A 144,179-nucleotide genomic window follows, 5' to 3' on the forward strand; every position below is an offset into this window, starting at 1 on the left:
CTCAGTAGAAGAGGACACAGTGAAATAGCCAACGGAGTGGAAAGATGTGCTCTCCTACAATCGAGAGCATGGCTTCAACAGACTCCACGGGAGTCAGCACCTTTAGCAGCCATAGGAGATGGCACCAGTGTCCTTGATGGCAGTGGATCTTTGGGTTTCTTCCCTAGCTTTAGTTTTGTGGGCCCTTGAGGCTTTGGGGCAAGCATCACTGGTCTCATCTTCCCATCTCACTAAAGTCAGCCAAGGCAGAAGGGGAGGGAATTGCCAATACCAGGCCGTAGCTGGGGTGCTGTTCATGGGGTACATGGGGGTAACAGCTAGGGCATGACCGGAGCCAACTGGAAAAAAATTTGGTGGAGAGAGAAGGCCAACATAGACCACGCTTTGGAAATGTCAAGGGTTACTGTTTTGGGGGGCTTAAGGTAAGGCCTAGTTGGCACAGCCTGAAGAACCCCAGGTCCGACACAATTATCTCTAATTTGTCAAACCAGCTTGTGAGGTAGGTTCTCTTTATTACCCTCACTTCGCTGATGAGGAAGTAGAAGCTGAGCAACTAGTTTGCTTCCCTTGGTCCCAGGGCTGGTGGCTGAGTCGGGGGCCCATGCTGCCTCTCTCGGTGATGCTGGTTCACCTGCCAGGTTCTGTCTGACCTCGTGGCCCTGAAAGAAGACTTGTCATCAGGGAGACACAGGGAAAGTGGACAGCCTGCCCAGGAGGCTGCCCCGCCTGCCAGAGGCGCGTCCTGAGAAAGGAGCACAGCCTCGCCGGGTGGTGGAATTTGTTGTGACAAAGCAGACAGACACTGCTGGCTTGCCCTGGCATTGTTTCCTTTGGGCAAAGTCTTGATGTGAGGAGAGGATTTTGCAGCCAGGAAGGCAAGATGGGGCATCTATCTCACATGCCACGGAAGGTTTGTGCGTAGAAACAGGGAGGTGGAGGATTCATTTGAGTAATAAGCTCATGGCTTCAGGTATTACAAACAGAAGCAATAAAATGGATGCTTGGGTGAGTTATCAGGGGGCAAAGAGACAAAAGTCCAATTTAGGAGATTATGCCAAATGGAATAAATCCAAAGTAATTGGATTGCTGAGCATTAACCACTATAAAGGAAAATCATAACATATCTTAGTTAAAAAAATATACAGAAGATAAACACAAGCTGACTTACTGGCTGGGGAAGTAATTATTATTTTTCCAGAGAGGGCTACAGTCAAGGACTGTGCCTTCATTGTAATATGTGCAATAAATATTTACGGAGAGTCCTTATGTTTTGCGTGTTCTTGATGCTCCCAAGCCAGGGGCGTGCTGTGTCTGTGCCTCAGACCCAGGCGCCACTCGGCTGGTCGACGTCCAGTCTCCTCTTCACGTTGTTCTGTCTGAAAACACAAATAAGGTCGGAGGGGTTTAGAAGGATGGGCGACCAGACATCTCTCACAGGAAGACGTGGATTTGGGAGGCACGACCCCAGCCTTTTAAGGACAATGTCACAGGGAGGTCTTCCATGCCTGGCGTGAATGGAGGAAAGCTGGAGTCACTACAGGAGAATCCCAGACACTGATTCACGTTTGACAACAGTTAAAGAGAAACCACTTCGCAGATCTGCTTAGAAACCTCACTGTGTTCCACTAAGAGCTGCTGGGATCCATCGTCTGTCCTCTTCCTGCCCATAGGGCTGGAAGAGATTTTGTGATACACTGTTCTTTCCAGTCATCAGTCTGCAGCATCCAGAACAGCCCCATCCCAGCTGTGGACCAAACATTCAGAGGCAGGGCTAGAAAGGACAGTTCAGAAGGGACGTGAGAACAGCCCTGTTCTGAGCGCTGTGAAGCGCTCTGCTAAGTGCTTTATGTGAACTGTTTCTGTGTTGGTGCTAAAATTACCTTAGTCAGAGATGACAATGCCAAGGCTCAGAGAGGTTAAGTCACTTGCCCAACGTAACACAGCCAATGATTAGCAGAGCTAGGATATAGTACTTGGCTACTCCGCTATCTGGCCTCTCCCAAGTAGGGAGGCTTCAAGGCTAGATAATTGGGGAAACGGTTACGGGTTAGTGCTAATTAAGGTCACATCCAATTCTGGAGTTTTCTTCTTTCTAGTGTTCTGCTTCTTCCCAGAGAAGGGAATGATACAGATGGCCACAGTTTCCAGGGCTCAGTGAGTACCCACTGGACAAAGTGTAGGTACCAGTAGAGGCAGATTGGTATCACTGATGGAGAATGTTCAGATGGGTGACAAGCCAGTAACACAAATTTAAAAGTGACACAGTGTCTAAATGATGATTTATATAAGAAGCACAGATGATCCGATGTACAAATAGTGATTTATATGTATTTCCTAAAAAAAAAAAAACCACTGGTCCAGAGGTAGAAAACCCACATGGCCTGTGGCCCTAGCAGGTAGTGCACAATTGATAGACAAGAACAGGTTTCATCACGGTGCCCCTGCGACCCTGGGTCCTGCGGAGAGGAGCGGCCCCAACTGGCTGCTGCAGTCAACGGGTGGGCGGGTTAAACACTCCCCTCACTCACCCCTACATCTCCCTGTGGTGGAGAACCATCCAGCTCACAAAAGGGCTCCGACGCGGTTTTGAGGATGTCAGACAGGGAGAAGGAGTACCTTTCGTGCTCTCCACTCCTTTTCCCTAGCATCCTTGTATCATTCCACTCGGGGTTGTCACTGCAGCATTCATTCATTCATTCATCCAGCCCCTCAGCTCTTCATTACTCATCATTCATTCAGTGTTGACAGTCTGTCAGACGCCATGCTGAGCCCTAGGGTTATAAAAATGGGTAAGACACAGCCCCTGTCTTCAAGTTGCTAACCGTCTAGAAAGGAGATAGACCTGTTAAAAAAGCATAAATGCAGTTTTGTGGGTCACGCTGTGGAGGCCCCCTGCCTGGGGGCAGGGCTGGGCTTTTCCAGGAGAAGAGCCTTCAGCTGACTCATAAAGGGGGAAGGGGAGAGTGCCCAGGCGGAGGGCAGTAGGGCAGGAAGGGGCATTTCTGTCTGAGGGAGCTAAGCAGACAAGAAATCACAAGCAGTTGGCTAATCCAATAATTCTTCTGGCAACCCCCCTGCCTCCAGTCTCGCCCACTGCTGCTCAATCCTAAATCCACCATCGGATTACCTTTCCTATGGCCTGGTTTTCTCCATGTCACTCCCCTGCTCCAACCGTTTCACGGCTTAGGATCAGCATCCCCGTGTCTTGACTGGTGCCCAGGGCCCTCCACCATCCGAGACCCACCTCTGCTAGGCAGATTCCTGCCACTCCCACCCAGTAGCCTCTCCCTCAGCCAGTGCAGGCCTCTGGAAACTCTCAGCCAGGAGGGGGCCGGGGGGAACTCAAAGCCTCAGAGCCACAGAGACCACAGGGGTGGGAAGTGGCAGAATGGATGACAAGAGGATGCCTATGACCGCAGACTGCTGAGCACAGGCGTTTCCACCCCAGGTCTCCTGCTCCCTGGGTTAGGGCTTTGCAGAGATGTTCCAGGCTTAGTCCCGCCTCCATGCCTGTGTCCAGGCTGGGCCTCCCTCCTGACGTGCCCTCCTCTCCTATCCGTTTCCTATCCTTCCTTCAACATTTACCTCCCACGGAGACTTCCTAAAATACCTCAGGAAACAAAAACTCTCCTCCTGCCCTACCCAAAACAAATTTGTCCAAAACCAGATTCATCTTCTCTTTCCAAACTAGTCCTTCCTCATAATTTTCCTGTCTCCAGGGAAGGTCCTACTAATTTCAGTCCCTGAGATCTACATCGTTCATTCCTCCTGTCTTACCGTCTCCCTCAAACCTTCTGGACACAAAACATAGAACTGTAGACTCTAGTTGGAAGGGACTCTGCATATCCTCTAATCTGCCTGCCCACAAACCAGGCATCTCCTATGTAGCTCTGATCAATCGTCTTCTGGATTATTTCCCATTCTTCTCTAACTGCTCAAAAATTCTTCTTTATATTGATGAAATGAAAATCTGCCTTTCTGGACCCTCCCTCTTCCTCACCACTTAAGCCACACGGCATGGGTCTCATCCTTCTTCTAATGCATTTGCTGTTATCTTCTTCACCTTCCTCTGCTTAGACATCCCTTAAGTATTTTTGAGGGGACCTTCCATGACGGTCACCAAGATGATTACCTCTTTTAACTTGTTATGGTCCTTCCTGAAGTGTAAATCTGAATTCAACTAAATTCTGCTCAAAAAACACTCCTTAAGTCTACTGAGAGGGAAGCAGTGCGTAGTGATAATCGTGAGCACAAGTTCTGGAGCAAGGCTGCCTGTGGCCGAATCCTGCCTCTACAGCTTCCTGGCTCTGTCACGTGGGCCTTCAGTTTCTCATCCGAGACCACCTACCATGGGGTTGTTGTGAGGTTCAGATGAGTTAGTGAGTGGAAAAGCGCTGAGAACAATGTTAACACCCAGTGAACATTCAAGAGATGTTCACTCCTTTCTTTTTGTTTAAAATATGTGACATGAAAAGTTGATTACTGAAACCAAGTGATGCGCATATGTGGGTTTGTTAAACTACTTTTTAAAACTTTATGTAGGTTTGAAATTTTCTATCATAAAATTAAATTTTAAAATATAATATCATATATATACAATGGAATATTATTTGGCCTTAAAAAGGAAGGAAATTCTGATTCACATGGAGTAGTAAATCTCTTGGGCTCTGGGGCCAGAGTGCCTGGATTCAAATCTGTGACTTTGGGTGAGTTGCCTAACCTCTTTGAGCCTCAGATTCCTTGTCTATATTGGAGCCAGTAGCGAGACCTACCTCACGGAGTTGTGAAGTTAAAATGAGGCAGCATTTGCAAAGCACTGGTACCGTGCTGGGCACATCAAGGACTCAAATGAACCCCACTTCTTCTCCTCCATCTCCTAAATTATTCTTACAGATAACTCCTTCCATCACGGAGTTTGTGCCCAAACCTCACATCTCTTTAACTCTCACTGCCAGCAAGCACGCTCCTGCAAAGCTTTCATTAGAAACTAGAAGGGTCGATGTCTTTAAACTTCCCATTCTTCCCACTCCCTCCTTCTCTTGGGGAGAAACTCCTGGCTGAGAGACCGGGGTGCCGGGGCTGGAGCGACTGCAGGACACGAGACGATGTGAAAGGGGGTGGTAAAGAATTCACGTTCTTTGAAAAGAAAAGACAATAGTAAGCCCGTGTTAATATTTGAGACGGAAACACTGCAGAAGCTCCCCTTCCCCCCAGGAAAGGAAAGACCTGGATTCCAGGCTCCATTTCCATTTCCGCTGGTTTGAGACTATGCCCCACGTTTTTGAGTCTGCAGCCCCACCTGGCGGTGTCGCGCCCACACGGTCACCCGTCTTGCTGTGGCCCAGACTACCACTGTCTCCTCTTACTAACCAGAATCTGCCCCCGATTTCAAAACTAAACACATCATCTGATTTACTTCCTCTACAGTAAACCATTACCACTGGAAGAATTATATTCCTTCCTGTCCTAATGTGATTGTCATCTTGGCAAAGCATTCTTTTCTGAAGGGCAAATGCCATTCCCCGTAAATCTGACGCACTCGTACTTCCCTATATTGTAGGGAAGTGCCCGTTTCTCTATGATAAAGAAAGTCACCTTTCAGGATGATGCACAGGTAGCCTGCTGCTCTCAACTCCTCTCCTACCTCCTCTTGGTGCCCTCACTGCAGGCACGCCGCCAGCTTATTCTCGTTCAACATCCTGCCTCAGGTCTTGGAACCTGTTGGTCCCTCCCGGGAGTGGTCTTCCCCTTCCTGGCTGGCTCCTCAGAGCCATTCTGAGCCGCATCCAAACATCAGCAATCTAAGGGAGCCCTTCACACCGCGCCTGCTCCAGGACAAAATCATCACGACACGTTTCATGTCCCTGATAACATCAGGAGGTATCTTTGTCCACTTCTCTATCCTCTGTCTCTCTCCCAACTGCAATGTGAGCATCACCTATACTTCACGTTGACATTACTGGTCCTGTTCTCTGCTTTCCTGGCAGCATGTAATGCCTGGGCTATAGAGGCACTCCATAACTATTTCTTGAATGAATCTATTTTAACTTTTAACTGGGCTCCTCTGCCAGGTCAGCAGCCCACCCTGCCCTGTGCCGGCCCAAGGACCAGGCAATGGAGGAATGACAAAGACGCATGTGCTCTTCTTTAAACAGTTATTTTGCAGGAAGTAGCGAGCTCATTGAATATGTGGATTGGCATGTCTCTGAAGAGATCGTTGACTTCATTATTAACTCACTGAGCAGGTCACCTTGGACTCACGAGGCTAGGTCTCGGCTCTGTTGGGAAGAGATTCACATCCTTTTTCAATAACTTCTTCCCTGTGTGTCAGCTGTCACTGGTCCTTTCTTGTCTCTAACATGGAGTTGTGCGTGTGTGTGTGTGTGCACGTGCCCTGACTCCCACGCCCTCTGTGCGGGGAGGGGTGGGTATTTTGATATGGATGCTTCTTAGGAAATTTTTGCTGCTTTGGAGACTGAAAGTGCCCAAAGGAAAGTGGAGAAGCAGCCGATAAAAGCCTCACGTACTGTTTACACTCCTCTCATATAGAACTTTTCAATAAGGAGTGAAGATGTCAATTAATTTCTGAGAACTGGCTTCTAGTTACAGTCACTGCCAGCAGATGTCACCATCCCACAAGACATGAAGTGCCAGGACCAACTGGGGAAGCTGCAGCCGGGGAGGGTAACCGGAAGAGGCTGGTCCTGATGCGAAGGGGTGAGCAGTGATCTCTTCAGACTCATTCACATCCTGGGATTTATTGCAGGAAGTGAGCAGACATCTAGTCTGCTACCTTTCTTGCTCTCAGGATTCACCTTTTAGTTATGAACTTATTTGAGTTTATTCTTTGGGATGTGCTTGTCTTTCATTTTCTTTGCGACAGCATTCCACTGTCTGTTGGGATCAGCATGGGAGCACGCTGGGCACTGAGCTGGAAGCCGTTGGGGGTTGGGACTTTCCCCAGAGCCTGCCCAGACAAGCTGCTCCGTCACCTGCAAAGCTGTCCTGGAGCTCTTAGGTTAAACTCCCTCCACCCTTCCTGTCACTGCTGGTGTTTGGGGACTTGGACTCCGCTCTGCAGACACAGCTGGCCTGGTCTCCTGTCACGTGTGGAGGCTGCCTTGAGGAATTGCCTCCTGCCTCACCATGAGCTGTTCCTTCCTGGGGGCAGCTTCACTGGAATTGCACAAAAGCTGGTTGCCAAGAGCAAGGCCTTGCTCATGACCTGGATGATCTCCAGATCCTCCTGGGTGACAATTTGTCCTGCATTTGACAATTTCTGGAACATTCACATCACTCACTGATAAAATGTCCTGCAGAGACTTAGGTCTAGGTGTTGGTGGGTGCAGCCTATTGCCAGTACCTTCCTCGGGCCAGGAGACGAAGGGCAGATTTGCCCCATGTGTCTGTCCCCAACAATCCCTGTGTTAAACCATTTCACAAGTCCCCTCAAGCCCCCAAGTCTGTCCTGGCTTCCCTCCCCACCCTGAGCAGTGGAGCTGCCATCTGGTTCCTTCCACCTTCAGGGGTAGCCCATGCCTGCTGTGCCAGCAGACACAGGCAGCGCTCCGGGGCTGAGGTTTCTGGGTCCCTGATCTCCATGCCTCTGGTTAGCTGCACACCCAGTAGGTGGTGGTGCCATTTAATGACATTCTTCCCCACTCCCTGGGGGTCAGCAGTGCCGAAGTGGCCTCGCCCAGTGGCCTTGATGCAGGGGTTGGGCCATGCCAGCTGTGCCAGGCTAGGCCTCGGAGGCGCAGCCCTGCCTCTTTGGCCCTGTCCACCCTTGCTGCTTGGGGTGTGAGTGGGAGCAGGCCTGAAAAGAACTGCTCTGCCCCTCCCTCCCACACAGTAATAAATGGATGCAAGGGGAAGGCATTCCCTAGATTCTGGCTCCCTTCATGACTTCATGTTTCTAGCTTATAATACTTTCAGGATTAACTTTAAAACAAAACAAAAAAAAGGTGTTAATTATGCATTGTGATTGTCCAAAGGCAGGGCCATGAAAGTTTAATACACCACCACATGTGCTCAGGATCACAGAATGATCAATATTTAAGAACGGCCAGATTTCTTATGCCTCCTGATAGAGCAAAGTAGCTTTGAGCCTGGAGGAAATCTTTAAAATGGTCTCTGAGGGGCAGAGCCGACGAGAAGGGCCTTGAAGAAGGGCGGTGAGATTACTGCCTTATCTTGTGAGCGAAGGTCATTGTGGGACATCCCAGCAGATGCAGTCCTTGTTCTCAGCTCAGCTGCCCCCAGCTTCCTCTCCTGCCCATTCTAGCCCTGTCCCCACTCCCATCCACAAATCCAATCCAATGGATGGCTTGAGGGGACCTCAAGGCTCACACCGAGGGCACAGACGTCTTCTGGAAAAGAGCAGTTACAGAGAGAACATCTGTGTTCCTGACCCATTGACAATATATGTATCTAACCAGAGACATGAGTTTTGCTTGGTACAAAGTAAATGTTTGATGGACGGAGGGGAAAAGGAAGGAAGGAAGGAGGAAGGAGGGGAGGTAGGAGGGGAAGAAAGAGAACTAATTCTCTGCTCACTGTCTTCCAGCTTCGAATGCTACACTCCGTAAGGAAGGTCCTGTTCATTTCATATTGAATTCTAGAATTTTAGACTCAAAAGGACCCTTAGATAATCTAGTACAGGACAGGAAACTGAATCCCTGAGGGGAGCCATGGCATCTATGCTCACGTAGTTTACTTGGAAATTTATCACATAAATTAACTTGTTGATGTTTTGTACTTTCAGCAAAAAGTAAAGTTGAAGTGGAATTTTACATGATTTTGGCCAATAGGGTTAACAAACAGTAAGAAACAAGTTGTAAGACAGTACCCCATTTCTTAAAAAGTAGGGGTTACTCTTACAGTTGTTAAAATCAAACCGTGGAAATATTTTAAAAGTGTAATGAAGGCCTATGGTCCATTCCATCCTATCGTCCTGAGTCAGTGGACCTGCACTTCACCAGACCCGACCCCAGTCCCCCACAGGTCCTGCCTATGCACCGAGGTGTCCGTCCGGGCTGCTGGCCTCCACACACGGCTCGGGCTGCTCCTGCCCAGACTGGCGCGTGAGCTTGGCGACGGTTTGACCTTGGGTGTTTGTACTTTTATTGATGTGGGGTAAAATTGCTTTTGTTTTGTTATTAGGAATGAAATTACTCTTTTTGCAGCTGAATGACAGCTTGGTGCCAGGCCTGGGCTGGTCAGTGAGGGTGTAGGTGTGGTCCCTGCTCTCATTCGAGGGTTTCTGCCCTCAGAGAACCCACAGCAGGGAAATCAGTAAGATGCAAAGGGAGGCGGGAGAGTCTATATACACTGGTCAAGGGAGGTGACAGTCAGACCTCGCCCCTGCCCTGCTTCTGAAATTAGACTGTTGGGGCCTAAATGGAGGACTTAAAGTTCTTCCCTCTTCAGTGCACTCGGTGCTCTCAATTGGTCTTCCTGCCTCTCAGGGCCGTCTAGTTTCTGGATTTCGTCTTCTGTCCCATCACTGTTTCTGTCAGATAACACGTGTAATAAACATGTCTCTATGTCTTCTCTAAGTCACTGACAAGCATGTTACAGATGACGGGACCATACAGGCGTGTTACCAGAGATCTCCCTCCTGGTTTTTTCAACCAAACGTGAATCCACCTTTTTTACGTTGTCATCCAGTTCACATTTCTTCATCTTTCTCACAAAGAAATCCTGAAAGCCATTGAAAATGGTTAAGTTAGAAAGCAAAAAACAGAAAGGGCCTGATATATGGCGTTCATACCCCCCCCCACTACTTCCTAGGGGTGGACATTGGGCAGGTTTTCTGTCCTCTGTGAGGCTCTGTTCACTCATCTGAATATGGGATAACGGTAGCTCTGTGGTGGGGACTGATTGAGAAAATGGGCAGAGTGCCTAGAAAACACTCACCAAACAACTCCCTTCTTCTCCCTGTAATGAAAAGAGCCCAGGACTGAGTAAGGAGCCAAGGTTCGAGTTAGATCCCCGCCCCTCACCAGCTGTGACCACCGCAAATCCAGCCTCTCCTCAAGCCTTCATTTCCCGCCAGTCAAGAGTCTGTGTCAAGTTCTGTGATTCTAGGATTGATTTTGTCTACGTGTCCTACCAATTTCCCCATCTAAAAACCCTTCAGAAAAGGACCCAACATGAGTTTGTGCAACTTGGTCTCCTGAGGAGCACTGTGGCCAAGCCATCCATCCTAGGGTTTGTCAAAGGGAAATGGCGATGACATCAGACCAGGGTACGGAGTGCAGAAGCTGCCAGCATGCACCTCCTCCAGGTCCCAGCACACCTCCCACTCCCACTGCTTGTCAGGATTCCTGACGGCCCTGACATCGCCTGAAATAACCGGTGAGCTCCTGCCATCTGCTGGGACGCGGTGCACCAGGAGAGACCCGCGTTTTCTCCTGCCCCTCCCCTCAGCTTCAATCCCTTCTGTGTCGTGTTTAGCCCATCCTCGCTGCTTTGAGTTCATTCTCTCCTGGAAAAGAGAAAAAGAAGCAAACTAGTCCAGTGGTTGAGTGGCTCTCTGCCTTCTTTCTGGAGTTTGTTAACATTTTCAACATTTCCCCAATTCTCTATCTTTATGAATGAAGCTGAAAAATATTCCCTAGGAACTATCTTCCCCGTAATTTTTTAGAGGGTAAAACTATAAGATATATTAAAGATATATTAGATCCATGCTGTTTTTGGCTAATTGACAGTACTTTTATGAACTGTTTAGGACAACAAACAGTGGGTTTGGGCTCAGCTGAAACAAACTCGGGGGCTTTCAGCCAGAGAGATGATGGAACCCCCCGCCAGGGTTTCTTCCGAGCCGCTTTTGGCCTCCAGGTCTCAACTTCCCTCCTTCCTGGCTCCGCATCCTGTTGGCCCTGAATTTCGTTTTTCAGTAGTATTTTTACTTAATAAATAAGTAAAATAATATTCAAGTTATTGGACAGGAAAGAGTCTAAATTGCCACCTCTGTGCAGCAGTATGTCTCTTGGTTCTTAGAACGAATCTGCTTTTGTGAAGAGCTAGCGACTGGCTGTTCTTCCTGGGTGAGGCCGCCAGAAGCACAGAGTGGAAACAGTCAAAGCAGTGAAGACCGGGAGGTTCCTCCACTGTCCCATTTTCTGTCTTTAATTTAAAAAGCATTTTTTCCTAAAGTCTTAGGTAGGTTGAAATGCATGAAACAGCAGGGTTTATTTTTGAAAATAAAACACTGAATAACAAAAATATAAAAACCAGTTATATTTTTGTTTCGTTTTTTCAGTTTTAATGTGAGTATTAAAATATGTACTTCTTTTAAAGTTCTGAGTTGTTACATCACAGTTTTAAAATTAACTACTTTTAAATTTGCTTTTTATTTCTATAGAAGTTCCTTCCATTAACAGTTGACTTTTCTTCCTTTAGGCCGTCAGTGAAGGCCTTCTCTCCACATGGGTGGGCCCCTCATGTCAGTCTATATGGGACTGGTTCATTTGCAAGTGGTTTTGTTGCTGAATGTGGTCTTTAACAAATACACTGTAGAAATTATATATACTCTTATCCAGTGGGACTCTGGAGGCAATTGAGAAAATATCCAACCTCAAATTAAAAATGATCTTTGAATCCATTAGAAGAGGTTAATATGGTTCATATTAATCTCAGATATCTCTTCTTCTAGTAGATTTCTTCCTAATCTTTCTCGTTCTGCAGAATCTTTGTACGTTTCTGATTCTACCTTGGCGCATCTGGAGGGACTGGCTATCTCAAAATTTAGTGTGAAAATTAGAATATGAGAGGAAATTGCTGGTGGAGAGGAAAGAGTTTGCACAGAACACCTTAGGGAGAGGGGAGTAGCAGTGACCACTCAATTCCAGTGGCCCTGAGTGGGGCCCACGGGAGAACCCAAGTGGGGGACAGAGTGACCTACAGACAGGAGCAGCCTCCATGAGCAACGCCTGTGGAACTATGGCCAACGACTCTCTTGAATTAACAGGCCAGGTAGGCTGCACCTGGCGGTCTTGACATGTTGATGAGGAAGCGTGGCTTTGTTCTTGGCTGTGGGTGTGTGTGTTCTTTTGATAGGTGGCATGGAAATTTCTAGTGGCAGGCCTCCTCATGGAGTTGTAGAACTGGAATGTTATAAAGACTCTAGCCTCAATGGTCTCCATGTTTAGAATTGGAGTTCCTAAATGGACAAGGTCCAGAGAAAATATTTCTCTGAAATAAATTTGTTACGATGAAATCTCAATTCACAATTACTATATAGAACATCAAAGAGATTCATTTGCTCAAAGTTATACTCCAGTAGGCTTCAGGCCACAAGGGTTGAGCTTTTACCATTGACCACCTCTCACATGTGCCCCCAACAGCTACATTGTGTAACATTCCTTAGACTGAGTAGTTTTGGAAGGACAGCACAATGGGGAGAGAGGTTTCTGGATGTGTGGTCTGCTTCTTAGGCACACCCATTTCTTTCTGGCTGTCCATCGGTCTGCAGACAGCGGCAGCTTCCCCTTGACTTCCTCCACCAGTCCTGCCGCACGAGCATTTGTTTGTGACGTCTCCCTCTCTCTTCAGAGCTGCCACAGGACACTGCCTCACTCAGACTGGCAAGCAAATGGCGGTGATACAATGTTCCATCCCCTGAATCCACTGGAGCAGTCCTAGTGCAGGCAAAGATCTCACAGTGCAGTGCCAACCCCTCTGGGACTTTCATCTCTGCTCCAAGAAATATGACATTTTCAAAACTTGAGAAATCGATTGGAATGGAGCCGGCTCTGCCCAGTGGATTGTTAGTGGAGCTGACTGACCATATCGGCACAGCCTTTCAGTAAATGGCTTCAACAACAACTCGCTGGAGTGGAAAAGAAAGCACGCACCCCATTCAATCAGGACAAACTTGAAGTATTGATTTCACCACCTCCTTCCCATCCCCCCAGTTTCAGAATAAATTTAGAGTATTACACCAGGGTAGTTGATCATTGCCAAACGCCCGTGTCCCCAGGTCCCGACTATGTTTTGCTGGAATAGCGCATTGTTTCCTTTAGCTGAAATAACTTCCAAGATTTCCTGAGGCCAGGGAGACAAATAGCTGAATCCTGGGGAAGGGCAGCGATGAAAGGAATGGCTGGCTGGGACCAGGGACTCCGGGGAGCTCTTCCTGATTGATCTCTCGGCTCCTTGAGAAGGTACTGGTGTAAACCCCAATAGGAGCAGCCCGGCCCTCCCAGAGCCCTGGAAACAGGAGGCATTCCTGCCGCGGGAGGGTGGTGAGCAGATCCAGGAGCCTCTCTACTCGGAGAGGCTGCAAAGTCGTCTTCTTTCTGTTTCAGACTCTGTCTAGGTAGTGGGAGAAGGCAAAGAGAACCATGGGAGATATTTCAGAGGACCTCCATCTCATCAGTCTATACCCCTGGGTGTGCCGCTCTGCTGACCTAAAAGCGTTCTTGGTCCTCACCCACTGTGACAGAAGCCATGACTGCTTGGTGATATGCAGACATGGATTTTCTTCTATCTCTTAACTGTTTCAAAATTTGATATTTCAACACAAATTAACTGGATAATTGTGCAACAGCCTCCTCTCTCCCTCACTTCTACCTGCTTTAATGATTAATAAAACCTGTTTTGCTTATTCTTTTCCTCTTTCATGTGTTTTCATCTCCTATCTGACTACATTGTCACCCTAATGCTTGGGACTGAGGATAATCTCCAAGGTCTACATGACACCTTCCAAATAGTGACAATAGATACGGTAGAGGGGCAAGAGTATGGATGTTGTGGACAGACGGATGTGAGTTCATTTATTCATACAACAAACGTTCATTGAGGGCCTGCTAAATGCCAGGGGTTGTGCTGCCTAAATATCAGCTGTGCCACTCACCAAATTCAGCCATGGGCGAGTTGGGCCTAGTTCCTGAAGCCCCTGAGCCACAGCTGCCTCACCTGTCACCATGGAGATGATGACACCTCTGGGTTTCCACGAGGATTAAAGGGGATGACGTGGCAGGGCCAGCATTTCTTGTTTCTTTTCTCCTCTGGACCAAACACAAGGGAGGCAGTTTTGGAGTAGAACATGATCCACGAAACCTCAATTTGTTAGTCAAATGAACCCCGTGGAGACATGGCCACTCTCCTACACTTATCACTGTGTAGAAAGCAAGGCCTCTAACCCCCTCCACATCTTTAAAAAGCTTATTTTACCTGGGCAAACACTAGGCATCAGAGAGACAAATAAGTGGAACACAAAAGTTCAGTTATTCCAGGTGGGAGTTAATTAGACTTAACCAGTCATCAAGTGGCCGCGCGATTGTCACGTTTCAGGACTGGGAGTGGCCTTGGATTGGGGCCCAGGAGGCCAGGGTCTGACCCCAGCCAGGTCACTGCTTCCCTAACTAAAGCATGTGACTTTGGACTTAACCGCTCTGTCTTTATCTAAACAAGGAGGGGTTGGGCGCTGCATGGTCCCGGAGCCATCCCTCCCTTCTCCCTCTCTCCCTCCCTCCTTCCAGAACATCCCTGAGCACTTCCTGTGTGTCTGGCCCTGTGCTCGACAGGGGAGCTGTGGTCAGTCAGGAGCGTCCATGCCTGCTGGGGTTCCCGGGGCGGAGAGACAAATGTGGAGGCGAGTGTCCTCCTTTCTGTTCTGACTTGTAGCACGTGAAGCTCCAGAGAGCACGCAGGTGTCCTGTGACCTCAACCTAGGAGTCATTGTTATTTTTCTCACTGCTTTCAGGGCTATCCTAGAAAGGCAGGCGAGGAGAGGGGTTCAGTCCCCAGAAAGAGCTCCATCAGGGGGCTGAGTCACCACAGACGCCGCTCAGACTCTCAGAACAGCATGGCCGCTGCTTCGGGGAGAGATGGTCGGCACCACCCGCGGACTCACGGTCGGGATTGTCCCTTACATTGTCATCTGCTTTCTGGTACTAAAGGACGTTTTAAAAAATTTGTCTCAGGTCACTTCTCGGTCTTACACTGTAAGATCTAACATCACTCAATGCCCTGAGTTTACATTTAGACAATAGCCTTATTTTTTTTTATTGTGGTAAAATGTACATAACATAAAATTTTCCATTTTAGCCATTTTTAAGTGTACGGTTCGGTGGCATTGAGTACATTCCCATTGTTGTGCAACCATCGCCACCATCCATCTCCAGAACTTTTTCAATCATCCCCAACTGAAATTCTGTCCCCATTAAACACTAACTCCCCATCCCCTCCCCCCAGCCCCTGGCAACCACCATTCTACTTTCTGTCTCTGGGAATTTGACTACTCTAGGTACCTCCTGTAAGTGGAATTACACAGTATTTGTCCTTCTGTGACAATAGCCTTATTCTTTCTGCTGCAGGTGAGAAGGAGGGCACAGGCTTACCCCGGGGAAAGCCATTCGCGGAAGGAATAACTGCCTGGAGACCACAGCACTTGCATTATCCTGACAGTATAATTCCAAAAGACGGACTCAGGAGTGTAGGCTGTGTTGCCATGGCGATTCTGCCCAGGGATGCCTCTGCAGTCCACGGAAGGAAAGGATTATGGGTAACTTTGGAGCTGGCAAACCCTCTCCTTGGTCACTGGCCTCTAGAGGGGGCCCCTTCAAATCCTCAAACCCACCACCCCCCTCTCTGAGCCCGAAGGTGATCTCTCCACCAGCTCGCCCTCTCCCACTGCTTTGCCTGGCTAATGCCTACTAGCCCAGTCAGTGCTGGCTCAGCTGTCTCTTCCTCTTGAAAGCCTTTTCCTGCTGTCGGGGCCCATCCTGTGAGCTTTCATGCTGCACCACAGTTACCTCTTTGGAATTCCTTACTATATTTATCTGTCTACCGCTCAGTCTCCTCCAACAGAATACAAGCTCCTTTGGGCAGGGACCAGTTCTCCTTCACTGCTGTATCTCCTGAGCCTGGCAACAGCAGACATGGAGGTCAGGTCCCTGAGAAGCGGAGTCTGAGGCAAGCAAGCGATTGATGGAGGGAGCTCTCTCAGAAGGAATCCATAGCGAGGTGAGGTTAGGCAGGGGGAAGATGCTAAGCAAATATGTGGCTTCAGTTGAAGTCTAACCTCAGCCTGATCCCTGGAGAGTTCTGACACATGAAGAGCACCACAAAGTTGTCCCACCATGCGTAAAGGGGGCCAGCTTTTGTCTGTATGAAGCAATCAGCAGGTGTAGCCTTCCAGGTGATGCAGTCCCTCCAGCAGAGGCCAGTTCTCTGGAGAAGGGTGCAGCAGTGTTAGCAGTCAACACTCCCACAGCTGGGCACGCATGGGAACCAAGAGAGTCTACCGTAGTGCTGCGTTAAGTATTTGGCAAATGAACTTGTTGATAATAACGATGGAAACAAAACTAGCTGCGGCATAGTGAACATTCACCATGTGCCAGGCACTGGGCCCTGCCTTGTACTTGCACAATCTCAGTCTGTCTCTATAGCAACCCCAGGAGGCAGGTGCCAATTGTACAAATGAAGAGCTGGACGTCCAGCAAAGCTAGGTGACTTGCCCAAGATACACAGCTAGGAGGTGGCAACGTCAAGGCTCAAACCCAGAGCGACTTGCCTTTGTCCCAGGTGATATGCACGCATAGTAGAGTTTGAGAAGCACTGGACTAGACAAGGTGCATTGAGACCTCTTTCTTCTTGTCTCTCTCTTTAAACAATTTTTATTTGTGTTATTTCCTCTCACCAGCTTACTTTTGTGAGACTGGGGTTTAATAACCTGCAAGGTTGTTAAACCAGTAAAAACATTTAAACAACACCTTGATCAAACCCCGCCTCCTCCAAGTAGCCTTCACCTTCCCTTGAGCAACCCTCTCTCCATGGACACCAAAGGTGTCAAGTGGCTTCAGGTTGGTTTCCTTTTCAGTCCTAGCAGACGAGTCCTTGACAACGGGGAACTCGGGGTTGAGGAGAGAAGACCCCTTACATTCCTGGGCCACTCCTCTGTTTCCTTACTTCAGCCCACGGATGCGTCCATGTCAACACCACCTCTCTGCTTTATCTTTCATTGGTCCCAGGCCACAGCAGTATTTGTCCAAATTAGAGTCCGTTTACTTTGCAAACCACACTCCAGCTTTTCTAGACACTGAGCAGCTGCTCCCCTGACGTCCGCACCAGAGCCCTTGTTTGCACTGCATGTTGTCAGCAAACAGACCGCCTTGAACAAGCCACTGGGGAGCACCCCTGGCCGGGACGGGGCAGCAGGCACACGGGTGACTCTCCTGGCTTTTCCTTAACAGACAGCCACCTTGGTTCATCATTTCAAAATAATATACCAAGAAATACAGCATTCATACAAAAGTGTCCAAAAACGTTTATGTACAGTGTGAAGAATAAGAATGTACCCACCAAGCGGTAGCCACTTGGCCCTTGCTCTGCCAGACCTCCCTCTCTTTCTTGGTGGGAAGAAGTTGAGTACAGTGGTTATTAAGGCGGTCTCCACAGCAAGACTGCCTGAATTTATAGCCTGGTTCCCCCTGAAAGTGACTTAACCTCTCTGCAGCTCAGTTTCCTCATCTGTAAAATGAGACTAGAAATCCTGTTGGGAGGATTAAAGAAGCTAATAATATAAGGGGCTTAGAACAGAGTCTAGCGCACAATAAATTCTCACTAAATATTAGCATTTACTTGTCTTTCTGCTGGCTAAAAGAGCACTGAGTTATGAGTTTTTGGTGTTGGTGTTGGTGTGTTATTTCCAGAGTAAGAATCTTCCAGACAGGAAATCGGCAGCGTGAAATGCTTGTCATACCCCTGCTTAACCGACATGGCAGACCGTTTGGTTGGAACAAACCAAACTTGACCCAGAGGGGCTTAATAATGATGACAGCTGGATGTCCAGAATTCTGGTTCTGGTCTCACTTCTGTTGCACTTAATCCCTGTTGAGTATTCAACACCACCCCCCAACCCCATCCCCACCACATCCCAGCGACCCTTCTGGCTTCTCTTCTGCATAGACTCATTGTGGAAACTTAGTCCTCCCTGGCTCAGTAAGGATACTGTTTGTCTCTATATCCCACTATTCTTACATTTGTGTAGCTCTTTGGGGATTACAAAGAATTTCCTCATACATTATTTGGTTCCATCTCGATAGTACCAGACAGATATTTAGTGCTACACCGGGTCTTCCATGGAAGATTTCCAGTGGTCTTGCCATCTGAACAGCAGGCAATGCCTTCTACAGTCATATAGCTCTAATCAGCAGCAAAATCAAATGGAATTCCTTGAATAAGGCCCAAAGGATGAGGAGCTCCTTCTTAGGCTGGCATTGCCTGCAGTGGTGACGAGCTGCACCTGCAGGCTCCTCCTTAGACTTGAAAAATCCCAAATGATTCTTCTTTGGAAAGGAGTGGAAGCCAAAGAATCCCTCAGTGAGCAATAGTCTTGTCACACCCCAGTCCCAAGACTAGCCCTAGACATACCGGTGCCTAGAAGCGTCATTTCCTGGCAAAGGCTAAGAGAACGTTAGTTTCTACTTGCCTTTCCTGATTGGATCAGCTCTTACCCACTGAGCAAACACACGCCAACCTCCCCAGGGTCCAGCCGAGTGTTCTCCCCGACACTCCTAGCCCAGACCTGCTATGGTGGAGTCTGCATCTGCCGTGAGCCTCCCGTTTTATTTGATGACTTCCATTTGGTGGGTATTTATAGATGCAACCAATCCCTGAAGTATTATGCTCATAAGGGGCAGAGAAAACAGTAGGGCCCCCCCATTTCTCTATTTCTCTTAGGCTCAGGGATCGGCGCGCGCCTGTACTGATTTTGCTCTGGGTTTTCTGTATTCCTGTAATGACCAGGAGGGGGCACTGTGTAGCCACAAAGCGTCTCCCTAAGGGCTTCGTGGTACTGGTTTCCCCAGGTCCGCAGCGACCTGGCCAATCCATCTACCTGCAGAGGGTGGTGCCAGACTGTGAGGACTCCGGAAATCTAATCTACCTCTTTCCTGAACCAGAGCACCTGGATGAAACTGCTGTGTAACAATAGCGTCTTCACGAGTTCAGGGCGCTACATTTAGCAGTATCTTTTCTGATTGAAATGATCGATGGCTATTTCTTTAATGCTGAAGTGACAATGAATTTATTGATTTGGGTCGAATGCCACCGACTCTTTATACTCTTGCATTTCCTCAATTAGCTTGGGTCTGTTTTCCCCAAATAACAAGTTTAGAACATAAAGCATTAATTGCACGTGTGTGTTTAGGTACTGTTAAGAATAAGAAGGAAAGCATTGTGTTAAAAACAAGGTCTCTTAATATTTAGCGGTTTTGTGTCTAGTTTTTACATTAGCCTAACATGGAACAGGAAAAATTTTGGTATCGTTAATAAAATTTTGGTACCAACAACAAAACAAAAAAGCTTAAAAAAAGAAAAGCTGTGCTGTCAACAGATAACTGATGCACATAGTAATGTACAAAAAGAAAAAAAAAATGTGAGCAGAAATGAAATAAAATCAGATGGATGAGATAGGGCTTTTCTAAACTGCCATAGTAGGACCAGGAGAGGGGAGTGGTAGTGGAAACAACGCCACTTTCTAAGACAAAGGATAGCCCTGAGACTCAGGTTCTGCTGATTTCCCAGGTACTTATGTCGGAATGGGCCAATGGGCCCTGGCTGCCCGTGACAGCCCCTACCACCTCTTCCCATCAGAGGGCTCCACTCCCCTGTTCTGTTTCAATTCTCTTTCCTTGACCCTTCCTTTCCTTTCACCTGTAGATCCCTCCCTCCCCAATTATCCTGCCACACAAGGGTTTCCCTTCCTTGTGCCCCTCTCAGTCTATGTTCTAGCCATTATGGCTTTGGGGAAGCAACAGATGAAATAAAGCACAGCACACCAACCCCACTATATTGAAACTCTTTCTGTGTCTGTCGCTACATTAAGGGGAAGGTGTATGATTTATTTGTTTATTCCCAATGCCCAGCACAGTGTGGTAAATCCCAGGCGTTCAACAAATACTGTGGACCTCAACTAAACTGGGACCTCCAAAGATATGTGAGCAAGGTTGCATGAAGCAATATATTGAGAATCCACTGCTGATGGATTTGGATAATCTAGAAATCACACAAGAGGCGGCTCAGCCCTCAGGCTTGATAGCACTTTTTTTTTTTTTGCATTTGCTTCTATTTTAGAGCTCTCTTTCCCCTTTATCACGTCACAAAGGGAAGCACTAGGCAATCAGTCATGCCTCTCAAAAATATTTAAATCTATTTTATATGTATTTTTATTTTATGTATTTTACATAATATATATTTATTTTATATATATGTTAACTCATTCAATGTTCTTACTAACTCTATGGGTTATATATTATTGGCCCCATTTTCAGAAAAGGAAACCAAGTTTCACATAAATAATAAATGACATTGAAAACCATGAGGTATGGAAGTGAATATTTATTTAGAATAAGAAAAAAATCACAAAATTTAAAAACTTGACAAATACCATAAACACTTCAAAATCCAGGAAAATAACATAATATTTAAATTCACTACCTAATATACTGCTATAGGACTTTTGCCTTCCCTTAAAAAATTATAGTAAAAAAATTATAGTAAGATATACATAAGATAAATTTACCATTTTAACCATTTCTAAGTATATAGTTCTGTGGCATTAAGTACACTCACATTGTTGTGCAACCTTTAAACACTAACTCTGCGTTTCCCCTCCCCCACCTTCTGGCAACCATCATTCTGCTATTGGACCACTCTAGGTACCTTATATAAGTGTAATCCTACGGTATTTGTCCTTTTGTGGCTGTCTTATTTCACTTAGCATAACATCTTCAAATTTAATCTATGTTGTAGCATGTGCCAGAATTTCCTTCCTTTTTAAGGCTGAATAATATTCCATTGTTGATTGTTTATCCATTCATCCATCCATGGACATTTAGGTGGCTGCCAACTTTTAGCTATTGTGAATAATGCTGCTATGATCATGGGTGTGCAAATATCTGTTCTAGTCCTTGCTTTCACTTCTTTCAGGTATATACCCGAAAGTGTAATTGCTGGATCATATGTAGAATTTATGATTAATTTTTTGAAGAATTGACATACCATTGTTCACAGTGGCCACACCATTTTAAATTTTCACCACTCACAATGCACAAGGTTTCCAATTTTTCCACATCCTCACCGATACTTGTTATTTTAATAACAGCCATCATAAGGGATGTGAAGTGGTTCCTACATTTTTTGACTTCATACTTTTTGATCTCTTCATATATCAATGATTTCACAGTAACATTTTCTATAGAAAAACAATTCAGTCTGTCCTCTAGTATAGTGGTTGGGATTCATAAAATATGTGACTTCACACAGACATATTCACTGTGCATAATACTGCTACAGACTCGTGTCCTACAAGCCCAGACGTCCTGATAAATACTTTATTTTCAGCAAAAAATAAAAACACATAGGATGGGGCCAGCCCCGTGGTGTAGTGGTTAAGTGCGCGTGCTCTGCTGCTGGCGGCCTGGGGTTTGCAGGTTTGGATCCTGGGCACGCACCAACGCACCGCTTGTCAGGCCATGCTGTGGCAGTGTCCCACATAAAGTGGAGGGAGATGGGTGTAGATGTCAGCTTAGGGCCGGTCTTCCTCAGCAAAAAGAGGAGGATTGGCATGGATGTTAGCTCAGGGCTCATCTTCCTCACAAAAAAAAAAAAAAAAAATAGGATGAACTCAATTTCTAGTCTCCATTGTTGAGTGTATTCCTGAGAAGAGAGAAGATCTGTTTGACTCAGTGTCATTAAGAACCAGTTTCTCCACTGAAAATTGTTCTTGCTCGGTGATGAGAAGAATGTTCCACCTTCATGTCCTGATGCTGGCACATGGGTGCAGTGGGCAGTGAACACATTCTGGAAGCCTTTCTTACACCAGGACAGCTAGTGAGAACTTAGTTGTACACAGAAGTGACTGCGAACCACATAGATACATCTCATCAACCCAAATTAAATGTATCCCTACTCGACTTCTCCTTAGCAGTATCCCAAAAATGCCCGTGCCTATTCCAATGCCACAGACACTGTGGGCAATGTGAGTGGTCTGTCTTTTTCTTATTGATCTGTGGCAGTTCTTTACATATTGCAGACACGTTTATCTTTATCTGTTATATGCTTACAAACGTCCTCTTGTACTCTGTGGCTTGCCTTTTCACTCTCTTAATTATGCTTTTGATGAACAGAAGAAACATCAAAACAATTACGTTTTGATGAACAGAACTTCATTAAGAAAGAAGTTCTTAATGTTAATATAGTTCAACTTACCTGTTTCCTTTATGGAATGATTTTGGTGTCCTGTTTAAGAAATGTTTTCCCTAGCTCAAGGTCAGGAAGATACTTTCCTGTTTTCTTCTAGAAACTTTATTTTATCTTTCACATTTAGATCATCAATCCATCTGGAACCGATTTTTGTGCATGGTGTGAGATAGGAGCCAAGATTTGTTGTTTTTTTTTTAAAATACAGGTACACCATTGCCCTAACACTGATTATTGAGACGACCATCGTTTCTGATCCTCCACACTGGAAGTTTTGGCATAAATCCGGTATCTACGTACATGTGGATTTACTTCTGGACTCTTTATTCTGTTCCATTGGCTATTTTTCTATCCTTGCATCAATACCACATTGTCTTAATTACTGTATGTTTATAATAAGTCTTGATATCTGGTAGTGCAGAAACTCCAATTTTGTTCTTCTTTATGATTATCTTATTCTTGGGCCTGTATATTTCCCCATGAATTTTGGAAGCAGACTGTCAATTTCTAAAACAAAATAACCTGCTGATAGTTTTATCTGGATTATATTGATCTATAGATCAGTTTATGGAGTAAGTCACTTAACTGTTCTATGTCCTAGATTCGTCTTCTGAAAACGCAAGATAAAAATATTCACTGAGCAATTATGAGCATTACAGGAGACACTATGTTTGCAAACTGAAAAAAATACCCACAATGGAAATGCTGGATATTCATTATAAAAGGAGAAGGAACACGTGCAAAGGCTGGGGAAAAATCTGCCTACATAGGTTTTAAAAAGGTTGGAGCGCCTCTGGCATCTGGTCACTGTTGGCTCCTCCTCCCTTCACGCTGGCTTGTGAGGCAGGGGCTGGAGGTCAGGGGAGGGAAGAGGGACCATTGAGATTCTCCTGCATCAGCTCGCCTGTCACAACCCCAGTGGTCACCACATCTCCTTACGAGAGTGTCTATGTGTTTCCCTTCTCACGTCTTCTACTTTGTAGCCTGGAAACTGACAACAGAATCACATTATGACGTATTTTTCAAATAAGCCTGCTGTGTGTCAGGGCAGTTCTGGGTAGGTCTGCCTTCCACGTGTTCTGTATAGAATGTCACACTCTAAGAGGAGATGCCCGGGCTGCATCAATGGAGAAAGGGCTTTTTCCGTTGACCATCCTCTTCTGTTCCCTGGAGCATGTTCTAAGTTAAGCTAAGGCCATATGCGTGTGTTAACTAGGGCATGAACTGGAGGCAATCTTCTTTCTCTCTGAGTCAGCCTGTTTAGAAACCATGAGGGTCTGAAACTTCTCCACACCCTCCCACCCTCAGCCCTAGACCCTTCTTTCAAAGGCTTTCTGTGGAATCCCTTGCACAAATATCTTTTGCCAAAGAGGAATCCCCAGGCTGAAACACAGGGAGTCAGCGGGATCCCACAGCGTTTCTTTTCCCTGGGTCATTCTCTTTCCCTCTGTCTGCGTCTTCAGGGAGCTGTCTACAGAGCCCCTGAGAGTGCGACGCCCATCCGCACAGTGGGTGGTGTCTGGCAGAGCCGCTAACGTTATCCAAAGCAGCCACAGTCCTCTCTCCCAAGTGCTGGTGAGCCCCAGTGAACCCTGGGGAATTTTCCTGCTCTCAGGCCCTGCAGGCTCCCTCCGTACTTCGGCCCTTTCCAGTTCACCAAGAGGAAGCCCAGGAGTGGGAATTAGCACCGACCTGAGAAAAGCAGCAAGCCAGCTCAGGACTAAAAGGATGCCAGCTGGGAGCTGGTTTTCCTCTCTCTCAGGGGACGCTGCCTGCAGTGTCTGCAGCAGAGTCTGGATGTCCCCCCAAGGGGCAGGGCCGAGGTGGCTTGTGAGGAGTCCCATCTCCCTCACAGTCCCGGCGGACCGGGGCAAGCAGCTGAGTGGAGTGTGGGGTTTGCCAGGACGGCCGAAGGTACAGAACAGGCCCGTGCCTCTGTTTATCCCAGCACAGCGCGGCTCCTCTGAGGGAGGCCGGCAGGGATGCCGGCCAGGTGAAGGCCTGAGGACATGGCCAGAGGCCCCCTGCTTCCGGGGGGGAGGGGCAGACCCGAGCCTGACCTCTGTCGGATCTGGCTCCTTTTCTCCCCCCCTCCGGCGGGCGCCGTCACCCTGCCGCCGAGGGGCAGCGGCCTGGCCGTGGGGAGCGCCGCGCCGCGCTGCCCCGCCGCGGGCTGGAAGGGCTCTCCGGAAGCCGGGCACCTGGGCCGGGGGTGGGGAGGAAGGAAGACGGGAGAAAATTAGACAAAGGAAGACCACCATAAAACCAGCAGCGCGTCTGTAATCAGGAGAGCCCTTTGTTGAGAGCTGGTTTAAACAAGTTGTGATCCCCTGGAAGGCGGCCATAAACTGAAGCGAAAATACAAGTGTTTACAGCAAGGGAGACGGGGGTGCTGCGGGGCCCCTTTGGCCGGATCAGGGGGCAGTCGCGGCCGAGCTTTCCTGCGCTCTGAGAGGGCTGCCTCCCGGGGCGGGCGGTGCCGAACATCCCAGAGCAACACGGACGAAGGCGAGGGGCCGGCTGGGGCGGGGGCGCCACGGGACAGCCCCGCACTCCGACCTGGGGGAGAGAGGGCAGGGTGCCGGGCCTTTGTGACGTCTAGAGAGTCATCGCCAGAGGCCTGGAGATCTTAGAGCCGGCTTCTCCACTCCTCTACAAATTCCTTTACAGTGGACTTGAGGGGTTACACTAATAGGAGGGTTTGGGGGCAGTTGTTTCTTAAAGAAATGCCTCTTAGGCCCAACTTATCAGCCTGGAAAGGTGTAAGGAGGGAAGTTTCACCCGAGGGAAGCACATTCCTCAAGGAAGCTTCATGCAGGCTGCTGGTGGTGAGGAGAGAGGCAGATGTCTGTGAAGGTGAGGCCAGAAATGTCCGCAGAATGTCAGCCCTGAGCATGCCTTTCACCACGGCCTGTCCTCTGCTCCGTTCAGCAGTGTGGAACAGATGAGCATCTCACAGTCGTTCATTCAGTCAGCAAGGTTAATGGGCACCCACCATAGGCCAGGCAACCAGGCGGGGCTGCCCAGGTGTAGGACACGGGCCCATCCTGAAGCGGGCAATTGTAAACACATAGATACTCATGTTCTTTGAAAGATTAATTCTCCTCAAGGACACATGTATCCTGGAATGTGACGCTTTTGGAGAATGGCAGTGCCAAACAAACCCAACATGATTCTTGGAAGGACACCGTGCTGCTGTCATACCGTGTGATCCGCTGTTTGTGCTCGGAGGAAAGGCTGCCAGACTTTTTTGCAAAAAATCATACTAAGGTCGCATTCATACTAGTCAGGAAAATGAGTAATCAGAGCACATAGAAGATGCACCAGGTCCTTTTTCCCTTTAAAAAATCTGTCGTGACTCTTCAGTGGACGATATTTGTGGAAGTGGCACGGCTGGGTTGGGTCCTCCCAAATGCAGAAGCCCAGCTGTAAATGTCTCTTCTGACACCCGGCGCCTTTCCCTCGATTCTCGGATCAGCCTTGCCAGTGGAAGAGATGAGCTTTGTTCTGTGACACCCAATGTGCTGTCTTCATTAGGAGAACAGGCAAGGAAATTAGCCAAGAAGCCTGTGCAGTCTTTCAAATGCCTTTATTTTATGTAATCACTGATCTCCTTAGGACTGTTTGCTTATTCATCAAATTGGCTAATTTACAATCTCTGCGTTCCCTTCTAGCTAGCAACAAAACAAACAGGTAAGATTCTAAGTAACAAAGGGGCCTGATTAATCACCCTGTATGAATCACATGATATCCACTTTGAGGAAGCATTTCACCCCCTCCCAGCATTTGGGAATATACAACCATTTGTGGGGTCTGGTGTAAGAGGCACTGGTCTCAAAGTCTCTTTCAGTGCCTGATGCAAACTGCTCTGCTCTCCAAAGCTCAGCCCCCCGGGGGAGAGGCCCTGAGACCTCTCCTCCCTGAAGTGTGAGGTCCCAAGGGTGGCAGTAGGCTTCTTCCCTGATGGTGGCGGTCTTGCTGACTTTGCTGAGAGGTGGTTCCTGCGGGTCACCCCGTTGCTACGGTGAAGCAGAGTGCTTGTTCTTCATCCATGATGCAGAGCCACTGACGCTTCCTATGAAAGGTGTGCAGGGAGCCAGCGCCAGACAGAGGCTCTCAGATGGAGAGCGACGGCGGAGGATGCCACCGTCAAGAGAACCGGACAGAGGTCAGCTCGCCCAAGTCAGGAGATCTTAAGAGAAGCAAGTCCATGGGGATCATGTCCCCTCAGTTCTCAGAAAGCAGTTCTTTGTGAGGGGAGAAAACACAGTTTGGGGAAAGTGCATGGGCTTTGAAGTTGGACAGTTGGTTTTGGATCCTATCTCCTCAACTTTGTAATTGGACAAATACTTAACATCTCTAAGCCTTTGTTTTCTCATCTGTAAAATGAGGATAATTTCCCCACCTTCCCAGGGTCTTGTTATGAGGATCACATGAGATGATGTAAGTAAAGCTCCTGGCATTAGGGCTTCCTCCCTCCCTCCCTCCATCCCTCCTTCACTCCCTCCCTTTCTCCCCTCCTTTCAGTGAAGCAAAATTTAGTATCACTCCCCACAAATTCTGAAAAATGAAAAATTGTGATAACAGAAGTACCAAACACAATAGACGAGCTCTTCTTGTTTGTTTAGGAAACATTTCAAATTCCTTCATCAATGATAAGCAATTTCACTGCCCCATATCTCCAGGATGGAATGGGTTTGAGACTTTTAGGTCATTCATATAGTTCCTACCATGTGCCAGGCCCCAGAATAGACAATGGAGATACAAAAATGAATGACAGGTCCCTAACCATAAGAAGATGAACACAAAAGCAGAAAATTTCAAAGGCACAAGGATTTTAGGGGAAGATAGTGGAGGGTCACTTTGCCTCTCTTGGGGATGGGGTTGGGGAGAATGGAGCTCCTGATTAGGTAAATCTTCTGGAGAAAGTGGTGCCGTCTACAGAAAATAAGTCTCTAAAATTTCAAGATATGTCAACTAAATGTTAACAAAAGTAATTTAGAAATAATTAGTGGTAGATTCAATAGGAATTATTTCAATTATAAGTTCTCTTGACAAACATTTATTGGGTGTCTATTTGTGAAACTGCTCGGATGTGGAGATAATACATAAAAATGAATAAGAAACAACCCCTTTCTCAAAGAAACTTGGGTTCTAATAGGTAAAAAACGGACTACAATCAAAGCAGCTGTGGCTACGCTAGAAGTACATACAGGGTACGATGAGAATGCACGGCTTGCCACTTACAAAGCTCCTAGTTTTTGAGCCAATAAACTATTTTAGGGGCCACCCTTCTTTGCAGGTCAGTATTCATTTCCTGACCCTACACATAGGATACTGGGACTACAAAATTTGTTTTCTGTGAGGCAGTAATGACATTTCTCTCGGTGAAGCATTTTGTATTAGTGCGTATCAGAGAACTGGAGCTTTCTTCTTAGAGAATTGACTGGGGGAGTGGGGCCAGCATGAGCCGTTGAGAGAGAACTTTAGATATTCTTAAGGAGACTCAAGACGCAGAGGTGTCTCCTCGGTCTCGCCAACTTGCTACCACATTTTGTATGGGGATTTCTTTTCTCGAGCCTCCACTGAGGGTCATGGCCTGACAGTGGTTAGGCCTGAGAGATGAGCTCCAGAGGGGAAGAGGGAAATGAAGAGATTTGATATTTAGTGAGCATCTACTGCAAGCTAGACGTGATCCCATTTAGCTGTGAAATGGACCCTGGAGAGGGGCGCATTCCTTCTTACCATCAGGGAAGCTGGTGCTTGGAGAAAGCTGTCCCCAAGACCTGGGGAGTGAGGAGTCGAGCCCAGACCCCACCTGCACGCTCTGCACTCTGCACAGCCCCGTGCTTCCTGAGCAGGGGACTTCCTGTTCCTCAGGATATATGCTTGGGGGTGCTGTGCTGGGGACCTTGAAAGCAGCTGGCGAATGAGAGGCAAATTTCAGTCAAAGATTTTTTATTTTTCTTTTTTGTGAGGGAGATTAGCCCTGAGCTAAAGTCTGTGCTAATCTTCCTCTATTTTATATATGGGACGCCCACTGCCACAGCATGTCTTGATGAGGGTATGTCCGCACCATGGATCCGAACCCATGAACCCTGGGCCACCGAAGCGGAGCAAGCGAACTTAACCACTATGCCACTGGGCTGGCCCCTAAATTTCAAAGATTTTTAAAATCAAGTTTTGATTCTCTTTTCATTCTGGCACATAATATAAACTTAAGGTTTATACTAAACCAAACATAAATATATTACAGATTAGGATGCAACGTACATACGGATGTTAAAAATAAAATCTGATCTTCAAAGACATTTTAAGTTTGGCTGGGGCCCTCAGAGGCCATGCCCTTCCCTGCACCCAAAGCACCTTCGTGGTCCCAGCTCTGGGACTGACCTCTGAGGCAGAGCCATCAGCCCATCCATTCAGTGTGCCTTAAGCATCACAGGACACACACATCATCAGGGATCAAACAGGGGAAGTGACTTCATCAAGTGCTGAACGATGTGATACGCCTTAGAAATAATACCAGGGAGGGGCCGGCCCAATGGCGCAGCGATTAAGTGCGCGCGCTCTGCTTCGGCCCTGCGGTTCACAGGTTCAGATCCTGGGCATGCACTGATGCGCTGCTTGTCAAGCCATGCTGTGGCAGCGTCCCATATAAAGTAGAGGAAGATGGGCACAGCTGTTAGCCCAGGGCCAATCTTCCTCAGCAAAAAGAGGAGGATTGGCATCGGATGTTAGCTCAAGGCTGATCTTCCTCACAAAATAAAAATAAAAATAAATAAATAATACCAGGGAATTCAGAGAGCAAGGGATCTGCAGGTCAGAAATTGCAAGAGCGCTTCACGGAGGAGGCAAGTGTCATGGGTGGAGAGGAGGGTGGGCATTCTGGGTTGGAGGTGGTATTCTCATCAGGTAATGTGTGGAAGTGACAGCAAAGGGGCAGGCTGGGAGAAAGGCCCGTTTGGGGAGGAGGGGAAATGAACGGCTATAGCAAGATTGGGAAGCTGGGCATGGAGTCCGGATTTGATGAGGAAGGCAGTGGGAGCCATGGCTGGGCCGTAGGAGTAGTGAAGGGTTGGGAGCACGAACTCTGGAACAAATAGCTGGGTTCAAATCTTGATTCAGCCACTTTCTGGCTGTGTGATCCTGGGATGTTACACGACCTCGCTGTGCCTTAGTTTCCTTATTCATACAGTAGTCCTTAAGTGGCAGGTTTGTTGTGAGGCTAGCACTCTGTGGGTTCATAGTTCTGCAAACAGGTGGTGGGACAAGTAGAATGAGGAGAGACCAGAGGCAGGAAGGTGGCCTGGAGACGGCACGGGGAGTTTACAGACTTCTAAAATTTAGTCTAAATTATACGACGTGCCATTTGCTTTCTTCATATCAACTTCTAAGTCATGTGTCATTGGTGACTGTATTAGTCTGCTTGCGCTACCATAACAAAGTACCACAGACTGGGGGGTTAAACAACAGATACTTATTTTCTCACAGTGCTGGGGGCCGGAAGTCCAAGATCAAGGGGTCAGCAGATCCGTTCATCTAAGGGCTGTCTCCTTGGCTTGTAGGTGGCTGTCTTCTTGCTGTGTCTCACGTGGTCTTTTCTCTGTTCATGTCTGTGCCCTAATCTCCTCTTCTTATAAGGACACTAGTCAGATGGGATTAGGGCCCATCCTAATAACCTCTCATTAATTTAATTACCTCTTTAAAGATCTTATCTCCAAATACAGGCACATTCTCAGATACTGGGGGTTAGTACTTCAATGTATGAGTTTTGGGGGCCACAGTTCAGCCCATAACAGTAACTATAAACTCTGCTGGTTGCGCCCACCAGTGTGTGAAGCTCTGAAGAGTTGGGGGAGGAGAGAGAAGGGAGAGAAGTGCAATTCGAGTTATTTCCCAGCTCCTGTCCCCTCTGCCCGGCCCAGCCAGGCTCCCTTCTGCGTGGACAGTCAGGGCCCCCGTGCCGTGCCCTGGCTGCAGGAGCCTGCAGGAGCCCGCAGGGACCGGCCTCGACCTCAGTGGGCCTCCCCGCTGCTGTCTCAGAGCCTGCACAGGTCCAGTTCATCTTGAAGCTCCTCAGAGTAGCTTTTCTGAATCTGCTTTTCTGCAAATGTGTAATGTGCACATCCTAGCTGCAGTAACACCAGCAGCTTTAAAAAGAAAAAAGAAAAGGAGAGAAAGAAAAAGAAAAAGGAGACGCGTGCTTGGGGTTCCTTGGAAATAGAGCTCAGTCCATTACAGTCTACGACGAACTCACAAACGGATGCAGGAGCTGTGTGGCCCAGTGTGGGTGGCCTTTATCAAATCATTCCTGAACAGGAGAAAAGTCGTTTCTTTTCATTTTGGGTTTTCAGTGAAACATTCTAAGAAGAAACAGATACACAACGAGAAAAGACAGAGGAACAGAGTAGAGACTACACAGACCCTGGGTTCGTGAAAAAGATGCTTGAACACTTTGCCCAGAGCCCTCCTCGCACAGGTCCAGGGTGTCGGAGGGAGGAGGGGAAGGGGCTGGGGAATGGTGCTCTCGCCTCTGTGTGGGGAAGCGGGTGTGAATGAAGAAGAGGAGGCAGGGTCAGAGAAAGACCCGAACCTCTTGGCTCTTCCGGCTGAGGGGGCGGGGTGGGGGGAGGGTCAGAGGGTGTACGTGGGGGTGGAGGGGGTTGGGAGGCAGGGAGAGTTGGAGGTGGGAAGGGGTGGGAGGCACAGTGCTGGGAGCAGAGGGAGAAAGTGCCGTTTCTAGCAGATAAAAACAAAACTGAGTTTTTGGTATCTCTTTATTCCTAAGGCAACTTTGACCTACTTTGCCGCATCTGTAATCAGCTCTGGTATCTAAACAATGCTTCTCAGCTGAGCTAAGATTCTTATCAGGTATTTAAGATCTCTTATCTCCTGATGGAAGATGCTAAATGGCCTTCTGTTCCTCCCTCTGCCCCCACCTCCACCCCCAACAACGCTTGGTCATTCCTTCATTCGGCACATATGGATGTGGGCCATGCTCTGTGCTGGGCCCCAGGGAGCCATGGAGCCTCCTTTTCCACCCCAAAGGGAAGTACATCGACCATCCTGTTGTCCCGTCTAAACTCCTCTTCCAGGGAACTATTGCTACTGTTTGCCTTGCTTGAGTTATTGAGAGTCTTGAGTAGGAGGACAGATCGGGTCTTCACTGAAGAAACTAGAATATTCTTAAACAGAGAGAATAGTGTAATGATCCCCATCTACCCATCCCACAGCTTCCACATGGCCAAGCGTATTTCATCCTCTCTGACAGCCTCCCCGGGTCGCCACCCAGATCATTTTGAGGCAAATCCCGGAGAGCTCATTGTAAATATTTTAATAGGTATTTCTAAATGATGAAGACTCTAAAAAAATAATAGCCACAATAATATTGTACCTAAAAAATGAAAAATAATCCCTCAATATCATTCAAATATCCAATCAATGTTCACATTTCTCTGATTGCCTAATCATTTTTTTACAGTTTGCTTGTTTGATTTGGGCCATGTAAGGTCTGTGCATTGGAACATGTCTCTTGAGTGTCTTGTAATCCCTAGGTCCCTGTAGGCCGCCCACCTCATCAGAAATGGAGCTGCTTCTCCTTCAGTTTCCTACAGGCTGAATTTTGCTGACAGAATTCTTGCAGTGTCCTTTACTGTGCTCTTCTGTCCCTTGGATTTCCAGGTCTAGAGGCTTGGCTAGGGGTGTGTGTGTGTGTGTGCACGTGCACGCGTGTGTGTGCAAGACTGCTTTATAGATGCTGTGTATTTCCATTAGCAAGTATACAATGTCTGTTTTTCTCTCTTTGTGTAATGTTCTAACCATTGACGATCATCATCTAGATTTATTAATTTATTTGGAGTTGCGAAATGGTGATATTTTAATTCTATCCTTCCTTCATCTATTAGCTGGAATACTATAAAGTAAAACCTCTCTCATCAACCCTTTGGGTACCCTGAGGTCCAGATCATATAGAAACTGAGGGACAAATCCTTGATTCTTTCCCTTGATTTACCAATTGAAAAGCAAATGAAGATTTGGTTCCCTAACATCATCTGGAGGTAACCAAATGAGTTATTATTTTGATGGGCTTTGTATCACTGTGAACTGAGGGTCTTAAACATACTTGACCTGTTTCAATCCATGCTCTTTTCATCCTTATTAAAAATGTTTAAGTTGTCCTGTCTTTGGCCAGTGAGAGCCTCTTCAAGCTTGGTTCTGAGTCCTTTGATGCCATCTGAGTAGCCTTTGATAGCTTCCTTGCTTTCTGATACGAGAAAAAATGGTGCATTTTCTACCCCAAATCTGCAATGGACCATTTCTCCAAGGATTCCTGATTGGTTTTAGAGGGAAATGCTGTGTAGAGATCACAATCTGAGTGCTGGTGGTGCTAATTCCCACTAGTGGGTCACTGTTTCTAGGCCTTTTCTGTGGACAGAGCTAGAAAATATGCATTCTTTATTAAAGATTAAATTAATCATAAGGTGGGCCGGCCCCATGGCTTAGCGGTTAAGTGCTCGTGCTCTGCTACTGCGGCGGGGTTGGGATCCTGGCACGCACCGTCACACCACTTGTCTGGCCATGCTGAGGCCGCGTCCCACATACAGCAATTAGAAGGATGTGCAACTATGACATACAACTATCTACTAGGGCTTTGGGGAAAAAAAAAGGAGGATTGGCAATAGATGTTAGCTCAGAGCTGGTCTTCCTCAGCGAAAAGAGGAGGATTAGCACGGATGTAAGCTCAGGGCTGATCTTCCTCACACACACAAAAATTAATCATAAGGTGATACTCTGATACTTCAATTCAAACCCAGGATTACAGGGATTTTACTTAACTTCATCCATTTTACACCATATCTCTTTTCAACCACTGTGAAAAGCTCTCAAAGACACAGGCATCATTACTCATTTGATTTGTCTCACGATACCCAGACACCAGTCTAGAATAACAACACTGACATGACCGTCTACAACGCAATTACGGAACACCGCTGAAAGTTTCGCTTCTAGTTCTTTTTGTCCTTCGGGCATATCCCTCAGGGAATGTACCCTCAAATTATAGGGCTTTGAAGCCACTTGCAATAGTTCTTGTGGGTGCAGTGTGGTACACACCGGTCCATTTGCTTCCTTGTACTTTCAGTTTTTAGGAATTGCTTTTTGATTTAATTTTGTTTTGTAAAATTATGTAAAATATTTACTGGCTACAAAATAAACTCTGTAGAACTTGGTGTATGACAAAAGTCTGCCCTTATCCCTGCACCTTTCAGCTTATCCTCCCCCTCCGTCTATCAGTAAGCATTTAAAAAATTATAGCTTGTTCTTCCATTTTTAAATGCTTATATATATTTTTATAAGAGCTGTATTGAGATATGTCACATACCATAAAATTCATCCTTTTAAAATGTGTGTCTTCTGTTCTTAGATAAGCATATGATAAGCACTTGTCTCCACCTTGCTTTTTGTACTAACAGATACCCTAGAGACCCCTCATCGTAGCATGTAGAGCTCCTCCTCATTCAATAGGACGGCTGCATTGCGTAAAAATACCGTAATGTATTCAACCAGTCCCCTGCTGGTGGACACTTGGGTCATTTTTAGCTTTTTCCTGTTACAACTACTGGCTATGTATTTTCATATTTTGTCAGTGTACTTTTGGGATAGATTTGTAGAAGGGAAATCGCTGGGCGGACAGTAAATGCATATATAATTTTTCTAGCCATACGCAGTCCCCCTACCACTGCAAACGTACCAGAAGCTGTTTCCTCACAGCCTTGCTAAGATTGTGTATTGTCCAACTACTGCATTCTTGCTAACCTGCTAGCAGAGGAACTATCTCAGTGTAATTTTACGTTGGGTTTCCCTCGATGTGAGTGAGGACCTTTTCACGATTGAGAGCCACTTGCCGTTCTTCTCTCGTGAACCACGTTGTAATTTCTCATCCATTTTTCCATAGACTGGTCGGCCTTTAAAACCCTCTGTGATTTGAGTGCAAATGTTTTTCCTTTTGTCTTTTTACTTCATAATAGGGCTTTGTGCCATGTAAAAAATATTTTGTTGTTTTCGTCGTTGTTGTTTTATGTAAGAAAATTTATCAATCTCTATTACTTCCGGTTTTGAAAGATAGAGAACTTTCCCCCATTTCTGGTTATGGAGTTGAGGTGTCTCCATTACAGTATACTAAATTCTTATATGCAATTGGGTCAATTTCTGGATTTTCTTTTTTGGTCCATTGGTCTGCCTAACTATTCTTGGGCCCAAATTAAGCTGTTTTATTGCAGAAGCTGTATAATATAATGTATGGTAAGGCCATCCTTTCTTCTCCCCATTGTTGCTCTTTTCCAGGGTTTTCCTAGTTATCCTTGCCTGTGTACAAACCATATTTTAAAAGTTTTAAGAAGGATTTACATTATTGTAACACGTGGGTCTTGTTTAGATCGTCATTCAAAAAAAAAAGGTTTGTATCAAAATCAAGGAAATGCCCATACTGACTATGTATTTAATGAAATTAAGGAATTATTGTCAATGTGTGTGTGTTTGATAATGGTATTAAGGTCTTTTTTTTTGAGTCATTATCCTGTGATCACAGATTAAAGCACGATTTATATTTGCTTCCAAGTAATCCTGGTGGTGGGAGGAGATACAGATGAAACAAGATGCCATAAATTGACAATTATTGAAGCTGGGTGATGGGCACTTGGGGCTCACTTTACCACCCGATTTACTTTTATGTATGTTTAAAATTTCCCACAATAAAAAGTTTAAAGAAGACAGGGGGGTTTCAAGTTCTAAAGGTTTTTGAAATATAGAGCAATATCAGACTTTTAAAAAAATCAGGTTTAGCAAAGAGTAAGTGCTTTGCATAAGAAAATTAGCAGTCAGAAGCGGGTACAGCAGAAGTTAGAAGCGGAGAGAAAATACTAGCAGTGCTTACAGAGTACTGACTGGCTCACGGCCAGGTGCATTTGCTAATCGCTCTCTCCATTAAACATTTACCTGTAACCGAACTACATCCTTTTCTGGGACTTAGAGTTCCAATATAGGTGTGCCAGATTTACACACCAGATGAGTGCCTGAGAAGTTGGGCTTAAATTTTATATTCTGTAACTGTTAGCCTAGCATGTTGCTCAGAGTTTGTTTTGGGTGGTCCTTGAAATTCTTAAGTGTTTCAAAAGGACAAAATAAATAAGATGTCATTAATGTCACTTTTATGGAGCTCCTTTTATTTTTAAGCAATGTATTTTTCAGAAATAAAAAAACCTTATAGATTGCAGACAATAGACCCCCTAATTTGCCCTTTCCACACTTGAGCACTCAGTAAGGTGAATTTTCTTCAGTCTTTAACACCAGCGCTCAGTCCTGTAGCTCGACACCCTCCGTAGATCGCCTAGGATGAGGACAGGGAGACTGAGTTCTTTGCTGACCGGAAGTTAGCACTTTCTCAGTCCTTTTCAAAATTTAGTGTGTGAGAAAAAAAATATATAGATGGAACTGGGTAGTTGGGGTTAGGGAGGAGGGAAACAGATATATTCCCTTTGATTCTGTTTAAAGTTAATCCTGGCTACATATATTACCTGTTAAACATTAATGGATATAATTACTTTGAAAAACAGCTCCATATTGACTGACAGTAAAGATATGGATGCTACAACCCAGAAACCCAGCTCCTGAATACAATTCAGAGAAATGCATGCACACAGACACCTGGACACAAGTACAAAAGAATGTGCTGGCAAGGTTGTTCACAACAGCCAAATGCTGGGAACTATTCAAATGTTCATCAGCAGCTAAACAACAAATACGTAGTTGAGTATTGATGATTGGACAGCACACAGCAATGATGATGAATAAACCATGGCTACATTCAATAACGTGGATGAATATTTCAAAAGTAGTGTTGCTGAAGGAAGCAAGACAAACAAGAATACACATGTAATTTATGAACTGTGTTGCTAAAGGATGCACACGTAGATGTTAAAGAAAACGACAATAGGAGTAGTGAAAAATACAAATGGTTAAACACTGCAATCAGCCATGAAGAATATGCTCATCACAGAAGACAAGATATGGTCATCTTCATGGGGAGGGGGAAATAAATGAGACACACAGACACATCGGGGGTTCCAGAAATGTTCTGTTTATCAGCCTGATTGGTGAATGCACAGGTATACAATGTAAAATTATTTATTAAACCGAACATTTATTTATATGCACCTTTCTGCATATGTTTTACATTTCTCAGTTAAAAAGTTAAAGTTTATTAAAGGGATTTTAAAAAGGTATGGGAAACATAATTTCCTTTGTATTGTCTGTAAATAAAAATATATCACTTGTAAAACAGACCTTGTGGACATAATTGCCTGTAAAGTCAGTGAACTGCTGAACTATATAACTCACACTTCTGTAAAGGACGTTGGAGAAACTAGAGATATGTACATTTAGATGTGTCAACAACACATGCTTTTTGCTGATTTAACAGTTTAGAACTACACATCTGTGTGTCCAGGTTAGATAATGATGTATAAAGGGAAAACAAAATGGAGAAAATAGTAGCTCCCAGGGAAAGATTGAGATGCTAAAAAAAAAAAAAAACAAAACCTGAAATATATTGCTTTTTTTTTGTACTTAGAATAAAATTCCTGCTTTACACTTGGGTGTGTGTATGTAGGGCAAAGCGGAGAGGAAATGACTTCACTATTATTGCAAGGGCAGCCTCTGGAGGCCTTCATGGGTTTGCCATGCTGCAGGCAGCAGGCAGAGCCCTTCCAAGAATCCAATTATCACAGTTATCAGCCAGGCAAAAACTCAGTCTAGGATGCACTTCTAGATTTTAACATTGGTTAACATAGGACATGTTCCCCGCTGGAAGGATGGTTACAAAAGAGTTCACATGGCAGTGGATTTGAGAAACGAGCAAGTTAAAGAACTACAACAACAATTCCACATATTATCAGCATGAGTAACAGAATCACTCTGAGCAAAGAGCCAAGAGGATGGGAGCACCTACACTTTACTGCATGCCTGCTACGGTGCCAGCCGTTTCACATGTCATCTCATCCGATCTTTCTGGCAGTACCTCCTGCAAAGTATGCACAACCTGCAAAGGATGGACTGTTCTCCCTGCTTTCACAGATGAAGAAACTTGGGTCACAGTGGTAAAGTAACCTGCACAAGGTAAGTGTCAGGACCCGGGGAGAAGTGTGAATTTCAATAAAAAACATAAATTGTGATAATAGACAAGATGTCAACAAAATGTAAATGCTTTAACATATTTATTATACATGAAGACTAAGCACTTAGCTTAAGTAAATAAATTTTCAAAATGTAACCCACTGCAGTCTTGCGGATTTCCAGACTTACTGTGTAGCTACAATAATCAGGAGTGTGTAGTACTGGTGGAGGGATAAATGCTGAGATCAATGGAACAGAATAGAGAACCCAGAAACAGGCCCATACAGATACTCTCAACTGATTTTTGATAAAAATGCAAAAGCAATTTGAGGGAGGAAGGATAGGCCTTTTCAAAAAATGGTGCTGGAGCAATTGGACATCCATGGGGAAAAAAAAAGAACCTTGACCTGATTCTCACATCTCATACAAAAATTAACTTCAAACGGATCATGGACCGAAATGTAAAATGTAAAACTAGGAAACTCTTAGCAAAAACATGGGAGAAATTCTTCAGGATCTAGGGCTAGGCAGGGAGTTCTTAGACTTGACACCAGAAACACGAGCCATAGAAGGAAAAATTGATAAACTGACGTCAAAATTTAAAACTTTTGCTTGGTGAAAGACTCTGTTAAGAGGATGAAAAGACAAGCTATGAAATGGGAGGAAATTATTACAAAGCATATATCCAACAAAAGACTACTGTCTAGAATATATAAAGAAGCCCTAAGACTCAACAGTAAAAAAAGCAAATAATCTAACTAAAATATGGGCAAAAGACATTTCACTGAAGAAGATATACAGATGGCAAATACGCACGTGAAATGATGTTCATCATCATTAACCATTAGGAAAATGCAAATTAAAACAGCAATGAGATCCCCCTCTATACTTACCAGAATGGTGAAAATAAAAAGCAGCACCAACACCAAATGCTGATGAAGTTGCAGAGAAGTTGGATCACTCAGTTTTGCTGGTGGGAATGTAAAATGGTACCACGACTCTGGAAATAGTTTGGCAGTTTCTTAAAAAACTAAATATGTAATTACCATATGACCCAGCAACTGCACTCCTGGACATTTATCCCAGAGCAATAAAAACTTGTGTTCACAGGGGCCAGCCTGGTGGTGCAAGCGGTTAAGTGCGCACACTCCGCTGCGGCAGCCCGGGGTTCACTGGTTCGGATCCTGGGCACGCGCTGACACACCGCTTGGTAAGCCATGCTGTGGCAGCATCCCATATAAAGTGGAGGAAGAGGGGCATGGATGTTAGCCCAGAGCCAGTCTTCCTCAGCAAATAAAGGAGGATTGGCAGATGTTAGCTCAGGGCCGATCTTCCTCACAAAACAAAACAAAACAAAAAACTTATGCTCACACAAAAACCTGTACACAAATGTGTATTCATAATAGCCCAGAACTGCAACCAACTTAGATGTCCTTCAATAGGTGACGGTTAAACAAACTGTGGTACATCCATACCATGGAATACTACTTAGCAGTGAAAAGGAACTAACTACTGATACACACAGCTTGGATGCATCTCCAGAGATTCATCTTATTTGGTAAATGACTTATCTTGCCTCTTTGCTATTTTCTTGGACTTGCTGGATTTCTACAGTTCTTCATTTTTTGTCTTTGATCAAAGGGTAATTTAAGGCTTAGGCCTTGAGGGGCCTCACGAGCAGTTTGAGGAAAATCCCTAGTGTTGTCCAAAGGTTCAAGTAAGCCCAGTCTCCAAAATGAAGGTTTAGAGTAATGAGCAGTGTTTACAGTGAAATGTTTTCATGTCTTTCTAGTGCAGCAGTTCTGAAACTTTTTGGTCTCAGGACCTCTTTACATTCCTAAAAGTTATTGAGGACCCCAAAGAGCTTTTGTGTATGTGGGTTATACCTACCCATATCTACCAGATTAGAAACACAAACCAAGGAATTAAAAAAATATTTTATTAATTCACTTAGAAACAACAGTAATAAATTCTTTACATGTAAATATAAATATTTTTGTCAAAATAATTCTATTTTCTGAAACAACAAAACATTTAGTGAAAAGAATAGCGTTGATTTTCCATTTTTGCAAATCTCTTTAATGTTTTGTTTTCTAGTTTGCAAATCTCTTTGACAGCTGGGTTTCATGCTGCTTTAATTTGTTGTAATCTGTCGGTCGGGTTGAAGCAAATAGGGAAGCCCAGCCTCCCACAGACATGCAGTTGGAAAAGGGAGAACCTGGAGGGCTCCCTGCACGTGCCCCAGGGATCCGCCGACCACACTTTGAGAACCACCGATCTAGTGGATTTCCTTAGATTTCTTTTGAGTTCTTCTTTCCTCAAAGTTGCAGAAAACACGCAAAGCTTGACTTTTTGTTCAAGTCTTTGGAGGACTTAGCCCTTTTAGATAATTTAGGAAATAGTAAATGAAAACAGGACAATGAAGGAAAACAGTGTCTCCAAAAGGCTTTTTTGGGGGGTGGGAGTGGAGGGGAAGATGTCTGTTTTTTCTTAAAAAGAATTTTCTGAAGACAAGGTCTGAGTGAGCTCGTGAGGCCCCAGCATTTGGCGGGACAGGACAATGCTCCTAAACCAGCCAGTGCTGCCGAGGATGCACAGGTGACCCCGTCCTGGGAAAATGGGGCGTTTTAAGCAGCTATGTAAAAGCAGCGTCTATCTTAGCTTTCCTTTTAACGAGATTAGTCTTGCTTTTCCCTTCCTCTTTATTTCACTGTCTGCGGGCCACCTCTTGGCTCTCACGGTAATGTGATTTGCTGGCCTGTGGCCCACACTGAGGCCACTGTCACAAAGATCTCTGCTTACTTGAGTGCACCTCTTTCCTGAATGCAGCATCTTGTGTTTATAGTCACAGGGCCATTGTTAACTCTTGGATTCCAATAGAATGGGATATTTACGACACCCTCCTACCTCCCCCACCCCCATAAAAGTTGATTCAGGGAGACATTTAGGGAAGAAATAGACAGAAGACAGATGTGTTTCCTTCCCCAGATGCTGAGTGCTTCAATTGTTCTGCATACGTAATGACTTTTTATGGCTCCTTGCAAATGCCTCTTTTGACTTTTAAAAAGGTGCCAAAGTCAAATATAGGTAGTTACTGTGAATGTTTTAGTAATGTCACCGGACGAGCCAGCTGGCTAGAAATCCTCTATCAGAGGATAAATAAAAGCATACATCCCTCTCCCATTTCACAGATATAACTGTGATTCCTTTGTATTTATATTTAAGATTGTGCATGTACCTACAAAAAACGACAGTGTCTTATTTGGACAACAAATGTCTTTTATAAACATTTAATAGTTTAATAATTGTTTTAAAGGCGATTCATGTAATTACAACAAAAAGAAAATTAATGGAAAATATGGATTCACTTTTCTTCTTTACAAATATTTTATTACTATATTTCTGATTTTGTATAGCACTTTACAATTTACAAAGCTTTTTGATGTACAATCAGCTCGTTTGATCTTTACAACATTGTTTTATCAATAAATCCAATAATCTCTGAAGGACAAGTTTGGGTTTAGTGATTTTGGTGATTTAGGTTAAGCTAAACTAGAATGTCCAAGATAGGGAGATTGTCCTGTCCTCAGTGCTTGCTGCATTTTGATCGGCTTTTGCTGTGCTAAAAGGTGATCTGCTTTAAAGACGGTCTGCTTGCAGTCCAACTCACTTGATTTGATCCCAGCATGTGGGGTCATCAGTGGGCACTTCCGACTTGATTTCAGAGGACTTGTAGAAGAGTGTGGGTGCTCTACAGACCTGCTCCCATTGTCATTTCTCCATCAGAGCCTGGAGCCGAGAAACAAATCCATGATTAATAGAAAAATGGCAAGAGAGAGCAGAGTCCATGAGTACATGCTTCCCAAGCACTGACATCAGTCTTCGCCTACAAGGCCCACTTCAAATATCTTCTCATCTGTGAAAGTCCTTGATACTCCCAGCCCAAAATGCTATTTTCCTGGGTTCTCGCCTCAGCTAGGTGTGCTCAGTAGTATGCTGGTAAATGTTTAGCAACCAGCACTTTGGGGGAAAAAACAAGCCCTGACTTGTAGTGTTTGTGATTCCTTTGTTGTGAACACTCCCACCCTGGCCGACGGTGATGTCACGGAACCTGGAGTTGGGAAGAGATGCGCTGATGGGCTCTCGCCCACGGTGCCCCAGCTCCAGCACACCTCTGCACACACTTCCGCTTCTTCTGCTTCAATTATGAGTTTGATGCCCCCATGTTTGTCTCTCCAGGGAGAGTATAAGCATGCTAAAGGCAAAGAGAGTGTCCCATAGGTTTTTACATCATCTGTAGTGCCTGGCACAGTGTTCCAGAGAAAGTCCCGCATAAATTGTCACCGAATTGCATCATTAGTACTATTTTTATCATTGCTGCTGCCATTGTTAGTTAATATTTATTGAATTTAAATTTACTCTTATAAGAGCTTCTCTTCTATTATCTCATTTGCTGATGACGAATATAAGAATGTGTTAGAGACTATGGAAAACAGTATGGTGGTTCCTCAAAAAATTGAAAAAGATTAACACTACTGAACTGTACACTTAGAAATTGTTAAGATGATACATTTTCTGTTATGCAGGTTTTTTAAATCACAATTAAAAATTTTTTAAAAACAGAATTACCATACGATAGCAGTTCTAATTCTGGGTATGTATACCCAAAAGAATTGAAAACAGGGACTTAAACAGATATTAGCACACCCATGTTCATAGCAGCATCATAATAGCCAAAAGGTGGCAGCAACCCAAATGTCCCTTGACAGATGAACAGATAAACAAAATGTGGTGTATATACAATGGAATACTTATTATTCAACCTTAAAAAGAGAATTCTGACAAGTGCTACAACATGGATGAAGCTTGAGGACATTATACTAAGTGAAATTAGCCAGTCACAAGAAGATGAATACTGTATGATTCCACCGATATGAGGTATCTACAGTAGTCAAATTCATAGAGATAGAAAGTATAATGGTGGTTTCCAGGGGCTGGAGAGAGGAGAAAATGGAGAGTTAGTGTTTAGTGGATATGGAGTTTCAGTTTTGCAAGATGAAAAGAGTTCTGGAGATAGATGCATGGTGGTGATGGGTGCAGAACAATCTGAATATACTTATTGCCACTGAACTGTACAGCTTAAAATGATTAGGATGGTAAATTTTATGTCATTTGTATTTTACTACAATTTTTAAAAATTTAAAAAGAATGTATTAGAGAGAATAAATATATTCATTGAAAGAGTTGTTACCAGGGCCGGCCCCGTGGCTTAGCGGTTAAGTGCTCACGCTCCGCTGCTGGCGGCCCAGGTTCGGATCCCGGGCGCGCGCCGACGCACCGCTTCTCCGGCCATGCTGAGGCCCCATCCCACATACAGCAACTGGAAGGATGTGCAACTATGACGTACAACTATCTACTGGGGCTTTGGGGAAAAACAAAAAGGAGGAGGATTGGCAATAGATGTTAGCTCAGAGCAGGTCTTCCTCAGCAAAAAGAGGAGGATTAGCATGGATGTTAGCTCAGGGCTGATCTTCCTCACAAAAAAAAAAAAAGAAAGAAAGAGTTGTTACCAGAATTATACTCATTCAGTGTCTGGAAACCAGTAAGCAGTGTGTATTTTTTTCCCAATAATTTCTCCTCTTGCTCTTACCCACTCCACGGAGCACTTCTTCCTTCCCGTTCCTTCTTCTCTTCTCGCGCCATTTCTCCTGTCCACTCTTGATTATGGATGTGTATACATCATCATTTGCAAATAATTCTCAATCATTAGAGTAATAAAATTCTCCTTCACCTCACCTACAATGACCAGTGTCATCACTCTGCAGAAACACATCTTCTGTGGTTTCCCTTGTTAGAGAATTAGGGGAAGCCAACAGCTGTCTCAGATGAAATCTCCTAACCCTCCTGGTCTCCGAATCTCAGGACAGCAGACAAAGGATGAGGCAGAAGGGGAGTGGGAAGGACCACGTTCTCTCAGGCCCGCACCCGCCTGTGAAGGCTCTCAGAAGAGAGGTTTGAGGCACCCTCGTGCTCTGCAGGCGGCACAGTGCGCAGTTCAGGGAACTGGGATCCCAGAGACTGGGGTTATCTTTTCAGCTCAACCACTGAATTGTGTAACTTTAGGCAAATCATTTTCCCTATATTCATTCAACATTTAAAAAAAAATCCATATTCTAATTTATTTATCTATAAACTGGGAATAACACATTTCCTTATAGTTTTTTTGTAAAGGTCAAATATATGAAGTTGTGCTTCAAAGCACAAAGTATGATATATGCCCACATACGTAGAGAGCGTGAAAGCCCTATACTATATACTGTGAACACATTGATATGAAGTATTATTTTTCTTTGGACCTTAGACCAGTGATCTCATGGCTGATACAGACCTATCGGTATTTTATCATACTGATCCAAATATGTAAAACGCTTATTGTTATCATTAGCATCAAAAATGTTTACTAAATATTTATTAAATTTCCATTTTTGTTGTGTGTTGGTCTCTGTAGTCTTGGTGATTATTTGTCTTTGAAAATAGTGAGGAGCTATGTGACCAGGAATCATAATCCTATTTAGCTAAACCTATTACTAATGTCCTAGGAAATGCTCTCAATTCCAGGTTCTGTAGATGATGTCTCATCCAACATCCTCCAAATTTCTGGGTTGGACAAAAGTTACAGAAATTTCCAGTTTCTATCAAAGTCTTTTTCTGTGCTTTTATTAATTTAGGCTTTTGTTGCTATAATACCTACTTTTATCCTCAGAAGTGAAATCTGGCCAGAATGTAAACAGGAATATTTCAATAAGAATTTTGTTCCAACTACTTTAGTCATTTGTCTATAATTATTTGGGGCATATATTCAGAAGATTGTTTTCTACTTTGGGTTAAGTATTATTCAGTCCGTAACTTCTTGTTGAATGAATGAAGTTCCAGGACTCATAGCTAGTCTCCCCAAGATGCTGCTAACAGACTGTTGTACTCAGTTCCACATTCTGGGAAGGAGGTTCATCTTCACCCCTCTTCCTCCTTTCCACCAGCCTCAGAAGGGAACTTGGACTTGTGATGTTTAAAGATAAATATACTTACTGTGGTCCAACACCAGACTCCTGCCTAAGCTCCAAAAAGAGCCATTGGTTCAAATAGCCAGTTTTATATTCTTGGCCAATTATAGAACTCTGCTCCCACCTGGGCTGGGGTTGGGGAAATCGGAGAAGGGATTGAAGCAGTAGCACGTTCCAGGTAAAGCATGCTCACTCACCTTGTCTTACTGGGCTTACAGCCTCCCCAGGAACAGGAGGGAAGCGACTGCTATGGGAAGATACCCATAAAACAGATGTAGAGGTGGAGGTACAGAGGGAGCAGACCCCCAGATGGGATGACTCACTGAGGCCCTGGGGCATGTGGGTAAACTGTACAGCCAGGCACCCTCAGTCCATTACTCCCTGCCCCATGGTCATTAACAATACGAGAGGAGTTGAGAGCTAGATTGACTAGAAAAAAGGGGATATTTAAACCTCATCAATTAAGCCCAACAAGGAATGCTTCCTCCTTCAAAAACCAAAATGCATTTGTTGTCAAAAGACCTTTTCATTAAAGCAGTTATGTCAATACACCATCTGGGCACAAAGAAAAGAGTTCATTTGAATGTACGTAAATGCTATTAGTGTTAAAGTTACTCAAACTGTAGGTGACAGCTCTGTTTCCGTCAGTGCCGCCTCCATTCTTACTTCTCCAGGTCCCTCTTGGAAACCAGATTGTTGTATCTCAAGACTGCCATTCCCCTGACTGAAAGAAAGGAAGTTATGAGACTGTCTACTTTTTTCAGGCTTCTTAGGTCAAGAAAAATCGACCTTATTTTCTTCTTGTTCAATCTATTACTAAATATCTACCACGAGTAGAAGGTGCTTATAGAATAGAATTATTTATTAGTATGAATATTTAAATACATATTTCTTGTAGTATCTGATTTCGAAGAGCAGATTTTAGTTTTCAAAATTCCAAGATGGCTTCCAAATTAATAATTTTTGTTTGTTTTTTACAACTTTTTCTCCCAAGAAGATCACAGGTGAGGGTTCTTCTGAAAAGAGAATAATTTCAAAGTGTGTGGTACTTCCTTGCTGGAATAGCACGTGGTAGGAATGGAGCTGGGAGCAGGTCTAGAACAGTCCCAGATGGAAGGAGGGAAGAAGACAGCAGTCACTCATCAGCAGGAGCCCAGTTCCTTTCAACAAAAAAGTGGGAGTGAGAGATGGAGAAAATGTTTTTGTCTTGCTGTATTTTAAGTGAATGGACCCTTTTTGAAAGACATTAAGACCTATTATCATTAAGAATTAGATACTATGAAAAAAATAAAACTTAAAAAATTCCAGGGCCGGCCCGTGGCTTAGCGGTTAAGTGCGCGCGCTCCACTGCTGGCGGCCCGGGTTTGGATCCTGGGCGCGCACCGGCGCACCGCTTCTCCGGCCACGATGAGGCCGCGTCCCACATACAGCAACTAGAAGGATGTGCAACTATGACACACAACTATCTACTGGGGCTTTGGGGCAAAAAAAGGAGGAGGATTGGCAATAGATGTTAGCTCAGAGCCGGTTTTCCTCAGCAGAAAAAGAGGAAGATTAGCATGGATGTTAGCTCAGGGCTGATCTTTCTCACACACACAAAAAAAATTCCACACTACCAATAAAGGGACTAACACAGTTATTCACACAGGGTAAAAAAGAATATTTTTAGTCATTTGATAAAGCATTACAAAATGTGTAAATCACACATACATATCCTTGGACATGTCCTTTGATATTGGAATTTGAGTTTTATGGTCTGCCTGTAATTACAGTTTGTGGTTACGTTTTTAAGGGAGAGAAAATTAAACACTTTAAAAGCCAACACCTTGTTTCTCAAGACGTAACCCCCGGCAGGTTTTTATGGCTGCACGAGGCTGTTAGCCCCCGGCTGGCACTCGCTTCCTAATTCTGAAACTGCTTCCAGCACTGCCTCTCCGGGGCGGCCGTGCTTCCGCGGGGCGCCGGCGCAGACCCGCCCGCCCCTCTCGCTGCAGACGCGCCGCGCGCTCACGCCGCGCCCCCAGCGGGCGCAGGGCGGCAACGGCGGCAAAGCGCTGAGCCTGGGCTTGGACGCTGGCCGAACTGTAAACTGAGGGAAATCGGAAGGGGAAACAATTACTGTGTCTGAAAGAATAACGAGCCTTTCTTAAATCACAGCCACCTTTACTGCCATACACTCAGTAGTGTGAAGGGCTGGCTGGGACAGGCTCGCAAGAATCTTCAGGAATCTTCCAAGCCAGTTATTAAACATAGCCATTATTAATTATTGTTCTGTAAAAAAGAAGGTAATAATACTCAAAGATGATCACTTCCTAATTTGTTTTTTTTACTACATTTTACTATTATCTACATTCTTGAGGTTATTTGGGTTACTGGAGTAGAACGGTAGACATACCATATCAGGCTGTGTTACTGGGCATCTCTTCCCAATTCCGTGTCAATAAATTGAAATTGGCCAGGTGGGAGTGTTTACATCATCAAAATTGGCAAAATGCTACAAATCAGAGTTTGGTTTGTTGTTTCGTTGATTGTGCAGACTTAAGAAAGTAAAGGAGAAAATATTAATAATACAGATTAACTTAAAAGTGTATCATGTCTATAGCTGTTAAACTGTGAATAGCTGAAAAATTGAAAATATGTTCTTCCAGTGTTTGAAAATATTATCTGATTTAGCAAAAAAGTCACACACATCGATAAATGACTGAAGTTTGATGTAGTCGTCGTCGTTTTACTTTTGTCTTAAACAAAAATATCAACTAACATGATATTGAAACTACATTTGTTCATCAGTTCAACTATAGTTTGCCCATGGATACAAGCGTTCAACGAAAATCAACTGAACGCGTTCTGTGAGAGTCAGTTGGCTATGTGGAATTTACAATGAAGAGTACTGTATATTTTTTATCTGCAAATTGTGTATCACACATCTTCTACATCAGTAAAATTTATAATTAATCTATATATTAAACACATTACGCACACACACACACACACACACACACACACTTTTGCCCCCGAGAGCTGGTTGCTAAATATCTACTAGCATACCACTGCCTACACTGGTGCAGCGTAATTCTAGACTTCTAGGACAGTGGCTTGCAAAACTTTTCTGACAGCAGCCCACCTTGACAAGCTAAAAATTTCATGGCCTACCTATCTCAGACAGTTTCCATATGGCATAGAAAAAGAGCTCCTCAAATACATTCAGCAGAATTGTGTACATTTTTGATTTAGCAATAGAGGCATGGGTGGTTCACATTTGAATCTCAGTGCATTTGTGTGTTAAGGTATAATAACTGGGAAATTATAGGCAGATGCTGAAATACACCACTACACACTTCAGGGCTAATCAAACAAGCCACAACAAACTAAATTGACAGGAAAGAAGCTAAACCAATAGTAAGTTATAATTTAAAAGCAAGAAAAGCAGCAATTGCAAGGCATGACCAGCTCAAGACAGCACTGATAAGGAGTGTTCCTCCCCAACGGGAGGAATCCCAACTATGCTGCCTGTGCCACAGAGCCGAGCCTTGCTCACAGCCAGACCTCTGGGAAGGAACCATCAGGATATTCCACTCCTCTGCCAATTTCAGTTTGTGAGTAATAAATTGTGCTAACTCCTAACGACTCACTTGTTAGGTCACAAATAATTAGGCATTAGTCATCTATGAAAACGAAAGTGCCTGGAACCACCTGTCATTTACACGTGAGAAAGGAGGGAAGGGCCTGAACATCTGCCTCAGTTCCCTGCTCAGCACAAGCGGGCTGTGCGTCCAAGTAAGCCCCGGCTGCACAGGTTCTGGGGAATTCTGTGGCATCCCGGAGCTCTCAAACGTAAACGCTCTCTCCACCAGATTTGACTCAGACCTTGGAGTTCTTGTGCTAAATAAGGTCCTTGCTGGTAGTTACTGATAATTAAGTGTGGCATCTTCGTGGGAGCATCAGATCTTTCATGTTATCAGTTAGTCAGTCAGTGCTGGGACCAAGTCAATCACAGACTCTGCTGTTAGCCCTAGGCTATACTCGTCTCCAGGCGGATGGAAGGGCTTCCCTGACTGCTGGTCACTACGAAGGCGCAGCTCCGTCACAGGCCGAGAGGGCACTTGGGCAGACAGCTCCCTATCATCCAAATGAGGGCCAAGTGACTGGTTATCTCTGCTGGGGAAATTCTGGGTCTGCTTCGGGGTGTGCTTTAGAGAGCTTATCTTCTGTTTATTTGTTTCTCCTGATCGAAAGAGCATTGGCCCAGTGACGGACCAGCAGCCGGAACTGACCCAGCAGCCAGACCTCCTCAGCCCCAGTTTAGAGTTGATTTGGGGGTTAAAGGTTACACTTTTTTGAGAAAGGTAGTAAAACATTAATGATGGTTAAAGTTCTTTCTCTCTTGCCCCATAAGTTAACTGGGTGATCCTGTTTGCTCTATAAAGTGAACTGTATTTGCTAAGAGTAATTTGAAATTGGCAGCACGAATGACCTCCTTGATCACCTCCTGCTGCTGGGCTGCTGTGTCTCGGTGAACATTGCAAGGCGTTATCAGGCAGCCGAAAGCAGCCTCGTCATGCCCAAGACCCACTCTTAATTAAGTCCCCCCAGTGGGACAAGTGCTGCGTATTTTGTGAGAACCACTGGATTAGAGACTGGAGTACCTAAGATGTTAGGAGTCACCTGGACTTCCCAGAGCCTGTGTCTCATCCACAAACGTGCTGTCTAATGCATGTGCATCAGTGTGCAGTGAGGCACAGTAACATTGACAGCTGGGGAGTCAGATTGACTTTCATCACTGAAGACTGATTTTCTTCTTGTCTCTGGTCCGTGGACTCCTGAGTGACCTTGGACCATGCTTAGATTCTCCATCTAGAATGTGATATATTTCTTTGTTCCTTGTCTGTCTTTCCACTAGAATAGAAACCCCACGAGAGCAGCGCCTTGGCCCCGGTTTTGTTCATTGACATCTTCCAGTGCTTAGAGCAGTGCCTGGCACATAGTGGGCACTCAGTAAGAATTTGTTAATCGAACAAATGAATCCTATGACTGTTCTACACATGGTGCCCATTGCCTTCGTGGCACTTACCATCTCCTTGGGGAGACGTGGGTGCTACGTGGCACATGTGAAACAATGAGATGACAGGATAAGACCAGCTGAGCCAGGAGTTAAACCGTGGGCAAGGCCAGCGCACTTTGGCAGGAAGTCAGCGGGCTCAGCGGGCTAAGGGCTGAGGCTGGGCAGGCGCCTCCACGTCTGCGGGGCAAAGATCAGGCTGGCACGGGGTGGGGGCTGGATGGGCGCGGAGGAGCAGGAAGCATGTTCTAGGTTGCCCCGAGGACATGGGGAAAACTACTTGTTTTAAAAACCCAACTGAATTCTGCCTTAGCTGACTTCAAGAGTAAGGCCAAAGCCATCGTAGCAGATTATCCCCGATCTGGGTTTGGGGCTTGAAACGTCCGCACCATGCTGAGGCTCTTACAGTTCTGTTATCTGTGGTCTTGAGACGTGGCTTGCCTAAACACAGCCCAGAAGGCCTGGGAGGCTGCTGAGAAGTTGCCCAAATCAATGGAAGCATCTGAAGGATCCTCACTCTCTAGGCCGAGTGAGAAAAACCCTTATTAGTCATCCCATTTTTAAAAATGTCTCTTGTAATGAGTGTTCAAGATGGGAGTGCCTCTTCTGCTTAGGTAGGAGGCTGTTTGCTTATTTGAGGGCTGAAGTTTGTGTGCAGAAAACCACACGTGCCTCACTGGTCGTGGCTGATGTGGCTGGGCGAAGCTCTCCATCAAAGCTGTTGGTGACAGTCTTGTAGACGCAGGTGACACCAGTGCTGGAGCAGCAGACGGTCCATGCTCAGGCCCAGCTGCTGTGCAGGGCACACTCTGAAAGTCTGTCCCCTGTGCCCAGGTGGCTACACTCTGTGGTCTCAGGATACAGCGTGTGCTGCTGCTGTTTGCAACCTGATAAAAGGCTCACGTGAAATGACTGAGGCTTCCAGGAGAGGCAATATGAATCCTTGACGCGGACAGATTGATACTTAAGTCTCATATCATCTCTGACAACTTAGGTTTATCCTTGACAGAGAGAGTGTGGCTGCACAGCATTTGGCAGCATCAGCAAGCAATCTGACTAATTTCTTCTTATTTTTCAACAATATAAAAATCCAAATATTTAATTGTGGCAAATAGTAAATCCTTCAGGATCACGATTACCCAATTTGACTGTTTACTTTAATCAAATTACAAACTAATGATCAAATTTGGATTTGATTTTGTGCCTATAAAGATAACCAAGGAGCCAACGTAACTGTCATTCAAACTCTTTTCAGACAATAGCCAGCATTACAACACGCCAATTACATTTTTATCAGGTAGTTAAGTTAATTACCTGTGGTAAATGTGTTAGCGGGACAAGCATAGACTGCTGCAAACATTTGCTGACCACTTTAAAATGCTGCCCGATCGAGTGTCAGGGAGGAATCACAGGTGCAGTAGCATGCCGATGTATTTACACCTGCTGATGGTGTATAAAATCCAATCAAGTGTTTAGGCTGAAACCTGTGTGTCTTTTTTCCACCACAAGATGGCTCTGTATGGTTTCTTCTCAGGAGCAACATGGGCTCCATGGCAAATTCCGTGTTTATGAAGCAGCGCAAACCCTGGGTGAGGGTATTGTCAAATGTCATCAATGATATCGACGGTCAGTGTGAAGCACTGACTTCGGCCTCCCTTCCTGGGTCAGTGAAAGCCTCTCCTTGTCTCCTTCAAGCATCCAGTGCCCTTGGCTTCCCTCTGTGCAAGGTTGGAGCGGCCCCTGGAGCCAGCACCCTGGCAGGGCCTTGGCCTGTTTTGTTCATCAACGTCTTCCCAGTGCTTAGAGCAGGGCCTGACATCTTGTTTCGAAATTCTGGGCCTGCTTCCTCATGTGCCATGGAGGCTGCCGCAGCCAGGGGTGTCATGGAAAACCAGGCACTGAATCAGTGTGGATTCCATGTTGATCAGCCTCCAAATGAGGGCCCACTGCCTGAAATTCTCCCCGACACGGAATGCATTACATAATTTTTAATATACGACGTATTCCCTTTGGCTATTGGTATTAGGATAATCCCTTACCCAACTCCCCAGACTTGTGTAATTCCAAACTTGCTCTCAGTTGGGAATGCTAGCCTCATTCTCTTTCCTTCAGCGATCATTCCCAGACAGTACCAATTGCTACCAGTCCCTTTTTTTAGGAAGTCTGTGGATCTATCTCATAATTTCCACAGTGTTTTCTTTTTCTATCAGCCAAAACGCCTCCAAAATTGTCTCACCGCGTTTGACTGTTTGGAGTGCTGGTTATGAACTTATGCAGTTCTCCCTTTGGCTTCTTGACTCTGCTGAATCAGTTGCCATCTAAATTTCTGCTTTCCAGCATCCAAAATTTTGTTGCTACAATCTTATCTCTTGTTCTTTTGCCCTCCTGGGATGATACAGTTTTTGAAAAATGTCCTGTCTGTCATTTTATTAGGGTTCCAGAAGGAAACAGTAAATGCTCATGTTCACTCCACCATCTTGAATCAGAAGTGAGCCCTCTATGTGTAGCATCTCATTTACTCATCGGAACAACCCTCTACTGTTATTATCCTCAGTTTTCAGAGGAGGAAACTGAGGTACAGAAGAATTGAATAACTTGCCTAAGTCCACACAGCTTGGAGCAGGGGTGGAGCCAGAATCAATTCCAGGCCACCTGACTCCAGTGTTTGTCACGCCTTTCCTCCAGAAGAGATGAGGTGCTGGAAATAGAAAAACTGACGGAAAGTGTGTTTAAGAAGCAGGTAGACACGTAGGTACCCTGTGCATGTGCACACACACACACACACACACACATGCACTGTACTGACCACCTCCTAGTCACCCCATTGGTGGGGAGGGATCCCCCACCCCAAACAGTATGAGATGGCTGAACACATGGCACTGGATAGATGAGATGACAGCAGTCTATTAGTCACATACTCACAGCTTGGGGGAGGAGGACACAGCGCGCCACGCAGGGCCACATGGTGGTTGCACTCAGGAGCAGAGTGAACCAGAAGGGGCTGTGGGAGGCAGGCTTTGTAGTAACAAGAGGGTGAGGTGCCCCCTTGTTCCCACAAGAGGATGTGATTGGTTTGTTTAATTTCATGGGCTGGCAAGGAGCTGAAACCTACTCAGTGCAGTGCAGCAGTTCTAGCTGACAGGGGAACTAGACAGTGGGGAGACTTTCCTGCTTGGTGGGGGACACATCAGGCCAGAGCAGGGGAGCTCACAGTTAGGACTTTGGGGCCCTATGAGGCTCTAAGATGTTAAAGTAGCACGTGAAATTTTAGATCTTACAATACACACACACACACACACACACACACACACACACTCACACTCCTTGCTGTGGGCAATTTCCCTCTTCTTCATCCCAACAGAAGCTTGGAGTTATAACCAACGAAGAGGATAAAACAGAGGGTCTCTGGACTGACAGGAATCTGGCACAGTGGAGGGTAGGAGAGACGGAGGGGAAGTTTATCTAATGAACAGGGAGACTCCCAGGCTCCTCCTCCATGAAGCTTCTGGGATTCTAGCAGCCAGAAGCATACCATCTGCAGAAACCTGGGGAACACGACCAGCCCAGGAGGAAAGCCCTAAAAACACTGGGGTTCCCTGGTGAACTGGCTCAGCTCTCAGGCATCACCCACGCATACAGGGATTCAATTGGTTTTTGTGTGTGTGTGTGAGGAAGATTAGCCCTGAGCTAACATCCGTTGCTAATCCTCCTCTTTTTTGCTGAGGAAGATTGGCCCTGGGCTAACATCCATGCCCATCTTCCTCTACTTTATATGGGACGCTGCCACAGCATGGCTTGACAAATGGTGCATTGGTCCACGCCTGGGATCCGAACCTGCAAACCCCAGGCTGCTGAAGTGGAGCATGTGAACTTCACCACTACGCCACCAGGCTGGCCTTCAATTGGTTTTTAATTAAATATGAGAAGGCAGCCAAAGATCACCACATAGCTGGAAAGTCTCTAATATAAGACAAGGGTCAACAAAAAGAGAAGAAAGCAAGGTGGAGGAAACAGAGGCCATGCAGGGAGGTGAAAATTCAAAACTACCATCAATAATATCCTCAAATCGATAAGAGAAGATACCACGTGCATGAAATAAGAACAGGATGCTACTAAAAAAAAAAATGGAGAGCAAATTAAAAAATTTTTTAAACACGATAGGAGAAAATATAAAAACATAAAAATAGTACAGAATATTTTTTGTTTTGTTTTCCTTTTTTTTTTTTATTGATGTTTTAATGGTTTCTAACATTGTGAAATTTTGGGTTGTACATTTTTGTTTGTCCATCACCATATATATGACTCCCTTCACCCCTTGTGCCCACCCCCCCACCCCCACTGCCCCTGGTAACCACAGTCCAGTTTTCTCTGTCCATGTGTTGGTTTATATTCCACATATGAGTGAGATCATACAGTGTTTGTCTTTCTCTCTCTGGCTTATTTCACTTAACATAATATGCTCCAGGCCCATCCATGTTGTTGCAAATGGGATGATTTTGTCTTTTTTTATGGCTGAGTAATATTCCATTGTATATATATACCACAATTTCTTAATCCAATCGTCAGTCGAGGGACACTTAGGTTGCTTCCACTTCTTGGCTATGGTGAATAATGCTGCAATGAACATAGGGGTGCACAAGCCTCTTTGGATTGTTGATTTCAGGTTCGTTGAATAGATTCCCAGTAGTGGGATGGCTGGATCATAGGGCATCTCTAAAAAACAGTACAGAATATTTTTAAAACTCAATAGAAGGATTAGAAGATAGAGCTGGGGAAATCTTCCAAAAAATAGAGCAAAAAAGGAAAAGGAATGAAAAATAGGAATAAAAAGAGGAGAACATTAGAGGATTAAAGAGCATCATTTAAAAAGTAATGCAAGAAAGTCTCCTAGGGCGCAGGACATGGGTTTCCAGGTTACAAGAGCCTGCTCTATGCCCAGCCCAGTGGCGAAAATAGGCTGCACCAAGACACGTCACTGCATATCCCTGTGAAATTTCAGAACACTAAGGAGATGGGAGGATCCTAAAAGTTTCCAGAGCTGTGGAGGAAAAACAGATTTAACAGAGGCTTATATAAAGGATCAGGAATCAAAACGTCTTCAGAGTTTTTAGCACAATGCTAGAAGCCAGAAGGCAAGGAGACAATGTCTTCAAAATGCTGCGGAAAAAATATTTCAGACTTAGAATTCTATACTCAGCCAAACGATCAATTAAGTATGAGGGTAGACAAGAGATATTTTTAGATGTACAAGGTCCCCCAAATTTTACTTCCTATGTACTCTTTCTCAGGAAGCCACAGAGGGCTCTACCAAGATAAAAAGCAGACCAAGAGGGAAGAAGACTACGGTCCAGGGAACAGGAGAGGGTGAAGAGAACCCATGGATGACAAAGAGAAGGCATCCAGGAGGATGGCTCTACAGCAGGTCCCAGGAGCAGCCAGGCCAGACTGGAATAGGTCAGAAGTGCTCCAGGAGAAATTTCTCCAAGAAGGTAAAACTGATAGAATACCTGATCTGTTTGAGCATAACGAGAGGAGATTTAGATAACTGGGGGCGAATTTAGGTTGAATCAGAGATAAATACATAAGACACAAAAGACCAGGTAAACAAAAAACTGGACAATTTTGACTCCGGATAAAATAACAAGTTTTGCAAGATGGAAAGAGAAATCACAGTTTACCACAGGGATCAGCTGTTAACAGCATTGATATAATCATGTTAGTATAAACACTGAAGACTGGTCTGACAAATTATGGCATAATCCTAGCAGTATAACGTGGTGATTAAGAGCATGGACGCTGAAGCCAGGCTGCCTAGGTTCAAATCTCTATTCACCACTTATTAGCAGTCGTTGGGCCACTTGCTTAACTACTCTGACTCAGTTTCCATATCTGTAAAATGGGGATTATCACAGAACCTAGGGTTTGGGGGAGTATTGAATTAATGCACATGAAATGCTTAGAACAATGCCTGGCGTGTAACAAATTCTATATAAGAGTAACCTAGTATTGTTATTTTATAACCATTTAGGAGAATGGAAGGGGTGTGTGTGTGTGTGCGCGTGTGTATGTGTGTGTACGTGTGTCTTAATCTTTGTATTGCATAGAGGAAAATCAATAGAAAATGCCTAAAACTGAAAAATCAGGAAGCAGCACTATAAGAATGTTATTTAGAGATGTAAAAGAACATACCAAAAAAAAAAAAAAGATAGCAAATAAAGCTAAGATGAATATTGTTGTTTCTGGAGAACAAGAAATCGGAGGGTGTCTGGGTGGGGGTGGGGGTGGGCAGGGGAATGTTGTTTTCCTTAATAAGCCTCATAAAATGATTTGACTCTTGGTTCCCCAGAAGCAGACCCTGAGAGGCGGATTTGTGTGCAGGATTTATCAAATGCTCCCAGGGGAAATGTTAGAAGAGAATGGGGAGCGGGACAGGGGAGGGGGAGGCACGACTCTGGCTGACCCCGCTGCAGGCAAGGTTGCTGGGCGTGCCCCTCCCGCACCTCTGGCTAAGGGCCAGGCACAGGAGGGGCTCCCTCCGGCGTGGCTGCGCCCCTGCAACTCCAGGGCATGCCTCGGGAGAGGCCTGGGTGCTGGCGCCCGGAAGGCTGGTGTTAGACCTCAGAAATGTGAAAGGATCTGGGTGGTGGCCTTTAAATTGCTAAAGGTCCTAAAAATACAGCTTAAAACTCTCCAATTTGCATCTCCAGCCAGACTCTGCCAGGCTTCTACGTCAATTGGGATGTGCAATAAACCCGACTTGTTCCACCAGAGGGGGCTCTGGGGGCCTGTAGCTGGAGGGTGCTGACGTGGCCTTCCCGGGAATATCTGCCGTGTTTTTTTCAGGTACCCAAACACTCAGTGTGTAGTTTCAAGCATAAAGTAAAGGAACCATTGTGGGGTGGAGTTCTTTCTTGAACCCCTGAAATCACTCGACAGAGACAGCCACTCCTTCTGCGTGGGTCTTAATGCTGAGTGCGCTGCTGCTTGAGAAATTTATTGTCGTGATTTTTTTGTCCCCCCCATGCAATGTAAGTAAAAACAATAGTCCTTAAGTAAATATTAGTACAATTATAATATTCAAACAGCACTTTTTTTGCAAACACAACCAGAAACAAAAGATTCTTTATTGCTCAAAATGACTTTGAAAGAGAAAAACCAGACCTTCAATTTTCTCCAGAGGACGCCAGCCTGCTTTTCTCCCAGATTTGCGTACTTTCATTTATTGCTCAACAGAAGCTTAATAAAAAGTCTGGGGGCCGCCGGTGGGGCAAGCAGTTAAGTGCACACTCCGCTGAGGCGGCCCACGGTTCGCACGCTGGCTCGGATCCCCGGCGTGCGCCGACGCACCGCTTGGCAGGCCATGCTGTGGCGGCGTCCCATATAAAGTGGAGGAAGATGGGCACGGATATTAGCCCAAGGCAAGTCTTCCTCGGCAAAAAGAGGAGGATTGGCAGATGTCAGCTCAGGGCCAATCTTCCTCACAAAAAAATAAATAAAAGAAAAAAAAATAAAAAGTTTGTATGTGATGACAATGATTAGAACTCACATAAAGTCTTTCTTCACCACCCCTGCTGTAAACAAGAGGCAATGCCACTCAAATGTTTTTAACACTTTTTACCACTAAAATGGCACTGGCCCAGGTGCCCCAGTTGTCAGCTGGAAGGCTCTGGGGTGCACCCCCTGAGCATCTTGTGGGGCTGGCACCGCATCTCACACAGAGATTCCACAATAAAATCTGCAAGAACCAACCTTAAGCCGTTACAGGCAGATTCACTCCCATTATCACTGGTACTTTGAACACATGTGGCTCTGTGGCAATCACTGAGAGCAACATAAATGGTAAGTCTCTGTGGGAGGCGAAGATGTCAGCCACCTGTTATGGACAAGATTTATTGTCACAAACTATCCCACGGGAGAACTCGCTCCCTTCCGATGATAGTGCTGCCTCTCCTGGCCACCCACGCTTTGGAACACTGGAAGACACCACCGAGCTGGAGACAAGTCCCATTGGAAATAGTCACTAACTCCAGGAGTTAAAATTGTGACCACAAAAAGCAACCAAAAGATCTAAAATTCCAAACCAAATTGCTGGCTCCATCTAGTCTCAGCTGCCCTAAGTGTAACTTTTGAATTTTTTTTTTCTACTTATCCTCTGGAGCAGAATTCTTAGCCTGGGGTCCATACGCCATGAAATTGTGTGCAATAATTTTTTGCTTACGTGTGTGGGTATTTTCTGGGGAGAGGACCGTGGGGATGACTCCCCAGTTATAGTGATGGGCAGCAAGGTGACAAAGGGAGAGCTTTTGGTGTGTGGTGGAGTTTTTTTTTTTTTTTTCTATATTTGGTAGAGGAAATACACATATAAATCCGTTTCTTTGACCCTATTTCCACCGGGGATAAGAATGATAAAAGGCCTGGAAAAGAGAAAAGGCGAACAGAGCTATTTCATTCCATCCAGCTGCAAATTGATGAAGGCACTTTCTCTTTTCATATAGGAGCAGGGACCTTGAGAGGAGAGAAAGCAACTGTTCCTACAGGTGCTCCAATTCCTATTTTAGAAGATTAACATTTGAGACCAGCTATTTTCTCTTTTCTAATCTCTGACCCAGAAGACTCAGTAAAGAGAAGAGAGGCCATCGGAGGAGTGTGTGACTCATGTGGCTGGGGTGAAGAGGCGGTGGCATTTGTGACAGGTCAGATAGGCTGGGAGTCACTGTTCATGTACCCCAGTGAGTCCAAGGAAGGTGACAGTCATGACCACACAGTGGAGGGAATAAAAGCACAAAATCCTGAGTTCAGAAATGAGAGGGAGCTGTCCCGGCACGATGGCCCGGCCAGAGCCCTGTGCCCCACAGGTGTGTTCACTCGTCTTAGCTGTTCCCCATCTCCATAACGGGATCGCTCTAGCCTCTGGAACCTCGCTTTCTAAGGAGGTTTAATAAATGTTTTTTGAGTGCACGGATGTTGCAAAGAATATTTAAAAAGTTGCCATGTCCCTGCTCTGTGCTGTGAGGCAGGTAATACAGATGATTCTCCAGTCTCAAGAAGGGTAGAGTTTTCACTCTAAAATGTAATTGATAAACAAACGCCACCACTTATTAGCAAAGGGACTACTCAACAGGACTGTACGGAACCCACAGATGTGGGGACAAGAAGAGGTCTTCGAGGGCGGGTGCCTTAGGCATGACTAAGCAGGGTGTGGCCCTTAGACAGTCCGATGATGCAGAAGTCCCTACCCAAGGTCACGGGGCTTCCTCACCCTCAAGTAGGAATAATAACGTCTGCCTCACAGACTCGGGGGAGAATGAAACGAGATGTTGTATTTATAGCACATAGTATAGAAATTGGCCAAAAACTGACCTAAAATGATTGAGAAGAAAGTGGGGGCAGTATTTCAAAGCCAATTCATAGGATATAGGGAAGCTGTGAAAGATGTGAGAGAAATAAAAATAAAAACATGTCGGCATGCTAGGAAGCAATAAAGTCTTTTGTTCAAGTCAAAATTAACGTTTCATGTGGAGTGTTATCTGGACCGATAAACCTTTGACCAAGGGAAATGCCATAACGACTTCCACTGTTATTTCTGTGGCTTCATAGCAGTGGTGGAAAATTTATTGATTCAGTCAAGAAATATTTATTGGCACCCACCATGTGCCAGGCCCTGCGCTAGGTGCTGGGGATACAGTGGTGAATAAGGTACATGGAGCCTGTGCTGCAGAGCGTGCGCGCAGCAGGGGAAGATTAGTTAAGGAATTGTGGTAACCTGTGTTAAGTGCCATGAGGAGGTATGGAGCAAGGCCTCTTGGCCAACTGGAGTGGGTCTGGCAAGCTCGCTGGAGGAGCTGACCCATAAGTTGACATTTGCTAGTTTTGAAGGACAGCAGGAGCAAGAAGGAGAGAGTGATGCAAGCCAAGAGAAGAGCATATGGGAGGTCTGGGGGAAGCGAGAGGTGGGCAGGCGTGAGTGAGGAAGGAAGCTCAGGGCGCTTGGACAGAGTGGAAGTGGTGAGAAAGGAGGCCGGGAGAGAATACGGCTTCTCTGATGCCTGGCCAGGGTACTGGTAAGGAGGAGGGGCTTTATCCTAAAGGCGCTGGGACAACGCTGAATCTCTGGCATTTGGGAAGGATCCCTTAGCAGTTGTGTGGAGAAGACAGAAGAGGGTGAGCCTGGTTGCAGGATGCACCTGGAGATCAGGTGAGACGATGGCAGACAGGACCAAGATGGTGGCACTGGAGCTGAAGAGAGATGAATGGATTCTACCCCTAAAGTAAACCAAGAAGCCATCCATAATGGGGCAAGGACTCTCTCCGGACGCCTGCTCACCTCTGCCAGGGGTGTCTCTGGTGGCTCAGTGAAAAAGCTGGCAGAGGAAATTATCAAACACGAAAATCTTGCATGGGCCATGGATAGAAACTGTGCACACGTAAGCGCCTGACCCTGTGGGTAATCAGAGAGCAATTAGGCCTCGCTCACTAGATGGTATCTGTCGACTCCAGACTAAAATGGATTTGAAATGGGTGGGAGCGATTACACACAGGCCTGTGGCGGTGCTCTGGCGGGGCAATTACAGCTGCAGGAAAATGCAATGATCAGACTGAAGCCAGAGGAGGGCTAATTAGAGAGGCCAGGCTGGAAGTGCAAGATGAGCGGACAACCGAGGAGAAACATGGTACCAGGTCTGAGCACCGTCCACTGGATGATTTCAGGAGAAGTCTGTTCCAAAGAACAGACGCTGAGACAGGGCGAGAAATCTGCTGACAGAGTGCAGCTGGGAGCGAGCACACAAATACAGATGACAGCCTGAGGGACCTCTCCTAACTGGGCCATTAGACAATCAGTGACTCCTGCAGCCCCCTGAGAGATGGGGAGAGTTATACTGAGAATGTGGCCGAGGGCTGGAATCTCTCTTGCTCAATCCCCAGGCAAGTGGAGGGAACTTTTCTTAACTGCTGTCTTCTGGTTCACTTTGGGCTAACCTTGGCCAATGCAACAGTGCTCATCCATTCATTCACTTTTTGTTTGAGCCAGTATTTGAGAACCCAGTGTCAGTAACAGTTTACAGATGCATCGCACTTCATGGCTGACAAAGGTGTTCGCACAGATCATAGTAATCAGGGCGATGAGAGCTAACAGTCACTGAGCAATTCCTCTGAGCCAAGCATTTTGCTACGTGCTTGACACACATTTGCTTGTTTAATCCTCACAACCTGTGAGGTAGGTACTATTGTCCTCGATTGATGAAGTAACTGAAGTACAGAGAGGGGAATTAACGTGCCAAGTTCTTACGTGATGCCCATAACAACTCTGTGCGGGAGGTAGGCAGGTCTTCTCTATTTTATGGACGATCAAAACAGGTTGGGAAGAGCTGCCCAAAGTCAGGCTCAAGTAGTTAGCGGCAATTCAGGCCCCATCCGAAGGTCTTTCTACCATATGCCTCTAAAAGAAGAAGCAGAGCACGTGGTTCTGCTTCTTTAAGTGAAAGGTGTGTTTCAGGGATGATGTCCTGGTGCCTTGCCTGATCCACAAGGACAATGGCCCTAGCTAACCACCTTGGCTGTGCTGGACCAATCCAGGAGAAGCAAACATTGGAAGACAAGAATAAAATTGGAATAAAAGAGACCACACACTGAAGATCTTCCAGGGCAGTCCACATTCGAGCTATTTGTCCAGTTATCACCATAACTGTACTCATTCTTGTCACACTATCTATCTGATTTTTGGATAGGAAGAAACTTGTATAATGGCTGGATGCTGGGTCAGAGTGCCCACTCCTGTCAGAATACTCTTTGTTCAGATGCTCTCTCCTTAGTGTGAGTTCAGGACTATCAGGTCTAAAGTTATTTTGTGGAATGAAAGACTGACTTTATGTATTAGTTATGCTGCATAACAAATTACTCCCAAATTTAGTGGCTTACACCAACACACATTTACTATCTCACAATTTCTGTGGATCAGGACTCTGGGCACGGCTTAACTGGGTTCTCTGCTTCAGGGCCTCTTCCAGGCTGCAATGAAGGAGTCAGCCAGGGTTAGGGTCTCATCTGAAGGTTCAACTGGGGAAGCATCTGCTTCTAATCCCACATGGTTGTTGGCAGGATTCAGCTCCTCAGGCTGCAGGACTGAGGCCTTCAGTTCCTAATTGGCTGTTGGCCAGAGGCCACCCTCAATTCTTTGCCCTGTGGGCTTCTCCAACATGGTAGCTTGTTTCATCAAAATGTACAAGCCAAGAAGGTAATGGAAGAGAGTCTGCTAGAAAGACGCAAGTCCCAGTATTTTGGGTCCCATCACTTTTGCCTTATTCTATTAGTTAGAAGCAATTCATAAGGTCCAGTCCACACTCAAAGAGAAGGGTAATTACAAAAGGACATGAATACCAGGAAGCAGTGATTATTGGGGGCTGTCATAGAAGTCTGCCAAACACAATTCTGATTTAAGAATGGAAAACATAAGTCAGCAGCAAGTGGGGGAAAAAATAAAGGCTACTATTTCTTGATTACTTATTGTGTGCTGAGTCCTGTGCTAAGCACCTCAGATGAACTGTTTCATATAGTTCTCACAACAACCCCGTGGCATATATATTATTATCCCCATTGTACAGATAACACAGAATTCAGAGAGATTAAATAACTAGCTCAAGGTCAAATAGTAAATGGTAGAGCCAGGATCCAAAGTTAGGTCTGCCAAAGCCCATGCTTCTAAGCCACCAGCACCGAGCTGCCTTTTTACCCGTGCTCTCGAATGTCTCCGGCCTGCCTCCTTCTTTCTGGTCCCATGGTCACCACCTCAAGCCTGGACCTCACTCTCTGCTGATGATAATGGCCTCTTAGTGTGCCTTCCTGACTCTAGGACTCTCCCTTCTAATCCTACTGTGTACACTCTTTTTCTTTAGTACTATATTTGTTAGCATTAGAAGGCCTAAGGCCTGCTGGAATAACGAGGAGAGAACGGGGGAGATCTGGAGCAGTTTTGGGGAGGATAGTCTCTGAGCAGAATTCTCTCCACATGGTTAGGGAGTGGACTGATTTGATCCCTGAACACCCCTTTTCTGATGGGATCACAGCCATTCATGGGAACTAGAAGAACCAGGGCCTTTCCTGGGTGTAACTGAAAATGGGGAGGTAAAATCAACCGTGATGGGCCATTTAATAAATGCAGGGGGGGGCTGGCCCCAAGGCTTAGCGGTTGGGTGCGCGTGCTCCGCTGCTGGCGGCCCGGGTTCAGATACGGGGCGTGCACTGACGCACCACTTCTCCGGCCATGCTGAGGCCGAGTCCCACATACAGCAACTAGAAGGATGTGCAACTAAGATGTACAACTATCTGCTGGGGCTTTGGGGGAAAAAATAAATAAATAAAATTATAAAAAAAAAAAAATAAATAAATGCAGGGGGTAAGAGAAGGAAGAAGCCATGGGTTCAGTCAGCTGGGTGGATGACGGCCCCTCTCACTGGGACAAGAAGACCCTGGAGGAGGGGAAGGGAAAGAGGAAAGCAGTTTTGAATATGCTGAGTTTGAGGGTCTGTAGGTATTAGATGACTTCAAGGAACTACTGTTCATTTTGCTGGGTATGATAATAGAATTGAAGAGAATATTATATATACTATATATAACCCGGTAGACCTAATTAACAAAATGAGATAATACGGCAAAATGAGATGATGGATGAGACTGCTTTAAAATACTCTAGCAAAAAAAATGGGTGAGGAAGGTTGGGAATGGAAGCAGTTAGACAAAACATGAATGGCAAAGAACTGATGGCTACCACCATCCGTGGCAGTGGATCCATGAGTGGATCCATCTATTTTTGTGTATGCTTACAATTTCGATGATGATGATGATCATGGTGGTGATGATGAAAGTATGACTAGGCAAACAGGAAGAAGAGCACACACTATTCTTTTCAGTAACTTAGCTGTAAAGGGCAGGAGTGAAATCATGCAATGGATAGGAGAAGCACAGGGACACAAAAGAGTTTGTTTTTTTTTTTAATGAGATACTTGAGCATATTTATTGGCTCAAGCGAAGGACCAGCAAAGAGAGTGTGCCAGTTAGCTATTGCATAAAATTGCTGAATAAACCATCCTATAACTCAACAGCTTCCTATCATTTATTATCACAGATGTGTGGATTGGCTGAGTGTCAACTGATGGTAAGCTGATCTATGCTGGGCTCAGCTGGGATGACTTGGCTTTGCTCCTCATGTCCCTCTTCTTCCTGGGACACGCTAATGCAGAAATGTCCTCCTGTGGCAACGGCAGAGGCACAAGACAGCAATACCCAAGTTTTCTTGAGGCCTAGGCTTGGAACTGGCACATTGTCACTTCCAACTTATAGGGCCAAAGCAAGTCACACAGCTGAGCTTCGAGTCAAGGAGAGGGAAAATATCTCCAGCCCCCTTCATGGGAGAAACAAAAGGCAGATAAAAAGCTGAGAGTAGTGAACACAATTTTCTAGCTAGAACAGGCATACCAGAGTTCTGTTTGTGTTAACCTTTTGGCTTGACCTACAAGACCTCACAGTCTTATCCCTTCCAGGCTGAAGCTGTTTGGGCCTGAGGAAGAGCATGAACCCAAGGTGGGCCAAAGAGTCTCTTTCAGGTGTCATTAGCCATGGGGAGTTTCGAGGCCAGATTATGTAAAGTTGGGCGGGGCTGCTTGAGTTGAGCCAAAGCCCTTGGAAAAACCATCGTCACAGGGGCAGAAACTTCTTATAGAAGAAGCTGATCTGCAGAGAAAACAGTAGAGAGACAGAGATGATCAGAGACCTGGGACTGTGAGGACAGGAAGCCTGAGAGAGAGGGGAAGAGGAGGGAGGGAGGGAGGAAGAAAGAGAGAACACATGCAGGAGCCAGTGAGTGAGCTAGCAAGACACAGGCACAAATGCACACACACGTACCCAGGAAATGAAATGAATGGAGTCGTCGTAGAGATGCCTGGAGAGCAAAGGAGGGAGGCTAAGGAGGACAGCCGACTCGAATAGCGACAGAGTGAGACACAGACTGTCTGCAGACAACTCCCATCCTATGAGGTCTTTCTGCAATTGGGGCTGTGAGATTCCCTTGAATCCTTACACTAAATCCCTTTTCCCGTGGATTAGTTTGAGTAGGATTATGTTCCTTGCACACGAAAGATTCCTGGATGAGGACGTTCATGTCAAACCTTTAAGACTTCACACAATGGTTTCATGGTTATGTTCATTTAACTGACTAATAATAACGTAGCCCCTAGTGTATACAAGTCATCTTGCTACTGAAGATTCAAAAAGAATATGATCCAGTCTCTGCCCTTATGGAGATTAAATCAAGACTGGGGAAATAGGAAATTATATGCCTGAATAGTTAAAAATAACCCAACACATTCGAGGACTGTCTACTCAGTGCTACAGAAAGAAAGGACCACAAAAGTTCAAAGGCAGAAGAGACGCGTGGGGGCTGCAACAGTCAGCGAAGGCTCATCTAGAGGCAGTCAGACTTGATGGGGGCCAAGAATTGCTCCCAGGGGAGGAAGGGGCATAGAGGGGCCTGAGCCCATTGGGACCCCATTGCCCACCTGAGTGCTGTTACCTGAATTGCAGGAATAATAGCAAGAGGAATAAAAATGCTTTGCAATTACCAGTCTTGCAAACTCAAATCTAGAAAGTCTCAGAGGTTTTAGGAAGATGAGGCTGGCAGCCACACGCAGGAGAGATTAGAGGTAGGGGAGGGCAAAGGTAGGAACACTTATTGAGAGGCTGTTGCAGGGGTCTGGGCCCAGAACAAAGAAAAGCTAGACAGAAACAGATGGGACAGGTGCAAAAGTCGGCCAGGGCTGTGATGGGCAGAGGAGGGAGAAGGATCAGGGACTCTGATTTCACTGGTGTGGGTGGGCCTCAGGTGTCATCATTTTCAAAAGCTCCCAGGTACTCTAATGTGCAGCCAGGGTTGAGAACCATTGTTCTGCGTTTTCATGAGTGGGAGACAGAACTATACCCCTGTTGACAGGGAGAAAGAGGGAAGGAGGTGTAGCCAGATAGAGATAGTGAGATTGTTTGAGTTGGTGAGTTTGAGGTGACTGCTTGATGTTAAAATAAAAAAAATCCACTTGTCATTTAGAAATGTGGGCCATTGGAAAAACACATTGGGGAGTAATCTGCAGAGAGGAAAGAGCTGGAGCAATGGATCCGTTCACAGGAAAGAAAAAGAAGAAGAAAGGCACAGCCTGGATCCTGTTAGCTGCTTTCCATGCAGAGTTGTTGGGAGAACTGAAAGTTGGTGGGAAATGTCCCTCACACAGGGGGTGGCACATAATAAATGGAACTGTCAGTTAATATAATCTCATTCATTCCAAAAATGACTCTAACAGGTGGGTATTAACATTCCAGTTTAAAGGTGAGAAAAGAGATTCAAGGAACCTTATCCAAAGTCCTACAGTTAGTAAATTTAGTTAGAATCTGAAGTCAGGTGACTGAGGCTCAAAGTCCATACTCTCCTACTACATCATAGCAAAGGGCTCAGCACAGAAACTTAGGTACCGAGCTACAAAGGTGGGAAGAACAATTGGCCAAGGAGAAGGGAAAAGTCAGGAAGGCAGGAGGAGAGCCATGGGTACACCATATGGGGTCAGGAGGCCAAGAGAAGGGAGGATCTCCAAGAGGGCCTCACCATGTTCATGGTACAGTGGGCATGAGGAGGAGAAAGCCAGAACCAATATAAGGGGAACCATTTAAGACTTTTGGAGTTGTAGGAGGGAAGTATGTGGACTTGTCCCCTGGAAAGGGGCTGGAGTGGCAAAAAAGAAAAGCAACAAGTGGATGCAAGTCCCAGACGCCCTCTCACAGTCCTCATGACACCGTGAGACACGTGTTATAAACCCTTCCACTTGAAAGGTGAGGAGACTGAGGCTCAGGAGTGAGTATGATGTGAGGATTCCAGTTCAGGTGTTAAGCCCTGGCTTCTTTTCAAAACTACACTTCTCTGCAGGGACCTGTTTATCACCTTCAAACAAGGGCTTGCTTAATGATTCCGAATGACACAAGATGTGAAAAATACATACCTGGCGGAACATCAGACAATCCATCCTGTCGTTGCTATCCTCATCCAAGGACATCCTTTTAACTTGTGGTCCTCATAAACCAAGATACCCATATACATTGAGGCCTCTAAACAGTGCTTCTCAAATCTTAATGTGCATCAAATCACCTGGAGATCTCTCAGATTCAAGTAGGTCTGAGGTTCTGATTTCCAATGATGCTGCTGGTCCACACACCACACTTTGAGCAGCAAGGACTTAGGGCAGTGGTTCTCAAACTTTTCTGCACGTTGGAATCACCTGGAGAGTTTCCGAAACTACTGATTCCTGTTTCCTACCCCTAGGAATTGTGCTTTAATTGGTCCGGAGTATGCTCTGGGCCTGGGATTTTTAAAAGATCTCCACGTGATTCTAATGTGCAGACAGGTTTAGGAAGCACTGTCCTGAGGCTTGCAGAGGAAGCATGTAGAAAGCACGCAAAGAAATGATTCGATAAAGAAGACGAACCGATAATGCGGTAAGAACAGGATAGTTTAAATTATGCAAGGTTAGTACTTTAAAGAGGGCGGTGGCGGATGGGAAAGATGTCACACTTAAGCAGTGCCTCGAGATTTGTAGTCCCGGTAAGGCACGGGCGCCCAATGCTGGCGAATAGAAAGCTGTGGGCTCTCATTCATCGCATCCACTCCTCACCCAGACCAACAGATCCCCGAGCCGGCAAGGGCCTCCCTGGAGCATGCGCGAACGCGGCGCCGGCGTGGGGCGGGGCCTGCTGCCCGCGCGCCTGCGCTCCAGTCCCGCCGGGCCCGCGCTCCGGGAAGTGCGGCGGGGTCACGCGTAGGGTCCGCGCTGCGCGGTAGGCGCCGCGCCGAGCGCCGGTGCGCGCCGCCGTTCGCCGCACGTGGCTGTGCTCCCGGCGCCGAGCGCCCTGGAGCCGCCGGTCTCGGTCGCGGAGGCGGTGTCTTCCCTGACCATCGCCGACGCGTTCACCGCGGCCGGCGAGAGCCCCGCCCCGCCCCCGCCGTCCCCCGCGCTCCCCAGGACTTTCATCTGCTCCTTCCCCGACTGCAGCGCCAGTTACAACAAGGCCTGGAAGCTAGACGCGCATCTGTGCAAGCACACGGGGGAGGTAACGAGGCCGCAGAGGGGTGTGGCGGCCAGCCCCAGGGACTAGTGAAAAGGTGGCCCGCCAGGTGCGCGCTGTCTGAGCGGTCTGGGGACAGCGCGTGGGTGCACAGGGCCCGGTTTGCAAGAACCTGTTCCGATTTGGCACCCTGGACTGCAGAAGCGAACCAGCTGTGCCTTAGGTTAAGGAAGGAGATGAGGAGGCAGACCAGAAGTTCTAGGTGCACGGTTGGAACGCCCCCTTTGCCCTCTCAGACACCTGCCGCAAGCACGGGCCTCCAGGGACTGGAATGGGAGATGACTTCTAAGTACTGGAGGTTTTGCAAGCAGCGTGCGTTCATTCTTTCATAATTCACTGCCATTCCAGCAGTGGAGAGAGCGGTGAACAGCAAGGCTCCTGCTGTCACCCACCTTAGGCTTTAAGCGGGACAGAGGAAGGAATGGGTAGGAATGAGACGCAGTAAAGCCAGGGCTGCTGGCGTCTGGTCAGGAACGGCCTCTCTCTTGACCTTAATGACAAGTAAAAGATCCAGCCATGCAGACATTTGAGGGAAAAACAGCCCTGGCAGAGAGAACTGCACAAGGAGCCTGTGGTCCTGGGGTGGAAGGGGAGCCAGTGTGATTGGGTGGGGGACCATACGAGAGGTGGGGTCATTTGTAGGCCAGGGTACAAATGGGTTTGGGTTTTATTTTGAGGGCAATAGGAAGCCTTTGGAAGATGACAGGTGAGGAAAGGGAAGCTCATGGAGGCTAAGGAATCTGCTCAATTTCCCAGTTTTTGCATTGCCTCAGCTGAAGGCCCTTAGCTGTTAAACCAGGTGCCTGCAGTCCCTGTCTTTGCTCCTCGCACTTACCTAACTTATGGGCCGCCACTCTGTGTGTCTTCATGGTTCCCATGCTTGCCCTCTCCAGCATTTGAAGGCTGACCATTTACTCCTTGGAACCTTCTCTAGCTCTTTTCCTCTTTCTCTTTGACCCTTTTCATTGGCTTCTCTTCTGCCCTCTGCTTTATCCTCCCCTCCCAGCTCTCTCTGAGGTCTAACCCAGTGACTGGCTTCACTCATAACATCCATTATGCTCTGCCTCCTTGTCCTTCCTCTCACCCATCCTGTCCTCCAAACTTTGGGCTCTATAACCAGTATGTTCACATTAGAGCATACCTTTCCTTTTAGATATGCTTGCTGTATTTTGGATATTGGCACTACCAGCTTCCTTCATACAGGCTGGAAAACTTGGAGACATCTTTGTTGTCCCAAATCTCACACATTAATTTGCCAAATATTTATTGAGCCTACTCCATGACGGGCTGTGCCAAGTCCTGTGGATCTGCCCCGGTAATACAGCTCATCTGTCTTCCTGTCCACTTGCTTTGCTACTAGTACTGTCATTTGAGGCCTTGGTCCCTCCCTTCTGGACTGTTGTGGTATGTTTCCCATAGTTAAATAATACAACTGGTTATTTGGGAGGTGTGTTTTCGCTTTTTCTATAGGTTCAGAACGGAGTCCCCTCCTCCCATCTCCTGGCTCCCAACTGTGGTTCCAGTTAGGGCTGTGAGCTGTTTGCTTTGCCCTGGCACCTGTGAGCTTTTTCAGGTGTGAACCATTGTCCTGTAGCTGTGCCAGGCATTCTCTTAGCACAGACGCTGGGCTTGTCCAGGATGAGACGGAACCTGCGCGTTCCTCTGCCCTAGACTTTGAATAGATAAAAACACGCCGTGGTGGAGATCTGTGCATATAGGCTATGCTAGCAGCAGATAAGTCATCTTCAAGGGGGTTGCCGTTGAAGCCGGTGTTGGGTTAGGAGCAGGTGAACAATGCCGTACTGTCACTGTGAAGGCTGCCGCTTATTTCGTATGCTGGTCATAGAACAAAATCTGCAGTGACTTTGTGAGAAGTTGTGGCATTTATGTTGTGTAACTTCATGCAGGGAAACCTTGTCTGGCCGTGGTGGAGCAGGTGCTTAGTGCTTAGTAAGTGGAAACCATCTCTGGAGACAAGGACTAGAGACTAAACCATCTCTGGAGACTAGACATTTTAGGCCTTGAAACAATACCAGAGCTACTAACTAGGGCAGGATTGATGTGCTTTTTTCTTTCCTGCCTCCTAGAGACCATTTGTCTGTGAGCATGAAGGGTGTGGCAAAGCCTTCGTCAGGGACTACCATCTGAGCCGCCACGTCCTGATTCACACTGGAGAAAAGCCGTTTGTGTAAGTAGTCAACTGTTGTAGGTCTTTGAAGTGGTTGTGTTTGGCATATAGACCTGGTAAGAAAATTCTCCAGGTCAAGAATGTGAAGCTGCTTTGATTTGCATCTCCTGATGTAAGCGGAGACTAGGTTTTGAATGTGTGCAGGAGAGTAGGGGGTTTGTGGGTCGTGTGTGTGTAATAACTTCAGGAATGACTTAATCTGAAGTTCTCTGGAGTTTGCATCCTCTCATCTCCCTGTAAAATATATACTAAATGGGAAATCAGCCTCAAAAAACACACAGTTCAGACCAGATGGAAAATGGTTCCCTGGCATATTCTTGGCTCTGAATTGTCAGGGTCTTCATGAACTGATAAGCTGCTGGGATAAGATAAAACCATGAAGAAGTAGAGATTTTAATAGTTTATCTTGTATTTCTTCAAATTAAGCTCCTATACCTCTGTATACCAGTTTTAATTTTATTCTTCTCGGAGTTGCTCATTATTTCTGAAAGGGTGTGGGTACAGCTTTTCTTTTAAATCAGCTACTTTAAAGCAGTGGATCTCAAATTTGGAGGGTATCAGAATCACCTGGAGGGGTTGTTAAAACAGACTGCTGGGCCCCACCCCAGAGTTTCTGGTTCAGTAGGTCTGGGGTGGGGTCTGAGAATCTGCATTTCTAGCAAGTTCCCAGGTGATGTTGAAGCATCCACACTTTGAGAAGCACTAAACAAAATGTTCTATGAAAACATTTAGTTTTCATTGAAAAAACAAAATAAATTTAATAAATGTCCAGAGCTGTATGCTGGAGACTATACCAGGAAATAGCTGTATGCTGGAGACCATACCAGGAAATAGCTGTATGGCAGGTTTTGCAGATGGTGGAATTTGGTATCATAATTTTGTTCTATGAGACAATTCCTTGAGCAGTAAGTTTTTCCAATGACCTAAGTTGATTTCTTTTAGTTTTAAGATGGTGATGAATGTGAAGTGTCTCACATCTCACTAAGCTCCAGACAGTGTGAGGAAGGTGGGTTCGTGACACAGGATTGCCTTCACTGTGGCTTTTCCACGTGGAGAGCTGTCTCCTCCCGGCTAACCCGTGTGCTAGCCAGCGGGAATGGGGCAGAGTCCTGAGGACGGCGGGTATCTTTACTTCAGCCCCAGTTCAAGCACACAGTGTGTCGTCAAAGTAAATGACCCTGAGTGAAGCTTCATTTATTTCAAAATATAGTTCAACTAGATTAGCAAAGAGTGATTAAGCGTGGTCTGGAAAACAGGGCTGGAAGTTTCACTTTGGGGAATTTATTCTACGGATAGACTTGTGCCTGTATTAAATACCCGTACAAGGTTAGGTGCAACACTAATAGGAGTAGAAGAGGGCCACCTTTTTGTGTGTAAAAAGGCGGGGGGAGTAGACAGGACGAACCTATATTTATATTTGCTTCTATTTGTATAACGAAACCCTAAAAGTTACACGACAAAATGAAATGAAAATGTTGTCACCTGTCTTGGGAGTGCTGGGTGGCTAGGGGGCAGGGGTGGAAGGAAACATGCAGCTGTGTCCCTTTTATGCTTTTTGGTTTCTGAGCTAAGTGACTTACACTATTTAAAAAACTAAATCTTAAAGAGAAAATGGGTCTGGGTACTGACGCACTGGATGAATTAGAAAGGTGAGGGTTTTTCCCGCTGGAACAAGACTGCAGCATGGTCATCTCCTCCGGCTCGCTTGCTAGCCCAGAGCTCTCCCTTGAGCTCCGGATCCCATGTCCGGCTGCCTGCTGGACAGTGTTACTTGGCTGTCTCTTTGGCTTCTTAAGTTCCACGTGGCCAGAATCGCTCACAGTCCAGTCTGAGCTCAGCTTTCCCTGTGGTCTCCTCCGTTGTTCTTGTCAAGTGGCATCACTGCCACCCGGTGACCCACAGCCAAGATGAGGCAGCTCCCCTGAACGCCTCTTTCTCTCCCACCCTTTCCAGCAAACAGGTCATCAAGTCCTGCTACGTGTCCCTCAGATCCCTCTCCCCTCCTCCAGCTGCCACTGTCTTATTTCAGGCACTGAATGCCCTCCTCACTTGAAGGACTGAAGTTTTTTCTCTGCCTCCAGACTGGCCCTCTCCCACAGTACCCTCCAGGTTGCTTCGCTTCCTAAAATTGTGCAGTGGTTTTAAGCACTGCTTACATAATGAAGTCCAGGTTTGTAGTACGTCACAGAGATGGCCTTTGTGATTGGCCTTTCTGTAATCCTGCCCCGTTTGCTTGACGCTTAGACGTGGAACTGTGGTCCAGCCATGCGTAACTGACCAGCAGCCCCCCACCCCCGACCTTGACGGGGTCTTGCATGCCCTGTGCCTGCTGTGTGGTTCCCGTCAGGACTTTTCCTGGCCCTGTCCTCCTGCCCCACACTTGCGTTGGGTTAGATGCCTGTGTCAGGATTAAAGTCAAGAGTGACAGAAACCCCAGCACAATAGAGGCTTAGGGCCGGCCCCGTGGCTTAGCGGTTAAGTGCATGTGCTCCACTGCTGGCGGCCCGGGTTCGGATCCCGGGTGTGCACCGACGCACTGCTTCTCCGGCCACGCTGAGGCCGCATCCCACATACAGCAACTAGAAGGACGTGCAATTGTGACATACAACTATCTACCGGGGCTTTGGGGGAAAAGTAAATAAATAAAAAAAAAAAAAAAAAATAGAGGCTTAAACAAAAGTCACTTTTTCGCTTGCATACCTGAAATGCAGAAACGAGAGGAGGATAGTCAAGGGGTGCTCCACAGTCCTCAGGGCCTGGGCTCCTTCTAACCTGTCTCTGCTGTCCTCATCTTGGGGCTTCGATGTGACGGTCCAGGATGCCCGTTGGAGCTCTAGCTGTTGCATAAGCATTCCAGCATGATTAGGATGCTGGATGGAGGAAGGGGGCAAAAGAAGTATGCCCCATTTTTAGACACTGTGTGGGAGTTGGGCAGGATGGGCCAGAAACTTAGCCATGCGGCCACCTCTAATTGCAAGGGAGGCTGGAAAAAGCCGTTTCTGTTGACCATGTATCCACTCTGCGTTCTGTTCCTAAGGTCAAAAACTACACCTGTTGGAACTTTTAGCGGTCTCTGCCGCAGCGCCCCTCCCCTGTGCCTCCAGGGGCCTCTGGCAGATCTCCCACTGGCATTGTGCACTGTTAGGCTCTGTCCTTCCCTGCCTGGCCCTGTGGATAGCACAGTGCCTGGTATGAGTATTATTCAGTGAATGATAGACAGGGTCAGGGCTTGTAAAGGAAGTCCTGCTTCATGCATCAGGCTTATTAAACTCATCACAAAAAGAGCACATATTAAAAAAAACACAACTTCACAAAAAATTTAGATAATTGGAGGCCGAGCTACAGAAACGCTCATCAAGGGGAACTAGAATGGCTTGGTGATATGCCACAGGGCATGATGGTTTATGGTTCTGCTCTAAGTATCTGTTTTTACCTCTTAACGATAAGCTGAAACTAGTTGTTGTGAGGTCTTTTGGAAATGCAGGTTATAGTGACATTTTAAGCAAAATTAAGGTTATCAGATTCTAAACTGATAACAATTTAACTTAAACATGATTGAAGCCTAAGCAATGTTTGGGTTTTGGGAACTAGTGTTTCTCACCTTCCCTCTGCCCAGCGTGGAGAGCGTGTCTGACGCGGTGTGCTTTTAATTTCAGAAGCTCACATGAAAATGCACCATGTCACATGATAATCACATCAGCATTAAGAGGCCTGCGTGGTACAGCTTAACACCTTGGAATTTGTTAAAGACTATTTTATACTTTACTTTGAAATAATCAGCTTTTATAAAGTATGAGGATATACGCTATGCATCTTAAAACTTCTGTTTGTTAATATTTTGCTTTACACAATTTCTTACAGTTGTGCAGCTAGTGGCTGTGATCAAAAATTCAACACAAAATCAAACTTGAGGAAACATTTTGAGCGCAAACATGAAAATCAGCAGAAGCAATATGTAGTAAGTATGAATGATTTTATATGCTTAAATTCTCTCAATATTTGCTTATTGCCTATATTTCTAAAATCTTCATCAGCCAAATTTTGTCTGTCAATTTGATCTGACACTAGTTTTCGTAATAATGGTTTACTTTGAAAGCACTTTTTTGTGCTAACTAAACTATGTTATTGGTAGGCTACCCCAGATGAAACATTTTTGCTCTTTCAAATGTGTTACTCTTTAAAACTTCTTGACATAGAGTGTTACAGTAACTAAAATGGGTGAAAGTAGCAACTATATAATCTCCAGTGTTTTTATCCTGAGAGGATTCTGTTATGTACTGCTCTTTGATTTTTCTCAAGCCTAACAAATCTTTACTACAGTGCAGTTTTGAAGCTTGTGAGAAGACCTTTAAGAAACATCAGCAGCTGAAAATCCATCAGTGCCAGCATACCAACGAACCGCTGTTCAAGTAGGTACTTTACGTGGGGAAAATCTCTTACATTTCAGGTGAGAATCAGATGGAAATGCAAAGGTTGGATACAAATGTTCTGAAGCAGTTTCTTAATCAACATTTTTCTTTTAACGTGTACAGTATATACCCACTGACATATTGGAGCACTTTACAAGTTTAATTTTGCTTTTGTTTCTCTAAAAGAAATATTTAATGTTTCATAATAATTTGTGAGATTAGTACAATTGTGGTTAAGCTTGGAGGGCGGGCTAAGAAATGACTAGTTAGAGCCTGTTAAATTATATGAAATGTCATTATGAAGACACGACGTATTCCTTTCCTACAGAACAAAAGTAATTGAGCTTAGCCATTAGAGAGGGTTTCGCGGGGAACATGAAAGGGCGACTGGACACACTGGAACACACTTGCAAAGGGCGTCAAGGAATCTGACTGCCTGCTCGATGGTCGTCTTGAAGCACTGTGTTTAAAACAGTGTTTAATTTGATCACATAAGCCAAAAAAAAAGTAATGACTTTTTCCTCTCAGTTTGTTTTGTCCCAAGCCTGGTCAAGTAAGTTGAATTTCACTTATGATTAGGTCTAAACTTTAAATCTCCTTTTTATGACTGGTTTGGTTGTGGGAAGAGGGGACTTTGGTAGGAGAAAAGGACAAAATAATGTTTACCCTGAGTGGAGTTCTCTATGACAGTGGATTGGCTAATACTTCACATGTTGTTAACCCAGGTGTACCCACGAAGGATGTGGAAAGCACTTTGCATCACCCAGTGGGCTGAAACGGCATGGGAAGGTCCACGAGGGTATGTGTGGATGCTGCTTGGTGGCGCCCACTTTGAGTAACGCTCCAGCTATAGGGGATATTTGTGTAATTCTTTTGACTCCTTGGTGCCTTCTGCTCTATTCCGTGCTCTTAACGAGAAGCTCGGAACTGTGTAGGCACATTGAACAGAACAAGCACCATTCTGCTTGTTCAGGTTTATACTGCTGACCAAAGAGGCACTGTCTGCGCTGTCCGTTCTTCCACTACTGTCATTGTTGTTCAGAGTTAATGTTTTATTACTCACAGCAAGTGCCTGGCTGTGCTTTATACTTATGAAAGTGTTGGTTCTCCAGCCAAAGTTTTGCTTTTCTATAATTGTTTTTAACCTCTTCTCTTTACCATCTGTACCATTCTTTTCCTTGTTGGCCTTCAAAGGGCTTGGCTAAGAGTTTGAGGTTTTTGGAGTAATCAGATTGTACCTTTTTTCAAAAAGACTTCATTAAACTAACTACTTGAATCTATTATCTGTTTCCATGAGGGATTTTTGATGTATTCCGATTTCCAAATCCCTAGAATTTATGGGATTTTTTTTTAAACGAGCCTAGTAGCTGAGAGTGAGGGGCAGCCTCATTCTTTTTAGTTTCTAGCTGATATTTAGTTGGGTGAAACTCAGGTTGGCTGTAATACTGATTAATCCAATTCTAGTCCTTAGCACGATGTCCATTTTTGTTTAGTGTTTTTCTCTGGGTTCTTCTGGGTTTTTCTTCCTTAGCTGTACCCTACTTCTTTTTTGCAGTAGGAATCTTACTAGATGGTAAGACTTGAGGAAGCCAAGGGGTGGGCACATAACTACTGAAAGTTAGTGTCGGTGGTTTGCCAAGGACAGAGGACCACATAAGTCTTTTGCTCAGAAAAAAGAGGCAAGCAGAAAGCAGAGCAGGGAGAGGGGCCGTGAGCCGTGGAGCAGGGGAATGAGAGCAGCTAGGGGTGCAGCATGCACAGGATACCCCACTGACCGAGAACAGCAGGAGAGGGGAGGGCACCTTTCTTGTGAAGTCCGCTAAGGTAAAAAGCCTGTATGAAGTACCTTGCCATGCAATTATTTGGTTTTACTGTAAAATAAACTTCTTTTAGTTTTTATTCCCTCCTCTTGAGACTAACAGAATACTGTTGGGAAGTAGGAAAAAAATTATATAGGCATGTATGTTTCCTTTCTAATTATGATTGTTGTTTACACTGAATATTCACAAAAGGAAATGCACCCGTTGATTTTTTTTTAATAGGTTATATATGTCAAAAAGAATGTTCCTTTGTGGCAAAGACATGGACAGAGCTTCTGAAACATGTCAGAGAAGCCCATAAAGGTAAGGCAGATGTGAATGGCATGGTACAAATAGTTGTTCCTATAGAACTGATTTAGTGCTTTTAAAGAGTGAAATATTAAACATGTGCTCTAAAATAATAGAGTTTCTATTTGTGTTTTGTGAAATGCTGCGTACCTCAGCTGTTTGACAAATGAGCAGAGAGATCTGTGGTCCCAGGTTCAGGAAGAGCTATGCCAGGTCTCTGAGAGCCACTGTGTACACCGGCAGTGGTAAAGGCCCTGGCAAGTGAAGAATCTCGGGAGGTACTGGTGTTCTGTGAGACAGTTGGAAACAGTGCCCTGTGTAGTGGAGGATGAAGAGGGAGACTCTGTTTAATTTTCACCGCTTGCCCACAGCCACCATGCTGAGAACCCCTGCTCCTTGGAAGGGAACAGTGATTTTATATAATATAAGAACTTGGGAGAATTGAGACAAACTGTTAAGCAATAAAAACTGGAGTTAGTTTCCCCTGAAATGTCTGATTTATGATAATCATAAGGTTTTTGGCGTCAAATACATTACTTACGTATTCAGTATTAATTTTTTCTATATGGTAATACCTAGAGAAATTGGCTAAATTTGTCTGTCTGCTCCACCAGAGGAAATAACATGTGAAGTGTGCCAGAAAACATTTAAACGCAAAGACTATCTGAAGCAACATATGAAAACTCATGCCCCAGAAAGGGATGTATGTCGATGTCCAAGAGAAGGCTGTGGTAGAACCTACACAACTGTGTTTAATCTCCAGAGCCACATTCTCTCTTTTCACGAGGAAAGGCGCCCATTTCTATGTGAACATGCTGGCTGTGGCAAAACATTCGCAATGAAGGTAAGCACTCACCCTCCCAGGTGCAGTCCTGTAGGTCTGGGGCTTTCCAGCTGGGTTTCTAGGGGCCCTGGGTTCCAGGATGGTGTCCCAGGGCCTGCAGATGGGGAATGCTGGGGAAGTGGGGCTCTGAACCCGTCGTCCACTCTTGCTTTAGCAGGAGTAGTTCTTAAAGTTTTAAAGTCTGTGAAACAACCAGATTTGCCGATGCCAGTGGTTCTTAAAGTGTGGCTCTGAACTAGGAGCATCAGCATCACCTGGAACTTGCTAGAAATGCATATCCTCAGGCCCCACTCTAGACCTACTGAATCAGACACTCTGGGGACAGGGCCCAGTAATTTGTGTAACAAACCCTCCAGGTGATTCTTATCTGGGCTAAATTTGAGAACCAGTGGCCTATGGTACCATACGCTTGTTATTTATAAGAGTATGCTGATATTTTGGGTGTCCTTTTAGAGTGCCATCATCTCAGGATTGAGAAGGGAAGTGGGCAGCAAGGACAGCAGAGACCATAGAACTTTGGGAATGTAGTCTAGGTCTTGGTGTGACTGGAATTGATAAGATCATGACACTAAATGGAGGGACCTGTGCAGTTCTGCAGACTCACTCTGGTTGGTGCTCCTACAAGCGCTTACCATGAATTATAATCAAGACTGAAGAGAGAAGTGAGGCTGGCTGAGCAGAGGTCCAGACCGTTAGAAAACAACTTGGAGCTGATTGCTGGTGGTCAGCAGCATCAGCAAGGACAGCAAGACTTTGGCCAGAATTCCCACTGGTGTTTGGGAATGTTGTTATATAGATTCAGTTAAAAGAACCTCCTCCAGGAACTGGTCCCCACCTCGTACTTATGAAAGAACTAAGAAGCCACAGGTGGTTGAGACAGTCTAAATTCCTAACCTGGGTCCTGGGAAAAGGTGGTGAGTTAAGTCCAGGATTTGAGGAATTCTGCTCTGGTGGGGAATCTTTTTAGGTAGAGGTCAAATCCCTCAAAGGAATATAACAGAAAGAAGGCTGACAGTTTATTTAAATAACTCATGGAGTTTCATATTAATAGACACCAAGTGGGAATGTTTTTAAAATGTAACTTTTTTCTCTTCATTGTAGCAAAGTCTCACTAGGCATGCTGTTGTGCATGACCCTGACAAGAAGAAAATGAAGCTCAAAGTAAGTTGAGATGACTTAGGCAAGCTGTTCATTTTAAAACATAAATTGCTTAAGCCAGATGCAGTCTATGTAGAATATTTTCAACTGCTTATTCTACTGATAGCGATCGTATGGACTTCACTTTCTCATAAAGGAGTATTGTACAACTAGTGTAAAATCAGTTCAGACAGGTTTGATTTTCAGCTCTAATGATCTGTTTTCCTTATTTCCAAAGGTAAAACCTTCTCGTGAAAAGCGGAGTTTGGCCTCTCATCTCAGTGGATATATCCCTCCTAAAAAGAAACAAGAACAAGGCTTATCTTTGCCTAAAAACAGAGAGTCACAGAGCTGTACTGAAGACAAGGTGCTCTCCACAGTTGCAATACTTACCCTCAGCTGAGGATCAGGTTGCTTTGTTTAAAGGACTACAGACCAGCCAGCTCATTTTTTTCTTTATTAAAATCATGGATGCGGAACATCTAATTCTCTATCGTTTCCATTTTCTTTGTTCAAAGTGTCTCCTTTCTGGGTCCCCGGAGTTTCTCTATATGTATTCTCTTCCTTTTTGCTCAAATGACGAAGAACACACATTACAGCTTTTCCTCCTCTAACAGACTGTGGCCTGTTTGAGAAGGTAGCTGTTCCAGGCATAGTCTTGAGTATGTGATTAAATATCTCCTCCTAAAAAAGAAAAAGCAGCCAAAGATTAATTTAAAACCAATGTCTTTGATTCTTTCTAGTGTTAATGCTCTAATACCCATAAAACCCAGCATTTTTGAATTGTTACTTAAATGGTTAGCTAAATCAAATCATACATATCTGGTTGAGCTGACTGAAACCTATACAATAACCAGGCAGTTAACGCAAATTCCGTGTAACTAAACTAATGCAGTAAAGGTGTGATAATTTTAAATCCCCGCTCTGTCACGGAACTGAGGGGCTACGTTTGGCCCCAGACTACCCTGTCACAAAAAGTACAGAGCAGTGGGTTTGGGCACTGGCGGCAGAGTACCTCCTTATCCCAGAACATCTGTTAGCCCAGTGCAGTTCCCATCACTCACTAACACAGAATCACCTGGGGTGATTAGAAAAATACAGACACCTAGTTCTAGAGATTGTGGGTCGGCTGGGCTGGGACCTAGGCCTAGGTGATTCTAACATGGAACCAGGGTTGAAACCACTTAAGACTAATGCTGCCTTTCAGTTGCTGATAAGTTATCTAACTCTAAATGCAAAATAGATGTTCCATAAACTTATCCTCGGGTTGTAAACTGATACACACTTTCCAGAAGACAATTGGACTTTATATGCTCATAGGCATTTACAAAGACAAAACAAACCTTAAAAAGTGAATCTATACAGTTTCTAGTTTTCCTATTTAAATATTATTCTACAATTTGTAAAATAGAATGGTATATATAGCCCTTAAATGATAAAGTAGAATGTTTCACATGGCAAAATATGCTACAATGGAAAAAGTATATACAGTATGCTTGCATTTTGAAAAACAAATTGGAAGGCTACGGCCATCACCAGGTAGAATTACCAGGTGCTTTTCTTTGGCTTTATGTTTTCCAGATTTTCTACAATTGTATTTTTAGATCAGAAAACAAAAAACACAAGCAGTTACTCATACCTGCTTTTACTTACTATTTTATTTTCTGGCTCTTCTGCATTCTTTCCTTTCTTTATAGTAATTTGAACTTTGTATTTTTTATCAATCCACTGCTGAATCTGTTTACTCTTTGTGTCCAAATCATGTTTTCCAATGTTTGAAGAAAAAGTTAGTTCCTTCGTCAGGGTCGGTCCTAGTTTGAAACAGTGAGACTTGGTACCAGGACTATTTACTAGTCTACTTATGAGACCTGAACTTCATCACTTACACTTCATAAAATCTTAGGTTAACACAGGCCCTAATGGTCTTCTCTGATTTTAGTTTCATAGACCAGTAAACACTTTTTTAAACAAGGGAGACAGACATAAAGGTACCAATTTTTACCCGACAAGAATATTGAAATACGAAATGCTTCCACTTCTTATTACCATCATTTGCTGAAAGAACAACAAAAGAATGGTCCTTTAAAAGGAACAAGTTTAGGGGCCGGCCTGGTGGTGCAGCGGTTAAGTTTGCGGGTTCTGCTTCGGCGGCCCGGGGTTCGCTGACTCGGATCCTGGGTGCGCACATACTCACAGCTTATCAAGCCATGCTGAGGGGGCATCCCATATAGAAGAGCTACAACTCTATGACTATGACACACAGCTATGCACTGCGGCCTTGGGGAGAAAAAATGGGGAAAAAAAAAAGGATTGGCAACAGATGTTAGTGCAGGGCCAATCTTCCTCAAAAAAAAAAAAAAGTTTAGCTTTATGTAAACTTTTTTTTTTAACTTTGTTTATTGCAGTAACATTGGTTTGTAACATTGTATAAATTTCAGGTGTACATCATTATACTTCTATTTCTGCATAGATTACATCATGTTCACCACCCAAATACTAATTACAACCCATCAACACACACATGTGCCGAATTATCCCTTTCACCCTCCTCCCTCCCCCCTTCCCCTCTGGTAACCACCAATCCAATCTCTGTCTCTAGGTGTTTGTTTCTTGTTGTTATTATCTACTACTTAATGAAGGAAATCATATGGTATTTGATCTTCTCCCTCTGACTTATTTCTCTTTGCATAATACCCTCAATGTCCATCCATGTTGTCACAAATGGCTGGATTTCATCGTTACTTATGGCTGAGTAGTATTCCATTGTGTATATATACCACAGCTTCTTTATCCATTCGTCCCTTGATGGGCACTTAGGTTGCTTCCAAGTCTTGGCTATTGTGAATAACACTGCAATGAACACAGGGGTGCATGATCTTTATGCATTGGTGTTCTCAAGTTCTTTGGATAAATACCCAGCAGTGGAATAGCTGGATCATACGGTAGTTCTATCCTTGATTTTTTGAGGAATCTCCATACTGTTTTCCATAGTGGCTGCACCAGTTTGCACTCCCACCAGCAGTGTATGCGAGTTTCCTTCTCTCCACATCCTCTCTAACACCTGTTGTTTCCTGTCTTGTTAATTATAGCCATTCTGACGGGCGTGAGGTGATATCTCATTGTAGTTTTGATTTGCATTTCCCTGATAGTTAATGATTTTGAACATCTTTTCATGTGTCTGTTGGCCATCTGTATATCTTCTTTGGAGAAATGTCTGTTCAGGTCTTTTGCCCATTTTTTAATTGGGTTGGTAGTTTTTTGTTGTTGAGATGCATGAGTTCTTTATATATTTTGGAGATTAAGCCCTTCTCAGATATGTGGTTTACAAATATCTTCTCCCAATTATTTGGTTGTCTTTTCATTTTGTTGATGGTTTCCTTTGCTGTGCAGAAACTTTTTAGTTTGATGTAGTCCCATTTGTTTATTTTTTCTATTGTTTCTCTTGCCTGGTAAGACATGGTGCTTGAACACATGTTGCTAAGACCGATGTCGAAGAGCGTACTATGTTTTCTTCTAGAAGTTTCATAGTTTCAGGTCTTACATTCAAGTCTTTAATCCATTTGGAGTTAATTTTTGTGTATGGTGTAAGGTAAGGGTCTACTTTCATTTTTTTGCATGTGGCTGTCCAGTTTTCCCAACACCATTTGTTGAAGAGACTTTCTTTTCTCCATTGTATGTTCTTGGCTCCTTTGTCAAAGATTAGCTATCCATAGATGTGTGGGTTTATTTCTGGGCTTTTGATTCTATTCCATTGATCTGTGTGTCTCTTTTTGTGCCAGTACCATACTGTTTTGGTTACTATAGCTTTGTAGTATATTTTGAAATCAGGGAGTGTGATAGCTCCAGCTTTGTTCTTTTATCTCAGGATTCCTTTACCTATTCTGGGTCTTTTGTTGTTCCATATAAATTTTAGGATACTTTGTTCTATTTCTGTGAAAAATGTTGGAACTTTGATAGGGATTGCATTGAATCTATAGATGGCTTTAGTAAGTATGGACATCTTAACTATGTTAATTCTTCCAATCCAATGGCATAGAATATCTTTCCATTTCTTTGTGTCTTCTTCAATTTCTTTCAGCAATGTTTTATAGTTTTCCGTGTACAGCGCTTTCACCTCTTTGGTTAAGTTTATTCCTAGGTATTTTACTCTTTTTGTTGCAATTATAAATGGGATGGTATTCTTAATTTCTCTTTCTGCTACTTCATTGTTAGTGTATAGAAATGCAACTGATTTTTGTCTGTTGATTTTGTATCCTGCAACTTTACCATATTCGTTTATTACTTCTAAAAGTTTTCTGGTGGATTCTTTAGGGTTTTCTATATATAAAATCATGTCATCTGCAAATAGTGAGAGTTTCACTTCTTCCTTTCCAATTTGGATCCCTTTTATTTCTTTTTCTTGCCTGATTGCTCTGGCTAGGACTTCCAGTACTACGTTAAATAGGAGTGGTGACAGTGGGCATCCTTGTCTGGTTCCTGTTCTTAGACGGATAGCTTTCAGTTTTTCACCATTGAGTATGATGATAGCTGTGGGTTTCTCATATATGGCCTTTATTATGTTGAGGTACTTTCCTTCTATATCCATTTTATTCAGAGTTTTTATCATAAATTGATGCTGTATCTTGTCAAATGCTTTCTCTGCATCTGTTGAGATGATCATGTGATTTTTATTCTTTCATTTTATTAATGTGCTGTATTATGTTGATTGATTTGCAAATGTTAAACCATCCCTGCATCCCTGGAATAAATCCCACTTGATCATGGTGTATAATCTTTTTAACGTATTGTTGTATGCGATTTGCTAGTATTTTGTTGAGGATTTTTGCATCAATGTTCATCAGTGATATTGGCCTGTAATTTTCTTTTTTTGTGTTGTCCTTGTCTGGTTTTGGTATCAGGGTAATGTTGGCTTCGTAGAATGAGTTAGGGAGCTTCCCCCCCTCCTCAATTTTTTGGAAGAGTTTGAGAAGGATAGCTATTAAGTCTTTTTTGAATGTTTCGTAGAATTCACCAGGGAACCCGTCTGGTCCTGGACTTTTATTTTTGGGGAGGTTTGTGATTACGGTTTCAATCTCCTTACTGGTGATTGGTCTATTCAAATTCTCTACTTCTTCTTGATCCAGTTTTGGAAGGTTGTATGATTCTAAGAATTTATCCATTTCTTCCAGATTGTCGAACTGGTTGGCATATAGCTGTTCACAGTATTCTCTTATAATCTTTTGTATTTCTGAGGTGTCTGTTGTAATTTCTCCTTTCGTTTCTGATTTTACTTATTTGTGCCTTCTCTCTTTTTTTCTTGGTGAGTCTAGCTAAAGGTTTGTCAATTTTGTTGATCTTTTCAAAGAACCAGCTCTTGGTTTTATTAATTTTTTCTATTGTTTTTTTGGTCTCTATTTCATTTATTTCTGCTCTGATTTTTATTATTTCCCTTCTTCTACTGATTTTGGGCTTTGTTTGTTGTTCTTTTTCCAGTCCTTTAGGTGCATTGTTAGATTATTTGAGATTTTTCTTGTTTGTTGAGATAGGCCTGTATTGCTATAAACTTCCCTCTTAGAACCGCTTTTGCTGTATCCCATAAATTCTGGCATGTCGTATTTTCATTTGTCTCCAGGTATTTTTTGATTTCTTCTTTGATTTCTTCGTTGACCCAGTCGTTGTTCAGTAGCATTTTGTTTAATCTCCATGTATTTGTGGCTTTTCTGATTTTCTTCCTATAGTTGATTTCTAGTTTCATACCGTTGTGGTCAGAAAAGATGCTTGGTATTATTTCAATGTTCTTAAATTTATGGAGACTTGTTTTGTGGCCTAATATGTGATCAATCCTGGAGAATGTTCCATGTGCATTTGAAAAGAACGTGTATTCTTCGGTTTTTGGATGGAATGCTCTGTATATATCTACTAGGTCCATCTGTTCTAGTGTGTCATTTAAGGCCAATGTTTCCTTATTGATCATCTGTTTGGATGATCTATCCATTGGTGTAAGTGGAGTGTTAAAGTCCCCTACTATTATTGTGTTAGTCTATTTCTCTTTTTATGTCTGTTACTAATTGCTTTATATATTTAGGTGCACCTACATTGGGTGCATAGATTTTTACAAGTGTTATATCCTCTTCTTGGATTGTTCCCTTGATCCTTATGCCCTTGTCTCTTTTAGTTTTTGTTTTAAAGTTTATTTTGTCTGATATGAGTACTGCTACCCCAGCTTTCTTTTCATTGCCATTTGCATGGAGTATCTTTTTCCATCCCTTCACTTTCAGTTTGTGAGTGTCTTTAGGTCTGAAGTGTGTCTCTTGTATGCAGCATATATATGGGTCTTGTTTTTTTTATCGAATCAGCCACCCTATGCCTTTTAATTGGAGCATTTAGTCCACTGATGTTTAATGTAGCTATTGATAAGTATGTACTTACTGCCATTTTTTAACTTTTTTTTTTCTCAGTGTTTTAGCAGTCCTTCTCTGTTCCTTTCTTCTTCTATACAGAATTGATGGTCTCTTTAGTTTGACCTCTGTCTGAAAGCTCTACTCTTTAACTCTCCTCCTCCCTCCTTTTACGTTTTTGATATCATATCTAATCTCTTTTTTGTGCATTTGTATCCATTACCCTCTTATCATGGAAATAGATCATTTTTCCTATTTGTGGTCTTCTCTTTTCCCCTTAAATCAGTCCCTTTAACATTTCTTGTAGCACTGGTTTCTTGGTGACAAACTCCTTTAATTTTTGTTTGTCTGGGAAACTTTTGATCTCTCCTTCCATTTTGAATGATAACCTTGCTAGGTAGAGTATTCTTGGCTGTAAGTTTTTTCCTTTTAGCACTTTAAACATATCGTGCCACTCTCTTCTAGCCTGTAAGGTTTCTGCTGAGAAGTCAGCTGATAGCCTTATGGGGTTTCCTTTGTATGTAACTTGACTTTCTCTTGTGGCTTTTAGGATTCTCTCTTTAATTCTGGTCATTTTGATTATGATGTGTCTTGGTGTGGGCCTCTTTGGGTTTATCTTGTTTGGGGCTCTCTGTGCTTCCTGTACCTGGATGTCTGTTTCCTTTCTTAGGTTAGGGAAGTTTTCATCTATTATTTCTTGAAATAGATTCTCTGCCCCTTTGTCTCACTCTTCTCCTTCCGGGACACCTATAACATGGATGTTAGTGCACTTGATGTTGTCCCAGAGGTCCCTTAGACTGTCCTCTTTTTAATTCTTTTCTCTTTTACCTGTTCACCTTGGCTAATTTCTTCTAGTCTTTCGTCCAGCTCACAGATCCGTTCTTCTGTATCCTCTACTCTGCTTTTGAGTCCCTCCAGTGAATTTTTCATTTCCAGTATTCTATTATTCATTTCTGATTGGTTCTTTTTTATATCTTCCATTTCTTTGTTTACATTCTCACTGAGTTCATCTATTCTTCTCCCCAGATCAGTGAGCATCCTTAACACTCTTTGTTTGAACTGTCAGGTAGGTTGCTCATTTCTGTTTCACTTAGTTCCTTTTCTGGGGTTTTGTCCTGTTCCCTTACTTGGAATGTATTCCTTTGCCTCCTCATTTTGCCTCTTTCCCTGTGCTTGTGTCTATGTATTAGGTAGGTCAGCTACGTCTCTTGCTCTTGGATAGGTGATCTTACGTAAGTGATGCCTTAGGTGGCCTGCTGTGTGCTTCCCTCAGTTCTCAATGTTCCAGGGGTGACCCCTGTGTGGGCTACATGTGTCCTTCTGTGGTGGCCTGTTTGCTCTCCCTGTAGGCGCCCAGGGAGGCTGAGTTATGCTCCTGGCCAGCTGTTGTAATGCTCAGCTGCTTGTAGTTGTTGTGGGCCCTTCAGTCTCTTTATCAGGTGTGGGGAGCCCCAGCACAGTTGGCTGCAAGTTCTAATACCACATTTGTGTTGCACTATTTCTTTTAAGTGAGTAGGCCCCCAGCATGGCAGGTTGTTAGGCTCAGGGCCTTACAATTGCTATAATCCTCCAGCATTTAGGTCTCTTGTCAGCTCTCTCAGGATTGCAGCTGGGTGGGGCTGGCCTCAGGCACGGGAGCACCCAATTGTTTCAGGCTTTGGAAGGTGGGGCAAACCCCCTATGTGGGTCTTTGAGAAGCACAAGTCTTCTGCAGCTGACAAGCCCTGCCACCCACAGGTCCACACACACAGTCAACACACTCCTGCCCTGAGTGCGTGCCCTGACCTCCCCAAGTGGACCCAGTCTCTCCACAGCAGGAGCCCCACACACTCCACCACTGCCCCACACTCTCCACCTGCTCCTTGTGCACGCCCTGCACCACTGAAGTGGACTCAGTTGCCAGGCTGCAGAGAATCCAGTCACAATCTATGCAGGCCCACACGTTGCCTAAGCGCTTGTTGTTGGGTGGGGCCAGTCTCTAGGGTGGGCTGCCTGCCCTGGCTGAGCTGGATTAAATCAGTGCTCTGGCCGATGGGGCAGACCCTGGGCTAGCAGGCCTCAGGGAGAACTCCAATGGCGTTTGTGTCAGCACGCCCACACCAGGCCACAACAATGGCCGCCGCCAATGTCCCAGTCCCTGGAGAGGTCTCACCTCTCACCGAGATGCACTCAGGGCCTATTAGGTGAGTCTCTTTTCACCAAAGCACTGTGCACCTTTCTTTCTGGTGATTTTAGGTTGTTTTCTGAAATGGGTGAGTTTGCGCGTTGGCCCTTTAAAAGCCGGTTTTAATTTCTTTGTGAACCAGCTTTTCTGGGGGTACTCCCCAATGTTTTAGCAGCAGGCAAAGTCAGATATTATGCCACTCGTCTCGATTGTGCTGGATCCACAAAATGCCCACAGCGGGGGTGCTCCCGGCTCAGGGTCCTGCTCCTTCAGGGAGGGCTGCGTACCTACGGGCTGCTCCAGGGCAGCTGTGAGGCACTGCGGCTGGTGAAGGCGGCATTTTTCCTCTCCAGAAGGGAGTTTCTGCCTCTTCTACCTCAGTTAGGATTGTCCGTTGTTGCAGTAGTTCCTCTTATCCGGTTTTCAGTTCTGTCTCAGGGGTAATTTTTCCAGGAGTAGTTGTAAATTGGCTGTGTCCACAGGAGGAGGTGAGTTCAGAGTCTGTCTACGCCGCCATCTTGACTCTCATGAGGTTATGTAAACTTAATTGTCCTTATTTTCCTTCCTGATGTGGATCAGCATCTGGAAAGTACTCTGCTCATCTGACTCCTCTTGTGATGCCCTCCTAGCTACAATGGGGTCATCCAGACTGCGGTAGACAACAGGAGCTTGCTACGTGCTGCATTCACTCACTCTGTCTCTGGAAATCTATCAGCAAGTTATTCTCCAGGGAAGGAACAGACTACTCATTAAAGGCACTGGGACAATTGAGAGTTTTCATGTTGGGGAAAAGTTAGGTCTTGATCCATACAAAAATCTCCCAAGATGGACTGACTGACTAAATATGAAAAAATACAACTTTTAAAACAGAAGAAAGGATACGTTTGTCACCTCAGGCTAGGGGAAGGATTTTCTTAAGAGAAAATTGATAATTTCCTATATCAAAAACCCTACTGGGTCATAAAAAAGGCAAAAAAGTGAGAAATCTAAATAGGATAAGGTTTTTGCATCATACGAAACAGAGAACCCTACAAATCAGAAATAAAAACCATCGAAGTAGGAAAAAAAGGGAATATGAATAGGCAATTCATGGGAGAAGAAACTCAGTGAAAGGAAATACACATCAGAACAATAAGATATGGTTTCTTACCTATTAGCACGACAAAAATCAGAGTCTGACAGTACCAAATGGCGTGAGGAGGCAGAGAAAGAAACTTCATACACTGCTAACAATTTTCCCCGCGGAATCTCGAGAATACACAAGGAGACACTGACAGATATGTTCATTGTTCATAACAATGAAATACTGGAAACCAGCCCAATGTCCGTGGACATGGACTAACAAAGCTATGGTATATTCTTATGATGAAATGTCACTTAGTAATTATAAGAAATAGCTATAGCTATTATATAAACATAGCTCTGGTAAACAACATTGTGCCATTTATAATTTTTATGCCCAAAATCATCCTAAATACTGTTTATGAATACATCTGTAAGTAACTGGAGTTTAACAACATGGACTGGATCTACACCCTGATCCCTGAGAGTGAGCAGGGGAGGGAGGATGGACCAGGAGAAGGGAACTTCAACTTTTCTGTAATGTTGTATTTCGTTTAAAACATCTGAAATTATGACAATGTTAACACTTGTTTATTTTGGATGGTGGGTAACAGGTGTTTACTATTATATTTTCTGGATACTTTTTAATTTCCAAAATAATTTTTTCTAAAAAAGTTCTTTTATCAACACATCCTTGCTTCCTTACAGCTCCTACCAGTTGGTCCTAGTTCTCTATCAGAACAAAATAATGAATTTAACAGGTTAGCCCTTCAACTGTCTGTGAATACAGCAATGTGGCTTCTCCAGGCTGTTTAACTTTTTTTTCTGTGACATAGTTTGATGTCCTTATCACCCTGGTTGGCCTCTTCTGAATATTTTGTTTGCCAGGCTACATCCTTGTTGTTAAACGTGGTGTTACAAAACTGAGCCACAGATAATGTGTGATTTTCTCAAGACACACCACCTCACTGTGGCAGCTCTGGGACCAGTCTTCTGACCCCCGTCCCAGTGCGTTTTCCATAAAACAATCTTTCATAATGATCAGCACTTATTAGGAATCATGAAAAACAAACATCTTCACTTAATATCCAATTCATAGCTTCTATAAGGTTTAAATGACAAGACCTTTGTAAGCTGAATGGCAAAATATGTAAATGAGTGTCACTACCAATATTGTAACAAATACTTGGGCCCGGAGATGCTCTATTAGAGTCTAGAAACTGCTTCCATGTAGTTAACCAAACAGCTCCAATTTAGAGATGAAAAAATAAAGGAAGAGGGTAAATGAGTGGCCCAGGACAGGAACAGGAACTTGAATCCATCTCTTCCAAGTCTCGTTTCATTACACCTGTCAGTTACTCCACCTTCCCCGGTACAAGGAGACAAAGCTAAGGACCAGGGGAGAAGAGAGCCCATCATTTTCGTGGTGTTTATCTTGTTTTTCCCTCATTTAACGAAGGCTTAAAGGAAGAGATGCTGGACACAGGGTATCAAGGAAAAAAGAAAAAAAGAGGAATGGAAATGAGAGATGAAAAAAAGACATTGGAAACAGAAGTGAAACTGTGAATTTTCCAGTTTTTCACTTCCCTACTGTCCCAAGGCACCTTGGCAAATGGCAGATTTAACTGTGGATGTGTAGTCTTAAGGGAACACACAGCAAAATACCCACCTGGTGTAGGTCTGGCCTTTTCCCTCTCTCTCAGTCGCAGCCGCTCTTCGTGAATCTGGACTCCGGTCATGAGCTGGTACTCTGGAGGCTCTGCACTGGTGTTCCTTTTAACAAGCCTCAGGTCTCGCTCGTCCATGAGTCGAATCACATTTGCTCGGTGCATGTTCCCCAAATCATTGCCCTTCTCATCAAGTACATGAATAATTCGCTCACTAATTTTCCTTCCAACATTACTAAAATCTGTTTCACTCCTTTTTTTCTTTTTTCTTCCATCCTGGGTGTCTTTAACACTACTAAAAGCTTTTGCATGAGTCAGGTAGGACAGTCTTGGGGCAGAAGCAATAAGGGACAACTGTGCTGGTGGCGCCTCTTGCACAATGTATTTACCAAAACATCTTCTAATGTAATTATTTTCAGTCTTTACAGTTTGTAATGTTAACCTCTTTAGAAAAAGAGCAGCCATCCTAAAAAGTAGGGAGAAAAGTTGATTAAAACTCAATCATTTATTCCCATGGTCTGATACTGTGGTACATGGAGAGCGTGTGTGAGGCTGTAGGGACTATGTCATCTGTGAATGTTATAGATCCGTGCACAGGAAATTTTCACCCGAAACCGAGGCTGAAGAGGTTAAAAAATCTTTCCTGGGCTAGAAGAAGAGAACAAAACCTTTGAGATAAGTTTTGCTAACCGCAGCTGTGCATATTCAGCATAATCAACTGTTGTTTAAAACTAACCAGGTCTTTCTGTCCCTCCTTAGTATATGACTGAGCTGTCTTTCCCAGGAAGTCAAGGTCCAGACATCAAGATTCAGCCTCACAAGGCCAAACACAGGCTGTAGATGAAAACTAACCAGAAAAGTCCAGACAGTCAAGGGAAAAGAAATCCAGTCTTCCAGGCCAAACACAGGCTGGTGGGAGGGTGCCAACCAGCACAGCCACATGCTCCCCTTCCCCTACCTAAAACCCCAGATAAAAACCACTACCTTTTTACCTTCAAGGAGGTGGATCGGAGTTCTAACTAACTCCTTTCTCCTCATCTGGCTGCCTTTCGATAGTAAACCTCTTTCCTTGCCACAAGCCTCGTGTTTCAGTTTTTTTCTTTATTGGCCCTACCATGCGGCAGATAAATGAACCCGTGTTTGGGTTTGGTAACACACCGATAACATGGACTAGCAAGCAACCACAGTCACACTAACTCATGGTGACTGTCCCCAGTACAAATTATTGTTAGGATAAACCATATTTGCACAGTGCTTTTGTTTTCCAATTTTTTTCTTCCCCTAATATTATCTCATTTGACTCTACTTCCCATGGATCTTGCAGTGCCAACTCCAAAAGCAAGTATCACCCTAAAGGTTTATTAAGGACAATGCAGTATACAAAATCCTTGGTGATTCATAAACTTTTAATATCATTAACTGCTAAGAATTTATCGATATATCTGATAGAGCACTACTATGGGAGAGGGGACTCTCCATGAAGGAAGCTGACCCACTGGAAGGACTAGCTGAGACTCGCAGAAAGGAAATACCCTGACAGTACTCAAAGTGCTGACCTCACGGACTATACGGACCACTCACAAGGTGAGGAAGGCATTACCACCAAATGTGAACTAAGCGGTAGGCACACACCACGATACTGGTTTTACTGCGCGGTTATAATGCTGCACTCGTAAGTGGCATTTTGGTTTTTCAGCTGCTTCTCTACCATAATGAGTCTCTCTCTCCTTCCATTCACGAGTTAGGTAAAGCTTAGAAGTGCAGGCTGAAGGAGTGATGAGAGGACTCAGTCATCTCCTCCAGGGTTTGCTGAGAAACACTGGCGAACCAAGAGCTCAGAGAGGTGTGCTCTGTCACAGACGAAAGAGGAAAGGACGAGGTGCCTCAAGCAGTGCTTCTCAAAGAACAGCCTCAGGGTCACCTGCATGAAAATCACCAGCAGTGTTTGTTAAAACTGGAAATTCCCTCTTGTCCCTAGCTTTGATCTGACCAGGCTGGACAACCCACTCACCCTGCCCATAACCACCCCTCATGCCCCTTGTTGACAAATGATGTGAAGGAAAAAAAGGCACAGTAAACTGAATAGAAAGTGATAGAATGTGCATATTCTCACATCCCTCCTTACCTAGCTTATTAATACCCAAATTTATTGCTCTGGCTCCAACCTCTCCTCTGAGCTCCAAACTTGTAGAGTTAATTGGCTACCCAACCTCTTGTCTTCACATGAGTACAGCCATGTTTGACCGCTCCACTGACCTACAGCCACCAGCACAAAAAGAAATATAAAAGCTGCTTTCTGCTTGGTGGGAACTGGCCCTTCTCCCACGGAGAGAGTTCCAAGTTGTAACATTTCAAGGCTCTTGGAGCGTCGTAGCACGGGATGGACTGGCCATCTGTGCCGGGCTAAGACGATAACCAAAGAGAACAATGCACGTACACAACTACTGGGCTGGGACGTTAGCCAAGGGGCTCAGTGCACGTACGCCACTGATAACCACTGGTGCATGGGAACACTGGATGCTTCCTCTGCAAACTCTGTAACTGCTTATATAAACTGCTGGAGACTGAGACCCGGTGAGAGTTCCACCTGTGGAAGGGACGCCTTGCCCAGGACGTGTGATCCTTGCCCAGCCGTGTCGATTGACAGGACTCTCCCGGCAGTGGGGCGTGGATGTTGTGAGTAATTGATTTACTGTGAAGTAACTGATTTGATGTGTTCTCTTTTCGGTCAACCTGGTGTTTCTCTTTCCGGTTGATTTGTGTCATTTCCCTTCAGTTGATCTGGTGTTTCCCTTTCCGATCGATCTGATGTTTCTCCCTCTTATCATATGACCTATTCGGATCTACTGCTATCTCAGCCGATGTAGATGTTTTCCCTTTCCAGTCGAGCTGGTGTTTTTTCCCTCTTATTATTTGACCTATTCGGATCTGTTTGCAGACTATCGCCTTTACTATCCTCTATATAATAAAATATACCTTCAGTCCATTTGTTTGGAGTGGAAAGTTTCTTTTACGTCTCCGATCGAATCCCCGAACCTCTCATAACACCTCTCCACTTAGATATCTGATAGTCACTCAAAGGCTGACATGGCCAAAACTGAATTCCCAACCTTCCACCCTATACTTGCTCCTCCCTCAGTCTTCCCTGTCTCATATAATGACATCTTTCCAGTTGCTCAGGCCAAAAATAGCAAAGTTCTCCTTGACTCTTCTTTTTCTCTTAGCAGTTTATCGGCAGATCCTATTGTTCAACCTCTAAAAATATCCAGGATCCAACCACTTCTCACCTTTTCCATTGCTATCACCCTGCTCCAAAAATGCCATCCTCTCTCACCTGGACTACAGTAATAGCCTCCTGACTGCTCTCCCAGCTTCTGGCCTTGCCCCCCTCTAACTTATTACCCACAAAGCACACAGTGATCCTTTTAAAATGTATAAGTCAGATCACGTCCCTCCTCTGTTGACAAGCCCCCACTGGCTCCCATCTCACTCAAGGTAGAAGCCAAGCCCAGGCAAGCACCTACAGGGCCCTCTGTGACCCGCCCCCACCCCCAACCTCTGCCCACAGCATCTTCCCCACTTCCTCAGGCTCACTCTGTCCCAACCTCACTGGCCTCCTTCCTGTTCCTTATAGACACTGAGAACACCCCTCCTCTGGGTCCTTGCACCCAGAAGTTCCCTTCCCTCAGACAGCTGCACAGTTCATTTACTTCAGGTCTCTGCTCAAACATGACCACTCAGCAAGGCCTTCCCTGCCCACTCTTTATAAAACAGCACACCCCATCACTTTCAAACCCATTACCTCGCCTTTTAAAAAACACCACTGCCTGACATATTATATATTTATTTACACATGTTCACAATCTTTACTCACTAGAATGTAAGCTTTGTGAGAAAATGTAGCTGTCCATTTTGTTCACTGCTGTGTTCCAAACACGAGAGCCGAGAGCCTGGCTCAGTATGTACATGTAGAATGAGTGAACGAGCCAAAGGAAACAGCCAGGAAGGACAACAGTGTCCACTGGCATTTAACCTCTGGGTCTATCAGATGCAGAGATGTATTCATTCCCCACCAATACACACAATGCTGGAGAACCACACTCTCCACATATCTAGCTGGCATTTCAAATGTGCACCGACCTCAGTGAGATCTATGGCCAGATGTTTCATTCATAGTGAATGAGATGAATCAATTTTAGTCATTCATTGGCTGGGGACTCCAGCTGCAGATGTTGTAAAGGCTCTAAGGTGGGAGTGAACTACACTTTTTTCTTTTGTTTCTTTTTGTTTTTTGTGAGGAATATCAGCCCTGAGCTAACATCTGCCAATCCTCCTCTTTTTGCTGAGGAAGACTGGCCCAGGGCTAACATCCGTGCCCATCTTCCTCCACTTTATATGGGACACCGCCACAGTATGGCTTGACAAGCGGTGCATCGGGTGCGCGCCCAGGATCCGAACCGGCGAACCCCGGGCCGCCGCAGCGGAGCGCGAGCACTTAACCGCTTGTGCCACCAGGCCGGCCCCTGAACTACACTTTATAAACAGCTGAGATACTTACCGTTCAATAAAAAACAGTCAGGTATTTGTTGGTGGAAGAAGCCTCCAAACCAAAAAAAGCAGAAAAGTCTGAAGAGACCAGAGAAAACCTTTTTCCATGTATCATGGGAAAAACAGTAGCAGCATCAAGTCTCAAATTTCACTGAGTTAGGACGAAACTAGCAGTTATGGACAAAAGCTAATGTGCCCTGTGTAAAGAATTATTAACACGTTAAAATGAAAAATATTATTCAAAATGTAGGATTTTTTTAAAAACAAGTAAGCAAATAAACAAACTAGGCATAGGAAACAAATGAAAAGAAATTTATGAAAACCCTGCTTATTTGAGGTTGAAGATACAAGTGACTTTTTTTCCTATTCTTCCCAATTATTGTTATTTCACAAATTTTTTGTAAGGAGGAAGTATTTTTTTTTAATTTTTTTGTGAGGAAGATTAGTCCTGAGCTAACGTCTGTCACCAATCCCCCTCTTTTTGCTGAGGAAGACTGGCCCTGGGCTAACCTCCGTGTCCATCTTCCTCCACTCTATATGGGATGCCGCCACAGCATGACTTGACAAGTGGTGCATATGTCCACACCCAGGATCTGAACCCCGGGCTGCCACAGCAGAGCACGTACTTAATTGCTACGCCACCGGGCCGGCCCCAAGGAGAAAGTATTTTTTATACTAATAAAAAAATTGTATTTATTTACAAAATAAAAACTATTTCAGAAAAATGATGTAGAATTTTTTAAAGCTTTAAAAACACTTTCCAAGAAGAGGAAAAGGTAAAGAGTAGAAAAATACTGCAACTATGTTTTTTAAAAAAGTTCTTTACCATTATTCAGATTTTAAAAGCTTTAAATTTTCTTGACTTACATAGCAGTTAAGCTTCAATAGAAGCTAAATTTTGGCTTTAAATCAACAAAGTTGAAGATATATACGTTTCTTCAAAATAAGCATTTCTTGGAAAAAAAATATAAACACAAAGTTAAGAAAAAACCCGAGATAATTAAATTTAAATTGCAAATAACACAAATTCAAATAATTAAAAAACTTTTTATTAGGCAAAATTTTCAAACATGTACAGAAAGACTCGTGTAATAAAGCCTCAGCACCCATCACTCAGCTTCCTCACTAACAGCACGTGACCTAACTGGTTTCATCTCGACTCCCTCGACTACTGTCCTCCCCCCAACCATCCACGAACCATTTCAAAGTAAATCCGATCCCACCAACAAACACTTCTGAATGTCATCTCTAAGAGGTAAGGTCTCTTTTATCTTTTTAATAACCACAATAACATTATCCCAACTAATAATCATTTCTTTATAGCATCAAATATCCAGTTTTCAGATTTCCCTGATAGTATTACAATTTTGTTTGTTGACATGTAAATGTGATAATTTAAACATTAATGAATAATGACTGAAATTCATTTCAATACTCTGAATATGCAAAAATCTATAAAAAAGAAAGATCATTTGCCTGTATGTGACTACTACCCTGACTCCTTACCGTGAAAATGGGTAATTAAACAAAAAGAACTAAGCATTTATCCTACCTTTTTAGGAAGAACTGTAATCAACCCCAGATGATGAAGAAAAGCCCTTCTTTAGAGGAGAATGCTTGCTAATAAATGGAGAAGAAAAGTAAAAGCAATTTAAAAATCACCATTTTGCTACCTCCAATCACATCACTGGTTCAGGCAAGGATGGATGCAAACATCATTAGGCAAAAAGCTGGTGGGGAAACAAGGAATTCATGTGGTGTAAACAGAGACCCAAGGATCACTTCCAAACTGAAACAGGAGAAACACACTCCAGCTGTCACTCTCGTAACCGGAGGTCAGGCTCAGCCTCCCGACAGGACAACCTGACACCCTAGCACAGCCTCCTCCTGGGCTGTGGCACATGTCCGGCGCCTTCTGTGAAGCAGTCCTGCCAAAAAGGCTTAACCTGAACCTGCTCCAGCCTCTAGACCTAGCTTCCAGTGTCCAACGAACACAAGGGCCAGACTCAGAAAAGAACAAATCAGATGACACCACAAGGAAACAATCTGACAAACACAGACTGTGGGATGTGACAACTGGCTTGGTGTCTTAAAAGAGTCAGTGTCACTGGGAACAAAAAGGGAGAGGGCAGAGGCTATTCTTGAATAAAAAGACTAAGGAGGGCCGGCCCCATGGCTTAGCGGTTAAGTGCGCGCGCTCCGCTGCTGGCGGCCCGGGTTCGGATCCCAGCGCGCACCGACGCACCGCTTGTCCGGCCATGCTGAGGCCACGTCCCACATACAGCAACTAGAAGCATGTGCAACTACGACATACAACTATCCACTGGGGCTTTGAGGGGGACAAAAAAAAAGGAGGAAGACTGGCAATAGATGTTAGCTCAGAGCTGGTCTTCCTCAGCAAAAAGAGGAGGATTAGCATGGATGTTAGCTCAGGGCTGATCTTCCTCACACACACACACACACAAAAGACTAAGGAGCCATAGTTGTAAAATACAATATTGTTTGAAAAAAGCTTTTAAAAAAACTTGTTGGGATAAAGGGGGATATCTGAATATGGACTAGATTCACGAAGGATTAGATACTATCAGAGAAGTGTGGTTGAGTTTCTTAGGCGCAAAAATGGCATTCTCAGGAAAGGAATGCTAAAATATCGAGGGGAGGGTGTCATGACATTTGCCACTTACTTTGAAATGGTTTGGCAGAAAATATAAATGCAGTTATGGCAACATTTGTTGAATCTAGGAATATGGGTGGTTAGTTATTAGTCTTTCAACTTTCCTGTATATTTAAATTTTTTTAATAATTAAAAAGTTTTTAAAAAAATAATCAACACATACAGGGAGGAAAAAGTCTGTATAAGTTATATATTTCACCATAATTTAGTAAATTGGCATTCTGGCTTTATACATCTCTAAAAAATATTCTCTTCATTAGTTTCAAGCCTACGTCTAAGTGAAGCTTATGTCTAAGGAAGTTTACAAATTTAAAATTCTGATTTTTTTGTAATGCAAATCGCTTTTATTTCTCCATCTAGTTTTCATCACACTGAAGTCTAAAAGTGTCACACCATCATAAATGGTGATGGTTTCGGTTTGAAGCAGAACTTGTACAATTTTTCGCTAACAGTTAAAAGTTAACATGTCTATTTTTTTTTTTTTATAATTTTATTTATTTTTTTCCCCCCAAAGCCCCAGTAGATAGTTGTATGTCATAGCTGCACATCCTTCTAGTTGCTGTACGTGGGACGCGGCCCCAGCACGGCCGGAGAAGCGGTGCGTCGGTGCGCACCCGGGATCCGAACCCGGGCTGCCAGCAGCGGAGCGTGAGCACATAACCGCTAAGCCACGGGGTTGGCCCCTAACACGCCTACTTTATAGTAGTGGTTCTCAGAAACTGGAGGCCTAGCAGCACCACCTGGGGATGCTTTTTCAAAACAAGAGACATTTCTTTGCCCATCTCCTGATAAGAACCACTGAGTCAGGACTCCCCAAAAAAGATGACATAAGAAAATGAGTAAGAAAACATTATAACGTAAGTGGTTTCAAGCTAGGGTATCTGGTATTACCTTTAGCCTTTCAAGGCTGATGCAAAATAGGAAGCCATGTTCTCTGATAAAACTTCTCTGATGAAATGTCTTTGATACCTCTGTCAAATAAATAATAGGCTGAATGCACCAGTAGTCTAAATCAAAATCAAAATGCTTACATTCTTATGAAAATATTATACATTTAATCACTCTCACTCCCAAAACTATCCTTTCTGAGACATCCGAAAATATTTTAAAAGCCAATTATCTTAAAGTCAGTTACTTATAATGCATAATTTTATAGTAGGAGATATCCATTTCTGATGTGACGATTATTCAGACCTTATCGAAATCATGCTATGCAGCATGAGTCTGCATCTATTAGCAGGTTTTTTTTTTTTTGTGAGGAAGATCAGCCCTGAGCTAACATCCATGCTAATCCTCCTCTTTTTTTTTGCTGAGGAAGACCTGCTCTGAGCTAACATCTATTGCCAATCCTCCTCCTTTTTTTTTTTCCCCAAAGCCCTAGTAGATAGTTGTGTGTCACAGTTGCACATCCTTCTAGTTGCTGTATGTGGGACACTGCCTCAGCATGGCCGGAGAAGCGGTGCGACGGTGCACGACCGGGATCCGAACCCGGGCCACCAGTAGCGGAGCGCGCGCACTTAACCGCTCAGCTGCAGGGCCGGCCCCTCTATTAGCAGTTTTAAACTCAGTAGGGAACTCCACATTCTAGAAAGAAACACATAATTTCTTTGTTGTTGTTCTTTATTTACTCGAGATTGGATCACTGAAAAACTCCATATTCTCCAAGCACTGGAGGAGAAACTGAGAAATGTCCCCAAAGCCCCTTTCCTCCTCTGTGCTGTATCCTCTCTTTTAGCATTTCCTGCTACTTTCAGTCCTCATTCCTCTTCTTGGACCTCTTTAGTATCATCACTCACTTTCCTAGGATAATGTAAGAAAAAATGTCAATTGCATTATTCCAATGCACACAACACAGAGTAATTTTAATGTTTGATCTACATATTCCATAAAAAATTGAAATGATTTAAATATTAAGCCATAAAGTGGGGAATTAGGAAACAAACATGTGGCTACTTCCACATGCTGTGTATTTCAGGTGAGCTTAGAGCTGAGATTTTTATATTTTCATGTTAGTCTTCAGTTGTCTAAAATGAACAATATTCTTTGGGGACTATTTTCCCCAACTTTTATTATGAAAATGTTTAAATATACAGAAAAGTTGAAAAATTATGTAGAGTGAACAGCCCAATACCCATTCACCTAGACTCTACATGTTGCTATCCTTGCTTCATCTACCCATCTATCTATTTTTCTTTCCATTCATTTTATTTATGTTTTGATACGTTTCAAAGTAAGCTGCAGATATTGGTACACTTCATCCTCAAATACTTCAGCACACATATCATTAACTAGAGTTCAGTATTGGTCTACAATTCTTTTCGCTTTCTTTTGAGGCAAAATTTACACACAATGAAAGGTACAAATCTTAAGCATATCATTTGATTGATTAGTTTTGACAAGTACAAATGCCTCTGTAACCAAAACTCCTATCAACCTGTAGAATATTACCATCACCCCAGGAAGTTCCCTCATGCCTCTTCCAAGTCAATCTCCATCCCCATCCAGAGGCAATGACTGTTTTGATCTTTTCCCATCGCACTGTGTCCTAAGAGTTCATATAAACAGAATCAAACAGTATGTACTCTTTGTTAGAAGGCATCTCAGCATGTTTTTGAGATTCATCCATGTTGCTGTATGTAGCAATAGTTTGCTCCTTTTTATTTCTGAGAATTGTCCCAGTATATGAATATCTCACAATTTTTAAATCCAGTTTCCTGCTGATGAACACTTACGCTATTCTTAGTTTTTCGCTATTATAAATAAAGCGGCTGTGAACATTCTCATAGTAAAAAAAAGGGACCAAATGATTCCTGCTCCAAAGGACAGCTGCATCCCCTTATGGTACACTATTCTGCATTACCTCTTCAGGAGGTACTGATAATCTATTTGTAAGGAAACTTCCCAGAACATGATTTAAGTATGTGGTTATGAGGGAGTCCTGTCCTGTAAGAAATTAAATTGCCTGCATGCATTTTGAAACTATGTAGACTGAAAAGATGAAAATAACTTCTCTTATTTGTTCACTCACTGCCTTTCTCATATGGCTGATATTCACCAGCTCGTATTGATATCTAGTTTTTCCTGGGAGGCTGGATCAAAGTTACATAGATTCTAGTGTATTAAATATTTGTGAAATTAATTTTGCCAAATCCTATGACTTTAAGAATCCTTTCCCACACTTTCCAAAGGAGTTGCACAAAGTCCTTACTTCTGCCTGCAGACCTGCAAACTGTCCCATCCACCACATTCTACATAGGGTTGTGCAGTCTTAATCCCAGAGGACTGCACCGTGGTCCTGAAGCCTTCGTGATGCTCTTCCTCGGCTCTGGTTTTGCTTTTCCACAAGGAGCACAAAGTACTCTCCATACCGAAGTTGGCTCATTAAGAAACAGAACACTGATTTACAACACTGGAAACAGCCAACATACATCTTTGGCCAATTACTTAACCACATTTCCTTAGCTTTAAAATTTTTAATTTATTTTACTTTTTAGTTATTTTACTGAAATTCTTAAAAATCATCCAGAAAATATTTTTTAAAAAGCTTTTAAATCCAGAGCTAAAGACTCAATATGAAAATTTGGACTTCTTCCTGTACATTAATCTTCTAAATGGTCATCTACCCTGCCAGAACTCCCTATCTCAGCGACCAGCATCACGGTCCATCCAGACCACGTGTAGTCTTTTCTGCTTCTGCTCTCCCTCACTCTCACAGCTAATTCAACACCAGATCTCATCAATTTTATTTCCTAATACCACTCCAATCTATCCACTTCTCTCCATATCCACTGCCACCACCCTAGTATAAGACATCTTCATATCGTTTGGCTTCCCATTAGTCTCCTGACTAGGCTCCTACACCACACTGGAATTCTGTAATCAATTCCCCTCTCTGCACTGCTGTCTCCACACTCAGTGCCCTCCCCACCTTAAACTGCCCTGCTATTACAGACCAACTTCTTTCATGAGGCCACAAGACCGTTCCCACCTCTCCAGCCTCGTTCTATACCAAACTTCCTTCCTGCCTAAGCCACACTAGCCTTTCAGATTCTTGAAATGCTCTTCCCCTCGGTTTAGGGAACACCATATCATTGCCTAGCGCTCTCTCTCTCAGGGAATTCTTCTGATTACCTCCCAAACTAAGCCGATCTCCCCCTACTCCCGCCCCCCACCCCCACATGTCAACATTACATGTTGAGCTCAGCATTAAATGCTTCCACAGTATAGTTTCTCTTTCCTTTACGGCACAATTATAATTTTGTGATTACTTTATGACTATTTCTCCCTCACTAGACGATAATTTCTCTGAAGCAAGGAACGAATCTGATTTATCCTTTACTGTACTGTGCCTGGCACAATAAATAGTAGTCGATTTATTGGAGCCAGAACCGCCTCCACTCTATGTACTTTCTTAGATTGAGGCCATTCATAACATGTACTCGGAACTGCGGCTTTTCAGCGAGAAAACGTCTTTCTTTCAGGAGTCTTATACATACATGGAGCCTACCAAACGACAAATGGGAAAAAAAGAAAATCCCACAGCCACTCGCCACCCTCCTCACCAAGGCTTCCTCCGGAGGCTGCAGAGGGAAAGAGTTCGGCCGGTCTTGCCCGCTCCGGCGCAGAAAGCAGGTACCCGGGCGCAGGGAGCGCTGGGAGCGCAGCGCCCCCGATCACGTGCATCAGCGGCGGCCACGCCCACCCCGGAAGGGGGCCGACGGCGCGCCTCAGCCTGAGAAGGCCCAGGGACGTAGGGCGTGCGTGCGTGCGCCGGTATGGCGGGGCGGAAGGTCCCGGGGACGCAGAGACCGGCGCCGGGTCTTGTCTTGCGGCCGCGGGCTACCTAGAGTAGCGGCTAGGGCCCGAAGACAGCCTTAGAACCTGGCCGACTCCCCGACCCCACGGCAGGGCCTGCGGAGCCTCTCTGCGCTCCGCCCAGCGGCATGGGTGGCACTGACCTTCCAGGGACACGGCCGAGCGCAATGTCGTTTCCTCCACAGGCAGGCCCCTAAGACCACGTCCTCCCGCCGCAGGTCCCCTTCCCCGCTCAGCGCCCCTCGCTTGTACCTTTACCAGTACCGGGGCTGACGATTAACAACGTCTGGCAGAAGGAGGCGGTAATCGGGCTCCACCGTGAGACCCCTTCGTTTTCCGTAGTGGGCGGTGCTTCGACCCGCGTCTTTTAAAGGAAAGGTAACGTGGGGGAGGAGCGCCTTGCCGGTTGTCAGGATAAATTCCTCCGACAGAAAGTGCAGAGGGCGCGAGGAGGTTTCTGCCACTCCGCAGGTGGGCAGAAGGCTGCTGTGCCGAGTTTGCGGCAGTCGGAGGGGCTGTTCTAGTTACGTTACGTTGACGCCAACCTCGGTATGGCTGGGTTCCCGCTAGGTCTTGAGGTTTCATAAACGTTTTCTTTGTTGAATTACATACTCTTAATGTTCAGTAAAGTATTTCATAAACACAACTCGTGTGTATGACCCAAAGTCCAAGGTTAGTATTTGCATGGTGACCATTTCCAAGTTAAACAAGAATTAGAGATTCATTTTATTCTGCCTCAATTATTCCTTAATACCAAGATACAAGTTTGTTTAGTGTAGATGTGGGAATAGAGTGACTAGCACAATACCTTGGGAAATGGTAGGTGCTCAACTAGTGTAAGTGCAGCATTTATGGCATTTACCTACGTGCCTGCCAGGCGCTGTTGTAAGGGTTTTACTTCTACAAGTCATTTAATCCTTAAGACAGCCTTATTACCCCATTTCACAGATGAGGGAGCTGAAGCATAAAGAAGTTAAGTAATTTGCCCAGGGACGCACAAGTAGTAGAGAATCAAGAATAAAAAAACCCAGGCAGCCTGGTGCCAAAGTTGGTGCTCTGAAGGCTAAATGTTCCTTTCGCTGCTACACTAAAGTAGAGTGAAGCAGAGTTACAAGTCCGGGAAGATGTTAAGTGAAATGTGTAAAATTGATTGAAGAGCTTAATACCCAAACCAAGGACTTGAAATTCGGTAAGATTATGATTTGAATAAATTCACACCAGGTGATCGATCATTGGCAGCTGGAACTCCCTGCCGGCATCCGGTTTGTAGCCCCTCTTTGAAGGCATGTCCAGAGTGGACGATTGGGAAATTTTCTAGACTGCTTTTGTCAGATGTCTCGACAAGAGGAGATGCTTTAGTGTTCCTGGAAGGAGATGAGCAGAAAGGAGGTGGGCCTTATAGACGTGCCCTCAGATACAGGCTGTTTTTTTTTTTTCATCTCTTCCCTTGAACTCGGCTTTGACCTCCAGCTGAAATGGGACCTAGCAGCTTTTAATGTGACATTGAGAGCCTTGGGTTCAGCTCCGTGGTGGCAGACTTTGCAGACTCTTGAGTAAAGATAGTAAAGCAGGCAACTGGCTCTTCCAGGACCCTTTCCTATATTTATGGCCTGAATTTGCTAAGGCACCTTTGGTTTGGGGAAGTAGTAGTACTGTGCCTCAAACTCTCTGTAAACTGTCTGGTTCAGTATGTGCATAGAAGAGGACTCTTAGAAGTGTATAGAACTTTCTTAATTGTTATTGTTTCTACGCATAATTTACAAAAAAAAAAAATCCCAAAATATGAAAATATAACTCAATAAGACTCAAATCCTGGGGACTCTAAAACGCCTACATTTTCCACCGCAATGTAATTTCCGTGTTCATTTCTGTGGTTGGTCCCTGAACGCACATTTTCTCACACAATGCCTGTTGTGGCGTTTCACTCTGATGAAGCATTAAAGGAAATATTCTGTCCTTCTCCTTGACTGCTGGCTTTCAAAGTCCTCTCTCTTTCCGCTGGCATGGAGGGAACCTTCCGAAACCAGGAGACTAGTAAGATGCAGTGGCTCTGAGGTCATTGAGGTTCAATATATCTGTTCCACAAAGTAATTATCTTATGAGTGATTTCTTTAAAAAGTTATTAACACTGGGCTGTGACTTCATGATGCCACAATGACTGCAGCAATTACTTCAAGAAGCTAATCTTTACTCCTCAAAGTCCTAGGTTGTGTTTGAAGTTACGTAGATGTGGCAGAGCCTGTGTGCGTTCAAATATTCAGCACCTTCTTCCAGAAATAGTTGTCACTGGATCATAGTTAATTTATGTACACCCTCCTCCATTAGGTTGTAAGCTCTTACTAGGGCAGTTTGGCTGCAATAGGGGAGGTGAAGGCTGTTGTGTGTGAGATCCTGTGTAGTGCCCACTAAATCTAGCTGAGGGCAGTTGTCTGAAATGGCAGCAGCTTCTCATCACAGCATCATAGCTGAGAGGATCCATGCTCTCCTGAGTTTGTGTTTACAAACTTGTCAAAAGGGACACAGAAAGCAAGGTGTACAAGGGGCTCTGGCTGAGTGTGAGGTACCTCGTCAAAAACCTCTTGAAGACACTCTCAGCCCAATCCTGTGTGTCTATTATTGTAACATGAAAGCTGGAAGCCTTCTTACCAAATCTCGACCATTCGTCTTCAGGCAGAACTGTGATTAATCCATCCCAAACATGTAAACATCCATACACTTAAAAAAAAAAGAAAAGAAAAGAAAACTCCAGGCAAGGAGATTTAGCCCTCCGTCGGTAGCTCACGTCAATGTTTCAAAGGACTTAGGAATCTTTTCCTTTACGTAACCTAAATCCGTCATGTGGTTACTTATGCTGTTTCCCCAGAGGAGCTGGAGAACATCTGGTGACCACATCTGTGTTAAAACCCTTCATGTACTCTCAAACTATTATTAGATTCAGAATATGTTTCTTTATCATATGTAAGATTTCCCATAACATTAGACTCCAGATTAATCATTTCTGTTGTCAAAAAACGATGGCAGCAATTATTAAAACATGTTGGTGGTTGTGAATGAGCAAAATTATCTAAAATGAATGACATATTGTTATGATTTTTTTAAAAAGCTTTCATGTCTGCAAAATAAAAGAATATTTATATACAGAAGGTCTATTTACCTTCTGTGAAAAGTCCCTCGTGCAACTTAATGAAGCAGAAAATGGGTTCAAAAGTCTTTGGAAAAACAAGGGCCATGTGTTTCCACTTCAAAGATATAGGGTTTTGGGGTGATTCAGTTAACTTTGGTCGTTTTGAAACACTTGAAAATAATTCCCATTACTATCATAGGACATCATGCAGAAATATAAAGAGCTAGTACAGGAAACCCTACAAAACGTACAGTGCTTACTACTGTGTAAATCAGAGCAAAACAGGACCAGGTTATTAGTGTTTTACATTTTAAATAAAACCCGCTAATGTTTTCCAACACCCACATGAGAGCTTCTAGTTACAGGGCTGTTTAAGAAAGGCAGGACTGACAGCAAATATAATATTAGTGATAAATTTGTACTCTCATGGTTTCACATCCTTGAGGGAAATGGAATTAAAGGCAAATTATCTCATTTTGGAAGGTTCCTTGGATGTGGAGTTTGCATGTTGACTGTATAGGGAAGATTTCCCACTGTACACGTCTGTCATTGTTTGGCTGCTTTCCCCCTGAAAGTTGCTAGAGTCCTCTGCAAAGGTTTTAAAGGCTGCTTTGTTGGCAGCCTGGGACACATCTGTGACCTCCCCAAAGTGGAAGCGAAAGCTCTCAGTTTTCCTTCTTTCTTTTCTTTTGCAACAGTAAATCTACTAATTTTACAGTCAGTTGAACAGCAATAGGTTAATTTGTGTAAAGTTGGCATTCACAAAGAAAACCTAAACTTCAGTGGCATGAATGCCTAGAACTGCAGTGTGGCGGTTGAAGGGTAGACGCGCTCGCAGCTTGCTCTGGAAGGATGCAGGCAGGCCACTGTCACCTGCTTCTCTGCACAGGTGCTGACCCCTCCGTGACGCAGGGCCTCTTGGTGGGGTAGCAGGAAGGCTGGGCCTTTGTGTGCGACAGAGAACGCTTTTCCAAGGACTGGGCCAGTTTTCTCCAGCAGCCACAGGAAGCAGAAGAAAGAAAAGGTTAAGGGCCACCGTGAGGGTCAGAGTGGGTTAAATTTAGTTAACATCAGAGGTTATAGCTTTTAACAAGAGCTTCAAGAAAACTTATTCGAAGATGCAATTTGTTTCTTCTTTGTCAACTGTGTTTTTTTTTTTTTTTACCCTATTGATAGTGACAGCTTAACAAAGTTTTTATATGCTAGAGGTTTTCATCCTTCAGAGAATAAAGGACTGTGTTCCTAAAAAGAGATGCAGGTGGGAAACTTTATTACAGAGCTTCCATGATTTTCACATTGGGAGCTTTAAAATAGACTCCCTGCTTGGCCAAGTCAAAAATAATTTGTGTGGGGTATTGAAAAAATCCCCATTAGAAATGGAGGAATGTTTCAGCAGTCAGATGCAGAGGCTCAATTTTCTAGAAGCTTCTTTGTATTTTACTTTCAACCGTTCTAGTATAGTTTTCCTAGTTGTTATTCGAAGTTACCAAGGAGGCCTCTTGTTAAGTTTCCGTACGTGTATTTCTTTAAATTTAGAGCATAATACTGGACAGAACTAGTTGCTTATTGTATTTCTATGTAAGCAAAAAAGATGACCACAGATTTCTGTATATGTCCTTTATGCTCTTATCATTCTGTTAGTCCACATTTTTTGTTCAAGGACTGAATTGTTATGGAAACTGGTCTTTCAAAAGAGAGTCATATAAACTCTAGCCTTTCAATTGGAAACTCAGCCTTTTCAAAAAGTAAGATTACCTAGGACTGATGTTGAGTGTCTTGCATCATATGAAGGCATCATGTATTATTTAGCTTCATTTCTATGATTAATAAGAGGCTTGCCTTTTTTGAATGAGTTTTATACCTTTATTTAGCTGAGGTTTTAGGTGGTTGAGCTTGGGTTTCCAGAGCCATGTTTTCTGTCTGATGGTCAGCAGGGTAAAAGTAATCTACACATCTAAGTGTTGTACTATAATATGCATTTGATGACATATTTGTTTCAGCTGGAGTGAAGACTCAATTATTATTTGAGAAATAAGATGTTTTGTATAAGGGCATCTTCTAGATACCTAGGCTTTCTTCTCAAATGAACACAAAACTTCTTACCATTTTGAATAAGAAGATTTTATATAACATATCACAAACTTTCTTGCTTTCTGAAACATGGTATAATGAATATTTTTTGAAGGAGGGGAGTATCATTATGGCTATACATTATTATGTGGTGGTATATAATGCAGTTGAACCTGTACTGAATGCCACTACACTGTGTGGCCCAAACTGTCATGGTTTTTGGATTTGTAATTCTACTCTTCATAGATTTTCTTACTCCTCTCTTGCCATTATACTGTTAGTACCCCTGTGGTTGCTATAATTGCTTACCTAGCTTTAATAGTTCTCCTTCCTTCTAAAATTCTGCTCGAAGTCAAATTCAATCTCACCTGGCCTAATGCAGGTGTTATGTGAGGGGACTTTCAGCTCTCTCTCTCACCTTATTCCAAATCAGGCCACACACTGCAGCCAGGGTAACCTTGTTTTAGTAAAGCTCCATTCACGTCGTTTCCTTGCTAAAAAAACTTCTGGTGACTTTTCTATGGCCTGCCTACTGGACTGGATTGTGATTTTCCACTCTAGCGTTTATGCCCCTCTGCAGCATGTCTATAGCCTATTGTAGTTGACAGGTCCGTCAGTTTGCCTGCTCTGCCCAGCCCCTTTCTCAGTCTTTGCCCCTGTACACGGCCCCTGAAAGGGGAACCTTACAGTCCAAAAGTCCTGCCCCCATGCCTTCTTCTGTTCACAGCTGATTGGACCAGAGGAGAGGCCTGACTGACAGGAAACCAGTCCACAGACCATGACAACTTGCAGATTCATACTGGGAGATTTGTTAGGTGTCAAAGAGTACTTATGGCAGGGACATTCATTGGATATCCATCCTCCTCTTTCCCATGTTTTACCTGGGCACATATCACCAGAATAAGGGCAGTATGTGCAGCCTCCCTTACAGATAGGGGTGGCCGTACGACCAAGTCTTGGCCAATGGAATATGTGAAACAAGATAGCTGTAAATCCTGGGAAAGTCCCCATTTATGCCTGTTATTCTGGTATAGTTATTAATAGCACCCTCTTTCACTGTCACCAGGGTTCCAGTTTAGATGGCACATTACATAATCACTGTAAATAAGCAGATATGTGCAACTTCCAGAAAGTTCTCTCAGAAGGAGAGTGTGCTCTTCTCCCCTTCCTCTTTTCTGCTGGCTGAAAGGTGGACATGACAGCTGGAGCTAGGATGGCATCCTGGAGCATGAGGGGATCTTGGAATGGAAACCATGCATGGTAGAGCAATGAACTAGAACACCATGGCACACCAGGCCTCTGGATTTCTTGACTGTGAGAAACAAGCTTTTTTATTGCAGCTGAATCTACTAACCAACCCGGTACTTGAACTAAAAAGTCTTAGAAAGTTGTTGATTTCAGAGTACAAACCAATGCCATGTGCCTGCTGGAGTTCTTCCCGCAGATGAGTTGGTCTGCAGAGAGAAGTGGGAGAATGAAGGAGACATGCAGGCAGAACCACGTACAAAGACAAGGGCCTGCGGGCCCTGTGGGAAATGGGGTAGGAGCCTTCATTTCTAACTTTCTAATTCCAGTCCCCATGGAGTCCACTGGTCTTCACTTCCTGTCTTTTTTTTTGATTTTTTTTTTTATTTATTCATTTTTTTCCCTCCAAAGCCCCAGTAGATAGTTGTATGTCATAGGTTCACATGCTTCTAGTTGCTGTACGTGGGACTCGGCCTCGGGTTGGACGGGGAAGTGGTGCCTTGGGGCGTGCCCGGGATCCGAACCCGGGCCGCCAGCATCAGAGCGCGCGCACTTAACCGCTAAGCCACGGAGCCGGCCCCTTCACTTCTTGTCTTTAGATAACTCTTAGGTGGATTTTCTTACGGTAACTTTTTGTTCATTGCAACCAGACAACATCCTTACAGCTTTAATTCCCTCTTCACCCACCACTGCTGAGCAGCCAAATGACTCCTTGTGTTCCCAAACCATATTCTCTGCTTTTCTGCCTCTGCCTGTTCATGCTCTACCTTCTGCCTGGAATACAGAGCCATCTTTCAAGCCCTAGCCCAAGGACCACCTCTTCCATGAAGCCTTCCCCTACTCCAACTGGATGACTTTCTCCTTTCTTCAGATTCCTGTCATTTTATGCATGCTTATTCTGCGGCATTTATTTTTCTCTATCTTCTAATATAGTTACTTGGGTACTTGGCATCTCCCGCCGTCCACGTTGTCAGCTCCTTAGAGGCAGGGATTGCACGTTTGCTAGTTTTCGTGTCGTCTATAGCAGCCAGCCTAAGGCCTGCATATCTTGAATGTACATTAAGTATTTGTTGAACAGTTGTGGGCTGTAAAATACACAACTAGCCTATTCAAATGGTCTCTGAAATAAGAGACAGCAGACTGTGAATAAAGTGTACAAACTTGGTGCAGCTTCCCTTTCCTTTCTGGCTTTGAGTTGAGAGGACTTAATAGGAGACCACTAGGTATTTTATCACAGTTTAGGAGGAACCTTTCTAAACCCCTTTGGGAAGCTCTGCTGAGATAGGCATCTTTTGTTGAAACAAACTTCTAGGCTAAGTAGCACGCTTACTACTGTTGTAATTTATACTTACTGAATTAGCAGCACAGAAAGTCTAAAGAATTGATGAAAGAAATCATAGAGAAAGTCTGTGTCTCATAAAGGAGTAACTAGGTCTTTGGATTTCCTTGTATGAATTGCTACATTGTGGACTCTATAATTGCAGCCTACGCTCCATATAATCATCATCGTAATTGTCAACAGGATTGTTAAATGATAACACGTGTAACCTTGGGCTGACCTTGTTGCCTCTGAGACAAAGTTCACAACACAGTAGAAAATTCAGTCTAACTACTTCGTTAATTTTGTGTATGTAATTGATGGATTTTTATGACTGATGTGGTCAAATGTTTTGATATTAACTCTCACAGTTAAGAAACAGACATCATAAAAGGGATCCATGTGTATTTATAACTGTAATGTTAAATGATTACTATGACAGCACGCAACAGAATAATGGGGACGAATGAAGAAAAAGGTAGGTGTGCCTGACATTTACGATGCACCATTTATAGGCTATAACTGATAGCCTTTGACGATTTATAGTACCCCGTGCACACTCAACCATCATGTCATGACACTGGTGTGCGCAAGTCTTTTACACTATACTGGTTTAAATCGTAAAAGTTGCCACTGATTTTAGTTATTTAGTTTTATTTTTCACAGATTAGAATAGATTTGAAGTTATTCTTTCTGTCATTGGCCTCTGGCTCCCTTGCTTTCTTGAATGGGGGAGAGAGAGCTGCTGAGTTACAGTTGGAGCTACATCTTACCCCAAGCCTGGTTAGAGTGGGCTGGCGCCTGCTTCCTGGACACCCCTAGTGTGGCCAGACGGCTTGCACGTGAGCTTCGTCACACTTGTGCAGGCTGCCCCAAAGGATGGTAACTGCTCTCCCTGGCAGAGGCGATGGCATGGATGAAAGGTCAAATCCATGGCTGAGAAGGACGTTAATACTGTTAATGTAACAATGTAACAAAGTTGGAGAAGAACGTGGAGGACAAGGAAGCATTCTACCAGCTTAGAGAGGTCTGGAGAGCCACGGGGCCAGCTGCGGGTTGCCAACAAAGCTGAGCAACGGGAGTGCAGACCTGGAGCTGGGTGACGTAGATCAGCGGGTTTGGTGGCTGTGTGTCTTGGGTCAAGTTACTTACTCTCTCTGAACCTCTGTTTCATCATCTGTTACACGGGGGTGACAAAAGTATTTTCCACAAAGGCTTGTTAACGTTTAAAAAACACACACAGACACACATACAAACACACGCAGTTCCTGGCACATACATGTGTTCAACAAACGTTAGCTATTAAAGTAATCAACAGAAAACATGCTTAGGAGAAGTGAAAGTGTCTTATTCACAGAAAAGACTTGGATAAGCCTTTTAGGAACAATAGCAGATTTGATTGTATTGGCTGAATTTTCCCTGATCCCAATCTTTTTCTGTCACCTTTTTATTTCCCTATTTAATGTGATTTAAAACTGTGTTATAAAAGTAGTCTTCTTCATTTTCTTTTGTTTTAATTCATTTCTCTTAATACCTTGTTATTGTAATACCTTGTAAGCATGTTATAGCATGGCTTAATTTTCCTAGGCTTCTTTGATTGAGTGAATCTTTTGTTTACAAGTAACCTATGAATTTGTGTACATTTTTTAGTTACTGCCTTTTCAAGGAAACTGAGTAGTTGAATTTAAAATGGAAGTGTGATAACAAAAAAGCATTAATAAAAGTTAAATGTTGACAATGGATGAATTTAAGAATTTAAAAATTGAAGGAGAAATTCAAATCAAAACCCCAATGAGATACCACATTACACCCACTGGAATGGCTAGAATCAAAAAGAAAAACAATACCAAGTGTTGGCAAGGGTGTAGAGAAATTGGTGCTCTCATAAATTGCTGGTGGAAATGTAAAATGGTGCAACTATTTGGGAAAACAGTCTGAGTTTCTTAAAAAGTTAAACATAGACTTACCATGTGACCCAAAAATTCCATTCCTAGGTATCTAACCAAGAGAAATGAAAACACATGTCCACACAAAAACTTGTACACGAATGTTCATAGCAGCAATATTCACAATAGCCAAAAAGTGGAAATAACCCAAATGTCCATCAATTGATGAGTGGATAAACAAAATGTGGTATATTCATACAATGGAATACTATTTGTTCATTCAAAGGAATGAAATACTGATACATACTACAATGTGGATGAACCTCAGAAACATTATGGTCAGTGAAAGAAGCCAGTCACAAAAGAACACTTATTGTTTTTCCATTTATATGAAATATCCCCAAATGGCAAATATATGGAGACAAAAAGTAGAATAATGGTTGCCTAGAGAAGGGGGTGGGAATGGAGAATAATTATAAATAGAAAAGAATCTTTTTTTAGGGTGATAGAAGTATTCTAAAATTAGATTGTGGTGATGGTGGCACACCTCTATAAATTTACTAAACTCATTGAATTGTACACTTAAAATGCGTTGATTTATGGTATGTGAATTTTATGGTGTGTATTGATGTTATATATCGATAAGGCTATTTTTTTTTAAAAAAACAAAGGAAACATTTTAATAATAACATAATTAAAACACTTCTAGGAAAATATTATTATATAACAAGACTGTCATTTTACCAAATCTCTGTTCTTAGTGTTGCATCTGTTTTATCTTAATGACCTGTAAAATGTTCATTGGGTGTTCAATATGAACAGTATTTTTATTTTCCTAAAATTATTATTATGTAAAAAAGCAGTTTGTATTTACTTCAATTTATGTGGTATTAGATAGGAATGTATTTGTTTTCCCCATGAGTCAGTATTACATGGAATTGAGGGTATTCAGATTTTATACCTTTGCCTTAGCAATTGAAACATATAGCAGAATTTTCACGAAGTTTGCTTAAAAACTGTCATAACTTTAAAGTATCATTTTTGTTACTGCTGATAGAATACTTTATTATGTCAAATGAAAATTAAAACATAGCTAAAATTTGCATTAGGTTATGTATGAATAAATTTTAGTGAATGATATTTTATAAATTCAGCCTGTATAAATGGAATTTCTTTTATAAATTAACCTGTATAAACAGTAAAGCTTATTATTCCACAAGAATACAGATTTCTTGTTTTTACCAACAATTGTCTAAAATTTTCTCATGAGAGGAGTCTGGACTAGAGCTGACCCTTCATATCCAAAGTGCTGGAGTGTCTAAGATGCTCCTAGAAGCTGGATCTGGAGATTAGTCCTACAGGTTCCACGAGAATTTCTATTCTGGCGTTAGACCCTACAGTGCAAGTCTTGTCTTGCTGGTGTAAGGGTTTCTGTCGCAGTGTTACTATAGAATAATCCTTACCTGCCCTGAAGATACTGTATTGAACGGGAGTCAGGCTTCCAAGGAAAGGAACTAATGGTTTGGTGAATTCTGTCTCTAATTCCACGACTAATGACCCTTGCGTTTCCTGAGGGGGGCAGCACACGCAACCGTTAGGAAAGCCACACAGGAGAAGTCTGTGCAGGAGAGGCATTGACAACAGAAAGGATTTGTCAGCCAAGCACCAACAGTCAGAGAAAGGCCTCGGGACAAAGTGAATACACAGGGGTCAAATAACCCTGGGGACTCATTCCCAAAGCCCAAGACCCTGCAGTTAGTGCCACAGCCCGGCTCAGACCGTGGGGTGCCCTCGGTGGCAGCATTGGACCTGTGCTGCGCTCCCCGGCTGTCTAATTTTCAGCTTCAGTGCCTTCTTGGAAGTGATACTGTACCTTAGCCGCAAACCTGGACAACGCAGCCCTGTGTGCATACCGGGGAGGAGTGTGTGGGGCAGCGCTTGTGCTCAGCTGGCGAGGACTGGCTGGCTTCTCCCGTCCTGCTCCTGGCTGTCCCGGATCTGTTGCCCTGGGGGCCTTGGGCTTTTCCTGCCTCCAAGGCGAGGGCAGGGTGCAAGATGTCTGTGAGTTCTTCCCTGACATTCCTTCTTGAGGATACCTCCTCTCTGGTCTTATTGATGGAGAGATTCTATCTTGTTTTTGAGAAAGAGAATTCTGGGTCAGAAAACTGAGCCTCAACCCCCAGGAGTCCTGGTCTGAGTTAAGGCTCCTACAGATCCCACCTGGCCCTAGCCTGAAGGATAAGTGGCTTCAGGGCACATATTAATAATAATGATATAAGACATAATACACATATCTAGACACCTGGATATACGTATACTGTTTGCTATGTGCATCAAGCACTCTTCTGAATACATATATTGACTCATTTAGTTCTCACAAAAACTCCATGAGTAAGTATTATTGTTATTCTTATATATCCCTTCATAGATAAGGAAACTGAGGCAAGAGAGGTTAAGTAACTTGTCCAAGGTCACACAGCTACTAGATGACAGAGCTGGGATTAGAACCTAGGAGGTCTGTCTCCAGAGTTTATGTTCTTAGCTACTGTACTATAAATGATAGTTAGAATAATATTGTGGTGTGTTATTTATATAATAGCAATAATAGTGATTTATTATTATTATCAAACAAAATATATACCTAGGTCTTACTTAAGGTGAATTATAATCCCAGAACCCCATTCACTTCTCAAAAACACTGCTAGGAAGGTGATCTGAACATCACCTACTATGAAGGAACATTTGTGTTAGTATATACTTGATTCTCAAATCCTTTCTGTTCAGTGTGGAGGACAGAGCTCCATACTGAGAGTCAGGGGTCTGGGTTTATTTCCTGACTCCATGGTTTACCTCCTGTGGTTCCTTGAGCAATTAATTTTGATTCTCTGGATCCTTGCTTCTTCATCTGTAAAATGGGGTAATAGTGTCACGGAATGGCAAGGATCAAATAAGACAAATTAAAATATTTTGGAAACTATAAAACAATATACAGATGTAAGATATTATTAATCTCCCTAACCCAGGGCCCCTTGAAATGCTTATTTCTGAGTATTTTCTGACTTCTGGGCATAAACTGAAGTGGAGATATACTGTGTAAATCAAAGTATGGTCTGCGGGCTAGCAACAGCAGCAGTATCTGGAAGCTTGTTAGAAGCGTAGTTTCATGGGCCCATTCTCAGATCTACTGATTCAGAAACTGTGGGCATGGAGCCCAGCAAGCTCTCCAGGGGATTTTGATGTGTACTAAAGCTTGAGAAGCACTGATGTGGACAGTTTCTTCATTCATTCATTCAATAAATACTTACGGAATGTCTCTAGAACAGGCCAGTTGCTGTGTTGGGAGGATAAGACATAGTTGCTATCCTCAAGGAGAGTATATCCTTCTTAACGAACTCCTTTTCAGTCTTCAAGATTCTGTTCCAATGCCTCCTTGAGGACCCACTGCCTACAGAACGTAGTCTAGCTCCTTACAGCCCACACTGGTGCCCATCTACATTTCAGCTATGCTCCCAAACCTTCCCTCCCACCTGTAGTCCAGTTCCCCCAACTGCTCTTCCCAACATTCTTTGTTCTCTCTGGCCTTCATGCTTCTGTGCCCATTGGTCTCTGCCTGTGATCCCTTCTCCTCCTCCTCCATTCATCTTCCAAGACTGCTCACAGAACACCTTTCCCCACCCCTCCAACCGGTAAGTCACTTCTTGGCTCCCTCAGCCTTTTGTGTGCACCTCTACTATGCCCCTCTCGGGTTGTATGGAAAATGTTTTATGTCTGGTTTTCCCCCTAAACTAGAAGCCTATCTGTTTTTCTTTCTATGTCTTCAGAGCTTGATACTTGAGTAGGGGCTCCTGAATGTTCCCTGACAGAAGACAGGGACACATGAGGGAGAGAGGGAGCAAGAAGGGACTAGTTCTCATAAAATGTCATGGTGGACTAACATTCGCCTTTTTTTCTTTGAAAGGCGTCAGCTCTATTCATCTTTTGTGCAAACAGGGTGATTTTGTCTTTGGGGTGGAAGGGACTTTTCAAAGCACGACTCTTGAAATGATCTGCAGATGTTAAACCCTGTAACTATTTATTTCACACCAACTACATATAAGGTACCATGTTAGATGCATGAACAAGATCCTGTCCCACCCTCAGATAACTCCTAACCTGCAGAGAGAGACGCGAGCTCCTAGTGTCTGTGACTACGCCATGGTGACAGTTGCTTTACTAGGGTGGCAAGACTCCAAAATGACACAGTGCAACAGAGGGGCAGGGGCAGGGAGAGCAGTGGCCCAGAACTTCGGTGTGAAGGAAAGGGAGGGACCTAAAGAGGGCCCGGTCCCCGAGTCCGGGTAATGGAGGGTTTCCACCGAGCCCTCCTCGGAAGAGAAATAAAAATGAAGGTCAAGGCTCCCAGCACTGCAGTTTGCTGTCTACAGTTGTGTTTGAGCAGACGGTGAAGTAGACGGTATGAACTTCTGTCTGTAGTGCAGATTCACTCATGCTCAACCAGCACTTTCATTGTCCTGGTGAGGGTGAGGGCTAAGGGCCCTGCCGAGTGGTGGGAGTGGGCGTTAACTGACACTGACGTCCTGGCTCTGGTGACTGCCTTCCAGAATCTGGGACAGAGTCAGGGAAACGAGGTAAACCGCATTCCTGTCAGAATATTGCTTCAAGACGGGTGAGTGTTGACAGTGGGCTCGGTGCGACACCTCTTGCACTACCAGGTGACCACAGCGGCTGCTGCTGTCCCCTGGGAACACGGGCAAACTCAAACAAGAGGGTACGACCGCGGCTTTCTCAGAAGGGGCACACCGAGCAGTTCTCCTGGATTGGCCTCCTCACAGCATGCTTCCCGGCCAGAGGCAGCCTGGCAAAGTGGGAGAGAATGTGGGCTTTGCTGTTGGGGGCAACTGGGCTTAGGCCCTGACCTGGCACATGTTAGCTGTGACCTTGGGCAGATTGTTGAACTTCTCTGTCTTTGCTTACTCCCCTGCCGAATGAGCATCATTTTAACATGTAGCTGGAGTGTCTCACACAGATACAACAGTGTTATTGCTATTGTTGTTTTATGAGCAAATATTACATGAAGTGCTGTGGGATGGGCAGGTTCAGGGTTTCCATAAACTGGCGATGTGGGAAGCATTCCTAAAGAACCGTTAACCTTGGGTCTGCCCAATACGAAAGACATCAGCAGGACCGCGGCCGAGGAGGAGATGGCCCAGACTGAGAGGGAGGTGCAGTCCCCTCCGATGGTCCCTGTCTCCTCCTCAGCGCAAGGGCTCTCGCTGCTCTCCCTGACTACCTGCAACTTGTCTCCTCCTTCTTCTCTTCTCTCTACATTCCACACCGGGGAGAATTTCAGGTCAACGGCCGGGGAGATGGTTTTTGATTGGTGGCTCTCTTGGAACCCTTCCAATTATATTCCTTTTTTTTTTTGGTGAGGAAGACTGGCCCTGAGGTAACATCCATTGCCAACCTTCCTCTTTTTGCTGAGGAAGATTAGCTCTGAGCTAATATCCTTGCCCATCTTCCTCTGTTTTGTATGTGGTTTTTCACCACCGCATGGCTTGATAAGTGGTGCGTAGATCCGAGAAGGGGACCCGAACCCCTGAATCCCAGGCCGCAGAAGAGGAGTGCGTGAACCTAACCACTATGCCACGGGGCTGACCCCCAATTACGTTCTTAAGCCGTTGCTGACTTCCTAACCGTAGGGCTGGTGCACAGCCCTCTGCTGAGTTCTACGTTCCTTCCAGCAGTTCGTGCTGCCCCACAAGACCTTATGTGAAATTATATTTGAGCTTTTCCTACTGCTCTTTTGTTTGGAGGTGGGGAGGGGCAGGAAGCTGGTAAAGAGGAGGTGGAGAGTGTGGAGGAAACAGTGAGGAGGATGGGGCTGGGGCCGGGGTCATAAGAGAGAATTATGTTCCCAGAAGCGCTGGGCCCCGTTTGACACGTTGATTCCTCCGGGGAGACACCGCCCAGCCTTTGTTGTGCTTTCAGAGGGGCTATTTATACATTCTGGTCTCCGTTTCAGAGTTGCCTCCTATACTGATAGTGACACTCCAGCTTTTGCTGAAGCCGTATTTACAAAAGAAAGTAGTAATTATTAACTGCACACCCAGATGTGGGGATCTGAACAAATTCAGAACAAAGGCTTTCACATAAGCATTCTACTCCCACTGCTTCAGGGGGAAGCTGGAATCCTCTCCATTTCTAGCTAAAGCAAGGGTCTTGGAATAAATTAAATAAGGATTTTCACTCCCTTGAAGGCCATCCGTATCTTGGGTTTTGGGTCTGTATTCTAACTTTTCACTGTGATGTTTTTATCCTACATCCTTTACACATAATTGGGGTGGGGGGGTGAGGGAGTGAGGGAGATGGAGACTGAAATGCCTGACCTTAAAAGCAATCTTTCCCTTTCACACTGCTGAATTCTCTGCCTTCCTCCCCATGCCTAGCTCAGCAGTTTATTTGCCAAAAGCCTGGAGATTTAATACCAAATTCTCAGGATGTGCCCAGTTGCTCTCTGACCGCAGCTGAGCGAGAGACCCCAAGTGAGACCAGCATAAGAACCGTCCAGCTAAGCCCTGACCAACCTCAGAACCATGAGAAATAATGAGATGCTGGGCAGTTGAAGCCACTAGGTTATGGGGTGGTTGTTATGTAGTAACAGACAACCAAAACATAATCCGTTAGACTAATATTAAGGAAGTGGAAATATTACTCTTTTAGAAAGCAGAAAGGTAATACTTATCAAAACCTAGAAAGGTATTTATAGCCTTTGAAGCAGAAATCTTATTCCTCCAGTATTATCCTACAAAAATTATTCAACAAGGAAAAAACTGTATGCATGAAAAGTGTTCATTGTAGCATTATTTTTTTAAAACTTACAAATATATAATGGAGCAAAGCCTAGTGATAGGTTTACTAAATTATAATACATCAATACTGGGAATGTTAATCTGCTTTTTAAAATGATACAGTAGAATCCTTCTTGTGCAATTCAACTGGAAACAGTGATAAAAAAATACATACAAACAACAAAAAAACTAACAACCCAGTTAAAAAATGGGCAAAAGACCTGAACAGACATTTTTCCAAAGAAGATATACAGATGGCCAACAGGCACATGAAAAGATGTTCAACATCATTAACTATCAGGGAAATGCAAATCAAAACTACAATGAGATATCATCTCACGCCCATCAGAATGGCTATAATTAACAAGACAAGAAACAACAAGTGTTGGAGAGGATGTGGAGAGAAGGGAACTCTCATACACTGCTGGTGGGAGTGCAAACTGGTGCAGCCACTATGGAAAACAGTATGGAGATTCCTCAAAAAATTAAGGATAGAACTACCATGTGATCCAGCTATTCCACTGCTGGGTATTTATCCAAAGAACTTGAAAACACCAATGCGTAAAGATACATGCACCCCTGTGTTCACTGCAGCGTTATTCACAATAGCCAAGACTTGGAAGCAACCTAAGTGCCCATCAAGGGACGAATGGATAAAGAAGATGTGGTATATATACACAATGGAATACTACTCAGCCATAAGAAACGAGGAAATCCAGCCATTTGTGACAACATGGATGGACATTGAGGGTATTATGCAAAGAGAAATAAGTCAGAAGGAGAAGGTCAAATACTGTATGATCTCACTCATTAAATAGTAGATAATAACAACAACAAACAAACACATAGAGGCAGAGATTGGATTGGTGGTTACCAGAGGTGAAGTGGGGTGGGAGGAGTGCGAAAGGGATAATTAGGCACATGTGTGTGGTGATGGATTGTAATTAGTATTTGGGTGGTGAACATGAGAACATGATGTAATCCATGCAGAAATAGAAGTATAATGATGTACACCTGAAGTTTATACAATGTTATAAACCAATGTTACTGCAATAAACAAAAAATTAAAAAAATGTCCATCAGTGGATGAATGGATAGAGAAAATGTGGTATTTACATACAACGGAATATTATTCAGCCTTAAAAAAGAAGGAAATCCCATCATATGCTACAATATGCATGAACCTCGAAGACATTATACTAAGTGAAAAAAGCCAAACACAAAAGAAAAATACTACACAATTCTACTTATATTAGATATCTAAAGTAATCAAACTCATAGAAAGTAGGTTGGCAGTTATCAGAGGCTGGGGGGTGGGGAAATGGGAAGTTGTTGTTCAACGGGTTTCATTTATACAAGGCAAAAAAGTTCTAGAGATCTGCTGTACAGTAATGTGCATATAGTTAGCAACACTGTAATGTACACTTGAAAATTAAGAGGGCAAAAAAGTTTCAATAATGTTGGAAAGAAAATAAAAATTTTTTGATGACCACAAAAAAAAAGAAAAAAACACTGCTGTCAATATTAGCTTTGTAAACTCTTAAGTAAAATTTGTTTTTTTCTGAAAATAATTCCATAAAGATATTAATTAATTAATTTTATGAGAAAAAATACATACATATTTAAAATATTTATTTTTACTTAAGGAATACATAGTTACATTTATTTGCCGGTCTTTTTTTGAGTGTGAGTCTGCTGCCTCGAGTTCCACATTGTCTTGTACATAATTACACCCATACCATGTGTGCTGTGAGAAATTAAAGACATTTGGGAAGCAATATGAATGCAGAATCATCTATCTAGATTCCTTCCCCACCACCCTCCAGGTTTTTAGTTATTTCGCTATATCTATTTCAACAGCCTTTATTTTTAGTGACTCACTTTTATTGACTCGAAACTTGGTTTTTACTGTCCTTTCTGCACTCACATGTTGATGGTTTATGTAATATTTAATTAAATTGTGTAATTATAATATCAAGTATGACTGGCAAGAACAGATCTGGGGACAAACACACTGCCTTTTGGTCAGAGGACCGTGCCAGGTGAGGGCAGAAGTGTGCAGGTAGGCAAAGAGCCCAGTCACTGAGCCCAGGTGGCCATCAGGGAGCGCTCTCAGTGCGGGCCATGGGGGGCCATCGTGACTGTTACGTGGAGGGCGATAAAGAGGGCTTCTGCTCTAAATGTGAACATTTAAACGTAAAATACAGAAGTGTTATGCTTTAATGTTAAGCAAAGGAATAAAGAATGCATGTATATGATGGCAAGAAGTAAAAAATGCAATCTTGTGGACAAAGACTGTGACAACTTATCTCAACAGCCCAGCTCCGATCACTGACAGAGTCAGAGCTGTTCTCCACAGCAGTGTAAATACACGCTCAGCCTGGAGTACATCCCTCGAACATGCTAAATTCATCTCAAGGTGGAGGACGTGGAGGACTTCAGGGCAAAGTGAGGGAAGAACTTTGCTCACCAAGCCTGTTAGAACCATACGAAAATAAGTCGTAAAGGTCATGGAAGTTATTTCCGTAGTGAATCTTTATTTTGTGAAGCGATAATGTGATGGGATATCTTCATGTAGCTATATCTGTAGTCCAAGCACTGACTGAGTGACTTTTTTCCAGTTTTCTGCATTTGTGAAGGGTACTGCTTCAATATCCTCTAAACAAAACTTCTCTCTCTCTCTGACATCTTATTAGTCATGGGATTACTTATGGTGGTGCATTGTATCTTTTTGATATTATTTGTAGTTTTTGATAGAGGAGAGAAATTAATAGAGTCTAGATTATCTGTGCCGTAGAATAAGAATGGTCATGATAAAACTTATAGTTTGACTTTGGAAGGTATTATTATGTTTCAAAATCAATTTCTTCAATGTTTGGATAAATTACTACCATTAAACTAAATAATGAAAACAAAATTCATTCAACCCTCAATTCATGACCATCCACTGTGTCCCAAACACTGTTCTGGAAGCTGGGTATGTCACAGGCCCTCCCTTCAAGGGACTTGTTGAATCTAGCTAATTTGTACCAACCTAGAATGCCGAGGTATGACAGAGTTCAGCTATCCCACCCCTCTTGTTTTACAGATGAGGAAACCGAGTCATGAAGAGAATGAGTAACTGTCTTAATGTCGAGCCAGCTGGGATCTGTCCTTTCATTTTAGTTCCTGACTTAACATTAGTAAGGAATATTGGTTAGCCAAACAGCATGGAGTTGATTCCAACTGTATAACATTCTGGCAAAGGCAAAACTATGGAGATTATAAAAGGATCAGTGATTGCCAGGGGTTGGGAGGGAGATAGAGGATTTTTAGGGCAGCTAAACTATTCTGCTTGATACCACAAGGGTGGATACATGTCATTATACATTTGTCAAAACCCATAGAACCAAGAGTGAACCCTAATTAAACTATGAACTTTGCGTGATAATGATATGTAGGCTCATCGACTGGAACAAATGCACCACTCCGGCGAGGGATGTTGATAATGGGAGGGGCTGTGGAGCCAGGGGTATATGGTAACTCTGTACTGTCTTTTCAGTATTGCTGTGAATCTAAAATTGCTCTAAAAAATAAAATCTATTTAAAAAACAACAGTGTGGAGTTCAAGTATATTTAACCAATTTAATCTGTTTTAATAATTGGTTAGAATCTGCTGTGTTTATTATTTATGTTCATATATATGTATTACATATGAGCTTCTCAATCAAAATAACTAATCAACAAAAAGAGAAACATTTCAGAAAAGAAGATAAGACGGTCAGGTTTAGAAGGCAATCAACGCTAGTCTATGGAGTGACGTAGGTCTGAAGTCAGCTGCCACCAACAAAGGAACGGAGAGAGTGGCCTCTGTCTGGCTGCAGAGAGTCACAGTGAGTGTGGCAGAAGCACCGAGGGAGAGCTGGAGCGGTGGGCCGGGAGGAGTCTTGCCCCCATCTCTGCAATACGGGGGAGGGAACTTGACTGCCTGGATTGCCTTGGACGCGTCTGGGACTCTCCAGAAGAGCTGGTCCCGCCCGGTGAGGTCTCTGGGTCCGGCAGCATCTCATCCCCTGGCAGCTTGTCAGCAAAGCAGGCTCTCAGGCTCTACCCCAGACCTGCAGAATCAGATCTGCACTGAAGCGTGAGTAACTCTGCTGAGGACTCACCTGGGAGGTGGGTCCCGGCCCGACCGCTGATCTCCTCTGGAGCAAAGCAGAGCCCATTGCGTGTGGCTGGAGCAGCCTCCCTCCATGGTGGTCACCTGACTTCCAGACCACCTGTCTCTGTAGGGCCCGATGACCAGATGCCATTAACCACTGGGTGTCCCTGGAGCAAACCCAGCCCCTGTGGACAGCCACACCCTGGGTGGGGAGGCCCCAGATTTTGACACTGCCTTGTTTACCGGAAACAATATACTCCTCCTGAAGTGGCTGCTCTGAGTCTTACCCTGGGGGCTGGCTTTGTGGGCACAGAACCCAAGAGCTGAAACAATCTCTGAAAGAAAAGATTATCCGGTGGAGGGGACTTCTGATCTTATCTGAGGAAGGCTTGTTTGTGTAAAATTGCTACCGCTGGTGGTACTGGCTCCTCTAGATTCAGTTTCCTGTGCCCTGTTTTTGCAACTCAGAGCTCTACAGTGCATTGTGATTTATGACGACTGTCCTCAAAGCCCACCTGAAAACAAGAAGTCCCTCTTAACCTGTACACACAACTAGTACAATAATCACTAATAATAATAACTCTCGTTTAGTGCTCGTCAATGATCTCACAGCTAGAGTGATGGAAGTGGATTTAAATCCAAGTGTGTCTGACCCAAGAGGCTGAGATTTTAACCATTATGCTATAATGCTACCATGTATTTGTGTCTGGCACTATGCTAGGTGCTTGCCATATTATTTCTCCCACTTATGATGGCTCTGAAGGATGAATATTCTTTTGTCCCCATTTTCTAGATGAGGAGTCAGGGCTTAAAGAGGTTAAATAGGTTCCCTGGTGTCACAAAGCTAACAAGTGATTGGCTCAGAATTCTAAACCCACCTCTGTCTGATGCCCAAGCCAGATCTCTCCCACTACCCCACACTGCCCTTCTGGCAAAGTCAACATCAATGTGGAGGCAAGAATCGGCCTGGCACTGTAGGAAATGAAGTCATTTTAGAGACAGACTCAGGGTGACACAGCAGGAGGTAATGATTCAACTGAGGGTTTTCCCATGTCAGGGTCCACGGACAATCAGCTCTCTTGGGAGGGGGCTAGTGCATGACCCCCCTGGACTTTGGGGTTGTGCATGACCCTCTGTATTTGAGGGGTGGTAATGACCCCTGGATTTGGGATACTGTGTGACCCCCTTGGATTTGGGGGGTGCTGTGTGACCACCTGTATTTGTATACAGGTGAAGAAACTGAGGCCCAAAGGGTGACTTGACCTGCACATGGTCACAGAACCAGTCGGGAGGAACTCAAGCTCTCCTCTCTCCTCAGCAAGATAAACCGTTCTCTCCTCTGGAGCATGAAGAACCAGCTCTGATTGCTCACTTTTCTTCCAAATCTGGTGGTTAAGCCCTGCGTTCTTCACGACCTTGGCATTTGATACACAAATGCTTTGGCTTCTGAAATGGAAAGGCAGGCACAGACTCCTTAGGTCTGTGCTTTCCTGCTGGTTCATCCATCCCTGGAAGAAGGAGAGCCTGTGGTTTTGTTTGAGTGGGGAAGGGTGTGGGGCTAAAAGGAATTACCAAGACCTGAAGCACGCTTGTTTGAGCCAGAACATTATACTTGTACGAGAACAAGCCTTATATAAGACTTACTGCCAATCAAGTAACTGCCTCACTGCCAAGAGGCTGGCCTCAGCTGCTCCCCAGTGAGAACCTCTAGGAAGAGAGCAACCTCCGGGACACATCACAGACTTTGATCTGGGAAGGTGAGGGGCACAGAGCAGGGAAAGAGCTGTCGCCCGGGGGCGCATCCTCCTCCTGGAACTAGACCCACAAAGGCCTGGTGAAGCATGGGGAGCCAGCTCTCCCAGGTGCCCACTGTGTGCCGAGTCCTGCCCACAACTAGCACCATTTCGTCATTTTTATATTTCAACAACCAAAGCCTGGAAACTGCAGACGGGACTTGCCCCAGGTGATTCACTGGGATGGTGGCCACAATCTTTTGTTTTCATCCTCGAGGGTCTATGACGACAGACATGGGCGGGCCCAGATCTAGCCGACCTGACATGTAAAGTTAACGTGTAAAGTTAACTGCCACACGACTGAAGGCTCAAATTCCAGGTGTCTACGGGGCTTCACGCCACAGGCAGCCCTCTGGTGGATCTGTACAGGGACTCATCGCAGCCGTGATCGGGACAAACACCAGTCAGACATTCTGGAAAACAAAGAACATCCCCCTGGTAATTTTCAGGTGGGGGGACATTTCCATCCAGGGGACTGATGTAGTAGCATTGCCCACCTGGACTACTGAAAGCATCGGGTCTGCTTCGGCTCTTCCCTGTCTAACCCTCCTTCTAACCTATTCTCCTGGTTAACCTGGCATTCTAACCTGGCAGCTAGAATGTTCTTTTTTGTGTGTGTGGTAAAATATACAAAACCTAAAACTTACCATTTTAACCACTTTAAGTGTACAGCCCAGTGGCATCAAACACATTCACATTGTTGTGCAACCGTCACCATCATCCATCTCCAGAGCTCTTCTCTGGTTCCCAAACTGAAACTCTGTCCCCATTAGACAATGGCTCCTGCTCTCTCCTCTCCCCAGCTCCTGGCAACCACCATTCTACTTTCTGTCTCCATGAACTGACTGCTCTGCCTGCCTCATATCAGTGGAATCACACAGTATTCATCCGTGGTGACTGTCTCCTTCCACTCAGCATAATGTCCTCGAGATTCATCCATGTTGTAGCATGTATCAGATTTTCCTTTCTTTTTCTTTTCTTTTTTTTTTTTGCTGAGGAAGATTCGCCCTAAGCTAACATCTGTTGCCAGTCTTCCTCCTTTTATTCTTAATACGAGCCACCGCCACAGCATGGCCACTGACAGACGAGTGGTGTGCTTCTGCACCCGGGATCCAAACCTGGCCTGCTGAAGCAGCGCGTGCCGAACTTTAACCTCTAGGCCATCAGAGCTGGCTTCCCTTCCTTCCTTTTTAAGGCTGAAAAATATTCCATTGTATGGATGTACACATTTTGTTCATTCATGTCAGTGGACATTTGGGTTGTTTTAGAATGTTCTTTTTTAAAATGCTAATCTGATTATATCCCTGCAGGGGGGATAAGCCCCTCAAATCTTTAGAAGGCTGGCAAGGCTGTGCCCCCTTTCCAGGATTGGTGCCCCCTCCCTGTCTCATGGCGTCACCTCTGGGGCCCACTGGGGTGTTCTCCTTCCTCCAGGTGCCTCTGGGTCTCGGCCTGGGAAGCTGCTTCCACTCTCATCACCTGGGTACCTCACCCTACATGTCTCTGCTTGGACGTCGCTGCGTCTGGGGTCCCACTGAAATTAAGAGCTCAGGGTATCATCTCTCAGGGCACCCTCTTGTTTCCTCCCAGCACTGGTCTCACCTGTCATGATAACGTGAGACCTGTTTCCGCCGCTAGACACCAAGCCTCGAGTTTGGTTCACCTCTGTATTCCAGCACTTCATGGAGTGCCTGGCAGACAGTAGGTGCTCAACAAATGTTAACGTCATGAGAGAATGAATGTCAGAAGGAGCTCGGGGATGGAAGCAGGCTGACTCAGCTTTGAACCTTAGCTGAGACCACCTTGAGCGAGGCTGCTGCTTCCTCATCTGCATCAGGGCGAATTGCATCAATCTTGCAGCTTTGTTGGGAGAATTAAGGGAATAAAGCACGAGCACAGTGCCTAGCACATAGTGGGTACTCAGCAATGGCACTGCCTGTCTTCTCTCTTACAAACCCAGCCTGAGAGGGACTAAGATTCAGAATGTTTGCTGCCACAAGGGCTCCACGTGGGACTGGCTCACAGGTGAGGCAGCACTTGCCGCAGAGAGAAGGACGGTGGGCAGGTTCTGAGGCTCCGGGCACTTTCTGAGGGTCCTCTTTGCAAGAGCCGAACCCCCACCTCGTCTCCATCGGCAGTTCCAGTGCCTGACCTTCTTAGCCATTGATGCTGACGTCAGCGGGATGCGGGTGGGGAAGTGGAGGGTGACGGAGCAGCTGGAAATCCTCCCTGGAATTCAGTCACTGGCCACTGAACTACTCCCACCAAGAGGAAGGCTCAACACGATTGTGTGAAACTAGCAGAGGGTCGGGACATCCTTCCTCGTCTCCCCTGCGCTGTTCTCTGCAGGCTGAGCTGCGAGCCCAGGGCAGCGGCACACTCTGGCAGCACCCCCGTCCCGGGCGCCGCGAGAGCAGTGCCCTGCGGCGTTACTGGGCGTTACCAGAGCAGACGTCAGTACAAACACACAGACGTTTGCAGAACGCTTGTTGCGACTGAAACGCTGGTATGGAGCCTTGCAAGCGTTGGCTGGGTGAGAGAGAAACTGTGAACTTGTTTTTCTAGATTCAGACACGTCTTTCAGATCCAGGGCTGACAAAGGAAGGCCCATCATGTGGGACAGCTCCACCGGGACTTCCTCTTGAAGTATCAGCCAGGTCAGCTTCCTTCTATGCAAATCATTTTTCCTGTTTTTCATTAACATAGCATCTCCTGGGCCATCACCCCAGCCTCTCTTCTGAAGTCCACAGGCAAGAACAGCTCTGCAGGGGGAGGGGAAATGGCTGCATCCTGGTGAAGAAGGTGGAGGTTTTACTCATGTCTCCTCTGGCTGCTATATATGGTTACATGCAATATCCACATCTAAGGAGCTTTATTTTTTCAATAAAGAACAAAATAAAGCTGAGATTACTCCTGGGTTAAGAAGCCCCAGCATCTCAAGGGAGTTCTGAATTCTACCTGTAGCACACTCTCCACAATGCGGTGCTTGCTATCCAGGACATGGGCCAGATACCAGGCAGCACATAAAATAAATTGTGCAGGGATGTGCTCATTGCAAAAGACACTTATTACTGAGGACCCGTCTCCTCCCGATAGAGGGTTCATCCTGTGGGAGGGGGCTGGAGGCGCGGTTTCCACCACCACCTTCTCTTCCTGGAGAGCATGTTGTATTTCTCTGCCGTGCAAGGTGGAGGTGGAGAGGGGGCGGGTGCCCCCACAGCCCTATTCTGCTGCAGCCCATGTCCCCCAAACGTCACATTCTCGGTTGTCACTTGACTTGCATGTGGTGCCTATCAGCCTGTCTCCAAATCTGTTTTCTTTGTACCGATACAATCCCAGCACTTAGTGGGGAGACATGGGAGAGCACTCAATTGATGTTTGCTAAATTGAATTAATTTCATGCTTTCCATTGGGAAGTAGGGATTTTCTGGCTTTGAAGATCCTTTATTTCTGACGTGATGAAGTGAAGGTACAGAACCATATGCGATATAATCTCAGCTATGAACACACACACACAAGCTTGGGCACACATGCAATAAAAAAAAGACCACATACCGATACACCATAGTCTTAAAAGAGGTTATCTCTGGGTAGTTAGAATTAATTGGTTTTTATTCTCTTTTTTATATTTTTTCAAAATGTCTATAGGAGCCTATATTACTTTTGTAGTCAGAAAAAAATAAACATTTTATTTCCTCTATAAAAGTACACTTGAAACTGCTTAATTCTTAAGTAATCATCAGGCAACATTCTCAGAGCCAGCTGAGAGTGAGGCCTTGGAGAAATAGAACATGACTTCAGTGTCTGAGGTCGGAGGGACGGTGGTAACAGGGGAGGAGGGAGGACAGTGCACCACCATCAGAGGTTTCTCAGCGACGTTTCTCTGGGTCTCTCACGCACAGCCCTCTGCACCTCCTAGGTCTGACACTGAGAACTCTGGGCAGCTGGAAGACCTCCGCTCTGAGGCTTTCGGTGAAAATCAAACTTGCATTATCAGTTTAGGTCCACCCAGGAAAGTGGAAACGTCTCCTAAAACTGAAAACAGAGGAATATAAATATGGGCACTGGTTTTGATGGTGAGAGGCCAGTAGAGGACTGTGAAGGTACGGAGAAATCAGTACCAGCAGGAACCACCACCACCTCTAGGCTGCAGGGGCAGAGGGAGCAGACCGTGGGTGACCCTGCAGGAGCTGGGCCTTTCTGGTGAACCTGGAGCCACGGAGGAGCATGGAGGGTGGGAGAGGAAAGTCCTAGCTTCTCCCGTTCTCCCTCTAGTCTTCCACCGTTGCCTCCTATGCCAAATCCTGCTGGAACCAGCTGAGCCTGAAGCCCGCAGGGTTCTGCCCCTGTGACACCGAGCGGAGCAGCGGAGGTGGGAGGAAGGGATCTGAGGGCAGATAGGCTGCAGACTGGCACATGTCTATCCTTGGCCCAAAGGAACTGTGCTGCCAGCCCACCCACCTCCCTCCCTCTCCCACTTCCCCACCTGTTAGCAGGATGTACTTGAATCATGCCAGGTAATTTTTTCCTAGTCTACATAACTTTCCAAATCGCAGAGATGGAAACATTAAGTTAGTTTTAAAAAGATCTCCTAAATGTTTTTATAAATGAGAGCACTGTGGCTTCACGATTCCAGTCACTCACGGCCCTCGTTCTAAGTTCTACCCAACCGAGAATGGCTGCAGGGCCAGAGGATCAGAGGGGGAGCTTTACAACAACAAAGCTGGCTTGAAAACTAGTCCTCGTCCGGACAAAATGAGGGCTTTCTCCTCCCTTTCCCGAAGTCCTAAACTGGACGTCCCCGCTGGGCAGCAGTTGGAGGAGCAGGCGAACGCAGGCCTCCAACTCTGGGGGGTGCACGGGGGCTGCAAACCAAGACAGAGCGGACACGTCCCCAAGGGCAAGCAGATCCCAGGGGCAAGAGGGGAAGGTGGGGGCTGGTTTTGCTTTTGGGGCACAGTGACCTTACCCCTGCTATTGATAGAGGGTCTCGCTAAGCAGATTACTACTTCTTCCTCGTGGAGGAGTGAAAAAAGGGTGAAGCATCTTGATAACACTTCCCTGAGTGGTAATAATGTAGACAGAGGGTCCTATTTTATCAGCCAGGGCAGGAATTAAAGAAATAGGGGAGGGTGCCTCCTCCCACCCCCACTCCACACCGTGCAGGTAACATGGGGTGTCTGGGGGCGGCCTCAGCATTGAAGCCGAAGTCTCTGGTGAGAAGAAGGCCAAGGTCGCCAGCTGGAGTACATTGACTAGGAGGACCACCCATATCTCTACAACGGAGAGGGAATCTTTAATTAACCCCTCGTTTACGTTGATTTCCAGTTCCTCATATGATCCAATTTCTGATAGATAAGTAGAATAAAAATGGTCATACATATGTATAGTTTTATATTCTGCTTTTAAAAATTAACATTTATCATCAATGTTTTTAATCTTTAAGTATTCTTCTAGTACATTATCTGTCCAGGCATCTGTATGTGAATTTCTCCCTGTGATCCTCATGTGGAAAGGATGGTGTCTGCACAGCACTCCTGCTTCACTCTACTGGTATTTCTGCGCTATAGCTACATTAATAGGTTATAGCAGTCCATCTAATGGTTGTTCAAAAATGTAGATGTAAATTGTAAGCCTTAATCTACAAACAGTGAAAATATGGTCACACTTCTTCTACATACCTTTTTAAATTACTTGCTGGAGCACCATAGGCCCTTTGAGCAGAAAGTCCATTTTGTCCCTCTCAAGATTCCCTGCCTGTCCACCTCCCACCTAAGTTTTCTAAGAACACTTGATCCTTCCTCATCGCGACTCCAGTTGTCGAGATAAAACCGGAGACCCAGCTCTCCAGCGCTGCAGTTCCTCGAGGCTGCCACATGGTGTCACTGTTGAAGAGTAGGCCGGTGCTCTCCGCCCGCAGCACCGATCCATCCACACTAGGATGTCCTTGCTGGTCCAGCTCCTGGCAGTTTACATTTCCTCTCGCAGCCGTTGTTCTCGAAGACACAGCCACTGGGAAGGACTCGTGGGGTCTTGAGGCACTTCCAAGATCAGCTACATACGGTTCTGAAATCAATTCCACTACTTAGTCTTATTTCCGCTACTTATTCTGTTGTGAACTTGGGACATGAGCCTTGACTCTTCTTCTGTCAGGGTGACTTTGTTTCAGGGTCTTGTTCACTTCCCTGCCCCCCTTTTGTGCCTGATAGACCTGTCTAGTTCACATTTAGGGGAGCAGTGGTTGGACTGTTGATGCCTTCAGAGAACCGTGGGCTTCTTAGGCAAACCAGTCGACTTCCTCCCCAGCCAACAGCTCTGCAAATCAAGGAGTGTGTCTGCTTTTGCTAAACCATTTGGAAAAACAAAATATTTTAGGTCTTCCTTTCTTTGGGAAAATGGATGTCTCCTTGCCATATGTTTATAGGAGACCTTGACACGTTTTTGCAGATCGAAGAAGATCTGCTTCAGCGTGATTTTCTATACCTGTCCTGAAATGTCTTTCTAAATTAAAATCTCATCTTCTAAGCACACCATGACCTAATTGTTGCCCTATTGCTGGACTTTAGGTTGTTGTCATATTTTAAAAACTATCATAAATAACGTTGACTTCAGGTTTAAAGATGGCAAACTGTCATGTGTTTATCTCCACTCCCTCCCAGTACCCTATCAAAATAAATAACAAAAAAAGCAAATAATAGGGGAAAATGTATGGCAGAGCTAGATATTGGGAAAACACCATTGATAGCAAAGAAACATTGGGACATTCTGACATGGTGATGATAACAATAAGAGCTGTGTGGATTTACTCTGTTCCCAGCCCAGTGCAATGCCTTTACATGCCTTGTGTCACTTAATACTCATAGCAGCCCTGTGAGATGGACAGGTGAAAGCTGTAAAGTAGAAAGAACTAGACGGACAGGAAAGCCAAGCCTCACGAAGGCTTCTGTGTCACACAGGGAAAGAAGAGGAGGGCTCTCCTAAGAGATCACTGGATGCATTTCCTTCATTGAGCCCGAGCTTAGGCTGGTCATGGGACAGTGGTGCAGGTGGGGTGTGGGGTTGAAGGGCAAATGTGCCAGACACCCTTACCAAGCAAGGCAGCTTTTTTTGTGTGTGTGAGGAAGATCAGCCCTGAGCTAACATCCATGCCAATCCTCCTCTTTTTGCTGAGGAAGACTGGCCCTAGGCCAACATCCGTGCCCATCTTCCTCTACTTTACATGGAACTCCGCCACAGCATGGCTTGACAAGCGGTGCATCAGTGCGCGACCAGGATCCAAACCCTGGCCGCCAGCAGCGGAGCCCGCACTTAACTGCTATGCCACGGCGGCCCCCGAGGCAGCCTTTTGATGTGAGTGGCACACTCAGAGGCAGGGCCAGGGAGATGAGGCAGCTCTCACAAAAACGGAGTTCAGGTCCAAAACCCCCGAAGTGCTCATCCTCCCACAGCTTCTTCCTGGGGGAATCGGAAGGGGAAGGGGATACAGACCCTCCCCATCCAGTCCAGACTCCAGCAGGGCAGGCGCTGGACCAGTGAGGAGGTGGGGAGGCTCCTGGCTGTGTGTTGTCAGCCTGTGCTTCTTGCGTGGGGGTACTCCCACAGCCCACCCTACCTCCAGTAGGCGCCTGGGCCTATTGCACAAATCAGGAGGAACATGGCCAAATTGGGTTAATGCCTTTTCCTGGCATAGGCCTTGCCTTCTTTCCCAGTGAGCCTCGGGGTGAAAATTTCAGACCTCCATTGATCAATCTGAGGCTCTTCATGGTTTTGTTTTTACTGTCTTTTAATTTTCAATCCAAAGCAATATTAGTCAGCAGTGTCCACATGGGCTCAGCCCTCTGCTGGAGAGAGAGCTTCCTTTGTCAGCAGATCCTGATCGCCCGTCTTTTAGGGGTGGACCAAAGGGTGTGCTGGTAACCAAACGATTGTCTCAAAGCGGGGAGGTGTTTTTTACAGCTTTTATAACCCGTCCCGGGCATATATGATTGGCAGTGGTGAGGCCCAGTCGTAACGCCAGTGCCCGAGTGGGGCAGCTTCAATGGACAGACCCCTTTCTGTTCTTTAGCAGCAACATTACGCAGTGACTCTTTGGAACAGGAACGTTACAATCATCACATGTGCAATCTATGTGTTTGAAAAGGGCCTCTGTAAACCTTGGTGTAATATATTTGTCAGTTATTGTTTGTTAGTTTTATCTTTTCTGCAAAATAGAGGGAAAATTATTATTTTGATATGGATGGAGGGATTTCAGGCTTATGAATAGGAGCTTTCCAAGCATATTAAGATTACATACCAGGGCAAAACCAGCTCTCTGCCACCGGCAGCCACATGTGCTCCTAGGTGTTGGGGGAGGGGCTCCTGGGGGCACGGACACTCGCGCTGTGGTGTGTGATATATGTAAACTGACAGTAACAATAAAATAAATAATTCAGAAAAGATGAAGACAAGAAACAGTGATAAACAATAAAAGTTGTAGTTAAGTTTAAATAATTATTGATAACAAGGCTAAGCTTAGTACATTTCTAAAAGTATTTTTAAAATAGAAGAGGCATAATGTAAAAATTAATAATAGCGTAAACGCAAACATTTAGATGATTTCAACAGAAGTTGAAATACCCAGGGAGGGAGTAGAAAAGAAGTAAAAGTATGCTAAATATTGCACCTTTTGTGAAGTTGGGGGACTTATATATATATATAGTTTACTTCTTGACATTGATGAAGAATACATGTTCATATATGTGTGTTGGAATAGAAACAGGATAAAAAACACTTCCAACAACTAGGGGAGGGAAGGCTACATTATATACTTTTTTCTATGTTTAAATAATTATTTACAGTGAGCCTGCATTATTTCTGCAAAAATACTTTTCATTTTTTTCTCTTAAGATTCTTTTAAAGACTTTTAATGAGTTGTTAATTATAAAAGTAACACATGCCCACTGGAAAGATATGAATTTCTTTTATGTCAGTAAAAAGTGTAAAGATATTTTCATTTTAAAAAATGTGAAAAATATTTTATTATTGTATGCATAAATTGTTGAATGCATCTCTGATTATTTTATTGGGAGAAATTCCTGGAAGTATGATGAATGAGATCGAAAGGCAGGAACAGTTTTAAGGCTCTTGGACAATATTGCCAAATTGCCTTTCAGAAAGGTTGTACCAATGTTATGTTTTCATCAGCTGTGTGTAATAACCATTTCATTGTGTCCTCACCAATACTGCATATTTTAATTTTAAAAACTTAGCCAACTTGCAGGAAATAAGAGTAGTTGAGGGTAGCATTTCATTAATGATATAGTCAAATGTTTTTCCTATATGCTGTTTTTGGCTATTATGATTCCATTTATTTGAAACTGTAAAACATATATAAATATTTTTTTTGCTATTTATATTACTTCCATAAGTTATTGTACTCTGTAAGTCCTTTATTCATTTTTCTAGTGGAGACAATATTTTTATTACTGATTTTTATGAGCTCTTTATGTGTTAAAGATATTAACTCCTTATCCTATTTAATTCGAGTGTTTTCCCAGGTTTCCATTGGCCTTTCAACTGTGCTTTTTGACATGTATTCAAAACCATTTAATTTGTCATAAAGTTCTTACTTTATGCTTAAATAAGTTTTTCGCCCCAGCTTTATTGAGATATTATTGACATACAACTTATGTAACTTTAAGATGTACTTGATGGTTTGATACACGTATGTATTGTGAAATGATTACCACAGTAAGGTTAGTTAACACCTCCAACCCCTCACAGAATTACTGTTTTTTTTGTGTGTGGTGATAACACTTAAGATCTGCTCTCTTGACAACTTTCAAGTATATAATACAGTATTGTTAACTATAGTCACCATTGAATAAGTTCTTTTCCATTTAGAGATCAGATATATATGTTTGCTCATGTTTGTTTGTTTGTATTTTACTCTATATTCCATGTAAAATTTGTACATTTTTTTTAAATTTTTATTTATTTATTTTTTCCCCCAAAGCCCCAGCAGATAGTTGTATGCCATAGTTGCACAGTCTTGTAGTTGCTGTATGTGGGACGCCGCCTCAGCATGGACAGAGAAGCGGTGTGTCGGTGCGCGCCTGGGATCCGAACCTGGGCCACCAGCAGCGGGGCGCGTGCACTTAACCGCTAAGCCATGGGGCCGGCCCATCCATGTAAAATTTTAATCTACATTGTGAGGTAGGAATTTAACTTTTCTCTCCCAAGCAACCACATGTTGTTTTTATTATCTGTAAAATGGACATAATAACACCTACTTTGCTGAACTATGATGATTAAATGATATAATATATGCAAAATTCCTAACCAGTGGCCTGTTATCAAGAATTATGAAGGGTCTGAGATTTTACCCTGCTTTCCAGCTAACAAGTTAGCCTGTCACAGTTTCATGGATGTTGGCAGAAGACACGCGACTCCTAGGTCAGAGACAAAGGACTTGATCACTCACAGCACAGCAAGCAGCAGGAGCATCACCATCTTTGCATCAGTTCCCCTTGCACAAGTCCCATGGTGGTGAGTGCACGGGCCCAGAGGATTGCTTGTACCTGCCATGGGATGCATTCCAGAAGAGGAATCCTGAGCTTAGGGAACCCAAATCTTCTATCAAGTTCAGTAAGCATGCCTGCCCTTTGCTCTGTGGGATCCCTATCTCTGTCTTCCAAGGGGGTTTGCTATATAAACATCCTTTAAAAAATGATCTGGAACAGAGGACAGTTAATGCAGGGTAAGACATGCAGAAAAGTGAGAGACCCATGGAGAATTTTCTCCCAAACTTGCATATAGAAAATATTCAGTAAACAGAACCATGTTGTTATTAACTACTAAACTATTTTATATACCTGGGTCTGTCTTTGGGCTTTCTATTCTCTTTTATTCTTTTATCATACAACTTGGATGTAGTTAATCTTATATTCCATGAGAAAAATCAATGTCAATTTTAAAAAATTACTTTGATATAAATGCTCAATGGATGACTAATTTAAATCAAGTTGTGTATAGCATAGTTGTTCCAGTATTCATCAAGGAGGAAAAATTGGTTCACATAAAAGCCGCCCTCCACTTCATTTTGTGCTCCAAACATCTACCAACAATAGACAAAACGTCTTCTAAAAGTGGAAGTCCGAAAATCTGCATGCCAGGAATTCCTTGAAGCTGGGCTGCAGGCGTGTGGCCTCATCTCCGCCCATCAGAGGAGCCCCCGTGGGGGCTTGGACTTGGTAGTGAGCAAGGTGTTCTGGACTGAATTGTGTCCTCCAAAATTCACAGGTGGAAGCCCTAACCCCTAGTGTGACTTGTTTGGAGACAAGGCCTTTAGGGAGATAACTAAGGTTAAATGAGGTCATATGGCTGGACCCCTAATCCAATATGCCTGGTGTCCTTATAAGAAGAGGAGGAGACACTAGGGATGCATGAGCTCAGAGGAATGACCATGTGAGGACACAGCAAGAAAGTGGCCGTCTGCAGTCCGAGGATAGAGGCCTCAGGAGAAACCAACCCCACTGACCCCTTGGACTTCCAGCCTCCAGAACAGTGAGAAATAAATTTCTGTTGTTTAGGCCCCCCAGCCTGTGGTGGTATTTTGTATGGCAGCTTGAGCTGATCAATATGCATGGTGAGGTGGCATCCCACGTGCTGGCAGAGGCATCTGTTTCTCTGGGAGATGGCAGTGGTGGAGGTTCTGGTACCTAGTTGTGAGTATCACCAGGGAAGCAGGGGAGGTGGCGTTGTGGCTAAAATAGGGTTGATGGGCACTGTTTCTAGTTGTGTAGCTCCAGAGCCTGGAGTTCTAGCCCTGCCAGAGACCCCGGAGTTACCTGACATCCTTTAATAAATGCCTTTTCTGTTTAAACACCACTCTTATTTGCAACTAACAACCCCTATCAATATAGTGATTTTTCTGTAGAAGATAGTATTGGAGAAAACCTGACTAAAGTGACTTAAACATGAAAAACGTTTGTGTGGTACACCAGGTGGTCTTGAGGTGGGCGGTGCAGGATGGGGTGGTGGTTTTATGAAGGACTCACCTGCTCCCTTGTCCTTAGTGTGTGGCCCTGGTCCTCACAGCCATAAGGTGCCTTCTGCGTCTTCTACATCAGGGGTCAGCAAACTTGTTCTGGAGGGGCCAGAGAGTGGCATGTGGGCCATGGGTCTTTGTCATAGCTCCTCCTCTCTGCCATTGTCGCCCAAAAGCAGCCACAGACATATGTAAACAAATGGGCATAGCTGTGTTCCAATAAAATTTGATTTACAAAAACAGGCAGCAGGTGGAATTCGGCCCACAGGCCGAAGTTTGCCCAACCCCTGTTCTACATCCGCAGTCCAGGAAGGAGGAGGAAGGGCGAGAGTCAGCACTGGGGACGTCGGCTGTGGCTTATTGGCCAGAGCTGTGTCATGTGATTACCCCTAGCTGCAAGGGCGGTTGGAAGACTGAGCATTAATTAGCATTTACAGCCTTCAGAGCAGCGCTTCCCAAATGTTTTCATGCCATGTTTCATGCCATGGAAATGATGATCTTTGTGTAGCGTATAAGGGTACGTGGTCAATGCTACTTAGAGCCAGAGCAACAGGCCCAGGGGCAATGGCTGTCCCAAGTCCCCCCTGGCTGCCTCAAGGGCTGGCGGCATTGATTTTGCAGGCACACCTGCAACCCCTGTGCAGAGAGATGGGGTGGACTGCTCTGCCCTGGGGTGATGCAGGCAGGGAGGAAGGGTGCGGGACCCAGCAGGCTCCCCATGTGTGCACAGACTCAGCGGCTGGATCTTTAATAACTTTACAAAATGGAAACTCCCAGCCACAACAGAAAACCTGGTTTTCATCAAATACCTATTTTAAATTTTGATTGCAAATATCTTCACAAATAGGAAAGTCTTAAAATGTTTTTGTGACATGATGTGACACTCTTATTCTGGTGCTTACCAGGAAGTGGGGCTGACACTTCAAACTGTAGTTTATTCACCAGAAATAAGGTCTCCTTTTTGCATCCTGTGAGTAGCTGTGACATGGTGACAAGACATGCCAGCACTGGCCAAAACCACAAAGCTCCATATTTTTGGATCAGTGTGGATATTTTTAAAATAATTGCAAACCTTAAAAACCTTCCCTCTGCCCGAGCCCAGCACCTGTTTCCTCTGGTCCCTCTCCGTCCTCTGTGCCCTTCGGTACTCGAGTCCTTTGCTCTGTTTCTACTTCGTGGTTCCTCCTGATAACTGAGACACAGCAGGGTGTGGGGAAACAGACGCTCCCAGAGCTGTCTTTGCCGTAACTAGCGGCGTGTTTCCTGACACACCTTTGAACCATTCTGTGTGCTTGGCCTGTATTTGCCGTTGGCTGCAAATAACAGAATATTTGCTACATGGTCCTTAAACCAGAAGGTTATATATTGTTTATTTAACAAGAAGTCAGGAAGTGGGCAGCACAGGGGTTAGTTTAGCAACTCAACGATGTCATCAAGGACCACACTCTTTTCTGCCATCCGGTAGGTGAAGTGTATTTTTCTTCGTGGACCCAAGCATCCACTTTGCGTGACAATGTCCAAGGCATGAAGGAAGGGGATGGGCCTCAAAGGTTTTCTCTTCTTTCACCTCTCTCTTTTAGAGAAGAGGCCCCCACTGTATTTCTCCATCCCTCTCACTGCCAGCATTGGGCCTCATGCCCAACCTTAGATTAAACAGTGGCAAAGAGAAGGGGAGATTGGCATCGGCAAGAGGGGCTCTTAGACCAATCACAAGTCAACTCCTATGACTGAGAATCCCATTGACCAGACAAAATGGGGTTCCATGAGCAAGACCAGGAGGAACAGTTACTGAGTAGGTACCAACAGCACCTGTCATCACCCCGTCAGTGCTGTGAGTCACTTTCCTTAATGCCTTTTCCTCACAGGTAGACCAAGCATCCTGAGGGCAGCAGGGGTCCTGCCTTCTGTGTCTTTATGTTCCCCTCTCAGAGTCTACTAGAGCTGCCTGTCCAAAGGGAGACTAAATAAACATCTTAAAAAATATGTATTCTTATGGAATATTACTCAGCAATAAAAAAGACAAATTATTGATATATGGAACAACAGGGATGAACGCCACAGATGATGTTATGTTGCATGAAAGAAGCCAGACGCCAAAGACTGCATACTGCCTAATTCCACTACATGAAGATCTAGAACAAACAAAAATATTTTAAGGTGAAAAAAAATCAGAGCAATGGTTACCTCTGAGGAGTGTGGGGTTACCTGGGAAGGGATATGAGGAAGCTTTCCAGGAGAAGGAAAATGTGCTATTTTGTGATAAGATGTGGGTTACAAGGGTGTATCATTCGTCAAAACTGTGCTGCTAAGCTGTGTTCACACTCGTGTATGTATATTTTACCACAGTAATTGAGTAGGGGGTTGGGGGGGAGATATATAGAGGAAACAAGAATGTCGTGGAATGTTGCTAATTGTTGGAGCTGGTTGACGGAAACATGAGGTTCGTTATCTTTATTCTGTTTATTTTAAATGTTGAGTTTTTCAAAATTAAAAAAAAATTTTAAATATTTTCTCCCGTCTCCTTCATTCCAACTGGGTCTTTAGTTTGCATCTCCTCTTTCTGAGTCTTTTCTCCAGAAAAGGGCCTGGTCAGCAGCCCTTTGCTGCCTGGCATCATGGGCCAGGAGCCTTGTGTTTCAACTCTGAGCATCTGGGTGGCTGGGCAGAGGCCCAGGTGCAGGCTCCGCCTGCATCACACTTGAATTCTGCATTTGCATTTGGAATCTTTGGACTTGAAGCAGAGATGGTCACTCCCCCGTGTGCCCAGCCCCCAGCACACAGCCCTCTTAGGGGGTGCTCACCAAATGTTTGGTGAATGAATAAATGAATAAATCAACAGAAGAGTGAAGCCAATAAATTGTCATTGTAATAGGCTGTAAACTTTTCAAAAAATAAATGTATTGTAGGCAGAACCCAGCTTATAAATAGATTGTACTCCAGAGATTCATTTGTCAACTGTTTGGATTTCTTGATGAATTTCTCCAGAGTGGTGAAGTTTCCAGATCAGCTGCAAAAGATGGTGGCCTATTTCTAATCAACTCATGTAACATTGTCTCAATGAAAAGATGCATCTGAGATTCAACTCTGGAAAACCAGTCTGCAGTCAAAAGCTGCAAGTGTGCAAATATTGAGTAGTCTATATTTACCGAGAGGCAATGACCCTAAGCAAGGCAGATGAAAGAGCCTGCTAGAATCTTCTCTCTCAGCCTGGGTAGATGTTCTGCTGCCTCCTCCCCTGGTGCCCTGTACTTCTCATCACCACTAAGATGGCTTCAGAATTTCTATCCAGAGAAGGGCTCGGAAGCCTTGTCTAGAAGGCTTAGACCGCAGGTGTATTTGGAGTTGCTTAGAGGGGGTTGCAGAAGCCCCTAAAGCACACCTGGGCGCTGTCACTACTCATATACAGCAGTTATTACTGCTTTTAAACATGTCTATCTTCCCCAGTAAAATGCCTGGCTGGTGGGGGCAAGCATCGTGTCTGTTTTTCTCACCATTAACCCCCCAGTACCTGGGCAGCACGCAGTAGCTGTTGTGGAATGTTGAATGAAGGCACTGATGTCTGGGAGCAAGGGACCAAGAGTGCTGTGCGCGTGGGGCCTGCAGGGGCTTCTAGACTCCCAGCAGAACATCCCCAACCACTGCGCTCTGGGGCTGGGCTGGACCTCATGCAGGGGGCGATGAAGACTTCTCCCGAGGGTATTACAGGAAAGCTCTCCAGGAGACGGAGGTAGGACCTAGTGCCTCTGAGTGTTTACCATGTATTATGTGATGAAGATTTGATGTAAATTGTCTCATTTTACTCTCACGAATACGTAAGTGAGAATTATATGACCATTCCTGTTTTACAGAGAGGGAAACAGAGGCTTGGAGATGATAAAGTGCACTAACTCATTTAAGGTTCCTAAGACCCAATGACTCAGGGTCAAAGTCCTCAGCACTGTCGAGGTAACTGAATCACTCCTGTGCCCAAGCTCAGTCACTATTACGTTGCAGCTACTGCGGTGGGTGACAAAACCCCATCCCACAGTTGGCCAGTCTCTGTGAGGCAAGAAAGTCGAGCTCTGAGTGTGTCTTCCAGGCATCCAAGCATGCTGACGGGCGAGGCATGGCTCCCTTACTATCCACTCCAGGAGAGCCGGTGTATTCATTGCCTACAGCTGCTGTAACAAATTAACACAACCTGAGTGGTTTAAAACAATACAAACTTATTATGTTACAATTCCAGACGCCAAAATTCAGAAATCAGTTTCCCTGGGCTAAATCAAGGTGCGGGCAGGGCTGGTTCCTTCTGGAGGCTCTAGGGGAGAATCCATGTCCTTGCCTTTCCCAGCTTCTGAAGGCCAACTGCATTCCCTGGCCCCTTCTGCCCATCACTCCAACCTCTGCTTCTGTTGTAGCATCTCCAGCTGCCGACTTTGACCTTGTTGCCTCCCTCTCATAGGATACTTGTAATTATATTTAGGGCCCACTTATATAATACAGGGTAACCTCCTCATCTCAGGATCTTCAACTTAGTCACTTGTGCAAGTTCCTTTTGCCAAGTATGGTGAACTTCGTAAATTCTGGAGATTGGGCGGTGGACGCCTTGGGAAGCCATTATTCAGCTGACCCTTCCAGCATCTCCACAAGGATTTGGCGTGAGTGGGCCTAGGGGTGGGGTCAACGTGCCAAGTAAATAATTCACTAGAAAATGTAAACTTCCAAGTATTATTTGTAAAAGTATAGAAGAGAAAAATCATCCCACTACCACTTGAACAAATCAACAACTATCATTTTTCTTGTTTTCCCTCCTGTCTTTGGCTAAACACAGACATGATTTTGTGTGATTGCAGTCATAAGATTAATGCAATTTTCTGTTCTGCTTTTTTCACTTAATCTAATATATATTTTAAAGTATTCTTAATAGTAACTGAGAACTTATTTTAAATATCCTTTAATGTAAAAAAGGGTAAGAGACTTCTTTAAAACACCAGGGGACCATGCAGATTAATAGGGGTACACAGGACTGCACCCACATGTTCCTGGGCAGGGTCTGTATCATGATTCCTCCCTAAAGTCAACACTAGGGCCCGAGCCCCAGTCCTCTGATACGTTGCCCCCAGAACAGTTTAAGATGCGTTCAGTTGAAAGCTTTAGAAATATGTCTAACCCTTTCTTATCATTTGCAATTCCTTTGCTCTCTGCTGGATGAAGAGAACGTGTAGGAGCCACACGGACAGTGCTGAAGAGGAGAAGAGAAAATAAATGTGTTGGAGGAAACAATGGGCAGACACCAGCCTGTGTGTCATTCTACATTTATTTCCTAACTCGTCGCAGCCCAGCAGCTGAGCTATTAGAAGACAGCAGTGTTGGCTAGATGGTTCGGCCTCTCTTCTACTGAAAGTATTTCTTGCTGAAATAGCAGCTGCATTTGACTCCCACAGAGAAGAGAAAGACAGCCAGCATGAAAAGTGGCCTGAAAGTTTATTCAATTCCTGTGTCCAAACATTATTCTGACTCTGCCATTTTCTCTTGGACAGGAGCAAATTTTACTGCAATAGGAAAAAAAAAAAAAAGCCCAACCCGTGGGCCTGTGTTTTCAGTAATTAGCTCAATGTGCTAATGAGAGTCTTGAGGGAGAACAGCATTAATTAATGGGTGAATTTCACTTTAATAAATGTATAGGCAATTTTCTAAATGCAGATGGCAGAGTCCGCCCTGATGGCTCTACCTAGAGCCACTCAATATGGTAAGTGTCTGAGGAAAGTGGTTAATTTGTAAAATGCCTCATGATCCTGATTAGAAGAGAAATAACGCTTATGTTTGCTTTCCAATGTGTTATTCCTCTCCCACAGTCTGAGAACTCCATCCTTCCCCCACCTCCAAGGGTCCTGAGGCTTTTGTTGCTCCTACTGTCCTGAATGGGAAGACACCTCCCTCCCTCCTGGAGGGCTGGGCTGGACTCCCCCTTCTGCAGGCTTTCTCTCCTGGTTTCTAATCCCAAGGCCAGCCCAGTGTCTTTATCTCCTACCTCTCTGACTACCATAAAGGGCCAGAATGTGGTCCAGGCAGTGTTTTAGAGAAGATGTCTTTCAGGAAATGTAACACTCCAAAGTCATTGTTTCTTTAAGAAATAATTTGCTAGTAGTTGGTTACAGACATTCAAAAACACCGGTAATGACAGGGAGCTAAGAGAAGAAGTGAATTCCTCTCCTTTTTTTTTGCTGAGGAAGATTCGCCCTGAGCTAACATCTGTGCCAATCTTCCTCCATTTTGTACGTTGGCCACCATCCCAGCATGGCCACGAGCGATGTAGGTCCGCCGAAGCAGAGTGTGTGGAACTTAACCACTAGGCCACCAGGGCTGGCCCAATTCCTCTCCTTTCTTAACTAACCCTGTGGGTTGGTAGATCTTCCTCCTTCATGGTTGGGTGAACCTGGGCTCCGATTTGCAAATGTTTCCGGGCCTTGGGAACTGGCTCTCTCCTCAGGATTTATTTCTTGTGCACATCTATCGGGGAGTCACAACTACAATAAAATTAAACTGCTCTGGATCAATAAACTTGAAAAATTACAGTAAGTCAAAATTCATTACAACCATTATCTTGGCAATAAAATCTCAGTTTTAACAAATCCTCTATTAGCTAGACTCAAACTAGTTGGAAAATCCAGTTAAATGGAGATGACTTGGCCTGTGATTCGGTTTTTTAAGAACCAAGATGGGAAACTGCTCCATGATCACTGCCATTGCTTAAGAAAAAGAGATGCATGACAAGACGGGCTGTGTGCACCTGGATCGCACTCCTTCACTGGGCCTGTCCTACCCTCACTGGAGACTCCAGCCACCATCGTGTACCCACGACCTGCGCGGGTATTCAGGAGATGACGCTGAGGGACCGCAAGGGCCTCAGAACAGACCCCACCCTGCTCGTCTTTGTCTGACACCCCTGAGGGGGAGGTAAACCATGACATCTTAGGGGCATTTTATGTACATGAGATGGGATTTTTCCCCCTCTCAACCCACAATGAATAGTAGAGTAATCCGATGTTACGTTTTGATAAAGACATTCTGAATCCAGCACAAAAATTCAGTACAATCAGAGAATCTGTATGGTCCTGGAATCACAGGGTTTTTTTAAGAACTGGAATTTGGGATTGTTGAGTGTTCATAGCCCAGATGGGAGAACTGAGGCCTGCAGGGGTGGGTGTACTTGCTCAGAGCCAGCTGGATAGAGCAGAATGAGGCGCAGACCCAGCTCCAGCCTACAGAGGGAAGCCCGGGTCTCCAGGACCCAGGAGGGAGTCGAGATCTGCCGGCTTGCTTTTGTCTCGCCAACCCCCAGTGTGCACACTTCTGGAACCTGGCCGTTACTGCACTGGCATCATCGCTCCAGGCGTGGCTGGATTCTAGGCTTTGGAGTAAACAGGCTGCTAAATTTAGACGAACGCAGCAGATTTAGCAAAGCGAAGAGACCAGCATTGCCACGTCAGGACACACAGCACCTCTACCAGCTTTACCAGGAAAGCTGTGTCTGCTAGAGAAGGCAGGAAAACAGTGATCCATGTCTCATTCTATAAGCGAGATGAGAAGAAAAATGCACGCCTGATTCCCTTCCATGATATCAGTTATTGGGGTTTTGGGGACAATTTTTTAAAAAGTGACAGAAAATTCTTGCTAAGAGTTAGAAGGCAGAGTGTGAAGGGCCAGGAGCACATGGACCCCTCCTCCCTCTCCTGCACTCTGCTCAGAGGATCCGACCAGAACCAGGTGTGGCCCGTCTTCTCTGTTATGAGAAAGCAAAGACCACCGACAGTTGGCTCCATAGCTTCGAGGTATGTTCTGAAAAGTCCACCGGCCCACATGAGCATTGAGAGGACGATCATTTACTGATCCACTCCTGGGGCGATGTTCAAAACCACCAGAGGAATCGCATAGACCCTGTACCTGACTCCACTGGTGTGCCCCACTGGTGGTGTTCCTCTCTTAAGTAATTCACTCATTTATTCAACAGATTTCCCACTGCCCACCTTCTTTCTGCCAGGCACTAGTGCTTGGGATAAAATTGTGAGGACAGTGGACGCAGTTCCTGTCCTCATGG

The 144,179-nt window shown here is 44.5% G+C and overlaps 2 protein-coding genes across 14 annotated transcripts; one reads left to right on the forward strand and one right to left on the reverse strand.

The window, feature by feature from the left end:
• Positions 1 to 24,224: 24,224 nt before the first annotated feature.
• Positions 24,225 to 78,828, forward strand: GTF3A (general transcription factor IIIA). The gene is made up of 11 exons (XM_058548569.1): positions 24,225 to 24,427; positions 46,372 to 46,531; positions 67,354 to 67,641; positions 69,744 to 69,844; positions 73,706 to 73,802; positions 74,165 to 74,253; positions 74,979 to 75,052; positions 76,296 to 76,376; positions 76,976 to 77,205; positions 78,307 to 78,366; positions 78,581 to 78,828. The coding sequence occupies exons 1-11, from the start codon at positions 24,225 to 24,227 to the stop codon at positions 78,743 to 78,745; spliced, it is 1,548 nt and encodes a 515-aa protein (XP_058404552.1). The 3' UTR covers positions 78,746 to 78,828.
• On the reverse strand, positions 78,782 to 101,982 carry MTIF3 (mitochondrial translational initiation factor 3). Of its 13 annotated transcripts, none has more exons than XM_058547893.1 (8): positions 101,793 to 101,982; positions 98,463 to 98,634; positions 97,726 to 97,805; positions 95,713 to 95,780; positions 94,171 to 94,357; positions 89,615 to 90,078; positions 79,996 to 80,153; positions 78,782 to 79,026 (listed from the first exon to the last, which is right to left on the reverse strand). In XM_058547893.1, the coding sequence occupies exons 6-8, from the start codon at positions 90,075 to 90,077 to the stop codon at positions 78,808 to 78,810; spliced, it is 840 nt and encodes a 279-aa protein (XP_058403876.1). In that variant the 5' UTR covers position 90,078; positions 94,171 to 94,357; positions 95,713 to 95,780; positions 97,726 to 97,805; positions 98,463 to 98,634; positions 101,793 to 101,982; the 3' UTR covers positions 78,782 to 78,807. The 13 variants fall into 13 exon arrangements, with proteins under 13 accessions (XP_058403876.1, XP_058403883.1, XP_058403879.1 ...); XM_058547900.1 differs by having other exon boundaries at positions 101,902 to 101,948; XM_058547896.1 differs by lacking the exon at positions 101,793 to 101,982 and adding an exon at positions 101,397 to 101,781.
• Positions 101,983 to 144,179: the final 42,197 nt, after the last annotated feature.

This window comes from Diceros bicornis, chromosome 9 (assembly GCF_020826845.1).
Source record: "Diceros bicornis minor isolate mBicDic1 chromosome 9, mDicBic1.mat.cur, whole genome shotgun sequence".
In the NCBI taxonomy this organism is placed as follows: Eukaryota; Metazoa; Chordata; class Mammalia; order Perissodactyla; family Rhinocerotidae; genus Diceros; species Diceros bicornis.

Excerpts from the sequence above, each read along its gene's own strand:
- GTF3A (XM_058548569.1), top strand. The coding sequence starts at position 24,225 with ATGGCCAGAGGCCCCCTGCTTCCGGGGGGGAGGGGCAGACCCGAGCCT. Across the intron at positions 46,532-67,353 it reads GCTTGGACGCTGGCCGAACT|GGTCCGCGCTGCGCGGTAGG; the intron begins GTAAACTGAGGG and ends GGTCACGCGTAG. Across the intron at positions 69,845-73,705 it reads ACTGGAGAAAAGCCGTTTGT|TTGTGCAGCTAGTGGCTGTG; the intron begins GTAAGTAGTCAA and ends AATTTCTTACAG.
- MTIF3 (XM_058547907.1), bottom strand. The coding sequence starts at position 90,077 with ATGGCTGCTCTTTTTCTAAAGAGGTTAACATTACAAACTGTAAAGACT. Across the intron at positions 80,154-89,614 it reads AAAGGCCAGACCTACACCAG|GACCGACCCTGACGAAGGAA; the intron begins GTGGGTATTTTG and ends GTTTCAAACTAG. Across the intron at positions 79,027-79,995 it reads AAGAGCCAGAAAATAAAATA|GAGGAGATATTTAATCACAT; the intron begins GTAAGTAAAAGC and ends TTTCTTTTTTAG.